The sequence below is a fragment of the Liolophura sinensis genome, chromosome 7 (assembly GCF_032854445.1).
Source record: "Liolophura sinensis isolate JHLJ2023 chromosome 7, CUHK_Ljap_v2, whole genome shotgun sequence".
Lineage (NCBI taxonomy): Eukaryota > Metazoa > Mollusca > Polyplacophora > Chitonida > Chitonidae > Liolophura > Liolophura sinensis.
Window position 1 is genome coordinate 5,075,592 of NC_088301.1, and position 144,179 is coordinate 5,219,770.

The window sequence follows — 144,179 nt, forward strand, 5'->3', positions numbered from 1 at the left end:
CATACATTTTACCATGCATGTCCAAACATTAACACTTATATACATGAACAAGTAGACAGTGTTGGTAAAAACCAAGTTTCAGTTGCACCCACATATTCCTTCCTGTGACATACAACATGAGACTGTGCAGGTATCATAACACTTCAATTCATACACATGCTTAAAATACAACAAATAAGTTCAAGTACACAAAAAATGGTTCTTTCAACGTCTGTGAATTTTGTCAAAAAACTTATCACAGATGACACAAATGAGTAAAAGAAAATCTTGGAAAAAGAAACTGAAGATGAATGAATAAGTTGAAAACAAACAAACTGCATCAAGGTGAAAAAATGTATAAGGGGCACGATTTACAGGTAATTTGGATATCTGCCAAACAAGACCATAGAAAGCATAAAGTCCTGTTAATGGATGCTTCTCACCCATTGCCAAAAGTGCCAAATTCAGAAGAAACACAGATGATGGTCAGATGTTTGATGGTAATGTATATGTGTAGCACAAGAATATCATTAGAGTATTTCTCGAATCAGATTTCTTCATATTAAATCAAGGTAGGACAACTCTGCGGCTAGGGTCCAACAATGAGGAAATTCCTGATGTTGACTAACATGATGGACCCGTGAAAGCCTATTATCCATTCAACCTAGGAAAAACTGGATGGAATTATCCCACGGATGTATGTACATGATGGGCTGGATTGACCATACATTGTTAAAGTTTTGAAAGAAAAGGACAGAATGATTAAGTGAGAGGAGCGATGAGAAGAGAGAAATGTTGTACATGTGAATGTACAACAACAACATGACAGTTCTGAATCATGACAGCTCTGTGAACAAAAACCATGGCATATTCTGTGAACAAGAGACAAGTGAATCATGCAGAAATCTAACAATGCACAAGGAGACATTACAGAATACAAGAGTATTACTTGAGAGACTCGTGCTTTAAGTTTTAAAAACAATACAGGACAAGACAAACATTATCTTACGGAACAAAGCACTTTATCGTTTGATTTTCAGATTACGGAACTGAGAAATTCAAGCAAACAAACTTAAATCATGCAACAATTAAATTTACTTATAAAAAATTGACAGGTTTAAGTTTTGAAAGGGTAACTTTGCTAGTATAGTTACACTTTGAGATAAAACATGCAATGAATTATACGTTTTTTCTACTTTAGAGAAAGGCATTCACAAAGATGGAGGACAGAAAACAGATCATGTCTGCCCAACCCAACCAGGAAGATATGGGAGAAAGTGGACGCATAAAGTCATTATCAGTATGGCAGGATTACAACAGTAAAACAGGCATTCTGTAGATGGGTATTATAGTTGGGTTATAGGGTAAATAGGTAATTATAGTCTATTTCTATTAGAGAGTTGCCTATACTCAGCTCTTGGCAAATTCAGTCATTCTTGCTACCAAAACAGCCTTCAGTCTGTGACATGTAACAACACAGGCTCTACACATGGATATTTTTGCAGCGAAAATCAAATTTGAACACTTTTTCTAATTCATAATGGTAAACTGTATAAGCTCAGTTTTGATGCCAAGAAATTATTGCCTCGGGTGACTTAGAAAAAGTGTTCTAACTTCGTTATCCTTGCAATGACATGGACGTTCAACATATCAATGTGTAGAGCTGTGTCGTTATGTGTCACTTTTGGTAGCGAGTATGAATGAGTTTACACACAGCTCTACAAGAAATAGACTACGGCAGGAATGGAGATTGTCACTCAGTTCTCTAAACAAGCAGCCAATACATACATATACACATCAGAAAAAAGTTGATTGTTTTGATGTGGAGAATAGGTATAAGAAAAAAACAATGGAAACCTTCTAAAATTTCTACATAGTTGTATCCAAACTGCAGTTTCGAACTTTCATTCTCATCAGGAATACAGGAATCTACCCAAGTGTATAAAACTCCTGTTATTGGCTCTGAAAAATGTCACAGACAGGCATGACCTACACGTATGTACAGGACTACCTGATGCATGGATGCACTCTTTCAAAACTTGTTCACAGCAAACATGAAGTTTAATCTTTTCATTCACTGCTTAAAGTAACTGATTTATTCTGGTTAGATTTGTGTGCATTTGTACAACTGCGGCTTATACATGTATAACTTCTGATGATGACTCCTTTTTAGTACTTGCAAGAGTCACAGGTAACAACACAACTTATTTTCTGCTTAAAGGAAAAGAAAACATAACAACACCAAAATCAGATGAAAGAGCGTCAAAACTTACTTGCAAAATGTGATTTTTTTATTTTTTTCATTTTTTTTTCTAGAGAAAAGCATATTTGAAAATAATTTTGTATGGTAGGTATTTGAGACCAACTTTAGGTATTTATAAGTTGTTGCATAATAACATTCTAAATCAGGATGTGATGCTTGTCTATAAAATTGATCTGAATGTAAATTTGTTGTTTATATCCAAACGTATGTATTTAATCTAAATTATAATACTATTTATGAACATACTAAAAATATAAATATCATCCAAACTGTGGTTTAATATATTTGTTAGCTGAAAAGCGCAAAAATATTTATTCAACCTATGTTACATCCTCATTTATGACATTATTAAACAAACACTGTAAATACCATAGGGTGGTCCCAAATACGCACCATACAAACATTATTTTCAAGTGTATTTTTCTTTTTAAGGAAAATTGGGAAAAAATATTGAAGACCACAGTTAGGAATAACTTTTCGCACTATTTCATCTGAACTTTCTCACTTTTATCTTTTCTCCACCTTTAAAGTGTCTGCATTGCTAGAGTTGCATATAGCAAGTGTTTCTGTTGAAATGGTCAGCATGATGTACTTTTTGCTCTACTATGCTAGTTATAAATATGTTAGAATTAAACGTCTGTAATTGCAGTTATAATAAAAATCATATGCTTCAGTATTGCTAAAACAAGGCAGTTGAGCTATCGGAACTGCAAAAGATAAAATACACAATTGATCACCAAAATATCTGAATGAGAATAGTTATGTATAGAACAGAGATGTCCACCCCCACCTCTGACCAACGTATAAGGGTTACTGAATCTACACATGAGGGCATGGTGCTACTATTTCGGACAATCAAGGTGTGAAGCTGGGCAATATCACCACCACCACCTTCAGAGGCCAGGTTGTTAGGGTAGGGCAGAGCATACAGCTAGGTGTATATCTGCATGAGAATAGTTATGTATAGAACAGAGATGTCCACCCCCACCTCTGACCAACGTATAAGGGTTACTGAATCTACACATGAGGGCATGGTGCTACTATTTCGGACAATCAAGGTGTGAAGCTGGGCAATATCACCACCACCACCACCTTCAGGGGCCAGGTTGTTAGGGTAGGGCAGAGCATACAGCTAGGTGTATATGGGGTAAGGCCAGTGTGTACCATGTATCCTGATGTGCCGTGCTTGTCCCCAGGCCTGGCCTGGACAGGGGGAGGTATAGGCTTTTTACCAGCCTTGAACAATCCTTTCTTCTTCTCCTGAGACCATGGAAATGGGTGACAAATGCATGACTTTATGACTGAGGCAATGGAAGCTTTCACCGACAATGGCATCATTACAATGAAATTCTCACAACAGCAAGTCATCTAACATGATACTTTTATCAGTTACAAGTACTTACACTACATTTATGTTATTAAAACACAGCAAACATTCTCAGACAATTCTGCTTCCTATCAGGAGTGTTTTTTAATCACATACAAACTGTCTGCCATGAGATTGCCAGAAATTATGGTGTAGCAATTTTTTAATGTTTGCAACAGCAAAACTGTGCAACCCAATGCAGTGAAATACCCACTGTTGTGAATGTCTACTGATGTAATCACTAAAACGAAGACTACACAATGTATAATGGTACAAATGTTACCCCACAGACAGTGCAATGGTACAATTGTTGCTTCACTCCTATTGTACACGGTGTAATGGTACAATTGTTGCCGCACTGACAGTGTACACAGTGTAATGGTAAAATTGTTGCCCCACTGCCAGTGTACACAGTGTAATGGTACAATTGTTGCCGCACTGACAGTGTACACAGTGTAATGGTAAAATTGTTGCCCCACTGCCAGTGTACACAGTGTAATGGTACAACCGTTGCCCCACCGACAATGTATACTTTGTAATGGTACAATCGTTGCCCCAATGACAGCGTACATAGTGTAATGGTACAATCGTTGCCCAATTGACATTGCACATTGTGAAATCGTTGCTCCACTGACAGTGTAATGATACAATCGTTGCCCCACTGCCTGTATCTAATGGTAGACCATCGCATAGGTTGACTCTGGTTACCTTATCATATGGGGGCACTCCTGCTGCAGCCATCAGTTCAATCATCTTTGCCTGTGGAGAAAAAAAAAAAAAAAAAAAAAATAAGTAAGTGTCAAATGCAAACATTTTCAAGATTACAATTCCAATTACTGATCCACTTGTCTTTAGGTCTCATGAGCAAAGAGTTCAAATCCAGCTCTCCTCCACCCATAAAAGACAACTGTTACATGCATTTTAGTGTAATATTCTTGCACAGCTAATTAACAAATATTAGGTTAGAGCAGAATTTCAATTTTTTTAAAAGTCACCCTCATGTTAGCTGAATAGCTACCTTATAATGTATCCAAAGACAGCCAATGAACTTGAAGTTTACAAGCCCAGTTCGTACATGTAAAACGAGACACCAAAGATGACTTAAAAACACCATTATTGTATGAAGTCGTCATGTTAGCTACAACTTTCTTCAGTCACTTCACTGACTTGACCAACTGAAAGTGCACAAAATCAATGTTCAAGCAGGTACTGACCTGATCAGCTGGATTAGCACTGTCTTTAATTGCATTCAACTCCTTTGCAAGTTGATCCTACAGAACAAAGACAAATACATTGTGATGATGTATTAAAGAGCATTAAACTATTTATAATAGGTAATAATTCTGGAAAACTGCCAGGCATGTGTCCCTAGCACCCTGTCTGAGAAAATGTGCTGTCTGGCAATATTCTAAGTAAGTTTAGGACACTTGTAACAAGTTACATGTACTTTTGGGATTATGATAGTTCAACTACATTTTTGTACACATACATGTTTCTTAATCACAGGTTACCTGCATGATATTACATATTAATGCATTGGTAAAGCCAGTCTATACAATAAAATATTGTATATTATTACAATAACAAAGAATGCCTTCACAGCTGAAAATCTGTGACACGTCTGTTTCTGTATTCATATCACACCAGGAATACATGTATATACGTGTATCTGCTTGGACCTCGCCGAGATACTCACTGACTTGGTATAATGTTAAAAGAAAAAACTCATCCACAGATGCAAAAATATGTAACTCACCTTTTCTTTAGCACTTGAAGCCTGTTGATAGTTATCCAACACATCCAAAAACCGTTGCTGAAAAATACAGAGGTTACATCTACTGTGAAGTGCTCATACTTTATTCAAAATAATGTGCCACATGCAAAAATAACTCTGTGCCTGTAGCAGAGGTGGTTTGGCACATTTTACAATTCAGAGTTATCGCACAGACAACCAAGAAAATCTTGTCATGATTAAATTTGCAAAATAGAGCTGTGTAACCTATAAAGCCATAGCTTTCAATGAAGTGAATCAGAAGTACATACCATATCTGGGGACATCTGGTGGAATGGAGGTACCATGTGAGCTGCCATCAACTCTCTCATCTTTTCCTGAACAAAAAAAGGAGATACTTTCTTTACAGGGAGACAACAATATTCATGAAAGTAGATCAGCTCTTCTTGAGAAATAAATTTTTGTGAAACTGACACCTTGTAAATCTAAAAATGACAAAGGATGGCAGTAAGGCCCATAATACATATGGAAGGGGTATGTTTAATTTCCCCCCCTTGTTTCCTCTGTAATGTTTTAGGAGTAACCAGTACTACTTTGACAATTTCTCTTGTAATGTTTCAGGAATTATGCGTAGCGTGATTAAGATAATTTTTTGTAACTTTTCAGGAGTTACCACTGATACTTTCTCTAATAACGTTTCAGGAGTTTATGACAGTGATAACGTCTCTTGCAAATACTCAAGAGTTAGGACTGTGATAACTTCTCTTGCGAATATACATGAGTTAGGACTGTGATAACCTTTCTTGCAAATATTCAAGAGTTAGGACTATGATAATTTCTCTTGGCAACATTCAGGAGGTAGGACTGGTAATTTTTGTGGCAATGTTTACAGAATTAAGACTATCTATGATAATGGCCGCTCTGACCACTTACCTGGTCAGCTGGTTTAGCCTTCTCTCTTGTCGCATCCATGGACTTGGCTAATCTTTGCTGTAGAGAAATGCACAAAGTAAATCACCACACATTAAATGTAAATCATCAGATCTAAGCCTAGCACTGGTCCTTCCCTGGTCAACATTCATCCCTTGAATACAAACTCTCTGCAAAGGCAATTCTACCACCACTCCCCTACAGAAAGCATAACTGCATAAAATAGAACCTTCACTTTGCCACATGTATCTCAAAACTAGAACAAGCAACTGTACCACATGGAAAATTTTTCCCTGTGTATATTTTTTCACACTTGCAAAGCATTTATTACTTCTACAATAATTGCTGACTCTTACAGATGTAACAATCAGAGAAAAGTATATAAAGGAACCGGACAAATATTCCGTCAAAGTGTGATAAATCAGAAATACTAACCCTTTCTTCTGATGTTGGGGCTGTTCTATATGCTGCCAAATCAGCCAAGAATTTCTCCTGTGGGCAAAATGACAAATAAAATGTCATAACATAACATACTGTATAGGTACAGTGTAGCCTCGCTATAAGACGCCACGATGCAGCGCGCAATCGGATATAACGTGACTCAAATCTTGTCCCCCAAAAATGTGTGGTGAGAACAGCTAAAACTGCAAACGAATACAGATTTTTCACCAAGAAATATACTTAAATAACACAACACCATTTGCTTCATTTCCTACTGTTGGTGTGAGACCCATGTGTTATTTGATATTTTAGGGGTAAACCTTTGAATATTACGTGAGTAACAGCAAGAAGAAATGGACTTTTCTATGAATAGTGGAAGTGGTTGTAACTGGTTACAAGACTGTAGCTTGATCCCAAGGTGATTTCATTACAGCCCGAGGTGGCCTATATCAAGCTCAGAAACCTGTCCCCAAAGCAGGGTGCTATAGCTGGACTACACTGTATCTCAAACACACATGTACAGCAAATATTTGCAGTTGTTCTGAACTCTCAAAATACAACTGTTTGCAAACTGTGTGCAAATGATCAATTAATTTATTTAACTGGTTCTTAATGCTGTGCTCAAAACTTTCTTCTCCACTTTTATGATGACAGTAAAGTTTAGACAGGAGGAAACCAGAGAGCTCAGACTAATAAGATGAGTGAGATCTGCATACATGTGTGCTACAGCACTGGTCACACACCTTGCCTGACTGACAGACAAGCATCTCAACTGCTTCAGACAAGCATCACAACTCCCCCCAGTTATCACGTGCTAGCATTTCAACCCCTAACGCTACCCAAGATGACCACCTATGCATTTCACTAACTTCAAATTCCCCAGGTCAAATATTCTATTAAAGAATTCTACAATCCACAGCACCAATAAGAATAACAATATTTTTTTAACATTAAAATTCCAGCAATAATGGACAGAGCCTTACCATATCTGATGAGAGTTTGTCGTAGGGTGGAACACCATTGGCAATCATCAAGTCTAACATATTGGCCTGTAAACAGTCACGTCATAATCATACAAACAACTGTTCACTTTTCCTGGGTTACTGATTTCTATACTGCTAGAAATACACTTCTAAAAAATTAAAAAAAATATACTATAACTGGGAAAAATTATATGTAATTACACGGCTTTCATTACACGTACATCTAAAATCCTATGGCTGTGATTATTGTCTTCTCCAAACTTTCAAGTCGTTGGAACTAAATGCACATGTATATGGGAGAGACATGCAACAGCTTCTCCAACAGGCAACTTCTGTCTGTTTTTGTTTAACTCATACTAATGTGCACATTTATGACTAATGTAGGGCTCCTCATAGCCGTTCAGCAAGCAAATGAGTGAAAAGTTTATGTGCAGCAAACCTCTATAAGGACATTGATCCAAAATTTTTGTTAAGTCTTAACATGAGCGTTTCGTTTTTCAATTTATTTTAAAAACATTTTGACAAAATGACCATCTCTTTCATTTGTTTTCATTTTTTTCTATCAGATAGAAATTCAGGACAGCTGGTAGTGTCTACAGCAGTACTAGCAGCAGCCTTCTGTCTGTACCTCTACACACATGTGAACACACATACCTGATCCTGAGGACTGGCATTCTTCTTAATATTGTTCATAGCTTTTGCATGTTTGTCCTGTAAAACATGGATACATATAGGCTCAACTTTACATGTAGCATGACTGATCGATGTTTTGTGCCGTATTCAAGATGTTTTCAGTAATACCACAGTGGTGGGTGTCATGCGTGCAGAAAAGCAGATCTGCTGGTACTCGCCATACACAAATGTACATTTACAGAGTTTTCCTCTCTGTTTCCCATGTTTAGACAATTTGACATCAAAAACTGACTTAATGATAAGGATCCCCACAACGTACAGAACTCACCACTCAACATAAACTATGATGCCTATTTTACATTTACGTGCAACAATGGCACGTTGGTGTGCCCATCGTTAACAAATATAACCTTCGTGATATTTCCCGCTTTTCCCCACAAACAAAGCTTTATACCTTTTCTTTATTATTCGTTGACCTCTTGAAGTCATCAAGTTCCTTCAGGAAGTTTTCCTGAAATTCAAAAAATAAATTTCATCAGCATTCATCTCACCTTACATGGAGTTAAAATGAGTACCAATAATCCACGTATTCAACCTGTGCATTCCCTAACCCACGAACTCATTTAGTGCAGTCCTATAGCATCCTGATTTGTGCTGGAAAACACGTGTCCTTCCCTTTCACAGTGATTTCGCCTTCCCTTGCACAGTGATCTCTCCTGTTGCAATTTCTATATTGTGATGTTTTTTCTCCACCAAATATCCTAGGATAAAACTGTTTCCATATCACATCTGTGCAACTTGTACTCATCTGAAATGCTATCTGCAGCAGGTTTGCAGAAATCCTAAAACCACTAATATTTTAGTATGTATTTACCCTTGACCAGTTTGAAGAAGGAGGGTTCTCTTCTGACTAATATTAACACACAGATTTATCTCTGCAAGTTAGGAACAGTAAAAATTCAGTCAGATAGCAAACAATTAGGTATAATTTGTGTTATAGTCTGCTCTCAAAATATGCAGAAAGACGTAACACGTAATTTTGTAACAAATGACCGTTTTCACCTCCTTCCACTTTGCTACGTTAAGATATAACCCCCAGGCTGGTGCATGAAACTTACGTTTAACTCTACATGTAAGACAAGCCAATTCAAATACCATACCCTGTGCCTGTTCACACTGTTGCATGTAATAGGTGGAAATACGAACCAGGAAATTACAGTGTCTCGTATCCCTGTGCTCTAACCATACTAAGATTTGAACATGTGCTTGCTTAGTGACAATGTTACATACCTCTAGCCCCTGCAGAGGCAAAGAAAGCTTTAAATACTGGTCTCTACAAAGTCTTCAGAATTCAGGTTAAAACAGATTCCTCAGATATTTCCATAAATACATCATCACTGATATCACCAAACTCACAGATTGTATCAATTTTTGTCAACGCTTTAGAGGTAATGAGAAAATGTTGCACAGAGGCCATAGCTTAAATTATAGGACCCCAATCTCTCTTTGCATAACTTCTTTGCATAACTTTTCATAATTCCCATGACCGATCACATACGGTGATTCTGTGTCAACAACAAAAAGACAGGCTTACAAATATATGATCAAGAGTAAAGTATTAGACAAATCAGTAAACACTGGGCAGAGTATGTGAACATGTGAACACTGCCCTTGGGCATGTCGACCATGCACTTCCACTACTCACCATGTCTGGCGTAATGTTATGGAAGGGTTGGACTTGATTTACTACCATACAATCTAACATCCTGGACTGTAAAAAGAAATGGAAAATGAATAAGCTGAGCTTTTTAACAAAAACTGTAACAAAAACCATCAAACGTAAATGAATATGATGCAGAATGAGTCCAAAAATTAGACAGGACTCTAAGAAGAAAATTTACTGACAGTCAGTAATAATTTGGAAAGGGAGAGAACTCAGTACCTGATCTGTAGGTTTGGCAGTGGCGACAGCATCTCCCATTGAGCCCGCAAGACGTATCTGTGAAGAAGAAAGCAGCAGTTTATGGTCACAGGGCTTCATAAACAACTCCTAAACACACACACGCGCTTCAATCAGTCATCAACATTTCAACAAAAAAAGCTCACAATTACAACATTCTATTTTTAACATCACACATCTTTAACATAACTTTAATGCCAAACAATGTATTCTGTTCTTGAAACGCTTTTGAAGCCTTAAAGTCTTTTTTTGGGAAGTTTTGATTCACCAAGAAAATGACTTCTCTTCTGTAATGTATAGACAACCCCTTCCCTGGCACATGGAGAGAGAGAGAGCCAGGATGTGGGCCTTACCATCAATATACCAGTTTGTCTCTTTGTCCACTAAAGCTTATGGTTATATCATAGCCTCTGTGGGGAGATAAGTGTGTGCTTACCCTGTCTTCTGATGTGGGAGGTGCTCTCTTGAACCTGTCAAGATCTTCCAAGAATGCTTGCTGGAAAAAATATCATTTACATGGATGATAATCTGAGGATGTCATCTAAATTACCAGTTGTCAGCATGGCTGAAATGCAGTGTAATTTAGTCATCATAAAATTAAAATTAAAATTCAGCAAAAAGTAACGTTTGAATATTTCTTTTATCAGACTACAAAAAAGTGGGCCATGCACTGACACTGAAGTCTAAACATATACAAAGACGTTAAAACAAAAGAAAAAACACAAATCATGCTGGAAACAATAGTGATAACTGCTGGCTGGCATTCGGAAACCGTTTAATCTTTCCTTAAAGATTAAATAGTATAAAACATATATTATACATATATATATAAAATAAAACATTCATAATCATTGCATACAAATTCGCAATACTATATCCACTAGAGTATGTTTATGAAGGTAGACAATGCATTCTGAGAGACCTACCATTTCTGGTGATAGCTTGTCATAGGGAGGCACACCATTGGCTATCATCAGTTCAATCATCTTGGCCTACAACACAAAAACAAGCAGTATAACTAACAATGTTGATTTCACAGATTACAGAGTTTAGTGTCACCTTTTGAGCTGGTGAAATATTCAGGTCTAGTTTTTAAACCCTCAGAAAGGCTCCCCTGTAGTGTTTATCTACAGTTTCTTTATATGCACACTGAAATTAGGAAGGGACACAGAAATTTCCCTTCTTGACAGCAAGATGTCATCAGTGAAGTCTCATAAACACTTCACATGTTTTATAAGCCTACTTAAGGAACCAGAATAGACTTTTGTAGTGTGAACTTACCTCAGATTTGGAAGTACATTAAAATGATGTTATCTCCAAGGCAGCTAACAGTTAAGACACGACAGAAACTAAACAATCTTTGTCCCTCATTTCCAACAAACAGAAAACAAGTACACAGTTATGCACAGTAGACAATGATTTCTCGCTGTTGCATCTGACAGCATTGTTTACCATACACTGACCTTATCAGCTTGAGATGGGCTGCCCTCTTTGATGTGATTCATTGCCTTAGCGTGCTTATCCTGTGGCAGAAACAGACATCAAACCACCACAAATACAACAACAACAACGCAAGTCTTCAATCTTTTTGTCCATGTATAAAAATCTGACAAGTATGGCTGCACCAATTGCAGCACAGGGGCTCGATTAGTTTGTGAAATAATACAGTTAAGCTACATAATTTACAGTAAATCATAAAATTAAAATAAAAAGTCATTTTCCACCAACACGGTGCCAATTATTGGTATGTGAAAACCAAGTCTATGAAATTATAACTGATTTACTGTAGACGCAATTCAAATGAACAAAGAGCATAAACACAAATTCATCAATGACTAACTCAGAAACTGACTGAAGTCTTGTAATATACATGTATCTGCTACATGTACAGGTATATAGCACTCACAATAAACATGAAATATGTAAGGATGATATAGCCAGGCATGGTTAATGAGTGCTTATCACAATGCTGTTGACTTCAGTGATGATAACATGTTATTTCTTGCCATTGTAAAACAAATATTTCAATTATTCTGCACCTGCAGCTTAATTAAAAAACTTTTTGCATTTGTGTTTATCTTTTATTGATTTGAAACAAAAAAAGACTTCATCTTATAACTACAAAATGTCTTCCTGTGTTTTAAACAATCTCTTCCAATATATAAGGACTTCAATAATATTCGTATGAAAAAAACACCAACCTTTTCTTTAGCATTCTGTGATTTCCTAAACCCATCTAATTCATTAAGGAATTTTTCCTGCAAAAAGTAGGATGGTTACTGTTATACATATGACAAAATATCAGATGTCAATACATTTATAATACTTACAATTATGATAATAAAAAAAAAGGGATTAAAGGACAAGAAATTATAGAACCACAAAATTATAGGTCAGAGAATCAATCGTGAGACATCTGTATTAAGACAAGTTTACACTCCAGGTGAGGCATGCCACACACACATCAAAGCAAACCCAGCAGAAGTAAGAAATGCCTCACCATATCTGAGGAGAGCTTGTCATAGGGCGGTACTCTGTTAGCAATCATCTCATCCAGCATTCGGGCCTGAAATTCACAAGACACACAGTATTCACTGGGTGAATTTAAATCACTTCATTCCTATACTTTTCCCTAAATGAAATGACTCCATTGCTCTCATAATACAAAACCAACTTGTCTCCAGCGAGTGTCAGCTGGAATGTCTTCAGGCTATCTGATTTTGTAGTTATTGTAGATAAATAAATGTATATAAATAAATAAAAAATAGGCAAAAGTAACATCAGCATTTTGGTGCGAGCAAGCCTATACAAATGTATTTTTCTACGTGTATAAAATTTACTGTTAGATTTACACATTTCGACCTATTCACGATCATGCAATGTAGACAGTAAAGACGTAATGTCTAGACGAAAGAGAACTTGGCACCCACCTTATCTTCTGGCCTAGCACTATCTTTAATGTCGTTCATGCCAGCTGCATGGTACACCTGAACAAGAAGAAAAATAAAATAAACTACATGTCGTCAAGCCATTATTCCTGTCAGCATCTGCACACCAAGGACCATGCAACCATACTTGTACAACAAGTGCAACCATACTTGTATACCAAGTGCAACCCTACACTGCCTGTTTGCAGTTAATACCTGAGCCTTCACACTTTTTTTTTTCATGGTGCTACAACTGCACAAAATCTGTGCGATGTCTTAGCCTAAATTGAAAACTTAACAATGAAAAGGCCTATTTGAAGAGACTGAGGATTTGTCCTGTAATCACATAACACTGCTGTTAATAATCTCATTTTAGTATTAAGCACTACCTGATTAGGACATTCAACTGTTCTCACCTTTTCCTCTTGGGCCACAGCCCTCTTAAAGGCATCCAAGGCATTCAGGAACCTCTCCTGGAGGGGAAACACAAAATCACATGATCTTGGTCATCCTAGTCTTTCGCACAAATTTTTTCTTGGGCTTGTTAAAAAAATAAGTGTAAATGAAATTTTGGCACAGATGTTGAATTACCGAAGTTACACTTGCTGAGCTAGGCATTTTACATTAAAGATTTTCAGGAAACTTGCACCAAAAACTACTAAAAAATGTATGAATTAATTAAACCAAGTGGGAATTCTGCAGAATTACAATACAGTCTTGAACAGTGTAGAAGGATAGCCTGGCTGGTGATCTTACCATATCTGGTGTTAGATGATCATATGGAGGGGACACCATTAGCTTTCATCAGTTCAACCATCTTGTCCTGAGAACAGAGAAGTCCATGTGTCTGGCTACAGATTTATAACAAGCTCTTCACAGCCACATGCTGTTCACATGCACACACTTTTCATGACCACACACTGTTCACAAGCACACACTTTTCACGGCCACAAACTGTTCACAAGCACACACTTTTCACGGCCACACACTGTACACAGGCACACACTTTTCACGACCACACACTGTTCACAAGCACACACTTTTCACGGCCACACACTGTACACACTTTTCACAGCTACCCACTGTTCACAGGCACACGCTGCTCACAGGCACACACTTTTCACGGCCACAAACTGTTCACAAGCACACACTTTTCACCGCCACACACTGTACACAGGCACACACTTTTCACGGCCACAAACTGTTCACAAGCACACACTTTTCATGGCCACACACTGTAAACAGGCACAAACTTTTCACAGCCATCCACTGTTCACAAGGCACACGCTGCTCACAGGCACACACTTTTCATGGCCACACACCCTTCACAACACCTTGGACAAACTCATGATACACTGGGTATCACAGTCACTCTTGAAGATAATATTACATCAGAAATTTTGTATTAGGTGTTTAAGCCTGTACAACTAAGCACTCAGGCCTACAAGAGATCTATCCATGCTGGCTTCCTCTCAAACCGCAACCTGCAGATGGTCGTGGGTTTCTCAGGTGTCATATTAGTGAAATATTGTTGAGTACGACATAAAACACCAATCAGATAAATACTTAAATAAATAAATACAAGTCATGTCTTCCGTTACATAACTTCTCTCTCCTTGCTGAGAATAATAAAGTTCACAGGACACAACACAAACAAGCAAGGTACCAGTCTGATGTAGTCTCATACCTGGTCATCTGGCGTAGCACCATCTTTGAGTTTATGCATTTCTCCTGTATGTTGGTTCTGCAAAAAAAAAAAAAAAAAAAGATTAAAGGTAAATCAAAACAATACCTCTTATCAATAATTACACAGGTACACGTCCACATATAAAATGCAGTTTACACATATATATTTACTACATACACTTTGGGTTTAAATTTTCGTTTATATCAATCCTTGCAATTTTAATATGAAGAAATCTTAACACTACACACTGACAATTATCAAAATATCACATACATATCAAAGTAACACACATGAGTGCATTAAGTCTAAATGGTAAACTTTTGCTTACATACCTTGGCTTTTGGATTGGTTGCATTCTTAAAACCATCCAACTCCTTGAGGAATTTTTCCTGTGAATCGAATCATCAGATCAAACATTTTTATTTAGTTTCACTACACAGCCTCGATAGGTTAGTTTTCCACAGTTTATGTGATAAAATGGCCACAGGACAAGGCCTTGCATAATAATCAGTGTCTGAATATAGCCCACCAATTGTAGACGAAATTAGATTAAGCTATGAATCACATTTGTCCATCTGGATAAGATTACAGAGTTATTCCGTGACAGAGTACACTGGAATTATGCTTAATATAAAACAAAAAAATAGCTATAATACTGATGTAGGTATCATTTTTTTGTTACAACATGTAGACTTTTCAGTCTACAAACCATATTTTGTTTAAGCTCTAAAGTCTGTTTACAACTTTAAAGCAACATAAAATTATTATGTATCTTATGTGGGAAGTTGAGAAGTTAAAAAAAATTTAAAAAATGAATAAACATCAAACTGAAATCCACTTTTTATTTTGTCCAACGTTATATATGATATTCCTGTTTTCAAAACTTTCTGATCATGTACATATGTCAACACGAAAAAAATCATTCACCCCCCCCCCCCCACCAACATTAAATGATTTTCAGTTTTACATGTATTTTCATTTCTAAAGCCTCAATCGCCATTAAAAAAAACAACAACAGTGATTCTGTCTGTAAATCTGGAATGATTTAAAGCGTGTATCATGATTCATGAAATACTGTCTGTTGTACGTCAGCATCACACTTCCTGTTTTGCTGAGAAACAAGCAAAGGCTTGGTGTTTACATGGAACCAGGGGCCGATTCCACAATGCCAATTCTGACTTCAGTCAAAACATAAAACCTTGTCATAATATTCAGTTTTCACTAATGGAAGATGAACTTTTGACACATTTGTCTTAAGATAACAATGATGAGGTGGTCAAATGTTTAATTCAAAGGGGTCAAAAAATCATATTGAAAATTAAGACTTAAATGAGAAGTAGCTTTGTAGAATCTGTCTCAGGATACAGCATGCCTCAGATTAGATTATTTTTTATCACAACTGATTGACTGATCAATCTTTCACATTCAGTTGTACCCAAGCATATTTCACAACTGTCACTTTTACGGCTGGAGAAAAGCAGAGCGCCCAGAACAGACCACCAAAACTATGTTGACGTGTAGCTCAGTTTGAATCCACATTGTGGTAGGCAAAGTCATATTTTGATACTCATCTTGATAAGAAAGCTATAATACTCAGGTACTTGCCATTTGAGGGGACAGATTATCATATGGAGGGACTCCTGCTGCGATCATGTGGTCCAACATTTGAGCCTGATGAAAAATGAACATTAAACTTAATCAAAATTAATTACGATTACACATTATCCTGGCTTAATTCATGTAGATTAGATCTAGACAACAAACTACATCAGCTTATCAGCCTTATATATTATTATTTGCTTATTTAAATTAAAAAAAAAATGTTTTGGAACATGTTCGTAACTGAAAGCAATATGGAACCAAATAACTAAACTGACATAACTTACTTTGTCTTCAGGTGTAGCTTTATTTTTGATGTCGTGTAAGGCTGCAACATGTCTCGCCTAGAGAAAAAAAAAGACAGAAAATTGGTATTATATATACATGCGCGCAATATATGACCTTTGACCATCATAAGTCAAAATGACAAACACATGATAATATATGCCATACGTAATACCCCTTCACACAGGCAATCTTAAGCAGGTTTAACTTGCGAAAGTGGCTTTGAGCCAGTTTGACGTCGCACATGTGAACGCAAACTGGGGGCACTGAATCCGGTTTATTGGCCCCAACTGGCGATGTGACCTTAAATTAGTTTCAGGGCTTGAGCAGGTTTATCTGTGCTGTGTGAGCGGTGACTGGATTAAATGCTACGGGCACGTGGAAGTCAGGATAACATCGTAATTACTAAACTGGCTCGAATGTGACTTTGTGAAAGGGGATATCCCTGACCTGGCTCAAAATTGCCTTTTCTATATGGTTGTGTGAATGCCCGCATTTTGACAACTGGCTTTGATTTAAACCAGTTCAGATTGATCCGTTTTAGATTTTGGCTCTGTGAACGGGGTATAAAAATTGATCCAAAATGAAGTGATAAGGTTAAATGTACAACAAATTCATACTGGAAACGTACTGATATTTGTTTAACAGGTGTTCCGCTGTACTGAGTACTGAAAGCTATTCCACTTGTCAGTTGTCGGACAAAATAGGGCAAGGTAACTGAGCAGAACCAAGATGCAGTGTATTATTTAGGAATTGACAAAGCAAGGCCTAGTCAATGTTCACATGAGACTTACCTTATCCTCAGCTGTAGGTGCCTTTTTAAAATCTTCTAATTCATCTAAGAATCTTTCCTGTCAACACAAATCATATCTGCGTGAAGCGTTGAATAGATATAAAAAGAGAAAAACATAGAAGGTTTTTAGTTTTAAGTAACAGTGAGTTTTGATATCAACGTATTATTTGTCCAAAGTGTCTTCATTGCTAACTTGCTAGCAGACAAATTTACACCTTAAACATTGGAAGTAAGTCTGAAAATACAACGTACTGTAAATCTTCAAGCTTTTCAACCACTACATCACTTTTTTCAGTTGAACTTATGCATACATTTATAACGAAAATGGCGCTAAAAATGACTTGTCACTCAAAATGCAAACTTCAGAAAATTGGGTAAATTATTTCTCTACACTCCATAGTTCTCTCAGAATGTTTCAAAATATTGGTTGCAAAGGTGGTTGAAAACTTTAAAGGGTAAACTACTCCCTGACAATTAACAGTCCTTACATGTATATGAAGGAGAACCGAAATCACAAGATAGTTTAACTGAACAGCCACTGAGGGGACATTGCTTCCATTACAGGAGTGTGATTTTATGTTACAATATTTCTTACCATATCAGGAGAAAGTTTGTCATAAGGAGGAACACGATTAGCCTTCATCAACTCTGTCATCTTCTCCTGTTGGCAGAAATAAAAATCCATTACTAATATATCAAAATGATACTGAATTCACTTAACTATTCAGTACAGAAATTCTATAATTAACAGAACATGACAAGACTTTCCGCAAAAATACTGCTGTTAATTTTACAAACCATAAAACGCAAAGAGAGTTAAATGACTCTGAGCCATGTCAAGAAACTCAATTTTTGATTAAAATATTCTATGGGCCATACTTCTGCATTCAAGAGATAATACTTTGGAAGCCTATGAGAGTATAGTGTACATAAGTGGGTCATATCCACATATCCAGATTTCCCCTATGGCTTGTAAGATATGACCTACTTGTGCCCACACCTCAGAGGAAAATCTCCATCTGATGTTTCATGGCACCGCCCCCCCACTCCTGACGTAGGCATTAACTTTACCTCATTCTACCTGAGAACAGTTATGAAGACATGGACTCACCTGGTCATCTGGCTTGGCATGGTCACGAATCTTATGCATGTTCTTTGTATGGCCATCCTGGGGGAGAAAGAACAAAAACAGAACAAATTATAAATTGTGAAAACGAAGTGATAAATCAGGATGAAATCAAACAATCAAACAGTTCTATCAAACAAGGGTTATAGTGGTTTCCAGATAGAGAATTCCAGGTACACAAGATGTACAAATTTTGTGCTTCTCTCCATTCCCTAGAACTATATACCTAAAATTGCTGCTTTTACATCAGTTTAGAAAACTGAGAATGTATTCAAAAAAGACATGATAAATCTTAGCCAAGTGATGTTCTGAATTTTTCCAGACACTGAAATGAGGAGCTGCCACACTAAAGTGTACCCTGGACCAAAACAGAATGTTTTTTTTCTTATTTTACTGCTTAATTTAGTAAAATAGTCTCACCTTAGCTTTTGCATTTGGTGCCTTCTTGTAGGCATCTAATTCATGGACAAATTTCTCCTGAAAAGACAAAGATAAAAATATAGCAAATTCACCTGAAGCAAATCATATAATGTCCACTGCAGCTCTTGATGAAAACTAGCAAAATAACGACATACGGTACTACATTACCAGAGCAATATTGTTATAAGCTAAACTCTGCAGCCCCTACCTGAGGCTTAAGTCCACTTTATATGCTCATCACAGCTGATGCTCTCTGCACACCAGCTGAGAGGAAAACCAATCCTCCAGATGAAGGTTTAATCATTTATTTATTACTTTTGAGGTCTTACACTACAAAGAACACTTTGGTTCTTCCTATTTACATATGCACATTAATTCTATCAGCTTTCTGGGGGGATGAAGGAAGGTGAGGGTGGGGGTGTGGGGTAGTTTGGGGTGGAGGGGTTTAGTGTTGAGCAAAACATATAATACCATCATCCTTTACCATATACCTGACTAACTGCTTTGATTGCTGTTTTACGCCGTAATCAAGAATGTTTCACTTATTTGGCAGTGGCCAGCATGGAATGAAAAGAGGCACTTTAATTTAAGTTGGCGGTAAATGAGCCGAAGCTGGATTTGAACCTGTGACCTCATGGTCAAGAATCTGTCAACTGTGCAACGCTTAAATCAAAGGAACAAGTAAGGGCCCTTGAAACTCTCACGTCACAAGTGAGTTAATAAATAAACAGAATAACCTGTATACATCATGTTCAACGTCAACAATTCTGCACATACATTGTGCACGTTTATGTTCACATGTAACATGAGTCAATTGGATAACATTTTTATCCACAGTACATACAGAAAACTCTTTTTCCAAACAATAACCGATAGACACATTTAAAGCCACCAGTTTGACTGTAGCCATAAAGAATACTAACATTTAACATATCCCGAAAGCACGAGTACAGCAACACACATTACCAAGTCCCTTCCTTGGTTTATAAATTCACCAGATCAAGTCAAATGGTAGGTGGGCTAAGCAAAACAAGGACACAATCAGCTACACTAACATGTCACAACACAGAGATAAATTGATGGAAAACAGTCTTACCATGTCTGGTGACAATTTATCGTAGGGTGGAACACCATTGGCAATCATCAAATCTAACATCTTTGCCTGTGATAATGTGCAAGTTGATAAAAACATGAGCCAACCGTGCAGTGCACTGAACAAAAAATCAGATCAAAATTCCACAATATCCCTGAAACATTCAAGCTTATGATACCTAGCTGAATTGAGAGAAAAACATGAAGCAATTCTCTGGGAAAATTAAGTAAAGAAACAAAATAAAAACTGAATAAAATGAAACAGAAATATGAATAAATTCCACAACCAGCAACAGAGAGATACCTGTATCAAATGTATCCCATTAAAATGGGAACACCAAATGTGACAAAATGCACCAGTGAGAATAGAAGTGTCTACTGACTATTGTAGGGTCGAGGTTTTCTGACACATTTAGGAAATCTACTATAAAAACAAGATAGCCGATTAATAGACTGAAGTCTTACAAATATGTCTCCATTGTTGTCATCTTGCATGGTGTTTGACAAAATGCATATTCATAAGTCTTGGATTCAAAGCTCCATTTCAAACTCATAATGATAAATACTGAAGACAAACCACTGGCATGGTAATTACAGGCATATTTAATTTGATAATGCGATGAACGCTTCAATATCCTTGTAAATTTGATAAATACAAAAAGTGTGTCAGAAACCATCTTCCCCACAAACATTTAAATACCTGTGTGCGATCTGACTAATATATACTTATTTACGTGTGAGGTCAGCAAAAGCTCCTCTAAGTGTTCAAATCTTTGTACCTAGAATACTAAACTATCTAAGCGCCTATTTACATGCAATGTCAAAACTTTCTACATAAAAGATGTACAAATCACAGAGGCAAAAAAGAGCCTTAAACTTATTACTGTGTTTGATAAACCCAGCCCTTCCAATTCAAAATATGACAGATGCTCTAACTTATTTTATATTTATGACCAATCCAATTATTTTAGAAGTCTGTACAAAAATTTAAGCATACATCTGATGTAACTATTATAATCAGAAAACAAAATTCTCAAGCATATCCCAGAAACATTCTGTAACCCTTAAAAATATTAAAGAAAAAAAACAGAAACAGAAAAGGAGAAAAATCTTTTGCTGAATACATGAAATGAAAGCAACCATTTAAGTTTGCAACGGTAGTTACACTCCATACCCGATCCTCAGCTGCTGCCCTGTTCTTGATGTTACCCATACCAGCTGCATGGTAATTCTGGGGGGAAGCAAACAGCACAGAAATTACATTGGTACATACTGCTTCATCAACTCACTCAGATGAACTGCACAAATATTTATCTCGTGTATGAATTGGACCAGCCAGAAAAAATTATAACTAGATAATATTTAATTTGACTGGTGCTGAACATCAAACTAAGGAAGTTTTTTTCATTAAAGTGATGGTGGTCAGGTTTATGGGCGAAGAAAAAAGTATAAAAGAAAATCTCTTTGCAAATTAAAAGCTTTATAGGCTTCAATACCTACTTGGGATAGGTTTTTAAAGAGAATAACAATTTTGCTTCAGCCCGCTGGACAAGAATTTTCAATTATAGTGGAAATCAACATTTACAAAGGTAAATGTTCCTATGTATAAGGTACCCTTCAGGGGCATACCTTTCCTTCCTGGGTGGGGGCTCTCTTGTAGCCTTCCAATTCATCCAGGAACTGCTCCTGTAAAACACAGCACACAATGTCAGCTTGACTAGCCTATGGATACCATACATGTGCATGTACATGTATTTTGCTTCACCATTTTAGAAGTTCAAGCCCCTGAGGCCCAGAAAAGACGTACAAATATTACACATACATCCTTTAATTTCAATACATGCTACTAAAAGTATGGGGTCTAAAAACAGGCAAAAAGTTCAAAATCTTCATGATAAAGAAAATAAAAAAATAAAAAAAATTTATCAAATCACACTTTAGGTCATGTAGTGGACTTACATGAACAGTAACAAATCCCTTTAAATTGTTTAACATGAATTATAACCCTTAAATCTATCTTGAGTGAGATCCTAAGCAGCGGTGTACTAAAGCACCTTGCTCTTGGTTTAATTGGTTTATATATTTATCTGAATGGTGTTGAACACCGTACCCATGAATCTTTGCTGTTAGCCTTACCATATCTGGTGACATGTGATCGTAGGGAGGTACTCCATTAGCCTTCATCAGCTCAATCATCTTGTCCTGAAACAAGAAGATAATATACCCATAAAACACAAATAAATCCAGACAGCCGGGAAACTTGATCAGCACAAAGCATGATTTATTTACTTATTTGTTTGGTGTTTTAATCCATCAGTAGCTTATATGTACATGTATAAGATATCTTTCTTTTGTTTTATCATTTTGTTTTTTAAACAGGTGTTTTTTGACATTTTGGAACTTATCATAACATCAAATAAAAATAAAAGCTCTGATCTAAACTAAAGGTCAATATCCGATTTGTACAAATTAATGGCTCTCAAAATCTTGAATAAATAAGACTCAAGGCAGTCAATCTCTTGTTACACTCTAACTTTCAACATGTCCAATTCTTGTCTGTCCCTGTCCAACTTTAAATTTATTTAATTGTTTGTGTACTCTATCCCATTCACAGCTCTCAATACATCCAATTGGTGCTTGTCTTAACCTGATTTTCCCTACATTTCAACTTTCTCTTCAATTCCACATCTGAAGTTTTTATGCATCAAATACTTGTTGATCTGTCCTATGTGAACTTTCTATACATCCAATTTTGTCTGCCCTAATCCAACTTTTGGTACATCCAGTGAATGTCTCCCCCAAACCAACTTTCGGTACATCCAATGAATGTCTCCCCTAACCCGACTTTTGGTACATCCAATGAATGTCTCCCTTAAACCAACTTTTGGTACATCCAATGAATGTCTCCCCTAACCCGACTTTCGGTACATCCAATGAATGCCTCCCCTAAACTAACTTTCGGTACATCCAATGAATGTCTCCCCTAAACCAACTTTCGGTACATCCAATGAATGTCTCCCCTAACCCAACTTTTGGTACATCCAATGAATGTCTCCCCTAAACCAACTTTCGGTACATCCAATGAATGTCTCCCCTAACCCAACTTTTGGTACACTCAATTTATGCCCTGGTCCATACCTGATCTTCATGGTCTGCCCCATCTTTAATCTTGTGCATGGCTTTAGTGTGCTGATCCTGTGAATAAAATGAAACCAGACTGTAATTAGTAGACAAAAAAATGGCAACTGTAAATCAATACAAGAGTGCACATATCTTCATAATGGAATAACAATACTATCTACACCTTGCTTGTTATTTCTTGTCACCTGGATCGTGATTGGCTGAAATCTGTATAGTCCTACTTCATTTTTCTCAAATTAGCCAATGAATTCACACGCCATTTGCATGCAGATTTGCTAAAAACTGATTCCATCTAGTTTTCACTTAAGAGTCATTTAAACTGTCAGGTGCAAAACATGCAAACCAACTAAACTGTAAAATTTACAGCACAAATAAACATGTTTGACAGATCTAGAATACTATTCAGCAAATCGATTTCATCAAGAATGAAAATTACATGTATAGTTACTATATTTACTCACCTTAGCCTTGGCATTGGGAGCTTTTCTGAAGCCTTCCAACTCTTTCAAAAATTTTTCCTTAAGTAAGAAAGTTTAGGAAATATAAACAACATGTGGAAAAAAATCAGCAGCCAACCAACATTTTGTAAAATCGACAAAACTTCCAAATCTATTTTAATTCTCTGCTGGAATCCAATGTAAACTGCCTTCAACAATGCGAATCTTGTCTGTTATCAACACTGACACTCAGTTTGTAGTACAAACTCTACACTCTCATGCAGGAGGGATATCCATTGGAGTTCAAGCTTGTTTCAAATGCCCCCTGCACTGTGGCTTACTGATAATTAAAGGGAGACAACTTGCTTAAGTCAAATTTGCAAAGTTCAGCAGGATGACTCAAGGAATTAAAATACTACTTTTTCTGCCATGAACATGAAAGTTTATTTTTAGTTTATAAAGTTCAAGGCATGTAATCATAAATATACAGTATCTACTGATAATGTCTGATGTTGCAAAAGCTAAATTGAGAAAATCAGTTAATGATGAAGGAGACCTACCATATCCTTTGAGAGGTTGTTGTAGGGTGGAACACCATTAGCTATCATCAGATCCAGCATCTCCGCCTGTACAAAAACAAGACACCGGCTTTGTTTACAACAGGTACTCAAATTAACAAGTAAAAGACAAAACCTGCAGTTGATCAATTTAACACCATATTCTTTTCTTAAACTTCCAGATGTCACGAAACAATTTTCTTGCAAACTGTTCTAAAAATCTGTGAAGTTTGGTAATTGGGCATCCCAAAAGTTGATATTTTTTATCATAAATTCTGTAGTCTGCTGTTAAATGTTGGAAAATTAGAGTGTAAGCTGTACCTTGTCTTCTTGTGGAGCATGATCCTTGATCTTGTGCATGGCACCTGTGTGTGAGTCCTGGGAACAGAAAACATAGCAACGATTATAACTATGTCCGTAAAGTTAGTTTTGCGCATAAAATAAGTATGATGTTCACAATTCTAAACAAACTTTTTGTCTTTCGTCCCAATTTACCTTATTGAATGTCGGAACAATGTTTGTGCGCAAGTAGATTAAATTAAAAAGTTCATATGAATTGTTTATATTCTACCTTTTCATGTTGAGATGGGGCTCTCTTGAAACCTTCCAGTTCTTCCAAGAATCTCTCCTGAAATGAAGCAAATGACATTTGTCTTTGCAATCATTTTCAAATAAATTCAACATTTCAACCTCGAGTCATCTTGTGAAAGCAGTCTCTTGAGTAAGAAACGCAGTTTACAATCTATGTTAACAATTATACCATACTGATAAAAAGACGAATTTTTTCACAATTTCCCCAAGCTTAAATCATACATTTTCTCTGCTGATTTATCATTTCGGCAAATTAATCAATAGTAATACATTACTGGGCAACTCAGATTGAAGTTATTTTTATTGATAACAAGGATACCCATGACTGGAATCATTTGATTTACTGATATTTAAAATACTGTTTATTTGAGTGGTGTTTTACGCCGCACACTGGAATATTTCACTTATACGACAACAGCCAGCATTATGGTGGAAGGAACCTGTGCTCGAAACCCACGACCATGACGCCTGAGGTTGTGGAATCATTTGACAGCTGACGCCTGGACGTAGTTTCAGCAATAACTATTGATCTTTTTGTCACACTGCTTTAAAAACTATTACGGGGCTTGTACTGTTGTCTTGGCAACCATTTCACTAATAGTAACCCTCAGCAAGGCCACCCTTCCTCCATAATCCAAGCTGCTGCAATGACAATCCCCACCCCATTCTCACCATTTCTGGCGAGCGTTCTCCTGGACGGCGCCTGTGATCTTCAGGCAGTCTGCGGCCATCTGGTTTCTGTGTGGGATCAATTCCCACGAGGGGTGTGGCTACCTTCCTCTGGTCCTGTCTGTGCTCACCCGGGAAGCGTTCATCTCCCTTGTATCGAGCTGTTCAAAAAAAAAAAGAAAGAAAAAAAAAAAGTGATATTTATTGAAGGCACATGACGCACAATTCAAGTATATTTTGTTTTTACAGCAGTCAGGACAAAAAATTGTAGGAAATGAGTGCCTTGGACAATTATCAGCACATGCCCAAGCTTCTGAAACATTCTAAACTCCATGTACACGTAACTATGGATATAAACCAAAGCTACATGTTGTTCTACAGGCATTTCTCAGACAATGTTTCACTTTAATGATGCCCAACACTTTAAATGTTGGCTTAAACCAGAACATGCCAATTCACAGAATTTATATCCCATTCTAAATATGCAAAACTTTGGCACAGAGAAGGTTTTTTTTTTTGTCTTCTTTATTGTAGAGAGCGGTGATTTGGCCTCATTCAAGGACAAAATACTGACTGTCTTCCATGCTTCGTGATCGGTCTGGCATCGAGTATCTCTTGCTTCTCTCAAAGTTTGGTGGAGCTCGGTCTATCAAAGCCGCCGTTTGCCTTGTCTGGTACTGTGTGCGCCCAGTGTAGCGGAATCGGGAGCCGAATCGCGGGAACATTGTTGCATTCTTTGTGGGCTCTGGTTCCTTCAATCTGCAGGACACAAAAGGATGCTACTATTAAACACGTATCAGTCAGTAGTACCATATTCCTCTACACACCCACATGACTAACTGTTGCTTAAGAGTTAATCTATCCACCCACAACAGCTATAAAAAGGTTGCAATTGTTGAGTGGTTGAAACAAAATACAAAATTACAGAATGAAAGAACTGTATAAAAGGCATAAAACAAGGCATTTCAAGACTGGTCACATTAAAAGCATGAAGTTTAAACAATGACTTAGGTATGTGAATGATTATATGTAATTACATAGTTAAATATGCATGGCTGATTCTTTAGAAAATATGATCTAAGAAATTAGGCTTATAGGACCTTTGATAACTGAACATGCCCTTTAATGTTGTAGTGTTCCAAAACAACACATGTTCTTACATGTATCTAGCTTTCCATTTTGTTTTGTCTTTTACATGGCGGGCTGACACTAAACATTCCACCTTTCCATTTTGTATGATCTTCATGTTCTCATGAGTTTCCTACTTTTCAAAGCTTTCTGATCCTTTCTGAGAATTGCTGGGGTAGTCCGCATTTTCCTTTAACTGGACAAACTTTTCATTTTCAACTTTCAGTCTTAAAGTATTGTTCAAAAATACTTTTGTTCTGCCCGTGAAACAACAATTCAGATTAGTGTGGTCTAAGTGTAACTCAATAGCAATGAAAGTTTATGATGGTTGGCTGCTCTGTGCAGTGACACAAGATACATGTACTTGGTTAGGGCAGTAATACACATACACTGCTGTTAATTTTAAGTATATTGCCAATAATTCAGCGAAGCTCAGAAGATTCGCAGCAGTCACTCAGTGCCAATGTTGTTACCTTTAATGAGACAGGTTCACTCTCACAAAGCTTTGATTCTCACCTGAAAAAGGTGTGATGTTCCACACACGTCTTCCACAGTCGTTTTGCCAATTTGTGGTTACCTAATTTAAAACCTACAGTACTCTCAAACTGTTCAAACTGAAAAAGGGAAAGAGAGATTATTCATTATTTGTTAGGTTTTCACATTTTTCTGCTTAGCAACAGAATCATAACTTATATGACCCTAGACTTGATCCATTTTTGACTAAACTGATTTTTAGTTCCATATCAAGGCTGAAGCTAATTCTGTCCTTTTTCTTTTAAATCAAAAAACCCAAAAGAAAGTCATTCAGTAATTTACCTCTCCGGGCCTGACTTTGATGTAAAAGTTGTTCCGTTTGTAGGAAATCTTGAGTATCTTGGGCCAGGGGAAGCGGTTGATACGTAGCCTATCTCTGTAGACCAGCAGACCACTGGCACACACACCCAACATGATGTCCACTCCTTCAGAGTCCTACAACAGCAACAACAAAGGAAATCATACATGCATCCCCAAGAATACTGTAACAAAATAACATGTGATAGTTGAGGAAAAATTTGAACCATTAACTAAGATGTAAGAAAACAACAGAGGTGTAGAGACTGTTACAGACCTTGGCTTGGTGGAGGTCCACACCATACATCGCCAATTTCTTAGCATTTTCTAGGTAATGGAGCTCTGCTTCTTCTGGAGTTTGTCCCCTGAAACAAAGACCATTGACTGAGTGATTGTCCTTAGACGAACTGTATGTACAGCCAATATACAGACGAAATTAGCCAGCCTGAGTGTATAACTAGACCAATAAAACCAGCTTGAGTTACAAGAGACAAGATAAACTGTACATTAAAGAGGCTAAGTTGAAGATTTGTTGGAGGAAATACATATTTGCTAATGACATCAAATTTTCCATGTTTACTGCAGTGATTTGAATCATGATATAATTATGAAATATAAACCCAAGAGGATTAGAAGTCTGCCTGAAAAATATCTATGATCATCCATTCTCAGCTTCAGAGCAACAGTTCTAAAGGGAATTAACTCTTCTTACTTGTGTGTCCTGTGAAGCTCTGCAATTTTCTCCAGTAACTCCTGTGTCTGGTTGGGAGCAAAGAAGAAGCCCTGGATGTACTCAATGCCATGTCCATGTTCCTTGGGGTCGTAGTCACCTAGTTCTGACTGGATAGTGTAGCTGCCCAACAGAGCATGTGTGACGAAAGAGCACGGAAGTCTGCCGAAGAAAACAAAATGGAAAGCTAGATACATGTAAGAACATGTGTTGTTTTGGAACACTACAACATTAAAGGGCATGTTCAGTTATCAAAGGTCCTATAAGCCTAATTTCTTAGATCATATTTTCTAAAGAATCAGCCATGCATATTTAACTATGTAATTACATATAATCATTCACATACCTAAGTCAGTCAGCGTGTAAACTTCCTGCTTTTAAAAAAGTGAATTTCTAAATAATACTAAAACAAGAACAAAGTACACTGAAGCCCTTTAAACCCTTATATTGTGTTGGGGTATATACGTATTTGGGGTCTCACATGCTACGTATATTCATCTCATAGTTCACTATGACTATATTCTTTGAACTCACAGTTCCCTCTACAAGGATTATATGAAACCATAATCATTCATTCTCTCTACAACATCCTCTACTGCTACATAAAAAGCTGTATTAAAGCACAGTACATGTATATTATGAATATTGTTAGGAAAACAGCTGGCTCATCCACTGCAGTTTTAATGTTCACATTTCCTGTGCACTGAAGTTTTACTGTGTTTTAAATGTCCTATATTCTGTGCTCACTTTTCAACATGGTATGATCACTGGAATAAGTTAGCTGTGTCTTTTTCAGGACTTATTGGGGCATAAATGGAAAAAAATGCTGTACAAATGGTATGAACCCACGCCTTACAAGCTTAAATTCAGGAAAATTACATTACATTCAGCTGAATGATGTAAAATTTATGGTAGGTGAAATCATGCTTTATGATTGAAATTTATTATTTACACATTTCTCCTGATCAGATCAGGATTTGGCATTACATGACTGTTACATCACAACTGTATCCAGTTGTACATGAACACTCACAAGGCAGAACTACAAATACACTGTATCCTTAACAATGGTTACTTCTACCCACGCCACCAGAACTGGGTTTGAGGGCAGATCCCGCCAGGGTGTCTGGATATCTGAGGGAAAGCCATAACATGTATCTCACCCACACCTTCCTATGACAGCCAGGCCTATAGACAAGCCAGACTTTACACAGACGGGGAATCTGTCTGCCACAAGAGACAGGTTATGCACACACCCTAACAACAGGCTTTATAATGGTTACATCACAATGGCTGTTGTGAATGCGACAGCTAGAACTTGGAGATGTATTTACATGTACTTTCATATTTCCAAACAGAAAAAAAGCACCTAACTTTTGATGTTTAATAAAGGTCTGTACAAAAGAACACACAGATATCTTATGATGTAACACATCTCTACAGTACGGTGCTTCAAAGTTCTGCACACAACACTTGACATTAAGATTATTCATTATACATTATTCATTTTTGATATAAACTAATGTTCTTATTTTGCACATTTCATGAGCTACCACTCCTTTCTACTGTAAATGACAACTACAGAATTCCACATACAAGAAGCCTTTCACAGGTAAAACATAAGCGAGCTCAGTATGGCAATACCGCATACAATGCACACATGTATCGCTGGTGGTCTACAATCAGCATAGAAACATCCACAAAGATCTGGGGCAGGAAGGTGTGAAAAGCCCAAACACTAGGAAGGGAGTTCCTGAGGCCAGCAGGTGGTGGGGAATCCTGGACGGGGTGGTATGTTAAAGGTATGTCTATCCTACTGGTCTGAACAACAGCTGGAGGCAATCTGGACACTCTGCTACACCACACTCTTGTACGTTCATATCTCAATAATTTGTACTAGCTATCACCAGTATCTTGACCTCTTCACTGAAAACTGTGCTGTTTACACAGTAAATTGACACAAGTATGAATACAAGGTACATTTACAGCATGCTTTTTCTCTGTTCTAATTTCCATTTGATTAATGTAGTTGACCAATCACAGAACTGCATATCAGATGTACAAACCCGAAGCTACTGATTACTGTAACTTTCATGTACTTACCCCACGTTGTCAAAATATACATTACTTAGGAGATACATGTACGGGTGTGAGAAAAATGCAGGTATACTACTGAGAAAAGTTCTACAAATCTGAAAAATGAAAATGCATGTCCATACAAATCTTACATGTACATGTTACTGCACAAATTACATCTGATATGCCTAATGATGTGCATGAAACAGTTCAGGACTGTTTTTCAGGTAAAACAATAAGACTAAGATCTTAACATGGCGTGTGCAAACAGCTGACTAATTTCTCAACCTTTCTACTTCTTTTCCATTAGACAGTATACATGTATATGCCTGTACAGTGAAGCGCTAGTAAAGCTTAAGACCATGTGCATTTACTTACTTTCCATTCAGGACATCCACCCGGATCTGGAGGCAAAGCAGGTACCTACAACACACAAACCAGACATAATCAGGTATCACATTATAACTAACTGTGTGCTCACCCTGCTGATTGCTAGGAGCTTTCTGCTTCTTAAGCAATGAAACTTTTATGAAGAAATGTGACAAGAGAGGTTGTGATTTGATAATTATTTCAAAACTAAAATCTTCACTATATATGCATGTTTACATCACCTAAAGTTTAGATTTTTTCAACTTTGCTTGATTCTGACAGAGTCATCCACCTAATTGGCCAGAAAACTTTTCGTGTGTATGAAGATTCATATCAAAAATATGATTTCAGGCCTTCATGTGCTCATGAAACTGGATTGTTACAGGCCAAACTTCAGGTGAATAAGAGTACATTTAAACATCAGGGATCAAAATTTTCAGCTGATCAGCTGATTTTAAGGCAAACCAATGTATCTAATCTTTCACCAAAATTGCCCAAAATGATCCATTTGGTAAACTTGGGTATATCAGTTATTCCCCTAAGAATACTTTACATGATATTTGTTCATTTCCTCCTCAATTTCAACATCCCATTATTATTCATCTGTATGGTTTATTCTGAACGTGTATCGGCACTCATCAAACTACACAACCACTCTTGCAAGCATAATACACTGGTATCAAACATGATCCTGTCTAGAACTCTGAGGTCAACTTTTAAGAAGAAGACCTGCATTAGAGGTAACCAATGACTATTGATAACATAAGAGTTGCTGCTGGAAAATGCGAGCATACTTAGATGAACTTTTGATGTTTACTAGGAAGATGTATTTACAGAGCGTTGCCACAGCAATAAGGTAACAGTGTACTGGTGGTATGCTCAGGTTTGATGCCAGCACTGGGTGTGTTGGACGAGATCCACGCTGTCACAAAGTATCAAGTTCAGCAGGTAGCTTGCAAAGATTCATCCCACTAATACTTGTATACATGAATAAAGATCAGTACATATGCTAAATGTACTGTAATTCAATTAATGTTTGCCACAAAAATGCACTTTCAGAAGAACATTAAGGCCTTTAATCATACTTTTGATGCCAACATTGAAACTGGGCAATGTACTTTTGTCTCCAAAATCATATTAAAAACGTTCATAAATTGCACTGAAAGTTGCTCTTTCACATGCAAAAAGGTCAAGGAATAGCCACTAAAATGTGATCTCCAACACATCCACATAGTTGTTAATCTCACTATGAAAGTTTCTACCCACATTACACTACACTACGCCAACCCTGAGTGATCGAGTAAGACTGTGTGTAAATGGTGAACAGCCCCTCTGCCCCCCGGAGTAGGCAACTGCGTGATGTTCTAATGGGAAATGATGATTTCAAGACACACTGATATTAACTGTGTAATTTGTGCATGTATTATCATGCATGATTTAGTGTGTACTGAGGGTACAGTTCTAACAACATGCCTTTTTGTCACCTACTGACGGTAACTGGATGGGTTGAATGTGTACTGAGGGTACAGTTCTAACAACATGCTTTTTGTCACCTACTGACGGTAACAGGATGGGTTAAATGTGTACTGAGGGTACAGTTCTAACAACATGCCTTTTTGTCACTTACTAAGGGTAATTGGATGGGTTGAATGTGTACTGAGGGTACAGTTCTAACAACATGCTGTTTGTCACCTACTGACGGTAACAGGATGGGTTGAATGTGTACTGAGGGTACAGTTCTAACAACATGCTGTTTGTCACCTACTAAGGGTAACTGGATGGGTTGAATGTGTACTGAGGGTACAGCTCTAACTACATGCTGTTTGTCACCTACTAAGGGTAACTAGGTGGGTTGAATGTGTACTGAGGGTACAGTTCTAACTACATGCTGTTTGTCACCTACTGACGGTAACTGGATGGGTTAAATGTGTACTGAGGGTAAAGTTCTAACAACATGCTTTTTGTCACCTACTGACGGTAACAGGATGGGTTAAATGTGTACTGAGGGTACAGTTCTAACAACATGCCTTTTTGTCACTTACTAAGGGTAATTGGATGGGTTGAATGTGTAATGAGGGTACAGCTCTAACTACATGCTGTTTGTCACCTACTAAGGGTAACTGGATGGGTTGAATGTGTACTGAGGGCACAGCTCTAACTACATGCTGTTTGTCACCTACTAAGGGTAACTAGGTGGGTTGAATGTGTACTGAGGGTACAGTTCTAACAACATGCTTTTTGTCACCTACTGACGGTAACTGGATGGGTTGAATGTGTACTGAGGGTACAGCTCTAACAACAGGCTTTTTGTCACCTACTGACGGTAACTTTATGGACTGAATGTGTACTGAGGGTAAAGTTCTAACAACATGCTTTTTGTCACCTACTGACGGTAACTGGATGGGTTGAATGTGTACTGAGGGTACAGTTCTAATAACATGCTTTTTGTCACCTACTGACGGTAACGTGATGGGTTAAATGTGTACTGATGTTAACTCATATAGACATGTGTGAATGACCATTACTTGATTACCCTAAATCACCATAAAATTCGTCCATGACTAACTTGCCAATTTTTCATGATTCTGAGAGTTTTATTAAATTTATAAAGATGTTTTAAGGGTTGCCTGCAACATGGGATAATATTCAACTGAAAAATTGTAAATTTCAGCACCAAATACAATATTTTGTTTCATTTATTATTTTGTTATATTTTTTATGTAAGTGTATAAAAATACACTTGTGGACGAAATTTTAGGTCCTTTAGGGTAATGGCAATGGCTTGACTTGAATATGGACATCCACTGATGAAAATCGCATGGACATGTAGTGATTATACGCTGTACTGTAGCAATGATCAGCATGATACAGATTCCTGTTTCACTTGTTTATGCCACTGGGAGTTCTTACCTAGTGATGTCTTCATGCAGCTGGGACGGGTCTGGTGGATAAAACTTCACCTCAAAGTTGAACACCCAGGGTCCACCTACAACATATCAATATCAGGGAGTTAGAATCATAACAACTTTGACAATAATATAAACTTGTCAACACACACCTGTGTAATTACAAAGTATATACATTGTCAGTACATGCTGTACACTTGTATCTCTAAAGCTTTGCAGACTTTAATCAAGATATTTTTTTTTTTTTTTAACTGGCGTTTTTAACCTGCTCCAAACATTATCCTGCTTTACTACTAACATGTTGTATACACACTGACATTCAGGTTTTTGATTGGAGGCACACTGTACCCTATCAGTAATATGGTAAATGTAAAATTATTCAACTAATGCCACACACATAATAGCTCAATTCAACATCAAGTTCCACTAGTGGAAGTTGGGAGTCCAATCTACAAATATAAACATCAACTAGATCAGCCGTTTTCTTCCACCTTAATGATGGCCGTTGTCGTATAAGTGAAATACTTTTGAGTATGGTAAAAAACATTAATAAAATCAATCAATCAATCAATTAATTAGATCAGAAATAGATAAACCATGGTATATGAACAGTCCACCTGCAAAATGTACATGTATGTAGGAATGCATTTGTCAAATATGACCTGAATGTAATGTGTTGACATGAATCTCATCAGATTAAGTATGAATTGATATCATTAAGCCAGACAAAATACATCAATAACAAATAATAACTCAGTATTATATCATTTCTGTCCAAGATGAAACATGTTACAAGCAAGAAACATGAAAAATTCCCACAGACTGAATCATCTGCCTGATCTTTAAGGCAATGTAACAGTATTGTGGCTTACATGAGAACTGTGTAAGCAAGAAAGCCCATACACAGTATTTTATTGTAAATACATTTTAGGTAAAACAAATGACTCATTATTTCCAGAATGTTGAAGGTTACACGTTCATTGCACAACATGAATAAAGGTTAATAGAAGTAATTTGCAGATTATGAGATACATGCCCAGTGATATGTATGAACATATATGTCAAACCCACAGCTCAGCAGTTAAGGGAGGGGGGGTGGGGGGTGGAGGGTATGCAAAGAACACCCCCTAGAGACAAACTCCTGTGAACCTGTGTCAATACAATATCATTAATGTAGTAGTCTTTACGTTACTGCATGATGTTTATTCATAGCTGCAGGCCACATCTCTACCAAGGGACAGTGTAGAGACTGTACATTTCCTAACGGTCAATCTAACAACATGAAAAATAAACATAGAGCTAGACGACTGAGTCATCTCGCTGTCTCCAGTGCAATATTTTCTCCCTAAGGCTTCAGCCAGTATGACGCAAGACAAACTACATGTATTAACAATTTTCTATCTAGCTGGTTCAGTGGACTTCTATATGTGTATTAGTGCTATTGGACATATGTAATGAATTAATGAAGGAATGCTTGAGGTTTAACATTGTACTTTACAATTTTTCAGTCTTATGACGACAAGGAGTCATTTGGTGCCTGCTGTGTCATTTTGTGGCAGGTCCATGCTGCTGAAGTGCTGCAACCACTGAAGTATCATGCCAAAGACACCAGACATGACAGCCCACCCAGTCACATTATACTGACACCAGGTCAACAAGTTTTCTTTCCTTGTTCTAACCGCTCAGTGGTGAGCGCAAAGCAACATGTACGATTTCTAAAGTATTTGGCCTAATAGAGAATTTTATAACAGATCTACAAGTGCACAGCTGTGGTTACATCAGTAACATATCATCTCTTGTTAAGCAACCACAACTATGAAGCTAACATCATCAGTCTCATGTATATGTATAATGGCAACAGCTTATGCAGGTGGCCTGGTTCATAAGTATGCATGATTGATGGTTACTGCTTCATTATCTCATCACTTTAGGTCACTTTACATAGGCCTATTTATAACACAAAGATTTGCCTGGATGTATTTCAGCATGTTTGGGTGATAATACACTTACACATATAATAGGCATATTTTGCGTAATTAACATTCTGCAAGTCGTTATTAGATGGTAATTAACACAAGGTAGTAGAACACGTTTGTATACGCCGGGTTACTCCTGGCCTATCATCACAAACATTGCTACATGCACATTCGACATAAATATGCTTCAGCATATCTTGCCAATTACCTGTATGATATACCACTAGAACAATGACAACAATGATATTTATACATGGCATAAACCCTGTTGGGTTTACAGAGCAAATTATCTCCCCTGGCATCTGGCATGCATGGAGGATGGGTGATTCACTTGACTTTGATGGATTTCCGACAGGTATATTTTGGTATAAAATTTTTGAATGTGACACCAATCGTAAGTGTGGAAATACAGTGGTAATCCATAAACACAAAACCCAACTGAATACTGCTTTTGACATTTTAAACCAATAGGGAATATAGCTCAAAGTTATCAAGTTCAAACCTACTGGTGGACTCTTGGGTCCATATTCAACAGGCTGAAGCACAGTGATATCACAGATTCTTTTAGCTTGTAAAAAGACTTATTTTACATTTCCATAAGAGATGTAGTATTACATGTGCATGATGAACATAAAAATTTGGCAATCAGAGGAAGTCATTAGATTCTATTATGTCCACTGTAGAATCACATTTTATTCCATGTAAAAATACAATATAGACATGAAGCCAGTGTTTGGACAGCATGAAATTGCCTTTTAGATGATGCATGTTTTATTTAAATGTGGTCTGTTCTAATAATGACATGTTACACGCTACACAGTCCAGGAGCAAACAAGCACGTCATGTAGGTACAATGGTGTTCTTGTGTACACGTAGCTAAAGTTTCAGGCCATGACAGCCACAAGTGCACTTTAATGCCTCTCTTCATTTTCCAAAAGAAGCAAACAATGCGTTTTGTTCATTACATATATACACGTGTACCCAAATAAGTGCAGATTAGAAACCAGATATGGTATTTCCAACCTGAATAAAATTCCTGTTTTATTATGACTCACTACTTTCATAATTTCACTGTTTAAAAGCACTTTTTTTGGAGAAATTAAAAGCTAATTGTAAAATATTCATGCTATATGTCAAAGTCTGCACAACACTGCAACCATAACAGGACGTATACCAGTTACAGTCTCAAAATAATTATAACCAGAACAATTACAGCTCTAGAATTACAATGTCAGCAACCTATTAACCTTCTGCAACATGTTACATTACAAATATGTCATGTTGTAACAAATAATAAGAAACTTATAGTTCCTACTAACTTCTGTGTATACTGCATATATTTCTGGCTAGTATCATAGGAGAGCAGCACAAAAACAGATATCTGGATATGATGTCACAATAAATAATTCTCATGTATGCATGTACCTATATGCAGAAAATAGGAGACAATATAGTAGCACATGAATCTGTGATTTGCTCCTCTTGAATGAACATGACTTAAAATAGGTAAAGATACCAAACGTACATTTTTTATTACTGTTCAACAGAAAAGGTGTGCTCAATTCATTGTTCTACAATGTATATTTATAAGTACACGCAGACACAGGTGGTTCCCACTTCACAGAGAAATAACACTCTAAAAAAAACGACTACATTAGTTTAATAAACTATCTGCCTCAAACACAAATGCGTCACATGAAACTAACTACATGTACATGTACATAGGCAGCTGTACATGTATAACAGATTCGAAACTGAAGATCTTGTATACTGTACATGTGTTACAGCCATTATCACAGCATGATCATGATATGAATGTTTCCACTCCACGCTCTACACACAGGTTATAAATGTACCAAAATCACTGTACTGTATCATATACATATATACATGTACATCGCACTGTATGACAAACAAAGAAAAGCAAAAAACCAAAACAGATGTTCCCTATACTGCTGACATCAATTGAGGCCAACACCGTATAACATGCACCCATACATGATACTGAGCTCTGCAATGTTCCAAAATAGGCTTTTCAGAGGATCAAAATTTATGCTACATGTAGCTGTCAGACTATTCTGCTGACTAACATAATAGATCATTCAGTTCTTGTCCACCATAGTTCATGGAATATTTTCCACTGCCGTATAATTTGCTGCGTTATCTTTCACCTCAGCATCTATAGTCTGAGATAGTGAAACTGTACTGACAGGTGCTGTCTCACTATAATCATACAGTACATGTATATACGCCGACAGACAGGTGATACAATCATGTCACACACTGGTAGAAATATCACTTTATGATCCATACGCAGATAAAATAATTCCAACAGAAGGCAAAATAAAAATTATGTATGTATGTTTTGGGTTTAACGTCGTACAATTTTTCAGTCATGTGATGATGAGAGTCATTTATGTGTACATTACACATGTGTGTGTGTACATTAGGTCTTCTTGTGGCAGAACGAATCCATGCCACTAAAGCGCTACCATCACACCACAGCATCGTGCCAAAGCAAACGACTTGACACTCCACCCAGTAACATTATAAATGGCACCGAGCCTCACGGTCCTGCTTCCTTGCTCGGGACGGTGCTGAGTGCCAAGCCAGGGATCAACAAGTACCACTTTTGAAGTCTTTGCTGTGACCCGATCCAGGTTTGATCTCAGGTCTACCGACTTCAAGGCGGACACTCTTTTGTCACTTAAGTGATACAAAGACACAAAAAAAAAAATAAGAATTTCCGTAAGTGCTGGTCAAACTGTCACATGATAATCATGCTTCTTACTGTGACTGATCCCTATAGCACATGTAAAATGTTCACACATGTACCATGTTAGTACAATTACTATCAACTCTGCCGTATCAGCAATTTTTAGGACAACATAACTGGTTCAAAGTTGATCTCACAAGGTCATCACCCCTGACGCCTAGTCATTGTCACACAGGTTGGAGATACCTGGTCTAAACTGTTGGTACACCTAGTTATACTGATCTATTGATAGCTCTATGCAGTCATGCTCTAGTGATCAGCTTGTTAATTATCTACACATTAAGTCTGTAACAGTTGGCTGCTTTGACAAGTCTGTACATTGTTATCTGACTGAACATATACTGCCTGACATACACTGGCTATACATGTGCACCACATGTACACATGTATGTACCGTGTGAAGAACATGATTTAGAGGCTTGATCAGACTGGTGTTCAACATCCTTTGCTGGACATGGTAGATGTAAGCTTTGGTTTGATGGATTTCGGGCCTGACTAAGTGCAAACCAGGGGATATATCTGACAGGGCAAAACAGCATTAAAGACTAGCGTGCATTCAACACCATTAGCACGTAGAATTACTAATGCCTGGGCTTTACACCAGATGGCTATGTACATGTACATGTAGAGGTTTCAGGCACACGCACATGTACGACACAGCTTCTGTCCACACTTATATCTGACCACTAAGGTAGTAACAAATAAATTAATAAATCTAAACTTGTGTGTTCACGTGTGAAAATATTCTCATTCAATTACTGCACATGTTGATTGTCACTAACAATTCATGTACATTTCATAATTCATATTTGGGTCTACAATCAATGTACAAAAAAAAAATTGTAGTCAACCAAACTGTTTTTACATTTCCTCAACCAGAGGGACTTTTTGCACAGTTCCACATAGCTAGACACAGTGATACACAGCTGTAGTAATACTCTTGAATGAGACTGGGCGGCACAGGCAACATTAGTCAGCCTGTACACTCATTATCGAGGCATGCAATTTAGGAAACATGCAACAGAGATATGATTTGTGATGCGCAGTGAAGCATCCCTGTGCTGTTCACACCTGATGGTGTAGTCTAGATGATAGCTATTATAATCTTGTTAGGCCACTCTTAACAGGCATTTAACCAGGCAATGGGGCAAGACAACGAAGAAACTGTTAAAATTTAAACAAAGAAAAGATGTACTAGTCTGAAAAATTAATTGATTCACAAAAATTGAAAGGCAAATTTACATCCCATAACTCATTCTTCCTTGTAGGCAGGATTCCTAAATTTTTGTAAAGTTTTCTGGTAATAAACAAAAATGCCAATGTTTTACTTCACTTTGCAAACTAAATTTCACTTTTTAAACCGATTGCGTCTAAATGGCTAATGTTGGTAAAAGTAACATTTTTTTCTTTTTTCATAACTAAACATATTCTACCATTTCACAAATTCATCCAAGTGTTACCATGAGTTTGTAAGACTGACAATTTATGTCCACCTTTGAAGCAAACTATGTAGGAGTATCACCTAACAAATCTGCCTCTACATTTGCCCTGAGAAGTGGTTTAACAGGTTATTATGTGTACAATCAGACATACACCAGATAGCAAAAGTCTCCTCCCTGTGACTATAACCACCCCTGACCCAGACAACAGAATCAGGCTAAAGAACAGAACAGAGAGAGACTCACAGCCTAAAACTAGTTTACAACATGATTTATGATATAAATTTTATCTTGTGGGCTTGGTACATGTACATAACCTATTTCCTCAACCTTTCTGCATAAAAGGGCAACTTTCAGTGTAATCGATGCACATTATTACTTTGACTGTGAAGACAAAACTATGTTGGTTGGAAAGACCAGTTTCTGGGCTTCACAAAAAGTATAATTTTATTAGTCAACACAGAAAAATGCCTTCAGAATATGCTTAAATAAACACCTTGCAAACATGCGAAAAGGTTGAAGAATTACAGTACAACAGGGTTAACACTTGCTCAGTCTTCTACTTGTGTATACAAACAGATCTGCAGACAGCCAGCTATAGCACACAGTGCATACTGTAGGAGGCAGTTTAATATTTATAGGTTCTCTCTCGTGCTCCTCAGCAGATAGAAGCTTCAGAATTCATGTACACCCTAACACTGGCTAAAGTGTGTGTCATTATGTGTCCATAGGAACAAAAGTTTACATGTGTACACCAATACAACTGTGTTTTTACAGTGACAAAAGTTTATGTGTGTACACTAATACATGTGTACACTAATACAACTATGTGTCCACAGGTACAAAAGTTTGTGTGTGTACGCCAATACAACTGTGTGTCCACAGTAACAAAAATTTATGTGTGTACTAGACCAATACAACTGTGTGTCCACAGCAACAAAAGTTTATGTGTGTACTAGACCAATACAACTATGTGTTCACAGTAACAAAAGTTTGTGTGTGTACTAGACCAATACAACTATGTGTTCACAGTAACAAAAGTTTATGTGTGTACTAGACCAATACAACTATGTGTTCACAGAAACAGAAGTTCATGAATCTACAACAATATAACTGTATGTGTCCACAGTAACGAAAGTTTATGTGTGTACACTAATACAACTATGTGTTCACAGTGACAAAAGTTTGTGTGTGTACACCAATACAACTGTGTGTCCACAGTAACAAAAGTTTATGTGTGTACTAGACCAATACAACTGTTTTCACAGAAACAGAAGTTCATGAATCTACAACAATATAACTTTATGTGTCCACAGTAACGAAAGTTTATGTGTGTACATGACCAATACAACTGTATGTTTGTTTATTTATTTGATTGGTGTTTTACGCCGTACTCAAGAATATTTCACTTATACGACTGCACAAAGCACATGTACCTGTACACAAATAGTGTCCTGCACTACGATTGCAAAAAGGACAGCTAAAAGTTTGTTGTCTGAGTTGACGTTTTTTCTGCAGAAACACGATTGATGGTCTTGCATTATTTGTTTTACCCTATGATTTATTTCAATGATTCTATGGACACTTTGGATACATGTATAACAACAGCTGTACTAAATACATGTATAGAGGATTGGGTGCAGATGTTGCAACTCATTGTAGAATGCATGTAGGTCAGATTTGCAGCGACAGCCTTGGATTTACACTTACATTAACGTGCAAAAAGCTGTATAGTACCAGTAGCTGAAACTACAACAGTACAGGATATTGAATATTGCCAGCTAAGACCTTCAGGAATTTCATATCTCTCTTTAATGCTCACTTTTGACTGAACACAGCTGAATGGGAGATTATTTTGATGTAGGCCTCAGCTGTAGCTCGCATGGGCAGTTTGTATGAATGTCACCAGGGCGTAGGGTCTTTACGACGTACCTGGCCATACTGAATAGTCCAGGCTGTGACGCAGCCTTCATAATCCCTACACACAGGCCTACTATTATAGACCTCAGGCTGGGACATTACAACAAGGTGAACTCTACATAATGCAGTATGACTGAAGTTCCAATAGAGTGAGTCAGACGACCTCTGTGATGACAGAAGGTCAAAGGTAAAAGGTTAGTTACACATCTAAGGTACTAATACAACTGGGGCACCTGAACTGGGAGTGGATGATAAGTGTGTGAGAGTATAAATGTCTGGTGAGGAGGGACAACAGTACAGACACTGGCACAGTGCAGTCATTCAATTGGCTCAGCACTGTCAGCAGGACAAACCAGGATGACCTAATACAGACATACTGTACTGTGTATGTGTACGAGAACCGATGATCACAGGAAAAATAGTACTTTGTCCCATGCAATATTTTACGACATTGGCTCCTCTTCTTTTTAGTCACCTTTTATCACACATCCTTTTTTTAAATTTGTCACATATTGTCACATGCAAAAGGCCAAATTGCCAATGACCATGGCTTATATAGCTAGACACAAGTGAAACTACAGCATCGTCAAGACAACATTTAAATGGAAGTTTTAAGTGTGCAATAAAATATATATATATACCTGTAGATGTGCACAGAAGGCTGTCAGGGACAGGATATGCCTACAGCTGAATTAACCATCAACAGTTATCTCCTCCATCCATTACACACATGCAAATACTACATAACCAAACTCCTCTTACATCAAAACACTCACACATGCAATCTATGAAGCAAGCAAAACCAAGATGTGCAATCATTCTTTTTTCTCACTTCACTAGGAAATTCATTTCTTTATTCACTTAATCATATTTTCAACTGGGCTATGTTATCAGAGATAAGGCAGCAAAATCATCTGTCAGCCCCAGTAGCTGTCATTAGTATACTGAAGAAGCTTTAAAGCACCGTTCTATCCAGCACAATGAGCCTATTCATGGTTTGTACATGTACTTGGCAAGACTATGTGAGAGAAAGGACAAGGCTGTGGCTTTAGCATCATTATGTACACATACATTATCATGTTAATACGTCAATGGAGAAGATGTGGCCTAGGAAACTTTGTCTCTTGTCTTACTGACAGAAGTGAGTTTGATTCACTCAAGCTAACCAAATTTTCTTCACCTCTTATACAGTGATATTAGCAGACGGACTGACTGATTGCTGTTTACTGCCATGTTCAATAATTCTGATCACCGACTGAATCAAAGACTGATTAAAATGATCATTTGCTGAATGATGACAAACCATGGATAACTGGACACAACACATGTGCAAACGTAACATGTATATACCACTGTCAGAATTGCACTGGTTGTTGTCGATGTGTTAACTGCCTCTGTATAGAGGACAGTTCAGGCAAAAGACCTGCATCCTGCAAAGGTCATCTAGCACCAGATCAAGAAACTGTCTCCGATTTTACCTTAAATTTCATCCACAAATGTGCATTTTTACAGGCAACCAAATGTCACAACATATTATATCTGGTGCTGAAACTTACAACATTCCAGTAGAATATGATCCCATGTTCGAAACAAACCTCAAAACATCTTTCTAACATCAATAGAACTCTCAGAATCAGGAAAAATGGGCCAGTTAGCCATGGACAAAATTTATGGTCTTCAAAACAGTAATACTGCACTAAAATTGTAACAAATCTTGGGAATCTTAATTTCAATACAAATGACCTAAAATTGAAAACTTTTCTTTCACGTTTGAATATACATTGAAGTTCATTAATAATACCGCAAGTTAAAATTACGTGTAATACTTTCAATGTTGTAATCACTATTGGCCTATAACCCATCAGTCAGAAAGAATATCAGGAATAACGACTGACTGTACAGGTAGCTTATCACCTAGCAAACCAACCAGGTTAAACTGACAATACCTGCGCTTGTACCAATGCTACCTGTACATCGAAAATACTTGTAAACTAACTAAACTAGGACACTCAGCTCAGATCCAAACTCTAGGGCTTGAATAAGCAACAAATTTTCTTCCCACGATGCCTCACTTCTACAAATTCAACGGAACAAAGGCTCCAGAGCCCCATCATTTCTCTACTAGGTAGTCCAGGTCACAGAGGGCTCTCAATCTCAGAGTTGCCAGTCAAAAAAACTTTGACACCAGCTAATCCCAAACCATATGCAACTTAGAGACAGCTAAAACTGTATAACTCGTGTTAAACGTGACCTGAAGGTAGGGAAATACGATCTGTAGTGAATTGATGATGAACAATTGAACAATTATTTTTATTTATCTAATTTTATTCTAAGCTCGTATTTAAAAATCTGTGGAATCAGAGTGCACTATGTTACAAGTACATGTATATGTTTCTGTTCCCAACTGAAAAATGTGGCTTGCAGATATAAAATCTGTACATCTATAGCTTATCTTGATACAGACTCAGTTTCCATCTTCTCTCATACAAGCATGGCAAAGCTGCTATCCCAGTTACAAAACAAGTGGCATCCACACTTATTGCATATACCTGATAATTTAGTCTATATTTATAGTATATTCATGCTGACACACATGCCGTATGTATATTAACATGGGTGACTGGGTGATCTCATTAAAAGATGTCATCTTTTCAAAGGACGTACATTTTCATGTCGGCAAGGCTTTAAGAACTTTCCCTTCAGACTTTAATTAATGCAAAAACCTGGTGTTGAGCTTTATGACATACGTTGTGCATCAGCTTTCTGTGACTGCATGTGTTGGTTATGAGCTAGAACCTAGGCCATTATGATTCATACCAGTGCTCAGACTGCAATCAATACAGGTGTACAGCCTGCACAGACGGGGCTATTATTAGGTAAGACCTGGCTGAGTGGATTCTCGTGTGTCTACCTGGGGGTGAGGACGTACATCAGGTAAAGCAAGCAGGCAGATCAAAGGCTGTGACGGGGTCCCAGGTACCAACTTTATTACCATACCTGCCAGACCAGTAGCCTATTAAAAGTAAGGGTGACGCGACCTACAAAACATACGCCACTCTCGATACCCTGCCAAGCACACAAAGATATTAATACATCTCCAAACTCAACAGTCTGGGTAGAGTTTAAATATGTGACAGGCGTGGGCATGTGTGGCATATCACAGTGGAGTTTGAGAACACATTTAAAATTTGATATAGCTTTATTGTTTGCTTGATACAAAATGAAAATACCACAAATCTTACCTTTAGTCTGCTTGGCAATTTTCTTCTCATTGTTAATCCAGTACTGCAACATAAAGAAAGTTTGAATCAGAACACCAATGTGATATACTATGGATCTATTTATTTTCTGCATTTATTTGACTGTTACTTAATGCTGTACTGAAGAATTTTTCACTTCTAATACGATGGCGGTCAGTTTTATCGGTGGTGGAAACGAGTCCCTTGGGTAAACCACCAATTCCTGAGCAACTTTCCCACAAAGCACACAGCTACATGAGCATCGCTAAATGCGTATTATCATCAAACTGCAACATGAAGAGTAAAAGGGGAAATTCACATGATACTCGATAATAATGAGACAAACGGGTATTGAGGTTTAACACAGTTAAATTTGTCAAGCACATGATTAATGAATGACAATCACTTGCACTTGTCCACCTAGTGTGCATGACTCAAAATGGCCATATATACAAACATTTTTCTATCTGTGTACAAGTATATCATGTAAGTTGGTTTAACTCAGTAACAGGCACCCATACACACACACACACACATATACATATACATATATATATATATAGTTTCATTAGCAGATACTGACATAAGTTACATGTGCAGGTACATTTGTGGTTGGAAAACAAGAAAGGCATTCCTGATCCACACATACAGGTAACTGTATCTTGTGTATGTACATGATGATGAAGATCTGAGAACGTCTGCTATACTATACAAAGGTTCATGTATGTGTAATTCTATGTACTAAAATATCAAATACTGAACATATAAATTGAATTTTAGACACATGACTGAACATCTTGCATGTTATAACATTGTTTTTCCTTCAACAGCCACATAAGAACATCTCCCAAAACACCCTGAAGAACTACCTGTATATACAGTACAGAGCTAGCACATCATCAGCATGCAGGTAATAAATTCCTGGCTGTGACAGGGAATAAATCCTGTCCCTCAACGGATGAGTGGGCACCTGAGCTGAGCTGACCAGTCATGGACTATGAGTAACCACCCCAAGGGCTAGAAGGCATCGTTACATGTACTCATGGCGGGTGAAATTGTAACGAGGTGTGCTTAATGGGTCTGAGGTGAGAGAAAGGACACACTGACATGTAATTTAAGGTGCCAAGATGTCAATGCCACCAATGGAAAGGACAGCTATATCCAGCTGATAAGATTACAATGCAGTGCACTGCACTAAGTCATCTGCAGGCATGCTACACTCCATAATGGCCAATACAACATGATACCCAGACGATAGCCAGTCTGTATCCATGGAATCGGCCAATCAATAGTCTTCTTGCCCACATTCTGCAAGACTGTGCTTAACCTGTGAACTCTAGGTCACTGGTAATAGTTTCCTGAAATAGTACATGTACACAATTCTCTGATGGATGGAAAACTTCCACTGTGCGGAGTGTACACATGATATAGCCTTGAATACAGCGATTAGGACCAGTCCATACAGTTAGCTGCTGTGTGCACTCTACTGCTACACCACCTCACTGGAACTGTGCATACAACCTATTCCTATACAAGAGTGTAATAGAGGTTCATCTTGTGTGTTTCCTTGTCCAAAACTGATGCATGCAGAGGTCGAAATGTAAAAAATAAGTAAAATCAGAGCGACAAGTCACACGTAACTGGAGAAATACAGCCACTTGATAAAATACCTGAGTTCGGGTTCATTCTATGTGTTCATGTAAATGCTGTATAATGGCAAATCATATGACGGTATTGACCACAAGAACCAAGACTTAGGCAGAATTTGGTAAAAAAATAAAATAAAATACAGTAATGTCAATTGCAGTTTAATGGACGTCACTAGTCTAGAATGACTCAAAATGCAGTGTTGTCATCACATATAATAAACAATCACACAGCCTTCCATGAACACCATGTACATGTAAGTTGTCATTGACAATGCAGAGTGAAGAACACTCATATAATCGAAGGAGTAAAGAACTGATCAATTTGTACATGAGGGGTTTTATCCGGATGTATTCTTATCAATGATTGGCTGGGTTCTTGTAAAGAGATGAACAAGGTAAAAGTGCACAGCTGTGTACGGTGTAGAACCACATCTACCTGAACAGTCAATATGTACCTATCCCTGGCCTTCAACTGACCACATGAATACATGTAAGCCAGCCTAAATTCACTCCACACACTTACAAGTAAGTATCTCATTGCCCAGTGGAAAGAGTGAAATCTCCATCTGAAATGTAAATGTAGGTGGTGGCTAACACATATATTTTCCAAGGCCACAAATCTGAGCAAACCGCTAAGTTGACCACAGACAGACACAGCCTAATACGACTTTGTATCACATACCTACATGTTCATGAACTTTTGGACACTCAGTCAGTGTTGCCAATAGCCCCTTTAACAATACATCATGATGTCTTCAAAATAAAAGTCAAGTTTAATCACAAGATGCCTCGGGATCACGACTTACATGTAAGTCAAAATTTCAATCATTAAACTTGGTATGGTCCTTTCCATTATTTTAGCTGAAACTGCTTTTATAATAACTTTATACCAAAAATTTGTCAAGCAATATTTTGACCTTGCTATGTGAGAAATAAGTTTTAAAGTGATTTGAAATTTTGATTTAAGCCTAAGATCATTTCGTGACCTGGGGCAGGGAGCCCATTTCAGAAAGTTATTTGTGACTTCTTTCTGTGCTAGAAGATTAAAACCATATCACAATACTTAAGTCTTAGCATATTGTGCTGGAAGTTGAAATCTTGACACTTCTTAGGATATCATGACTTGGTCAGAATTTTAATATTTGGGGCCAAAAAGTTGTATTTCTCATTTTTACTTTTGACTGGCACCCTGAATCATTCTCTAATTGAAAAAAAAGTCATACCACCTAATTTTTGTTGCGGTTTTTCTAAATCCTCCAGCTGAGATGACAAAAATGTGCACCAAATAAAATGCAATAGCTTCAGCGATATGACAAAGGAAATTCTTCAGATGTCTAAATTACATTTTTGCATATTCATGTACCAGGTAATTCTGTTTAAGTATGAAATTGGGTTTTCAAATAGGACAAGGAGTAGGCTGCGAAAAAAAACCCAACCAAAAACTAATATTTGTGATTTAAGCCAACATAATATAACAAGTGCTGGTCTTCTTGTCAGCTGGCCACTTCTCAGTCCTAGCCATCTTCTCTGATTCATATAGAAAACCATATGTACATGTTGCAGCAGTTTAGATAATTTCACCCTACATGTGACTGTTTGTCCCTCAGAGCATTATTAAGTGTGTATAGGCCATGCAGGGAACACTCCAACAGGGGTCAACACCTCCAAGGTGAGCTCAGTGCTGTACTGTCAATGTCACTCTGTCCCCAGGGTTCTAGACATAATAGAGGTGACAGGCCATGGACAAAATTACCTTCCTGTCAGGCAGATAGGTCCCTAGTCCATTAGAGTGTAGGTATGACTGGTGAACCTACTTACACAAGTACTACAGGTCTCTTTCAACCACAAGAAGACTGTACATCTTGATTCTAAGCTTGTCTGCATGTATGTGTATATGCTGCATGAATGTTGTGAGCAGAGACAATCATTTTTCCCTTTAAGATGGTGAACATTTCAATCAGGCCCTAATCCAGCCCTTTTCAGCGTCAGATTACCGGACGCTGCTGTTCCCTCTAAGTGCCCTTTGCGTAAAAAAACAAAACAAAAAAGAGCCCGAATTCATTATAAGACTTGGATTATCTACTTAGTCGCTAGGGTTCAGCTAGCCAATCGCCATATTAGGTTTGGCGAATACAATTTCTGTGTGGCAAAAGCAAATTGGCATCCATTCGCCACAATGGCGAAAGCAATGGATGCCTTTCAACTTCAGTTGTTTAGGTTTAAAGTTTGTAAATTTACTCAAATTTAAGGTTGAATCCAGAATCAAGAAGGAATATTTGACTTCAGTGTGAAAGAACTTGGTTATGAAAACGACAAAGTTTTCAAAGAGCATTTAAAATTGGAAATGTATGCCCTGAAGCAAGTGACAGAAATTGGACCCGCGATAATTCAATTCAGATTATGCGGTCCGGGAATTATTTTCAATTTACTTTCAAAAACAAAAAAAACAAAAATGCTGACCAACCCACCCCAAGTTCAACAATATAACCTGCTTTTCGAATGACACAAATGCAGTCTTTCACAGAAAAAATTTCATAAAACAATAAAAGAATAATCAACAAGGCAGATGCATAAACCAGATTTCAGGACTCTACAGGCAATTTGAGACAAATTATGTCTAGTTCGTAATGACTACTGTCTCTACTTTCTCTCACAGCATAACCATCAGGCTGCCCAATACATGGTACACAGTCAAGCCCTTAGTTCTAACAAGTTTGTTATCTTTTGCAACATACAAGGCTTGACCTCTCAAAATAGCTCTCCTTCTTCCCAACCCACTGTCCATTCATCACAGAGACCTATTATCTTCAGACAATCTCTTTGAACCAGCTGAGATTGTGTTGGACATATCACATACATCTTTCACTACACTGTATCTGACAACTAATATGTTCTCACCACCTCTACAACTCAGGTCTAATCAGGACGCCTGCAACCAGGCCTGACAAATCTATTTAACCCATAAATATGTGAACTCTTCAACGAGTATGCATCAGAAGGCCTTTTTTTTTTCATTTACCTATACACAACCCATAATATATAAATAATAGCAACTATATTCATCAGAAATTTTTTTGAAATTTTTCATGTATTTGTGCATAACTTACTGTATAAAGGATTACAAGTACATTTTTTTAAAAGACTTTTTCCATCTACTTGCAAACAACACATAAAACATGTACATGAATGATTTCAAGCATGTTCAATCTTGCCTTCGGATCATGAAGGTGTTTTAGACTTCAGTCAGACTTAACATGTGGCACATGTGTTAATCCTGAATTTATACATGAACTCAAAGCGTAGTTTTCAGTTTGGCCAGGAAAATCCAAGGCTTATTTTCAGAGGGTCATGAAAGCCCAAATTTCAGTTTGACCATGAAAAATCTAAGGTTAATTTTCAGTTTGGTCATGGAAGTCTAAGGCTAATTTTCAGTTTGGTCATGAAAGTCTAAGGCTAATTTTCAGTTGGTCATGAAAGCCCAAATTTCAGTTTGGACATGCAAGTCTAAGGCCAATTTTCAATCTGGTCATGAAAGCCCAAATTTCAGTTTGGTCATGAAAGTCTAAGGTTAACTTTCAGTTTGGTCATGAAAGTCTAAGGTTAACTTTCAGTTTGGTCATGAAAGCCCAAATTTCAGTTTGGTCATGAAAGTCTAAGGTTAACTTTCAGTTTGGTCATGAAAGTCTAAGGTTAACTTTCAGTTTGGTCATGGAAGTCTAAGGTTAACTTTCAGTTTGGTCATGAAAGCCCAAATTTCAGTTTGGTCATGAAAGTCTAAGGTTAACTTTCAGTTTGGTCATGAAAGCCCAAATTTCAGTTTGGTCATGAAAGTCTAAGGTTAATTTTCAATTTAGTCATGAAAGCCCAAATTTCAGTTTGGTCATGAAAGTCTAAGGTTAACTTTCAGTTTGGTCATGAAAGCCCAAATTTCAGTTTGGTCATGAAAGTCTAAGGTTAACTTTCAGTTTGGTCATGAAAGTCAAAGAGAACTTTTAGTATCAAATAAAAATTCTTAAAGTCACAATTTTAACAAGGTAGATTGTTTCAAAGTTAAGACAAAGTTTAACTTATCGCTTTGTGATCTTGTGGCCAGATGACTTTTTTCATCAACAGTATGTAACCCCCAGATACATGAATGAATAACTGCCTGTGTTCATCACAGGACTTTTTCCATCTACATATATAAACAGTATTACAGAATGTAACCCACAAAATACCTGAACAATTGTGCGTGTTTGCCAGAAAAGCTTTTACCTTTTCCCTGTCTGCAGTGAGCTCACATAAAGACAGAGGTATGCGTACATGCATGTATATGCATACATGCACATGAGTAACATCACCACTACTATATCTACACAGACATGAGGAACATTGCCAGCCAAGCGTAAAATACAAAACAAATAGAGCAACAAATAACCCAGTAAAGAGGATAAACACCCTGTTTGATTCAACTGATAAGGATCTTCAGCATTTACAAAGTTGACAAGGTTAAAGTTCCGTAAAAACAAGAGTTGTGTACACTGAATTGCCTGATGTTGTGAAGCTGAAAGGCTTTATAAGCTTCTCTGTTATGTGCATGTACATGTAATGTTTACAGCATATGGCGGAGTTATCTATGAAAACAACCACTATACATTACACACATGCATGCATCACAGAACAGTCACTTTATTGTTCTTTAGTTAACACGAAAACAGTAGCGAACATTTACGATCACAAAATGAAGGCAAACAACTTTACAGCAAGAGCAGCCCTGATATTTGTTCGATGTGAAGGCATTGAATGCATATGAACATGTACCTCTACAATACAACACAAGGTGCAGATGCTCCCCTTGGTTTGCAAGATAAAACTGATGCAAGCATTACATGTACATTACCATAATGGTTATGTACCATAAAAAACCATATCACTACGTAACAAAGGTCTACAAAGGTCACACTCCTGTTTAATTATTACATGTCATGAGGAGGTTCATCAGCAAGAACAATTAACCCGCAATAACCAAGTTGGATTTAAAATACAACATTCATTAAGTACAATCTAGAGCTCTTTTACACCATTAACTTATCACAAAAAAACAAGAAAGTTTTCCTAGATCTGTTTTAAGTGGACATACTTAACACATAAAGTACATGTATCTGTCATCACACTCGGGCTGTAAATCTTTCAGATGCCAGCCTATCAGCAGTAATTTCTGCAATTCCAAACAAACACTCTATTCCTACCCTGTCAGTTTCGTCTTGAAACTTGTGTTGAAATGGAATCTGTGCTAAACCATCAGAAATATCCTAGCTTTCTTCTCCAGCTGACAGCCCATAACAGAACTACCATGGTGGTATACCTGCAAACTACTCCCTCAATTCTTCATGTTATCATTAAGCAGACATGTATCTTATATTTACCTGGAGCTTGTTATCGACAACCTTTCAAACCAATTTTATAAACTCTACATGTATTTACCATATCCTTAGTGAAATACTAATGAATGGATAATATTTCTGAAATAATGTCTTATTTTAACTGTTAAGATAATAATAAGAAAAAACCCCACAAACCTTGTAACCAGCAGCATCTTTGTTGGACAGTCCAAAGTAATCCTTTTCCAAAAGGTTCAGACTTTTGCACACATTGTCAAACAAAACCACTCCATCAGCATTTTTCTGTAAACAGAAAAGACAATGTTAACATGAAGTTCAATGCATACAAATGAATAATAATTCTTTTATTTCTTGTCTGATGTTTTCACGCCATTCTTCCATGTAAGAATGATCTAACTGCATGTACATGATAGTTGTGAGACACAAACCAACTATAAACTATGACCACAGAATACTGCCCACTGTGCAAATTCTATTCATTTAAATGTATCCCTTTGACTGCTGGAAGCCAAACTACATGTACACAGAACAGAAGTAAGATAATACATTATCATTCCAAGAACAAAACAAAACAAAACAAAACAGTCTTAATGATCACTCAACCTAAGAAAGAAGAACTATACTGTATAGTATATGTTTTATTCATGTATGGCAATCCTGACTCTTCAAACTTTGACATGGGCATTGGTGCAGTAATATTTATTCTTTCACTGAGGTTTACATCTGAACCAAACCAGAGCAGACACATTGCCAGCACAACCCAGCTGCCACGCTAGAGGTCGTTAACAGACAAACCATTGTTACATACAGGTCACACTACACATGGAAACAGTGTACATGTTTAGATAATAAACTTGTCAAAATTCCACTCCTACATTTTAAATAACAGAAACAGTGTGCAAAAATAAAACTTGATGGAATTAAATCTATGTGGCTTGGTCAAATTAGCCCAAGATAACTGTAATAAAGTCAATACAAAGACACCCGTCCTGTAAAGTTGCTGGATTTTTGCACATATTCATGTACTGTACAGTGTGCAGCCATGCATGGTAAAGTATGCTGTAAGATGCAATACAGATACATGATGAGCAGAGGCTCATTCATCAAAATTTGTGGCCATAAAATGACCATGACCTACTAGTAAGATTCAAATCTCTAATTGCAATTGCAATTGCAATTGCAAATGCATCTTACCAATTAGTTCTGAAATACACAGACATATACTTGTAAGTTTCAGCCAGAATAAGCTTTTCATGCCTTTGTAACTTCATTACACATGGATAAGACTAGTGTGAGATCATGGTGTTGGCAAAATTTACAACATAAGGATTCATAAAACCTAAAATGGTATATGCTTATAAATATTCCTGGCATGCAGCACGTGTACATGCATGGCAGATACTGGCAGGTGAACATGTACATGTATGTGTGTTAGTGTCTCCCAGTGTCCTTAGCCTGTTATCAAGATTTGACACTGTACACCAGTACTGGATTACCAACTACTGTGCTGGTAATGTTGACAGTAGTATCAAATGTCTCCCCCATCCAGAGTCCCTCCACACCCTCTCCTCACATGTCAATGACAGTAAGAGGGATTAGGCTGACCACAGACAGTGATACAAATCCTCCCATTACACAGTTAGTCTGCTAGTAATACATCACTGCCCTAATCCCCTCAGCCTCTGACAGTAACAAGCTGACTCAGAAGCAGTTAGTCATGGAAGTGGATCCAAGACACATGGCTTACTGTACATATTAAGGTAAGCAGCATCACATTCTGGAATTGTGGCTTTGCCATTTTTTGCAAAAAAAGAAAAAAAAAAAAAAGAGAGAGAAGCCAATAATATCAAAGAAACTTTCATCTTCACTTCATTCACTCAACTTTTTACAACACAAGCACTGAGAGTTTTATACTTTGTCCTTTCCATAGGCAGCCTAGCTCTAGATCATTTAACTGATACATTCCAAATAGAAGTACATGTATTTTATTCCACAGAAACAATATTATCACAATAAGGTCATGTCTCTGATGTTTACTGTGTGACCCAACACATTTAACCTTCACCCTAGACTGTACAATTTAAACTACCATTCATGGATATGCACTCATTGTGGCTTAGACTTTTACACAAGACGCGCATGTTGCTTGTATTCTCATGGCACATGTAAATGCTACTGCATGCATGTAACTGTTTCTTTTCAGCTGATTAACTTACATCTTTATTCAAAAAACGGAGCGGTATAAATGTGAAAACTGATACATGATTATAGATAATGTGTGTGTGTGGGTGGGGGGGGGGGGAGGGGCCTCCATGTACATCTAGGTCACAGACAAGGCCACATGGGCTCTACCATACCATACACCTGCTGCTGGAATCTTAAACCAATTTGCAGATCTGGAAATTACAAAGCTGTGTTCCAAAAATCAAAAGGATGTCAGAGATGTTCAAAGCCATGCTCCTGCATCCAGATGGTCTCCATCCCTGACCTTACCCCACTCCACAATGTCCATCCCCTTCCATTATGAAGGGATCAGTGCTGAAGGCCAGGGTTACAATGTAAAGGTCAGAGTATCAGGGTAGAGGGTAGCCCAGACATGACCCTCTAGACCTATTAAAACAGCCAGATACAGGATAAACCTGGCCCACAGCTAGACCAGTGGGCACAAACATGACAACAGACACATCCTTCCCCTTTAAAATACTGTCAGAAAATTCCAAACTTTTGTACAAAATTCACGCATCACTTTAATCTGCTATAGTACAAGTGCACCTGGCCAGCAATGTGAAATGCCTCAGATTGCTGTAAAACAACTCAACATACATGGAGACATGTAATCCAACTGTTCCACACATACCATGCAATTTGTATGCCTTTGGCAATGGAAAAACTAAAGAACTGTTAATTTAAATTCTTACATGTACTTCATAAGAGAGATTAGTTAACATATTTACTTGTACATTTTCTCTGTTCCTTGAGGCAGCATCTTATACTAAGGTTTTGGAAAACACAAAAAGTGGCAGTAAGTACAGAAAACACATTGGAGCTATCCAGAAGAAAAAAAAATCTTCTCTGCCCCACAAGCATTATAAACCAAACCTGCTCCACTCTACTGCAGCCTGACATGAACATCGAAGACAGGAAACCCTGTGCGTAGTACATGCATATATGTATATTGATAAGGAGTACAGGTTTCATACAGGTATGTGGAAATGAAATTCAAGAAGTTTTCCAGGAGTTTTTGTCATTTTCAAGGCTATAGACATACCATGGTGCAAATTATAGACTATATTTTAAGTCTGAATTATAGATACTTTAATTTGCATGCATGTTTTTTTAACAGTACGCTTGCTTTTGCAAAAACATATCTGCCCTTCACCTTTGTACTGCGTCACATTCTTTGACCCAGCCTTGGCTCAGTAAAAAAAATGAACGCCATATATCATAATGCAGGGCTTCCTCTGGGACAGTATTTTTTTTAACCCAGTCACTTTAGCCACTAATCAGATTTTGTAGTAAATACTATTTTTCTTTAGCCATACTTCTTGTAGCCATGACTCTTGTAGGTCTCCTTCTGTAAATCGTTTTTATCTGCCTTGGTGTAGCTGATAGAATCAGTTTGGTTTCTTCCAGCTATATCTGGAGTTTATCAAACGTTACATTTAGAACAATTGCCCTCAAAATAATGGACCAATGCTTGGCTGCATGCTCTTGTTTTTTGGGGAAAAATCAATCCCTTTTTCAATCTATCTGTAGGATCCTAGTAAAATGTAGTTTCCTCTACCAGGAAAATTTGTTACAAATTAATTTGTAAATTCGGTTTATATTTCATCAAATGCAACATTATGATCAGTACACTGGAGTAACACAGTCTGAGAGGAGAAAACCAGACGGCGTACACATTTATGTAACGGCACATATTCTGATATATTTAATTTTCTTCGGATCCCCAAAAAAATAGTTTATTAAATGGAAAAATTTAAATTTTTCAAGGGAGGCAACTTCATTTACAGGTGTAACTCTACCTAGATTTATTTCCCTTGATAATTTTTTTGATTTTTAAAAAAAAAATGCCATGATTCTCATTCATTATTTAACAAGAATGATTTCAAGCGTTATTTAATGTCAGTCAACTTGCAACAATGCTGAACCCCCCTTTGTAGATTTCTGTCAAGTAATTGCCATACAACTGTGTTGATGTTGTTTCACCGAGATGAGGCCGTTTGAAATGAAAATAAGTGGATTATTTTCATAAGAAAAATTGCAAAAATGTGCTAAAAAAACCCCAAAATTCTCATGGTAGATTTTGTATAACGTTTGTATTTTTTCTTAAGAACATGTAAATAAATTTGTCTCCAAAAACAGTAGCATTTTTTCAAAAAATTGTTCTAAATTTACCATAATCAACGACTGATTATGGGAGAATTATCAGTGAGCTCCCGATATACAGGCTCGGCCGTCAGCAGACAATATTTAAGTTTGGGACAAACAAAGATTTTAAAGGAGTTTTCAGGAGTATTTGTCTATTTTAAGGAATTTCAAGTACTTGAAAATGAAATTGTATTTTTCAAATCCACAGCCCTTTCTCCTAAATCAAGCCTGGAAATAATTCTAAAGTTGGTGCAGAACCTAATGGCAAATATTCCAGTTATTCACATTATTAAAAAACTTACAATGTTATTTACAACATAGCTTTGTCCACCGGCTAACAAGTGGCCCCTGTCACACTACTTAACCCAAAAATCATTTGATCTGCCTTGGCTTTATACTTGACTATAACATACATGTGTTTACATATAAAAAACACACACGCAGGTGGTCACCAATAAGTATGCAAAGCCGTAATACAGTGAGAATACAAGTGAAATCAGCTGTATAGCCTCTGACCCCCATAGGACATAATTGTCCGCTCTTGTTACTTCCCTCAATCATGATAATAAGCAATTGTCATCAGCAGTAAATATCACGCCTCCGGCGCTTAGGTAAAGGGATGATTTGGGGCAGAGGGCTCTGATATATGTGTGTACAGGGACTACTATTAAAGGCTGTATCAATCCATACTGTGCTTGCACATGGACAATATACGTACACCAGTGTTTATGTGCTTCCATATGCTGTACATGACAGTGTACACAACAGAGATTTGTGTACATATAACATGTACCATACAATCAACTAAATGTACAACAGCTAATCAACCATACATAAATCCATTCATCGCTTGTACACACATAGTGACAGTGTAGAGAAATGAAGATGAACGTGACCATAGTCTGAAATCCTGATGGGGATCATAATGCTAGCATGTACAGCGTCAGGATGAGTGTACATATGATTACAGAGACATACAGTATTGCATGTGATAACGTGGTATGAAATCAAGCCACTTCCCTCTATTACAAAGACATTAAATTTAAATTAGACTCAGATGAGACGTTAGATTGTTTAGGTTAAAGACCAAAAATACTTGGCAATATTTGTACAACTGTGACAATACTATGTACACTAATCCACATGTATCACTGATTTCCATACAACAGGATATCAGCTTTTGAATCATTCAAATCCTGTACCTATTATTCTAACAATAAGCCATCAAACTAACCAGTAAAAGGTAGTTCAGATAAATTCACAGCTCAAACAGGACAGTCTTACTGCTAGGATATGTTAACTCTGCTTGATGATCATGATGTTGAGGAAAACCGCTGAGCCGTGACCAGCTATTGTGCTTGCCCCAACACAATATAGGATGACCTGGTCAGTGATCAAAATAGCCCAGGCTTCAGTCTGCTGGGTTGACAAATCAATGGTCAGTGAAAGCACTAGGGTGTGAACGGGTCAAATGACACTACACTACATATATCTGTACACTTTCCCAGTTCATGTCGACCTTTCAGCCTGAATATAAATATGCCACTGAAGCAATTACATTAATGTATAAAAATGATCATCGTTATACAAACACATACTTTACATAAAATCATCTGAACCATGGGATGCCATCAGCAGTAATGATGCTGTTCAATATCCAATCAATGTGATGGCAAAAGCAAAGTAAACCCTACGGCAGTATACATGTATTACTATTGACTGTAAATCACATTGGATGATTCTGTACATGTGTCAATTGCATCCCCATACACGCAAGCACTGGCTATATACTTTACAGACTCACTACATGTACCTAATTTTTCAAGCTTTTTCGCATGTAGAAGAGCAACTTACAGGGCAATTTTTGAAACTTTTTCATTTAATTTTGGAGACAAAACTACATTGGTTGGGTTGGCCCATTTCAGGCTTTCACAAAAATATAATTTTATTTGTCTGCACAGAATTATACCCTCAAAGAATGCTTAAATAAACATCTTGAGAACATGCGAAAAGGTTGAAGAATTTCACAACATGTACTTCATTGCTTCATCAAAAATCAAATCATGTCTTCACAAGCATGTTGTTTTTTTAGCTGCAAATCAGCAAGTTTCTTCTGTTGGGACAATACAATGTACATGTGCATGAACAATGTTAGTGAAATCCTAGACTAGAATAGAATCCTTTTAATACTAGGATTTCATTTACATGTTCACTGTATCATCCACACAGTTGTCAAGGCCACACTTCCTCTGTTGTCTCACCAAGAGTCATACTTAGTAAATTTAAAAAAAAAAAACCTTATTCTATTGGAAAAAATTCAAAGAAAATTAACTGATTCAGAGAGTAAATTAATCCATCCTTGCAGTTTCAGAACTAGTTATAAAACTTTTGGCTTACATGTACCTTGCAATTTTGTTCTCCTTTTTGTGCCTATATAATTCTTTCAGATTTTTATAGAAGGTTCGGAAATCTTTTTGTCTTGTTGACAGAACAAGTTTAAAGCTGCTGCATTTGTTTATCAACAAATGAAAATCAAAATGATCCATAGCAAAGTGTCTACAGCCTTACTCATATACATGCATGTATGTATTGTTTACATGTAATCTTCTGCAGGACTACTTGTTGCACTGTGCACTGTACATGTTCTAGTCTGCAATGTCTTGGCAAACTTACAGGTACACTGCCTGATATTCATGACTGGAGAAGTGCCCTACATCTGGTGCCTAAGTCTATCCTCAGCTGAAGTTTGTTGGAGTTTATATTTAACCTCAGATCAGACAAGCAACATATATAGAAGGTTTCTCAATTCACACCTCATACATGTGCATGTGCAGGGACCTCTCTATTCACACTTCATACATACATGTACATACAAGCGTTTCTCAGGTCAGCCCTCATTCATGTTTGAAGACTTCTTAGGTCAAACCTCATACATGTGCAGGGACTTCTCAGGTCAGGCCTCATACATGTGCATTGACTTTTCAGGTCAAACCTCATTCATGCTCTTAGCTCAGACCTCATACATGTGCAAGCACTTCTCAGGTTAGCCTCCATACATGTGCAGGGGCTTCTCAGGTCAGACCTCATACACATGCAGGGACTTCTCAGGTCAGACCTCATAAACGTGCAGGGGCTTCTCAGGTCAGACCTCATACACATGCAAGGACTTCTCAGGTCAGACCTCATACATGTGCAGGGACTGCTCAGGTCAGACCTCATACATGTGCAGGGACTTCTTGGGTCAGACCTCATACATGTGCAGGGACCTCAGGTCAGACCTCATACATGTGCAGGGACCTCATACATGTGCAGGGACCTCAGGTCAGACCTCATACATGTGCAGGGACCTCTCAGGTCAGACCTCATACATGCGCAGGGACTTCTTAGGTCAGACTTCATATATGTGCAAGGATTTCTCAGGTTAGCCCTCATACATGTGCAGGGGCTTCTCAGGTCAGACCTCATACATGTGCAGGGACCTCATACATGTGCAGGGACCTCTCAAGTCAGACCTCATACATGTGCAGGGACTTCTTAGGTCAGACTTCATATATGTGCAAGGACTTCTCAGGTCAGCCCTCATACATGTGCAGGGGCGTCTCAGTAAACCTGCATAAAGCTGTGTATATGTTGTCCATGCTTGCTCTCTTACTGCAGTATATGTATACACAGGTAGAAGTTTAAACTGCACAGAAGAAAGATTTGCGGTTCATCTTGTCCAAGCCTACAGCAGAACATGTTTTTGCATACATGTAGCTGAAGGCTGTGAATGGTTGCTAAGGCCACAAACGACTAATTTCTACCCAGCCAATGGATTACTGAATACATGCATCTAAAAATCGTATTTCACATGGCCTAAAGCCTGCAGCAAATTGATGAAGCATGTGGTTGGTATCAGATTCCCAGTATTTAAGCACTTCCCCCTGTGAAAACAGTCAAAAGAGGAGGGGAGGACTCACAGTAGATCCTTGCAAGTCTGTCTGTGTTATGAAACTATCAAACAATCCTTTCAGACAAAAGCATTCCATCTGATGAAATTCCATATGCATGATGCATGCAGCCTGTGGTAAGTAGAGTTGAGCATCTTACATGTAAATGCATTATGGTTGGTCTGAATTGGTGGTATTTACTGACAACTACCTTGCTGCAGGTAGCTGTACTAGTGCCTGTAGTGCAGTCTACTAACTTCCTGTGTAGCACTAATATAACTTTAGAAGTACTGTTTAATTAGTCCAATTTCCACATAAACATCGCCAGGGTCTGGCAGAATATCAGTAATTACACCAATTACAACATTCAGTCGCAAAAAAGTGGTGATCAGTTTTCTTGGCTGCATACATTTACAAAGCCTGTCAAGTAGTAGAATGATGATCTAAAAGAACGTACATGTAGTACACCTGCTTCAAGAAAGAGGCCAAACTTTCTGCTACACATAGTTATGATTACACATACAGAGCGCCCATATCTCTAGTCGACTGACATTAGAGTTCATGTTTCACTACATTCTATAACAATGACACAATTCAGCTCACTGATCAATTCACGACCCATACAATGACCTGAGATCACTGAATGACAACCATCCCATTCCTTCTCTCCGTGCTCCCATACAGCTTGGCATCAACAACATGCTGGGAACAGTTACTGGCTAAAAATAACAATAATGGGAATGGTGGACATTCCCAGGTTACGTAATCCAAGTTTCTATGTCCATAACATTGATCAGATGCAGTACACCTTCAGGTGTCAGAAAGTCTGAGACAATCACTTAGTATACAGTAATGTTATGTCACCTCTTACACTAATGATACTGGGTATCCAATGAAACACTGGTCGCAACACCTAATTACATACATGTCCATGTAAACGTATGCTTTCACTTTCATTATTTGCATATATATACCAAATAACTGACACGGATAGCCTTGCAAATGAAAAGGGTACACAAACTATTCACCTACATGTACATCAAGCCCTGACATGTGGCTTTCCAAACCATCAACCCTAAATCCTGTACACCGTAAAAATGTAAATGCTACAAACCGATCAGCTACACTATTAATGACGGAATGATTCCATCGTTCACTCAATGAATCATTGACTGAATGTTGTGAATCTCACTAAAGTCAGGTCCATTATCTCACTCTATATAATGACTTCTCACTAAGCTTCTATATCTGAAGGTCTGGAAGTACACCTGCCATTTGCCTCATCATGTTAAGTTACTTATTACTACGATTTGTCCTCTCCAATGAAGGACAGACTGGGGGTCTAGGGCCTTCTTTAAATTTGAATTGACCAACATATTTCACCTAAGCAAGGTAAATTTTACAGTCGGTAATCTTTGACTGATTTGATTCAAATATTCAACCTAAAACAATAACATTGTCACCTCAATGACTGTAAACCATAGACATAGCAGGAATATTATTTCTTAACCTTCCATGTGCAGTTTGGAAGAACTTTTTGGGATGCATACATACAATTCTTATCTGCTATGAACAGTTTTCAGCTTATGGCTGACACTAATCGACATGATATGAGAAGATACTTACGTTGATGTCTGTCTCGTAGTTGGTCCCGTCCAAGAGAAGAACCCTACACAAGACCATGTTTACTTTCTTCGGGCTCTTCCTGGGAGAGGACTTCGAGTCGGACTTCTGGCTGCTAAGAGTATCCCCTTTGCTTTTGGTCGGAGACGAACTGTTCGTGTGGTAATGCTTCTCCTGTTAGGTCAGAAGAAAACAGAACAATCTTGGTCACTTTCGTTTTCTCAGAAAAGTAAGTCATTATACATAAGACTTCATCATGAAGATCATGAATGTCTGCAAAATGCACTGTCCAGAAATGATGGTGCAAGTGTACAGATATCCTGCTTTGACTGTTTCAGCTGCTTGTCTGCTACGGCTACTGGATAGGCCATTTAAACAGTTTCTACTGTATATATCTCAACATACATGTACATATATGCAACACAATTAGTTTGTTGGATACTATTTAAGTGTTTTCCCAACAAAACAATTTAGAACACCTAACTTATTACTAAAGGGTAAAGACTAACCTGAAAACAATATAGCTCTAACCTTAACTCCTGACGTACATGTAGATAAAAAGTCCTAATCACACAGGATGTGCATGGAAAAGGGGAAACAAGAAAAACAATACCAGTACAGAGCACAGAATTTTACGTGTGAAAAACTTTAGTGTGAAAATGTTCTCAGCAGTCCTAACCAGGTTTAACAATCACATCCTCCTCGCCCACATAAATTCACCTCTGACTTATTCATTCAGGAAACAGTGGGTCTAGTGCTGGCCCTACCTTGCTGTGGTTCTAGAGGCCAGGTCAATCACAACCCTCCTAGACACCTGCATACTACAGCATATTGTTAGTCAGTTCACCCCAGTTTTAAATGGCCAGGTCCTTCATTGTTCTATGCACAACATACACCATGATCTCAGTGTCCCTAAACAGGACACGGCCCAAAGGGAATCACATATATATATATATATATATATATATATATATACACACACATATATATACTTATGTTTACACATTTAGAATCTTTAGATACACATTTGACAAAAAGTTGAAATTTGGACCGATCAGTTAAACTTAAGATTTTACTGACTTTTGTTTTACTTTCACATTGCATGTTGTTTGCAATGTTTTATACACATCCATAAATATGACACATGCTTCTGTAAATTTAATCTATGACAAAATAAAAACATTAAGTACTTTTACTTCAGTTTCGAAGTCCTACAAAGTTTATAACGTGGACACATAATTTGTGCATGCATACTAAAGAATTTACTCCATACTAAAGAATACTGCCTTGTTAAAGGCCATGCACATCCACATTTAACAATATGAACATGAATATTTGTAAACTTTTTAAATTAATACATGAGCAAAAACTTTACAGCCTGAAAACTACATTTTATTTATTTCATCTGAATACGCAGTTTTTGAGTTACGTCATTATGACAACAGAGTGACGTCCTATTGCAAAATGACGTCGCCACTTTACGGCACGGTAGGGCTAACTGCCTATCTTATAACATGGCACTGATTGTGTTTAGATCAAAGCATCGGGATAACATCATTAGTTTTGCAATATTGGAAACCCAAATCCATCCAAGAACAAGATTCAGAGGATCAGTCTAATCCTTTTTAATTAGTACTCTATATTCTATATACCACCCCATGTTAAAATTACCAGACTGGCCCTACTGTGCCGTAAAGCGACGACGATATGTCACAAAGGGACGTCACTCTGTTGCCGTAACGTCATATCTCGAAACCTGCATATTCTTTTCAATGTCCTCCTGAAGAATTTTAAATGAATACAATGTAACATTTAAAAGCAACAATGTATATAATACTGACCACAAATTTATGCTTGAACACATTATTATTTATTTTGACTAGAGACTACATGTTTTATCCTGAGTCTGGATCTACGGTAACACACTTTTTAAGCTTATGGTGCACATCTTAGGAATTTGTGTGACCCTTTACCATGTGTTACTAACACATCTGCAGTTCCTAGTTTCACTTTTCTCACATGAAAATGTTTGTCCTAGGGTGGTTACTGCTAGACAGTCTGATAACAACCATACAGCAACTGTCTGACACTTGACTGAATCTATCATTCAATTCCTGTTCCAAGAAAAGAAAGTTGGCATAACTTTTTTCTGGAAGACCAAATAGCACATACATGTGTGATAACACATATTGGTTAAGCTTGGGCACTAGAACAATGATAAAACCAGCTGTCAACCATTATGCAACACAAACAAAACTATTGAACAAACACAGAATACAAAACATGTAACAACATGCTTACTATATGACTACAGACAACTACAGACTCACAGGCACACTACTGGCCATACGAATGTCAGTACAAGTAATAGCTGTTTACATTTACATGCTATCTGACATACCTTAAGGAAATGTTTGCATACATATGTATTATATAATTATGAGGGACATACTTCGTCACTGTTTAAATTAGTGTTCATCACCCTGAAAGATCTATACAACTTCATCCAAAGCTTGATGTTGTTTGACAGTAATTTTTACATGGAACTGCTTCAAACTGATAAAGGAAATAGAATTTTGATTTTCCCAGAATGTACATCATTGTAGAGGAATATTACAATCATTATCCCTTGATTCACCAATTTACTCATGCAGTAATTTCAATGCATAATAACCTGATGAGAGCTTCAGGGATTTCAGACATATAATCTGTAAGGTTATTCTTCCTGTTCATTTTTCATTTAAAAGTTTTGTGGAAAGCACAGATGAAAAAAGCTAATTTCATATTCAGGTCATCTAGCACACAGTCACACATATTAAATATATCATTTGAGTAAAATAACTAATCCTGTGTAATTAAATGCATGATTCATACTGATATATAACCCTGTAGTCTTAACTGACAAGGTAGTGCTTCTTGTTGGTAGAATAAAATAAAAACTAAACATATGAAATTAGCTACGTATTTCTAATTTTCTGACAGGATGATAAAGTTTGAATAAAACCACTAACTTTTCAGGCATATTAAACCTTATTGCTTGTACAACTTTGTTCATTTCACCCCTGCATCACAACCCATTCAGTATTTCCTTTTTTTTTTTTTTCTTGGACAAGATATTCTGACAAAAGATGACATTACTAAATACTTATGCTGGCACTGACGCAGAGCGTTTTTGCAAGGGGCCAAACGGCAAAGACACTTGAACACAGCCCTACAACTCTCACAACGGCCGCACCCAGAAGCGGTGTGAGGCACGGCAAAGAGTTGTTGTATTGTTCAAATGACAGATAGTTAACAGCAATAAAAACAAGACGTGGATCTTAAGCAGAAATGGACCCGGAATAAGGATAGATACATTATTTGGTGGACAACATTATTATATGGAGCAAAACACGACAAATACAGTGGCGTTTAATTAAGGTAAGCTTATGGAACAATTTGTAATTACACTCCTACTGAGCTAATCATTGCTATACTAAATCATATCCACAGTGTATGCCTCTGTCTGTAATTGAAATCAGGAACATTAACTTGCAAGTGATGCCATAGCATGCTCAGTAAACATATCTTCAAAGATGAAGTTATGCTTCTATGGATTCACACTGCTTAAAATAAACAGTCTATGTCATTTAATTTTGAAAGGTATGTCACTAATCTAGCACTTTTCGTGCCACCTCTCATGCCAAAATGTCAGATAACTGCAGGTCTCTATCAATGTCGCAAAAAATCAAACGTGTATTAATTAGATCTAAATTAACTTAGTGTACCACACAAATAAAAACTTCCCTTGAAAACACTAAATGTTACTTAGCCTGCAAATATGAGTTGGTTCATGGGTACAAACTGAACAAACACTCATGTAAGGACATACGGGTAAGATAAGACGTGCCAAATTATACAGACTACTGAAGTGATCACCTTCCGATAACTGCTAGTTTAATCAAGAGTAAATCCAAATCTTACACGGATCGCTTAAACTCGAGCGTTGTAGATCGAGTCACAGCAGGGTCAGAGCATGAAACGTTTTTTCCGAGGAAGATCACACATTCCAAGTAGCAAATAAGACAGAGTTAATCTCTCCTGGTGCACAAACCAAAGCTAATAAGGCCGTAATAGTAACACTCAGTTGGCATGTTATCAGACAGGCATTGGAAACATGGCCGCCTAAACAGCGATTCAAACCCAAACTGGGTCACGACGCTCAGCGTAGCTGGGCTTTTATTTAGTAGTCCAGCCCTACCTGGGAGGGAAATTCCGAACTATGTAGCGATCGATTCAGTGAATATCGGTAACATTACGTTCCTAAAATCACCCCAGCATACCTACTGATTTCCTAGATGAGCATGGTACAGGCCGTAAAAACACCTTGCAGACAAGCCGGCGCGAGACTTCGTCAACCCAATGGTGAAGCAGCTCCAGTCACGTGATATCACAGGGCCTCGATTTACACACAAACTGATGACATCATGTGTTTTGTTTGTTTCTATTTCTGTCCTACCACGTGGGAAAGAGCCCCCCTCCAACCTTAACGTCAATCACTCACATGTGCGTGTGCATACGACCGAATTACGCCAGGTATGCAATGAAGGGAAAATGTAACATGCTCATGACAGGCAAAAACAGAGTTGAAACAAGCTAAAAATATAACGACGATACATGGCCCCAAGTTGTTTTCTGTTGGCATACAGTAAAACAGCCACAGCAGAAACAAATCTAATAATAATTTTAAAAGACACTGACAAACTAAAGCGGAAGAAAACTGAATTTTCTCATTCGTGACCATTGGTTAAATAACTAATAGGGTTAATTGCTCCTTCCCTCTAGGTTTCTGTGGAGGGGAAGAAAAAGAACAGCGCCCCTGGCTGTGATCATAAGATCATTCAAACCTGGTGGTTGGCCTCACTTACAGTTATACAAACAGCCTTCCAATGTGGTCCGTAAAATGAGCTCATTTTCATATATCTGTACTGTTATACTCGTCATGGCAAAATATGTCGCACCGTACACAAATGTTGCTGCGCGAGTGTGATATTCCAGTTAGGTATAATCTCTCCATTTTCCAAATTCATTGATGTAATAAAAATACCTTGTAAGTATGGTCTATGATACAAACACAAAAACAAGAAGAAGAAAAGGGAGAAAAAATATACATTTTTTGTCATCTAGCTAACGGTAGGAATTACAGAAACAGTAGCTACCTTTATACATCTACGTCTGTTTGCAAAATTATCTGGTTTTAGAAAACAAAAGATTAAAACTATTCTTACTTTTGCGTCATGTATTCATCATGTTTACTGAATTTGTTATCAAATACAGAATATATAGAAGATCATTTACACTTCTTTCCTGGCATCAATATCAAAGGATATACCAAACTTCCATGCAGAGCGTACGTCAACGGCCTACATGTATCTGCTGAACTGCAGCAGTTATCCCCCTTAGTCAGATATTTTCTAGACTATAACTTTCACCAAAGCTCCCCGACATATTCATCGCAGAACAGTTGTTTCAAGATTTAGCGCAGGTAACGATGCAGTTATACAGGATGATTTTATATAGACTGGATTCCGTCTTATTTTAGTAAGTAAAGCCCATTTTGTAAGCCTTTAAATTTTATCTTCTGCCTTGGAGGTACATTTACAATATGTTGTTCCACCATCATGCCTCCACTCGTAGGAACGTAATCCTACTCTATTTTCTTCAACTCTGTTTTTTTTACCAAGTGTGTTGAAAGTGTTCTTTTTTGGTTGGGAAAACCGATAATTCAAAAAAATCATACACCTGACTCAGTGCATCATGTTAGTTTCATTGGTCGATTGATTGATTGGTTGCTATACGTTTTGACGCCATGGGCAAGAATTTTGTCACATACATGACGGTGCCGATAAACGACATGACGATAAACCATGACAATTAATGCCACCACACACTATACAGTATGCCTCTTTAGCTTCCCAGCTGAACGTAGTCTATTTCCTTCAGTGCATTTTTGTTCATTGGGAGTAATATAGCGTATCTATATATCTTGCTGCCAAATATAACAAAATAAAAAGACCAAGAAAAAACATAAAAAGGCTCAGTTGAAAAACATTTTCTGATAGAATCGATATATAGATATCATACAACGGCATATATCTTCTTGTAAGACATGTCTGGCTGTGATTTGTGCGTGTGACATGGGTTTTCTAGTGAGACATGTCTGGATGTGATGTTTCTGTGTGGCATGGCTCTTCTTGTGACACAAGTCTGGATGTGCTGTTTGAGTGACATGGGTCTTCTTGTAAAACATGCCTGGATGTGATGCGTGTGTGTGTGAAATGGGTCTTATGGTGAGGCATGTCTGGATGTAATGTGTGTGTGTGTGTGTGTGTGTGTGTGTGTGTGTGTGTGACACGGCTCCTTCTTGTGACACATGGCTGGATGTGATGTGTCTGTGACATGGGTCTTCTGGTGAGACATGCCTGGATGTGATGTGTGTGTGTGTGACATGGATACTTTAGTGAGACAAGCCTGAGTGTGATTTGTGTGTGTGTGTGACATGGGTCTTCTGGTGAGAAAAGCCTGGATGTTACGTGTGAGTGTGACATGGGTCTTCTGGTGAAACATGTCTGGATGTGATTTCAGTGTGTGTGTGTGACATGGGTCTTCTGGTGAGACATATCTGGATGTGATGTGTATGTGTGTGTGACATGAGTTTTCTGGTGAGACAGGTTCGGATGTGATGTGTGTGCATATGTCTGACATGGCTCTTCTGGCGAGGCAAGCCTGGATATCATGAGTGTGTGTGTGACATATGTCGTCTAGTTAGACATGTCTGGATGTGACGTGTGTGTGACATGGATCTTCTGGTGAGACATGCCTGGATGTGATCTCAGTGTGTGTCTGACATGGGTTTTCTAGTGAGACATGCCTGGATGTTATATGTGTGTGCGTGACATGGGTCTTCTGGTGAGACATGCCTAGATGTGATGTGTGGATGTGCGTGTGATATGGGTCTTCTGGCGAGACATGCCTGGATGTGATCTCTCTGTGTGTGTGACATGGGTGTTCTTGTGAGACATGTCTGGATATGATGTGTGTGTGTGTGACATGGGTCTTCTAGTGAGACATGTCTGGATGTCATGTGTGTGTGATATGGGTCTTCTGGTGAGACATGCCTGGATGTGATATGTGTGTGTGTGTGACGTGGATCTTCTGTTGAGACAAGTCTGGATATGATTTGTGTGTGTGACATGGATCTTCCGGTGAGACATGCCTGGATACGATGTGTGTGTGTGACATGGATCTTCTGGTGAGACGTGTGTGTGTATGCGTGCGTGTGCGTGTGTGTGTGTGTGTGCAACATGGGTCTTCTTGTGAGACGAGCCTGGATGTGATGAGTGTGTGATATGGATCTTCTGTTGGGACATGTCTGGATGTGATTTGTGTGTGTGACATGGATCTTCTGGTGAGACAAGCCTGAATGTGATGTACGTGTCTGTGTGTGTATGACACGGCTCTTCTTGTGAGACAAGTCCGAATGTGATGTTTATGTGTGAAAAGGGTCTTCTAGTGAGACATGCATGGATGTGATCTCAGTGTGTGTGTGACATGGGTCTTCTGGTGAGATATGTCTGGATGTGATGTGTATGTGTGACAGGGGTTTTCTTGTGAGACAAGCCTGGATATGATGAGTGTGTCTGACATGGATCTTCTAGTAAGACATGCCTGGATGTGGTATGTGTGTGAGTGACATGGGTCTTCTGATGAGACATACCTGGATGTGATATGTGTGTGTGATATGGGTCTGGATGTGATGTATGGATGTGCGTGTGACATGGGTCTTCTGGTGAGACATGCCTGGATGTGATGTGTGGATGTGTGGGTGACATGAGTTTTCTTGTGAGAAAAGCCTGGATGTGATTTGTGTGTGTGACATGGATCTTCTGATGAGACATGCCTCGATGTGATATGTGTGTATGATATGGGTCTTCTGGCGAGACATGCCTAAATGTCTGTGATGTGTGTGTGTGACATGGATCTTCTGGTGAGACATGCCTAAATGTCTGTGATGTGTGTGTGTGACATGGGTCTTCTTGTGAGACAAGCCTGTATGTGATGTGTGTGTGTGTGTGACATGGGTCTTCCTGTGAGACATGCCTGAATGTGATGTGTGTGTGTGACATGGATATTCTGGTGAGACAAGCCTGGATGTGATTTATGAGCCTGACATGGATCTTCTGGTGAGACATGCCTGGATGTCATATGTGTGTGTGTGTGAGACATGGATATTCTGGTGAGACAAGCCTGGATGTGATTTATGAGCCTGACATGGATCTTCTGGTGAGACATGCCTGGATGTCATATGTGTGTGTGTGTGAGACATGGATCTTCTGGTGAGACAAACCTGGATGTGTTGAGTGTGTGTGACATGGCTCTTCTGGTGAGACATGCTTGGATGTGACATGTGTGATATGGGTCTTCTGGTGAAACATGCCTATATGTGATTTGTGTGTGTGTGCGACATGAGTCTTCTTGTGACTCATGTGTGGATGTCGTGTGTGTGTGACATTTATCTTCTGGTGAAACATGCCTTGATGTGATGTGTGGGTGTGTGTGTGTGACATGGGTCTTCTTGTGAGACAAGCCTGTATGTGATGTGTGTGTGTGTGTGACATGGGTCTTCCTGTGAGACAAGCCTGGACGTGATGTGATGTGTGTGTGTGTGACATGGGTCTTCTGGTGAGACAAGCCTGGATGTCATTTGTGAGTGTAACATGAACCTTCTGGTGAGACATGCCTGAATGTGATGTGTGGGTGTGTGTGACATTGGTCTTCTGGTGAGACATGCCTGGATGTGATGTGTGGGTGTGTGTGACATTGGTCTTCTTGTGAGACATGCCTGGATGTGATGTGTCAGTGTGTGTGACATTGATCTTCTGGTGAGACATGCCTGGGTGTGATGTGTGGGTGTGTGTGACATTGGTCTTCTTGTGAGACATGCCTGGATGTGGTGTGTGAGTGTGTGTGACATTGATCTTCTGGTGAGACATGCCTGGGTGTGATGTGTGGGTGTGTGTGTGACATTTATCTTCTGGGGACACAAGCCTGGATGTGATATGTGTGTAGGTCTTCAGAGACAAATGTGAATATCTGCCAGTAACATGGATGTGCATTTGACATAGGTCAGGGTGTTACCAATGTCTAAGTGTATGTAGGGGCCTCCGTGGCTCAGTTGGTTAGCGCGCTAGCACAGCGCAGTGACAAAGGAGTCTCTCACCAATGCGGTTGCTGTGAGTTCAAGTCCAGCTCATGCTGGCTTCCTCTCCAGCCATACGTGGGAAGGTCTGACAGCAACTTGCAGATGGTCATGGGTTTCCCCCGGGCTCAGCCCGGTTTCCACCCACCATAATGCTGACTGCCGTCGTATAAGTGAAATATTCTTGGATACAGCATAAAACACGAATCAAAGAAATAATTAAATAAATCTAAGTGTATGAAGGTCTGAGTGCGACAAGTGTCTGGGTGCGACATGGGTCTGTGTGTGACATGGGACTGAAAGTGACATGGGTTTGTGCATAACAAGGGTTTGGGTGTGACATAGATTTGAATGTGATATGGACCTGGATGTGGCAAGGCTCTTGGCGTGACATTGGTCTGGGTGTGGCTGGGGGTATGGGTGTGACATGGGTCTGCGTGTGACTTGGGTGTGGGTGTGACGTGTCTAAGTGTGGCATGGGTCTAGGTGTGTCATGGGTCTGGTTGTGACATTGATCTGGGTATGACATGTATCTAGGTCTGGATATGAGTTGGGTCTGGATATGACATGGGTCTAGGTGTAACATTTGTCTGCATATGATAATCACTCGGAGAATGAGATGGGTCTAATTGTGACACAGGCCTGTGTAAATACTCCTAGCGCTGACATTTGTATGTATTTTAATGTTATGCATTTCTAATAATACAGTTGGCAAACAGCTAGCAGATAAGCACATTAAATTCTTTGAACGATACCAGAATGACGGACAGTTGATTCTCTTTATTTAAATGCAGGGCCTGTTTTAATGCGTTCGTGCTGTTAAGCACCGGCTGATATGACGGAAGGATTTGCCACTTTGATGGGGGTCTTCGGCCTTAATTACACTGGCTGTTACTGTTATAATGATGGGAATTTACCGCGTTAAATAGGGCGGTGTTTTGACAGCTAGTTCATCCCATATGCAGCTGATGGGAGAATTACACTTTACACAATATTATTTCAGATAACCTTAGTGGCTCCAGAAATCTCTGAAGCGAGAGTTTTATGACACTGTTGATCGTAATGATGGGGTATATATAATGGGACTTACAAGTACCTGGCTAAATAAACATGTTTATTACACAGTTCTCGATACTTCATATTTAATTACGTTTAAGACGACAGGCATGTGGAGGTATAAGTGTATCTTACGTCATATGCTTAAACAGAAAAGTGAAAAATAAAAATAAAAAAGGGCATTTCTCAAAGAGATCCTGTTTTGTCGTTTAACAAGGTATGCGAAGGGCTACACCTCAAATGTAGATTTTATTCATTGTCTTCCAAGAAATGTTACAACATATGATACTTTCAGTTTTGAGGGTGTAGGGAATCAGACTGAGTAGAGAAATCCATGGACCATTGGCGAGTTACTGGCACATTTGTCCACATGTGACACATGTCAAATTGGCGGAAGGCAAATGGTCTCCAGAAAACGTCACACAAGATCATAGAAAAGAACAGCTTCAATCTTTAAAGCTGATAACAACGTCCTGAAGAAAATGAAACGAAATTCCCTTTCCCATGTCACCTAGCTATTGAAAGGCAAGAATTCGGCCATTTTTCCAGTGTGGATTTTCCACTCAGCAGTATACAAGTATGTATACAATGTGATCAAGGCCGAACATTTAACAGTTAGGTTTCCTGTTGGTGAATCCGCACAAAAGTATAATTATCCAGCAACCAAATCATGTAGAGAAATTAAGATCTGTTCTTTAGAAAGGATCCTATATATCTTTATCTTGCTTGCCTTAAAGCTACAGGGATGAAGTTTCTCTGAATTGTCGTTTAAACTCTATTCAAGGCCATTGGCAATGCTTGGCGTATATCACAGCTAAAGATAAAAATGGTTGGATATTGGAGTGTCACACGTTGTGCCAGCTGTCAGTTGAGCCCAAGGTTAATATAGCGGTAAACTCCTGCATGCAGCCAATGGCACTCATGCAGGCGTCGTCTGTTTAAGGTATGACGCATCACTTACTCGAGACTCAAATTGCATTTGCATCTGATGGCTTCTATATCAAAGCCCACCGTGCTGGGTCACCGTGCACTGTTCAGTCATATTCTAGCCATCATGTTGAGAACATCGAATCGTGTATACTCCTCCTCGACGTGTCGATATTTAAATTTGTTCGTTGGTTTTTGCAGAAATGCGAAAATTGTCACCTTCGCCTTGGCTCTTGCATTAAAGGATACCTCATAACCAGTATTATTAGGTTATAAGGGGAAGGTTGTATTACTTGATATAATCACACACCTTCCTCTATGCTTACGTGTTTAATTCTCTTTGCCTGTGCTATAGTATAATTAATAGACTTGCTGTATTTTATAATGCCAAATGGATGAGGGGATATCTCGCACAGTTAAAAATGTTGGTATATTTCAACTTTCTAGACCTGTATTGGAGACCAACCAAGCTAAGACAACTATAAACACCGTGTTCTGAATGAAAAACGAGTTTTTCTAATTGGCTCAGTATGGACTTATTTTTTTCCCAAGCTTTCCATCTGGCCTGTTCATCTGGTACGGTAGCGGTACCATCCAGTCTGATGAAAGATGTAATTCGATCCCCAGAGAAACATCGGACACCACTGCACCGCTGACTGACCGCCACATGACCAATGTGTCTCCCGTCATAGTACTATTAGAAATGATCAAGGTATATGCGTAGATCGAGGATGTCTTGTGCTAGTGGTGTGCTGTCAAATGGTTCCATAGCAATTGGAAAAATGTCGTGTCTAAGATGGTTTCTTACTCATCTGAGATAAGGCGTTAGTCAACAGTGAGGCATTCATTACATAAATAACCAAACAGATTATTACTCGCACTGCACGTAATAACATTACTTTATATGTGTAGACATAATATTACGTATGTATTCATAGAGAATATGTCCCGTATATTAAGTCATCTTCTAAAGGTCAAAATGGAACTGACGCTCACTGGCACCGGATACCCGACGTCTAGCGATGCTCACAGAGATCGATATCTCTGGTACTATAGCCAATCAATGTGCACCCCCCCCCCCCTCCACTAAATCACACCCATGTTCAGGAACCGTCATCCACAATAACTAAGTCTGACACCTGATTGACCGTCTACAGGTGATGTCTGTCTTCACTAAGTATGCTATTCTGCGGTATATTCTCAGACGGTTGCAGTCTGGGGATGATTATTAGTCTTGGCTCCAAGTGACAGCCGTTCATGGTTGAATACTGATGCTGGCTTGATATCTATTGATGAGATCAGTGAGGGGAATATAGAACATGAACTAATTTCTTTGGAGGCCAGACGTCTTTAAGATTGCTTAATCTGCCGCTAACTGGCGCTGAACGTCAAGCCTAGATTAAGCTCGGACATCCCAGATGCCTTTTGCCACCATCATTTACCGGAATTGCTGCTTGACCATTTCCGATGTCTGGTTTGACAAACTGAGGCAGGCAAACAAGCCTCAACTTTATTGTGTCAAAGAGACGCAATAAAATGACTTCTGTTTTAAATAAGATGCTTTAAGAACCAATATATTAACAGCCAATATTGCAAACATCAAATACGGTCCATGCTTAATACATGTGAGAGGACTGTCTCACCGGCCTAAATAAAGAATCATCCTAAAACCACACATAGTACATGCTGCCCAAACACTACGTTTATTACGAATTTCGAGTGTGATAAATCTGTTTGTCACTAACATTAATAAAACTTGTTGGCATGCACTAGATTTCAAGGGACTAATCATATCATTCCTGAATAATGTATAGAAGCAGCTTAATGGCACAATACTCGTTTTAAACGCCTACTGAACAGGTTAGTGTGTGCTGGGTTAAGGCACATCCCCTGCTTAGCCCGGGAACACTGGGATGGGATAAAGAGGAAGGGTTTACAAGACGGCTGATTTAGCCGGGTAGTTACGTACCGGACTTCCACTGGAGTCGCTAAACGTCTCATCAGCATCATTCTCCAACGGTTTCTGGTTCTCCTGATCTTCCGCCATTGTGCCGCTGGGTATATCTGCTCGTGTACTCCTAATATCCCCGGCTTCTCGGCAGTCAAAGGCTGTGGACAGAGGCGAGAAAGGTCAGCATGAAGACACGATAATTCAAGGCTTGTCAGAGACCGACAGAATTAAGATTACAACAGTCCGTAGTCCAGGATGGCCTGTACCGACTCTGAATACATTAAACGATAGTGTTCATGCCGGTATCGGAAGGCCGGTCCCATAGGAATTTAGCAGTCGGTGTCTGGCAATGTCTCTAAAATGGTTTGCTGCAAACGCATTAGGACGAGGCCACTGCGCCAAGATAACATCACACGTCAGGATATGCTATTGGAATCAGAGTTCTATTGAATCATCACCACGTCGCAGCTGCAGCCCGCACGTGTGTTTGGCCAGTTCGCATCTAATAGGCTATTGTTTGCATGCCAGAAGCAGTTGCAAGGTCGCTGCAGCTTCTGCAATACCTTAGTTAAAACGGCATGTACGCATTTGCTGGATGCTTCAAAACATGCTATACACTTCATCGTCAGTCGTGCACTAAGTGAGGTTTTACAGGGATATAGCTTTGACACGAGGCGAGTAATTAGCTAGATTCTGGCAAGAACTGAGCTGTCCAATTCCCTTGATGTTATAAATGCGTACATTCACATCACATAGATAGTCGAATGGTTCTCCGAGGTATTCCCCTCACGTCGACACAAAATGAGCTGAACGCGGTAGGGGTCATTGGTGTAAACAGCGAACAAAAATTACCACTCTTATCTGGAGTTAAATAAATAGATCTCATTCGCCATGCAGAAGCATATGTAACAGATGCAGGATGATATCTGAAAAACGACGCCATTTTTTTCTTTGTTCAGATCTAATTCTGTGTGTAGCTGGATAAGAGCTGCACAGGCGCTGAGAGTCGATTAGATTTATTTTAAAATGTGTGGATTGAAAGTTGCTAAAACTCCGTAAATGTTGCACAAAATATTATTTAATCACATAACATTTTAATTTTTATGGTTTATTTAAATTTATTTAAACCACTAGTCACATGACACTAATAAAAATATTTTCCTTATTTATTTGCTTGGTGTTTTATGCCGTAGTCAAGAATATTTCACATACGACGGCGCCAGCATTATAATGGGAGGAAACTGGGTAAAGCCGCAGGAAACCCACAACTGTCGGCAGTTTGCTCTCACAGCCACCGCGTTGGTGAGACGCTCGTGGGTCATTGTGCTGCGCTGGCGCGCTAACCACCTCAGCCATGGAGCCCCCGACTAATAGCAGTAAGACTAGCGCTTACCAGTTATCCCACTTATTTCACGGCGGTCAAGATGATGAGTGGGGAAAACCAGATTGTCCCTAGTATTTTTTCATTTCATTGTTGTTTTTTTTAATTTAACGTCATACTTAAGAATTCTTCACTTATACCATGGCGTTCAGTTTTATGTGTTAAGGAAATTGAAATGTTCGGGTAAAACCAATGACCTGAGTAGTGAGGAACGTTTCCACGTTTGAACGTTGCACATCGTTTTGTTGGAAGCAAAGTGCTCTTCAAGGAATGTTACATTGTACACGAAAAAGGCACTGAAAATGGGCATCACCGACTGAGGGTTTTCATCAAGGACCCACGAACAGGGAAATTTACAAATTCACTGTCAAAGGAAGGATTTAAATCCGTACCTCTCGTGTCCAAGCGATAGAAAGGCCTTTAACTTCCTGTTCTCCAAGTGCTCGTAGTAAACCACAGCACTGCGCCACATATCTGGCAAAACTTGCGAGACAGGCATTCGGACCTGTGATCATATATCAGCGGTGAGAAGAGCGTCTGTGCCATGGCACGAGGGCGTCATGAAACTGACATTAGCAATACAATATTTGCTGGCAGATGAATATCAGTGCTTTGGCTCCATGCACTGTTTTAAACAAACACGTTTGTAGGAATAAAAGTAACTTGATATGGACATATATACGAAACGGTACATAATTCTCTTGAGGTCAGCATGGAATACATATATTTACATGAAATAAATATTTCAGTGTGAATCCACTAGGCCGACAGAGGTAAATTAAGATCATACTGTCGTAGACTGTGTTACACTGCATGGCGCAAAGCGTATTCCAAGAGACACACTTGACCATTTCCACGGCATACATAATTGAGGCCTACATTTTAGGCATCTGTGACTCTCACACCTACGTGTTAACCACAATAATGTTTAATAACACCAAGCTTTAAAAGATATCTGGCAGCGGTATATTACTCAGAAGTGTATTCACTCGTGTGCCTATTTTGAGTAATGTCAAAGGACCTTTAGTTGCCTAAAGGGTCTGTCTTGCTTCAGGCGATATTTAGTGAGAAGTACAAATCCAGAGATCGCACTGTAGCAGACTAAAAGCCCCATAAACCTGACAACCATTTATAAGTGTATAATATATAAGTGTATTCTGTAACTTTTAAAATTTCACCAGGCCGTATTAGATCCTTAATCAGAATTATGGAGAGTTCGTTCCATTTTAGGAAATCGCAAACCATGCAGTGATCCCACCGACTAATAAGAATGGTATGAAATCATGACTGATATATGTAGAATTGCAATCAAAGCGTAAATCAAAACAAATTTTGATTATGGACAACTTACATACCAGTGTGGTACAAGATTTGGATTCTGATTTCATTTATTTCAGTCATCCATGCGTGTCTTTTTTTGGCATCATATACCGTACCCCTTTTTCATATCAAGCGTAAGGTCCTACAGGTGTATATCTGTTGCAGTCGTTACTAACTTGCTGAAGTGCAACACAAGCCGAAAATCTAAGATCGTGCGGTAATTTAAGAAAATCGTCTGTCTCGTTAAGGCAACGGCAACGTCCTAATGAAATGCAGATAGAGAAACATGCGATATCCAAAATTACATGTCCAAATGCTAAGTGTAGAAGTACAATGCAAATATTAAACTCTTTGTAAGTTTTGTAAGTAATGAGTGCAATGATGTATTAATTGATCAACAGTGCTTTTGTCCATACTTTATTAAATTGTATCAACCGATCAGGCTGACCTTCCTCTAAAACATATATCCTGTTTAATTACAGACATTATTAATGTTAAAAACGTATCAATACCCGTCTAACATGCCAAAATACTTGACCAATGACCAATGTCGCCTTTGTAAATCAATGTCGCCAATGTAAATCTTTGTTATCCAGTCATAACGCTCACGTACAATACCCAAACTGTGCCTATATACAGGGTTTCACATCATATAATATATATATATATTATACCTTTGGCCTTACTTAAAAATGGATCCAAATTACGGAGCAGAAAATGACAGCTGGTGTTTTTAAGTGAGAGAAAGAATGAGAAGTATGCCATGGCGAACCGTTTGACCTGGCTCAGGCGGTTTGTATTCATCGTATGTAATTACCCAGATGTGAATGAGTCTCAGCCAGGCTCTTGTGTCCTGCTGAACTATGGCATGTGAATGCCTCTGTATACACAAAAGTCGAGCATCTGTTTACTATGAATGTGCTTTCACCCTCTACACCCTTGCAAGTACCAAACATCATGCGTTATTTTCCTAATTTACACCCCCTCACTAGTACATTTATTAAAATTAAACCTACAGCATGAAATGGTACTCATCAATGCAGAATATCTAATATTATTCAAAACCTTTCAATTTATCTTATATAAACAAAGCAGGATTTGAATAGGACTTACTGTATTCCGTTGTGATATTTTTGTCTGCGCACATATTTTAAGTTGATACATTTTCAATTCATAAACTTGATAACATCTCTTATCGGACTTGAATAACGGGTTGCAACCTTTTCTGGTCACATTACTGAGATGAGGTGACGAACTTGACACGCGATATACTAGTATGCCGGGAGTAAGCTTATATTTATAGATGATATCTTTGTGAAAACAGAAGACGTCGTTATCAATGTTTCCTTTTAACCCCCAAAGTTGTGGGAAATCCTTGGTGTGGCTCGTCAGTGTCACATTACCTGCAGGTGGTCAGAACGATGAAACGTACTACACAATAAAAAATCGCCACTACAAAAAAGTTGTGCAAAAAAGCCGGCTCACGAACATGTCGTCAATGCATAAGTATGTATATGTATCTACACATTTGCAAATGAACCTTTTTTAACACCCAGTGAGCCTTAGTGTATAAAACATAAGTTTATCGTGACAAACAAACACACAAAGTAGGCATATTACAGTACTGAAAATGCACCGCATTTTGCCTTCTAATTTTTTTACAGTGTATACCATGTCTTATTTTCTGCGTGATGTATCGCAGACGCTGGGTTACCTGTTATCGGGTTTGTTAACACTGCTACCCCCTACCTTAACTATTGATAAAAAAAGACGATAACTAGGGCAGTATGAAATAAAAAAATACAGTTTTGTTGTCAAAAGTTTTCTTTTCACAAAATCCAGACCCGACGTAAAAAAATTTAAAAGGTGGTATGCGGCGAGGTGACACGCTTTGGTCACCGCTTTTACTAACATACTCCCACCCTCGGAAGAGCGATGACTCAACTCTAACACGATCCTCACGCTATACCGTAGATATTCATGTGTTAACCCATGACGAATGAATGAATGAGTAAATCTATGTTTTGATTCTGTAGACAAGAAAAACGATTCCATTTGGATACGGTTTATCCGCAGAATGTTTATTCTGGAATTTTTTGGGACCTAAAATGACCGAAATCGCAATGCTTCGTGAAAGTAGTTGTGAATTGAAACAGTCAAGTTTATAATTCTTTGCGACATATTCTGTTTTAATTTAGACGATGCTATACTCAGACTTACTTCTCCAAATATGTAAAGCCACCAGGTAATCAGTATAATTCATGCATGGCATGGCATTTTGCGAATCAGCGTGTAAGCTATATATGAGTTTCTCCAGGACTAAAATGTAACATTTTACAGGAAGATCCCAATTTCTTCGTTCTTAAAAATGAGAAATATCGTAGTTACACCTCAAAGACATAGACAAAACGACGTCCCGGAGATCGATCTAACACCTTTTCTCAATTCTTCAGGTAACTGAAAGCTCATGCTCTAATGTGCCAAAAGTCACGTACAAGATTTAGCCGCAAAGTGACCCGCTGTGGACGTTTACTCATATACTAATACCACCTCCGACCCGGCCCTATTTATACGTATATGTTCTGCCCAACTGAATTCACATAGTCATGAAGGTCCTAGGGATAGGTCTAACAATAGCCATGCCGACTTCCACCTGCACTACTATGTGGTTTGTGGTAATGATGTCATTTAACACATTCCACAACTGCCAGGAATTAGCGGTTTGAGACCAGAGCTTTTATATAGCGCTGAAATACAGAGGTCTATCATGTCGTTATTACCAACACCCGGGTCATATCTAGGGCATATGCTTTGCATTGGCAAAGATGATAAAACAGGGCTTTGCTACACAGTGTTCCCATAATAGCTAAATCTCATTATAATGACAATAATAGCGCTTGTTGTCAGAGAAGTTTGTGCATGGTGCCGAGGACTTTTTACCCTACAGTTCAAACATAGTCTAAAAATTCGCTATTGCTGAAATCATGTATATGAACAGCAACTGCTAAAGCGAGTGTGAATTGATTTGTTCTTTTTGTTTTCAGGCAAAATGATAGTGGAAGATGCCACGGCTTTTTTTATGAAAATACTTCAGCGCCTTGCAACTTAATATTCCAAGATTTTTATCTATATGTTCATAACAGTGGTTAGGCAATAGCTTGAATAATTCCACCATTTCAATCAAATGCCACCCACCTGACAGAAGTTATAGAGTTGTAACACCAGTATCTCAACTGTTCTACACACATCGTTATGACCAGAAGCTGATTTGTACTGAAGTAGATACTGCAGGCACTCGTGAAAACGACTAAGAAGCCGCAAAACTCCAGTCACTCCTCGTTTAACAGTATTAGTATCCAAGCAAAGGTTCACGTGTAGGGATGCATAAAAACCGACACAGTACCAGTGGTTGACGCGTTATATTGAAAATTTAACATGTCCAACTGCAACTTCGACATAGCAGATGTATTTGTCAGTGAATGAGATTTTTTACCTGACCTCATTTTTGATCGACAAAACTGTAAGCGATCCACAAGCGTTATGTTTTAATCAAATATCCCATCTGCGCGCGTCCTTGTTTCGACAAGGTGCGGGGTTATATTGCAAACCAATAACACATCATGCAATAGTTTTCGTCTTTGACATACATACATGTAAATGTCAGCATATTCTCACACATTATTTTTCTATTACAATTCCATTAATGCGACTATGAGTTGGGAAGCTGACGACAAAAGTGGCAGGAGATCGCAGATAGGGAACAGTAATCGCGGAAAATTTGAAAGCCTGTTGGACGAAGGTTAAACAGAGATTGTGTGTATATCCTGTGGTTAACTGGTTTGTCCTCACATAAGCTGTGCCGTCGGTCACCAAATCACGGCCACCAGACACGATTTGTCTCTTCTGTACACAAAGACGCATACAGACCTATGTCAAATACAATATACTCACGATACTCTAAAACAAATAAATTAAATTTCACAGAAAAGCTTATTTGAGTGATGCTAGAATGTATTCTGTTCTTGCAACAAATTTTTCTGTTAAAAATAGTATACCTATTCTATTAATTCAACACAAAGATTGTGCTAGACTAATTATATTATGTTGAATACGACACGTTGTTATGCTATAATAACAGAATACATTCTAGCAGTACTCAGAAAACAGAATTTCTGTTCAAATTAACAAATTATTTTTCGAGTGTACTAGCTGTTAAACTCAAGGTGGTGCTAATGTTTATCATACCTGTTGCTTAAAACAAAGACAAATACTGCATTCCACAGGTAGATGAATGCCAGAAATTATAAAACACAGGCATATTTGTAAAATCTGAACGAAAATGGCACAGCGTACGCATAATGACTCCTTCATTAAGTGAAGAGTTTACCTATCTTGATAATTGTCACAACTATATGGTAGAATCACCTTGATGAGTGTCACAACTGTATGGTAGAATCACCTTGATGAGTGTCACAACTGCATTGTGTGTGACACCTGTATGGTAGGATCACCTTGAAGAGTGCCACAACTATGTGGTAGAATCACGTTGATGAATGTCACAACTGTATTGTGTGTCACATATGTATGGTACGATCGCCTTGAAGACCGTCACACCTGTATGGTAGAATCACCTTGATAACTGTCACAACTATATGGTATAATCCCCTCGAAGTGTGTCACAGCTTATGGTAGAATAACCTTGATGAGTGTCACAGCTGTTTGGTAAACTCACCATTATAAGTGTCACAACTGCACTATAGAATCCCCTTGATGAGTGTCACAACTGCATGGTAAAATCACTTTGACGAGTGTCACACATGTACGGTAGAATGATCTTGATGAGTGTCACAAGTTTACAGCAGAATAACCTTGATGTTGCGATCGTGTGATAGAATCGTGTGATAGAATCACCTTGGTGAATGTCACACCTGTATGGTAGAATCACCTTGATGAGTGTCACAACTGTATGGTTGAATCCCCTTTATTAGTGTCACAACTGCATCGTAGAATCCCCTTTGTGAGTGTCACAACTGCATGGTAAAATCACTTTAATGAGTGTCACAAATTTACGGTAGAATCACCTTGATGAGTGTCACACATTTACGGTAGAATCACCTTGATGGGTGTCGCAATCGTGTGACGGAATCACCTTGGTGAATGTCACAACTGTATGGTTGAATCCCCTATATGAGTGTCACAACTGTATGGTAGAATCACCTTGATGAGTGTCACAACTGTATTGTAGACTCACCTTGATGAGTGCAACAACTTTATGGTAGGATCACTTTGATAAGTGTATTAACTGTATTGTGTGTCACAACTGTTTGGTACAATCACCTTCGTGAGTGTCACAATTGTTTGGTAGAATCCCCTTGATGAGTTTCACAATTGTATAGTAGAATCACTTTGATGAGTGTGTTAACTGTATTGTGTATCACAACTATTTGGTAGAATCCCCTTGGTGAGTGTCACAACTGTTTGGTAGAATCACCCTCATGAGAGCGACAACTGTTTGGTAGAATCAAATTCATGGCTGTGACAACTGTTTGGTAGAATCATCTTGATGGGTATAACAACTGTTTGGTAGAATCACCCTCATGAGAGCGACAACTGTTTGGTAGAATCAAATTCATGGGTGTGACAACTGTTTGGTAGAATCATCTTGATGGGTATAACAACTGTTTGGTAGAATCACCTTGGTGAGTGTCACAACTGTTTGGTAGAATCACCTTGATGGGTATAACAGCTGTTTGGTAGAATCACCTTCATAAGTGTGACAACTCTTTGGTAGAATCACCTTGATGGGTATAACAACTGTTCGGTAGAATCACCTTTTTGAGTGTCACAATTGTTTGGTAGAATCACCCTCATGAGAGTGACAACTGTTTGGTAGAATGACCTTCAAGAGTGTGACAACTGTTTGGTAGAATCACCTTGATGGGTATAACAACTGTTTGGTAGAATTACCTTGGTGAGTGTCACAACTGTTTGGTAGAATCACCCTCATAAGAGTGACAACTGTTTGGTAGAATCAAATTCATGGGTGTGACAACTGTTTGGTAGAATCATCTTGATGGGTATAACAACTGTTTGGTAGAATCACCTTGGTGAGTGTCACAACTGTTTGGTAGAATCACCTTGATGGGTATAACAGCTGTTTGGTAGAATCACCTTGATGGGTATAACAACTGTTTGGTAGAATCACCTTGGTGAGTGTCACAACTGTTTGGTAGAATCACCTTGATGGGTATAACAACTGTTTGGTAGAATTACCTTGGTGAGTGTCACAACTGTTTGGTAGAATCACCCTCATAAGAGTGACAACTGTTTGGTAGAATCAAATTCATGGGTGTGACAACTGTTTGGTAGAATCATCTTGATGGGTATAACAACTGTTTGGTAGAATCACCTTGATGGGTATAACAACTGTTTGGTAGAATCACCTTGATGGGTATAACAGCTGTTTGGTAGAATCACCTTGATGGGTATAACAACTGTTTGGTAGAATCACCTTGGTGAGTGTCACAACTCTTTGGTAGAATCACCTTGATGGGTATCACAACTGTTTGGTACAATCACCTTGGTGAGTGTCACAATTGTTTGGTAGAATCACCCTCATGAGGGTGACAACTCTTTGGTAGAATCACCTTCAAGAGTGTGACAACTGTTTGGTAGAATCACCTTGATGGGTATAACAACTGTTTGGTAGAATCGCCTTATTAAGTGACCCGAATGCATTCATGAATGTAAGAATCGTCTTCATTACTGTCATTTTACGTACTTTACGTACTGCATAGATTTATTCCCTAAACACAATTTGAAAATGTGCTATACACATGAATGCAATTGCAGTTGGTCAATTGTATTTCCTTAAATTAGAACACATTTTCATGATGCGTGAAAATGAGAATAGAAACAAATGGCGGAACTAGAAATAACATGTTTTTGGTGTAACTTTGCGTTTTAGATGTATGTTCTTGTCAGTATTCATTGCTGGGATGTGTCTAAGCCCCTGTCTTTATGCATGTAGGTCAGTGCTAACGTGTGATTAGGGGATACCTGTCCTATTTGCGCACCAGGGTGGAGTTAATGAAAGAACGAGTGGGTGGTTGTCACAGTGTAATATCTGTTACAATAAGTCTTTATTGCCACGGTAAGGCCAGACAGGCTTACACATAGCCCTGAAATGATGTTGCATCAATTTCCTCGCTGAAAACATGCTAACGGGATCAGTAGCCTGTACTATATTCATCTAAATATAATGGAAGGAATCTCTGTATGTCTGCCCTTTGAGTTCTTGTAGATAGATTAAACCGACCGACTTCATACTTGCTGGGCGACGGCCTAAGGGAAGTGACGTGTCGAGTATTTCGAAATATGACATCCCAATTCTTTCAATTTTATACATGCCTACTAAAATATAGAAGTAATGACATACTCAACTTGATGCAGATGTGGATTATTTTCAATAGGCATTGCACCGCTAATGTTGTTAAGCGTTACACAAGTCCGACTAATATGTTGTTCTGTTGATACTTCATTTGCGGTAGCACTTTAGCGGCATGGACTCGCTTTGCCACATGAAGCCACAGTATATGTACACACATACAAAAAATGCTAAGCACGAAGTATAAACCTAAGCATACATACATACATGTTACCTCCGTGCATTCAAATGCCCTCCACCCATATACCTGATCTCCGTGGTATAAATGATTCTTGTAACATTGATACGGTAAATAAGATCTTTCCCAGATGTGTAGGTTTGTGTGTTTCCGTATTACGACGTGTTTTACTGTATACTTGTATATTTCTTTTTTTGGGGGGGGGGGGGGGGGTAATGTCGTGCTGGAGGATGTTAAATTTCACGACGCCGGTTAGGTTCATAACACCTGTCGAGGGACTCGCTATATACCACACAATTCTAATCAAGAGCACTGCGCTGAAATTAGCGCTAATGATGTATATACGTGTGTCACATTAGCTTGGAAAAGCCACCAAAAAATCGTAGTCAATTCATTTGGAAATCATGCTCTGTGTATAGCAGTAAGCTTTGAGGCATTGGAGAAACATTGTCCGTGTGCCAAAACGACGTTACTATGGCAACATGCTATAAGTTGTGCCAGTTTTGTTCTGATAATGCTTTTATGTAGATTCATCGATCTATTTTGCCCAGTTTTGCTATTTCTGCGAATTCTCGGGGAATATAGTCTAGTTTAAGGAGTTCTTCTTGGAGACAACATCTTTAGCAAAGGAAAATCCCACTACAAATCCCTACAACAGAAGGCTGTACCGGCTCTGCCTCATCTTTATAACGGCAAGAAGTCATAGGTGAAATGAAGTGTCGTATACAGCCCATCATAAGTAGACGCCGGTGTCGCCTACATCCCATCACAAACAGACGACGGTGTCGCCAACAGCCCATCAAAAGCAGACGACGGTGTCGCTTACAGCCCATCAAAAACAGATGACGGTGTTGCCAACAACCCATCACAAGCAGACGACGGTGTCGCCTACAGCCCATCAAAAACAGATGATGGTCTCGCCCACAACACAGCACAAACAGACGACGATGTCGCCTACATCCCATCGCAAACAGACGACGGTGTACCTGTTCTGCAACTCTCCAGCAAGCTATTGTCACAGGTTAAATTTCGCGCTCAACACTCCTGTGTATATTGATTATATATGAGTAAATCATCTTTCTTTTTATTGAGATACCAGTGTCAATGTGAAAACATACGATATAATTTTTTTTATATAATTAGTTGCTTATGCAAGCTCTTCTTCAATGAGTCGTTTTAATTCTTTTTGCATCTTACTCATGACTACTCAGAGCTCAATTAATACAATGCCATGAGCTATCATAATAATACTTTGATTGTCGAAAATGTCAATGAGAAGATGAAGAGAAGATTATTCAATATGAATAATAATTTAATTATTGCATTTTAATTCAGCACATTGCCTTCTTGGGTTTGTTGCAAAAATTAGCTTTGGGTGTCGTGGCCGATTAGTTAGGATTAAAACAGATACGGCCTCTCCTGTGCATTCACTAACAGCAATGGTGGGGAAAGGTAACGTAAAATAAAGGGGATTTCAGCTATCACCAATGTGCTTTTTGTTTATTGAGTATAAAGACATTTGTAACAACTTCTACAACTAAGTAGACTATGGCTCCATAGTTGGTGGTCAACACAGGTGTTTTCTGACAAGAATAAAAACTAGGTCTACATTCGACACACATTGTATGGTCACTACTTGTATAGAGTGGAAAATGTTAAATAGCAGACCAGTTCTACATCTACAAGGGTCGGCAAAAAGGCGGTACAGCAAAGAAAACACTGCAAACATTATTTTGACTTCAGATTCGCAAATGCTTTGTTCAAACAGGCATCTAATTCACATGCCAACTATTTGAGGTTGATCCATCAACGAACTTGACGGAATTGCATTCTGGATACATGACAATCGTCGATGATGTATAGAGGTGTGTGACATCAGATCAGTCATTAAACTTATAACGAGTTTTGCATGACACAATGGCAGTGTTTGGTCGGTTTTGGTAAACTGTCAAGTGACATATTAAATAATGAATTAGTACTATTCGTTTTACTGGTACTAATTTGCTATACTGTTTAAGCATCTAAATAAACAGTTAGAACTAAGGTAAACTGAAAAGAGACCGGATAATACCGTTAACGACTTTCCAACTTTTATACTGTCGTTGCTGGACTGGTTGTATTCTCTATGACGTAATGTTATATATTCTGTTGGTTTCAAAGAAGACTGGTGCCTTCATTTATAAGGCACTATCAGTTGTCCAGTAGGATATCCAGTACTATTAATTGCCTAGTAACTTTAAACCAGGACACGATTGTTCAAAACTGTTTGAAGACTTAACCCAGGTTAAGCCAAGTGTTCAATTTTGTAGCTCAATAATAATTGTATAATTGTACATTAAACATGACCTAAATCTGCCGCTGTTATATTTTGACTTTGGACAACAGTAATGGCTGCTGAAATTGGCGTAAATTCTAAATATAAAATATGGCTTAATTCCAGTAACAGCTAATACACTTTCGAACAACTGGGCCCAGAACATTAATTCTTTCCAGCACAGGCATTTTGCCCAGCACATTAATTTTTTTGAACATCGTTTCTCGTCTGGTATGCTATGTTATCCAGTGAGGATCTCGTGCGATCATTTGTCCGCTGGTCTCAGCTGTCCTGGATGGAATTTATTCATTTATTTTATTGGTGTTTTACGCCGTACTCATAAATATTTCACTTACACGACGGCGGCCAGCCTTGTGGTGGGAGGAAACTTCGCGCAGCCCGGGGGAAACCCACGACCATCCGCAGGTTTCCTGGATGGTAACATGCCTATTAAATTAACAGAATGTTAATTTGGAATACGAGTATATAATTTGTCAACATTGTGCGTTAACAATCGATTACTGGTCGGATAAAATGTCCGTATCTTTTCAATCTCTCGTATACAAGAACAAATATGAACCAGGAAAGCGGACGGGCGGAAGGGGGAGATGCTGAAGTATTTCCCTCTATATTTCTGTTTACCTTACAATCTGAACAGTCACAGCTTAAGCAAAGTAAAGCTAATCTGGTCAACCAACAAAAAAGGCCAATGGCGATGTACAAAATCAAGGGCAGTGTTTCCTCTAACTTAATCTAAATAGACGTTTCTGAGCGGACAGAAAGCAGAGTTAGTCTTTCTTTTAATCACATGGGGCGTTTGTTAGCAGTACTTCAATATAAATGGAGGTTTTTGAACAGACAGAAATCAGAGCTAGATAATCCCTTAATCACATGGGGCGGTTGTTAGCAGTACTCCAATCTAAAGGGAGGTTTTTGAGCGGACAGAAATCAGAGCTAGACTTTCTTTTAAACACACGGGGCTTTTGTTAGCAGTAGTTCAATCTAAACGGAGGTTTTTGGGCGGACAGAAATCAAAGCTAGACTTTCTTTCAATCACACGGGGCGTTTGTTAGCAGTACTCAAACCTAAATGAAGGCCTTTGAGCGGACAGAAATCAGAGCTAGGCTTTTCTTGAATTACATGAGGCGCTTCTTAGCAGTACTCCAATCTAAACGGAGTATATTGAGCGGACAGAAATCAGAGCTAGACTTTCTTTTAATCACATGGGGCGTTTTTTTTAGCAGTAGTCCAATCTAACCGGAGGTTTCTGAGAGGACAGAAATCAGAGCTAGACTTTCCTTTAATCACACGGGGCGTTTGTTAGCAGCAGTCCAATCTAAATGGAGGTTTTTGAGCGGACAGAAATCAAAGCTAGACTTTCCTTTTATATCATCAGGCGTTTCTTGGCAGTACTCCAATCTAAATGGAGGATTTTGAGCGGACAGAAATCAGAGCTAGGCTTTCCTTTAATCATATTAGGCGTTTGTCAGCAGTACTCCAGCCAGCCTTCCGTATCAGTTTGTTCAGACAAGAATTCACACAAAAAGGGCACTGGCCGTACGAGAACTTGATTAGAATACTAGTATTACCACGATTAGTTCAAGTCATCAACGGTCCTCCATCATGACACTGAGAAATTTAACGATAAGTTGAATATACACATCGTCTTCTATGGAAAGCACAATACATTCAAATGTAAGATCATCATTTAACCTATTGTATTTAAGCAACGTTACACAAACTAGAAGTCACTGTAGGGAGCTAACACTGGGGGCTTTTTACTTCCGAAGAGCACCTTAGTTTATTTGCTTCACAAGCTCGATCATTCCTCTCAGTGACACTAATAGCATGTGTTCGACTGCCCGAAGGCTTATGATCCAATAAGTTTCCGACGTTTGGCTGTGGTTGAACCAATATTACCGATAAGAAAATTGGACCATTTGTCACACTGGGACAGTAATTATAGATAGCAAATAATGTACAAGCGCCAGGTCTCTTGAGAACTTGAATCGATGGATTTTGGTCAGACTGTATATATCTGGATAATATTGATGAGGTTAAACACTGGCCTGGCTTCTTTCCAAATGGTGCCGAATGCAGAAGCATCCCGCTACAGGGGACGCAAATGTAGTTAACTGTACAAATTGGCAAACTGTTTACAGGGTCATGATTGTTACAAAGTGGTTGTTTCTAAGATCTGAAGACCACTTAATGCTAGTCCGTATACATAATGTACAGGCATGACAGCCTTAAAGGTATTTCCCACAACATCACATTGATGTTTACAAGATTATAAAACCATTTACTTTGGTTTTGTTTCGGCCATGTATACGAATTGTTACTTCACGCGATGAGATTCTTAAAAGTCTCATTTGAGTATAACGATAAGATGCCATATTTAAGCCTACACGTGATCATGATCTTCCAAACAGTAATCGACAATCCGCTCTGATGTTGTTAATATAAATGGTCACATGCATGATTTAACTGATGTCAAAATGATATTTTCTAGTGCAAGAGGGCAACACCGTATCAATTTGTAGAGTTCAAATCCTGACGTAAATATTAGCTAACTCTGATTGATAAATTGAAAATATACAGGTATGACGTAAACTGATTCCTTGTTACATGATTTAAAGTCTCAAAAACCTTTCACCTTGCTACCTTTAGTCCGAAGACTCAAGGAAAAGTATATGTATTACGTACAAATATATCAGCCACGATGACCTATGGTGGGCTTTGTAACAGAAGAACAGTTTATAAAACACCATTCGCTGCATCCATGGTCGAAATGATTGACCGCAGTGAAGAATATTTCACTCATGTTTCAGTCGTGTGGCATTTTCGCCAGAAAACATGATACAATTCTGTATCAAACTCGCAGAGACGGGGTAACTTATAACATCAAGTCTACGGAAATAAAAACAAGCACAAACTCTCTTAAGACGAAGACGTCTTAAGGTAAACTTGATACATTATGTACAAACAGACATGAAGTAAATACATTGTGACGAGCTGAGGCGTCATGTCTGGTAGTCACGGCATTAGGTCTCAGTGAAACAGCGCTTTAAAAATGTTTGCACAGAGATTGGAGATTTATTTATTTATTTATTTGACTGGTGCTTCACGGTGTGCTCAAGAATATTCCAATTATACAACAGCGGCCAGCGTTATGGTGGGAGGAGGTTGCTGGCTGACCTTCCTATACGTACGACCAAAGAGGAGGCCAGCACGAACACAGTGACCGCATTAGTTAGAGGCTGCTGAGTCATTGTGGTGCGCTAGCGCGCTAACCACCAGGCCAAGGCCTGCTACACGAGGAAGCCATCGTGGTATAAGCGAATTTTTGATGAAAGCGATGATAAAGCTTAAGCAAAAGAACAAACAAATACACATTTACATTTCTGATAACAGCTACGTTAGAAATGACAACAGAGCCGGTTTTGTGTTTACCGTCGGAGTTAACCACACATGATTACATCAAGAATGCCCCTTCTTTACTCCGTGATTTTGGCTATCTCTGTTGTAAAATCGTTAATGCGTACCCGGGGAGTCATTATTACCTCGATATGGCGGCACCGGAGCCGGGATGACTGGTGCGGCAATCGCTAACACCTCGGATATAAACGCGAAAGGGACAGTTTTAACGGCTTATGCAGCTGATTGCAACTGTACAGCAAGTTTGATGCAGCTGTAGAAGATGGGCTCGTGTGTGTGTAGCATTAAAAGATGTGTTCGGCGTTAGAGAGGCCCGGCTGGATTTCTGGGACAGAGTTACTGGTGCCGAATGATTCAATCCATGTCTATTATCGACCCGTTCCCGTCTATCTGGCAAAATCAAAGGAAGTAAGGAAGGGGGGAAATGAAGAAAGGAATTGAACAATTCCGCACAACACGCACGCGACTTGTCCGTGTAATGTCCGTGTAACCCAGCTATAGCAGTGACCACTCACTTCGGTCAGGCTTACCAAGTCAGAATATGTGTTAGTATACCGAAGCACACAAAAGAAGCTTTCTATCATGTAATTATGTACATTTTAAAAACTATACTGAGAGAGTGAGTACTTGATACAAGATCAAACGCTTGCATATGTTTCCGAACATCTGATGGGTCTATGCATTTAATTTCAACATTAAATATTAATGTTAGCTGTTGTTAGCTGTAGGCTAGTATACAGGACCCATTTGTTCGAATATGCATTAGCTAACACTGATATTAAGTCATATTTTATAATTTATATATTAGCCCAACTAAGCAATCAATGCAGTTGTTCAAATCTATAAGATAAGAGTAGCAGTTTTACTTCATGTTTAATATACGGTTAAGCAATGATTTTTGGGCTAAGTACTAAACCGAAGGCTTGGCTTAAAGTTAAATCTGGTATTAAGTTTTGAAAACAGTTTCGAACAACCAGGCCTTCTATATGGGAAGAAGTGGTGTACACCTGTTTTATACACATGCAGATCATTGTCTAACGATCTCATAAATTTCATAGTGAAAGGTATGGTTTAATACATAAACCAGATTTAATGTGTGTATACAAATGAGAACGTTGTTGTACACAGGATAAAAGGTAAATGTGTTTATATAAATGAAAACACTTTGTAATATGACAAAAGTAAAGGTGTGTGTACAAAAGACAATCACTAACACTTGATAAAAGCTTAATATGTGTATATGACTGAAGAACTGCTGACGTCTAGACACACGTTTTTGTGATATTCACATTTTGGTGGCGAAAAAACGCAACATTTTGAACACGAGATAGATTGGGTCGTGTGAATCAAAGTTAATTTAAATTCGGTAAGCAATCTGCTTATGCCGTAGACTGTATATGTTCAGCAGTAATGTTAACTCTGAATGGCGTCGCTTCTTCTGCTCTTGTGCTCAAAGTGTTAATGCCACGAAAACACATGAGGCGATGCTAAGCACATGTGTGACGTATGATCCACAGTATACATATAGTATATATGTGTATACAAAATGAAAACCCTCTGTCACGTGATAACAATATATAAAATTAGAATCTTCTTCAACACAGTTAAATATGTGCGGAAGATGCAGTTTACAATCTTACACGCCTGCTCGACATGCGCCACGTAAATAAACCAGTGTTCCGCAAAACCTAGGTCATTACGACATGAGTTAAGTGAATTGTCACCTGACAGGCACCTTGTAGTCAGCACGCTCGCGCAGGTAATCACGATTACTATAATGATTAGAAATCCGCCCTATACAGGTGTACCCATATGTCGACACACATGGACACTGGCAGTCCTTGCCCTTCATGTTTATTTAATATAACTTACGTTGATGAACTACTATTCTCATTACCCCGTACACACCGAAACAGAGAATGAATTCATTTCACACGTGCTGCTTTAAAACGTATGCATAGGTATATATTGGTTTCTAATGCACCTGCAAGCACCCAGATTTAAATATAAATGTATAATGACACTCGTGTCACAATGGGCAAAGCAGTTTGATGGGGTATAACACTCACTAATGAAGCTTGGTACCATGCCTATTTATTTATTAATTTATTTCATTGTTGTTATTTGTTTTACGCCTAACTCTGGAATTTTTCAGTTAAACGATAAGAACCAATTTCATGGGCGGGAGTAGTAAACCACTGACCTAAGGATGAATTTCCCCACATGCAACGTACAGATATCATGACTTTATAGATATAGCAGGATCCTATAAAATGAGGTTTTTGATTCATGACTTCTCTAAATTTATGGATGATGGATATAATAAGATGCTGAACTAAGATCTTTGGCTTTTTTGCCACACTAAATGTCTGGATGAAGCCTTCCTAAACTCGTATGGTGCAGAGTTTAATTATGAAATCAGAGAGAAGATCGCTTGCATAAAACACCGTGAGTAAACAGGAAAATTGGCTATATGCCCAGGTGTAGGCTTACGCCTGCTATATGTCCAGGTGTAGGCTTACCTGAGATTCAAACTCAACTGATGCCGCAACACTGACGGCGATTCTGTCAGTTGGCTATGTCCACGCGCCTCCATTATTATCATTATTACTAAAGCCGTCGTTTAAAATGTACGTCTGAGTTAAAAGTGGATTTATGCTACTTACCTTTCAATCTGTCCTCAAATGCACTGATGATTCAGTTGCCCATGTGGTTTTGGCGGTAAATCTTCCCAAGCCTCGGTCAGGTCTGCAGATCACACGGATGCTTAGATGGCTTTTTTCTTATACAGTGAGATGTGCATTGTCCTCATCCATTCATCGCTGTTCGTGTACGGCGCTCTGACAATGTCAAGAGAAACCCAGCAAGCCTATCGACGTATTCAGTGCCGCGTATGACCTTTAACCCTCGGCCTGCACAATTCAACAGGGCTTGTTAAAATACTTAACGTTAATAGTCAGCCTGGCGGAAACAACTACGAGCTCGATTCGTCATCACACTACATCTTGCGTGGGTTAAGTAAGGTATTTCTAACTATACAGAGAACGGATGTGTGTGGTCGACCGTATGGGCTGGTTAAGTTTCGGTTAAACATTCTGTTGTAACGACAAGAGTTACCGAACTTAGTGGTTGGCAGAGCTGTTGCGGTTGGCATACGGAATGCAGCACAGTGAATCACTCACGACAGAAACTGTGGCCCTGATATACCACGAAAGTTTTTCTATTTTAATGTATACAGAGAAACTGACATATTCAGAACTCAATGGGAAGGGTTAACTAGCTTTTGTTCTGAAAAGCCAGCTAAAAGTTACTAATACTTATATCAATCATGTAACATAAGGCTGAACTCTTAGTGTAATGTCAACAAACCCATAAGCATGTAACCAGGGATACCTGTACAGTGATGTGAAGCTGAAACTTTACTTACGTAACAACACTAGGCAACCTATATGTGTAAATGAAAATATACATGGTTGTGCAAAACACATTATACGTTTACAGTTAAACTATAAAGAATTTAATTTTGTCCGCTGTAAATAATCGATAATACTGTGTAGTAGAGTAGTTTGTTTAATGTTATGTGACTTTCGCTCTCGTAATTAACAATTCACTGGCGTATAAATCTCACAGTAAAGCCACATAATGCACATATATATCTCTGTACATAACGCGCATGTCTTGACAACTTTCCACTCTGTAGTTAAGATGATTTTCAGTTAACATAAATTACTTTCACCATCATTTCCCGCAGATTTTCCTTACCCGTTTTAGCTTAGCCGTCTGTAGGCTCCTGCCGTCATGTTGACAAAAGATTGTGTGTATTTAAAGAGGGGAAATCGACCGGCGTTGGGTCTTTCTGCTCTAGTTAATCCAACCTTGTATACCTGGTGTATGTCAACACAGGACAGGCGCCAAGGAGTCACGAGGGCACGCGTTGTCTGGAAAGTGGCGTCATACAGCATCGTCACAGCACATAAACATAAACTAAATATCGCATTTCGGCCAAGTTCGGTTGCTACCGACTCTCCGATCATTGTGACACAGATGTACATCAGCACGTTATTCGTCCGCAGCAAATAACTGTTTCGTTTTTATAGAAAATGAGAATATATCTTCAAGTTCACTTAGGGAACAAAACTACTCATGCAAATGTTGCAAATTTCTTTGTCCGACTGAACATTTTGAAGAAGTTTGTTTTTCCAACATTCCCTGGAAAGCCCCCATTAAGTAGGATAAGACACAGCCCATAAAGCATTCACATATATTCATAGGTCTTCTGAACCAAGCATCAAATTTCTCGTTGGTCATGTGAAGAGACAGCGGAGGAGTAAGCAATTTAAACTGGGTGAGATAGACCTTAAATAAGATTTTACCATAAAAGTGAAAACTTAGGTGATAATCTTTTCTGAAAAAGTAATGAGAATATGCCCAACCTTCAAATATGATAGTTTCCTTGAACTGCAGTACATAAAATCTGCAAAAATCAACACCATGAATAGTGTTATACCGCTGAAACAGTAATTAGTCACACTGTGTCCTTCTCTCTCATGGACAATTCATAAAAACAGGTCAAAATGGCCGAGGTGCAATGAACCAGGGGCCTCTCACCAATGTGGTTGCTGTGAGTGGTTGCTCATGGTGGCTCCCTCTCCAGACACAAGACTGGATAGCCCGGTGTCCGTATCATGTGATCTGCTGAGGTGCCATGTCTGGTGTCTTTCGCATGATACTTTTGTGGCAGGAGCACTTTGACGGCATGGTTTCGCCCAACCACAATTAAGGCACATGCACCTAATGACTCCTCGACCTCGAAATCCGGAGCTCGAGTACAGCACGCATTCGAGGTTTGCTAGAAGAGCCGTGGCTTTTGACGGGCTTTGACGTTTCTTCCAAGAATTTCTGGTTCCTTGCCGCTCTTACCTTTGCCGTTTGTTAGCCTAAGTTTCATGTGAAAATGTGTTACATGCAATGACCTTGTATCATATCCGAAATCGCACTCTTACAGATTGCGTACATCGCATGAATACCATTTAACACGCGTTTGTACTGTTTAAGCCAAACATGCAAACTAATTTGTGTTAACCTACCATAAGAACTATCTTACTGAGGCCTTTAAACTTTATGACGCTCTCGTCAATGACGTCTTACGTTAGACACCACGCCAGACCAGTGACGTCTAATAAACTGCAACTGACATCACTGTATTTTTTAAATTAAAACTACATGTAGATAAATAAAGTATTTATCAGATTAAAGACCTTTAAGCACTGTCCAGAAAAATAGTTCGATTTATTTTTTGGGGAATTTTTCTAAGTGACTTAAAGGCATTTAAAACATAGGATTCTATGGTGATCTTTTGAGACCAAGAGGATAGCAGTGACGTCTCACCAATATATTTGGTTTGAAATAGTTCGGTTCAAGGTCCATTTGTTGAAGGCATTCATAGCTCTAAATGAAGATGCATTTTGAATGATGAAATATAGTGTGTTAGGTGGCAAAAAGCTGAGGTGACATCACTGGTCCAAATATGGTCAGACAAGGCCACAGTAGGATCCAAAATTGCAAATGCATTTTACGAGGTCGAATAATATTCTAAAAAAGTAAATCAGGCAATATTTAATGATTTTTCATCTGACATGTTCTTCATGCCAGTGTCTTCTTTGCCTTTAAACGTTTCTGAGTTGGTAGAGATTTAGGTGTAATTAGCTGTTACAAAGTAATTCTATTTTAAACGCCTTACAGCAATAGTTTGCAGTAGGAAAATAAAAATAACGAAGTGAACTGGTAAAATTGAATGATAAGCTCAATGTCCGACAACTCACAGTAATGAAAGTAACAAAGTGGAAATTGGAAAACATACAATCGGGCCATTAAGTATTTTAAAAAAAGGGCGGTGAAATCGCGTCTTTCACAGAAAGATATACTTAAACAGTGCAGAGTTTGACTTTCAACTGTGTAAATTTATTTAGAGTAGTCACATCAATTACATTTCTGGTATACTGTTCTTCTTCCATCTGAGGCCAATCTCAAGGTCATCATGACCTTCGGTCAATAGCACCATAAAAACGGATGCTAAACATGTTTGTGAGGGTGTTCATTACGACTGACTATCCGGCCGATCCGATCCTGGAGCTCACCAATCACACCACGTGCTCATTAGGGTGACCAACATCCAGAAAGCCGTATATCTCTGGAGTAAAGATCAGGAATGTGTCCGCTGACAGCTGTATGTATTCATAAAGAGCCATCCACGGTAAACTTCCGCAATCTTAATGGGCAAAACAGATGAAAGGCATGATGAAAGAGGACAATTTGGGCAGTATACTGTTGTCATGTCGACGGAGCCTCAAGATGGAGAGCTAAATGTGACAGCGTCACGTCTAGTAACTCAACATGAACTATTAATTAGATGGTTGGATTACTCTTTGAACGCTACCGACAGTTTGTTTGGTGGTTATATTACTTTCCGGACGTTCCAGATAGTTTATTAGGTTCTTCTCTGTACGTTACAGATAGTTTGTTTGGCGGTTATATTTCTCTGTGGACGTTACAAACATTTTGCTTGGTGGTTATATTACTTGCTAGACGTTACAGGCAGTTAGTTATCTGGATATATTACTTTCTGGACGTTACTCACAAGGTTGCTAGGTGGTAATATTACTTTCTAGACGTAACGGACAGTTCGTTAGGTGGTTATATACTTTCTGGACGTTACAGGCAGTTTGAAAAGAGGCTGTATTACTTTCTGGACGTTACAGACAGTTTGTTTGGCGGTTATATGTCTCTGTGGACGTTACAGACATTTTGCTTGGTAGTTATATTACTTGCTAGACGTTACAGGCAGTTAGTTATCTGGATATATTACTTTCTGGACGTTACTCACAAGGTTGCTAGGTGGTAATATTACTTTCTAGACGTAACGGACAGTTCGTTAGGTGGTTATATACTTTCTGGACGTTACAGGCAGTTTGAAAAGAGGTTGTATTACTTTCTGGACGTTACAGACAGTTTGTTTGGCGGTTATATGTCTCTGTGGACGTTACAGACATTTTGCTTGGTAGTTATATTACTTGCTAGACGTTACAGGCAGTTAGTTATCTGGATATATTACTTTCTGGACGTTACTCACAAGGTTGCTAGGTGGTAATATTACTTTCTAGACGTAACGGACAGTTCGTTAGGTGGTTATATACTTTCTGGACGTTACAGGCAGTTTGAAAAGAGGCTGTATTACTTTCTGGACGTTACAGACAGTTTGAAAGGTAATTATATTAGTCTCTAGATGTCATATATCCAGTTTGCTAAATTTTTCTATGAACGTTTCAGTTCATGATATATCAATGAAGTTGAATTAGGCCCAAAATAGTCGAGAAAAGATACCGTAGGCTAAGTATATATGACTTTAAATTGTGACAGATAACAGACTAGTCAAAACTACAAAATGAGCAGAACTAACATGTCCCTACCAAAAAATTCAGTCATGTTACAAAAATTCAAAAGCGGTTAATTTGCATCTTTCTGTGATGGAAGCGATTTCACCGCCTGGTGAGTATTTGTTTGTTTCTTTTAATTCTTAAAAGTGTTTTGCAAAATGTTGACCATGTAGGATGTGATTGTATGTTTTCCGATATCCATTTTCTTACTTTCATTAGTGTCTGTTGTCCGACATTGAGGTTATCTTCAATTTTACCAGCTCACTTCGTTAACTGTTTTTCATTTGGTATTGAAGTATAACTGTTTGTTTTATTTCTCGGCGTTATAGCATGATACATGTATGTGACAACTACAGAAAACCCAGTGGAATGATCCTCTGTATTAAATGCTATCATTCCGTCTACAGCGATACTCTATAAACTCTTACTGCGATTACGTAGTCTTAGCTGTACATCGAGGTAGATATCAGTGGACAAACGCTTTCGTTATGAAAACTGAAATGATGATAGATAAAAGGGAATGGATATTCTTTATAGATGACGTTCACCGACAGCATTATCTTCTTTGACAACAACAAATCAATGAACGATAAACAGGAGTAAATGAATCGATGAGCTGTGAAATTGAAAAGAAACGGGGCTTAAAAAGTGAGACTGTAAAAGGCAGAGAGCAGTGTTGATAACTTTATTTGACGGGAACTGTCATAAGCTCTTTTACAGTTGATCTTTTCTATACAATACTGTGACTGCAAATTGATTCTTGTGATGATGTTTAGTTGAAGTGTCTGTCGGAGTGCTTGTCTTATGGAGATGTTAGGTGGGAAGGTACTTCGTCTGTTACAGAGCGCGTGTCTTGTAATGCTGTTCAGTGGGGATACACCTCGTCTGTTACAGAGCGCGTCTTGTAATGCTGTTCAGTGGGAATACACCTCGTCTGCTTCATAGCGCGTGTCTTGTAATGCTGTTCAGTGGGGATACACCTCGTCTATTTCATAGCGCGTGTCTTGTAATGCTGTTCAGTAGGAATACACCTCGTCTGTTACATAGCGCGTTTCTTGTAATGCTGTTCAGTGGGAATATTCCTCGTCTGTTACATAGCGCGTTTCTTGTAATGCTGTTCAGTGGGGATACACTTCGTCTGTTACATAGGGCGTGTCTTGTAATGCTGTTCAGTGGGGATACACTTCGTCTGTTACAGAGCGCGTGGCTTGAGGCCTTTTACGCCCTTTAATTGCATGTTTCTGTCTCTGGACAAACGTTTTCTGTGACACAAGTGAACGAATGCAAAAGTAAGTCAAATATTTATAATTTGTGTTAACACTTACGTATTTCTACAATTCATATGTGCGTTCATGTGATAAAACATTATATTGGTCTCGTGATTCCCGTCGGGTATATTCAAGGTGTTTTAGTTGTCTGTACTCAGAGGTATCAAAAGGGTAAATTGTATGTTCATCCAGTTTGCGGCTAAAAGCCAACGCTATTGTCAATAAAGTGATGTCAATAACCGATATATTTCAGACATATTATATTTTCCGACATCAGTTGTTCAAAGTCGACAGTTGACCACAACGGACAGTGTACGAAGAAGTGTAAGGCATCCGTACAAAGCGAAAGCAGTTTATTATCATCCCGAGTTCGCTTAGTTGATCCAAGGATTCAACCCTCGGTCTTGCTGATGATGCTTTAGGCTTCTGCTAAGGCTCGGATCTCTGTATAGACATATGGTGCAATAAGCTAGCTGGAAAGACCTGTGCAGATATTTCTTCTCATTTTATGCATCCAATATACAAAACGATGTACCAGATGGCAATCTTAATGTCGAGATAACAGTGATTTTTTTTACTTCATATATTTGTTCAAAAAAGTTATGAATCGAAGTGTTTTCGTCATATTTTATTTCTGTTGCTTTGTGAGTCGTCATGATATTTATATGATCAAAATTCTCTAAACTTGTACAATACTTTAGAAGACGCCCTTATTCCACTTGTACAGAGAAGCAGTTATATACTATCAATATTTCGGATAAAACCTCATGGCACAGACCCGTTGTACTTAGTCTTTACAAAATGCATATAATAAAATAACGACCATTATACAATAAATGTATTATCACAATTTATCTCACAGAGACTTTGGCCTAGTCTATCCTATTCATCCCGTTGATTCACTGAACAGCTTAGTATAACAAATACGCAAACTAACTCCGAAGAAATTCATTTTGAAGATCTCAATACCTTGGCTTTAAGTCATCCTCTGGAGAATTGTGCTAAGTGAGTAACGTTTTAGCAATATATACGTGTATACAAAAGGCTTCCACAAAGCACAAATGACAAGCATTTCTAATACGATAAGTCTGGTAATAAACATTTGTGGTGTTGGTTTAGTGTCAATGGAACAAATTTGGCAGTATATACAATGATGAATGGATCGTGTATGATATGACATAGGGGCCTAACAGACAGCCTCTTCGCGGCATCAAACCGGCCCGGATAGCACAGTTGGTAGAGCGTCCGCTTCGGGACCGGTAGATCCAGGATCAATCCTTGATCGAGTCACACCTAAGACTTTAAAAGAGGAAGTTGTAACTTCCTCGCTTGGCGTTCAGCATGAAGGGGATAGTGCACCGACTGGTTGACCCGTATCAGTATAATGGCTCGGGCGGGGCGGCTTACTTGCCTTCGGTAAGTCGTCTCAGTGAAGCAGCACTAAATAAAAGAGCGGTGGAAATCCGTCCTGCATCAAGGAGGCACATTACACGTAGATGCACCCTAATGATTCCTTCGTCGTCATATGACTGAAAAATTGTTGAGTACGACGTTAAACCCCAAGCACTCACTCACTCACTCTTCGCGGCATCAGTAAACAATTAACTGTCAATGAAGTGGATGATAAACATTGAAAAGGCCTATAATAAGTTAAGATTACAGATTACAGTTTTGTTACAATAAGATAATGTACATGTGACATATATTAATGAATTTGGTTAGATAATGTACATGGTGACATATTCATGCATTTGGTTAGATACTGTACATAGTGACATATTCATGCAGTTGGTTAGATAATGTACATGGTGACATATTCATGCATTTGGTTAGATAATGTACATAGTAACATATTCATGCAGTTGGTTAGATAATGTACATAATGACATATTCATGCAGTTGGTTAGATAATGTACATAGTGACATATTCATGCAGTTGGTTAGATAATGTACATAGTGACATATTCATGCAGTTGGTTAGATAATGTACATGGTGACATATTCATGCATTTGGTTAGATACTGTACATAGTGACATATTCATGCAGTTGTTTAGATAATGTACATTATCTAAATAAATAAATAAATAAATAAATACATACATACATACATACATACATACATACATACATACATACATACATACATACATACATACATACATACATACATACATACATACATACATACATACATACATACATAAATACATACATACATACATACATACATACATACATACATACATACATACATACATACATACATACATACATACATACTTACATACATACATACATACTTACATACTTACATACATACTTACATACATACACACATATGAATGTTCATGACATAAAATATAAAAACGCTCTGTGAAAGGCACTTAAATGAAAGATTCGTATAGATGAAAACAGTTCTAAACAAGGAAAATTGAAACATTACAATCAAAAGGAATTCCTTTGCTCATTTACTATCATATACTACGGATATATATTTATTTACATGGTGCGTAAATTCTTTTTTTCTGTTTTTTCTCCAGAATGTATATAAACTGAACATTCTTCAAGAAACGTTAACCTGTCTAATTAAGCTTATAAGATGAGTTTAATTTCAATTTGAGGTGGTAGTAGCTAGACAATGAGTTGCGTGTCAGCTCGGAACTACAAGAGTTCCGGTTGCAATGCATGTTCATTGGATAAGGATGTCCAGCTTCATTACGTCGTCATGACAACAGGATGAATAAAAGTCCCCTCCCACATGTCCGGAAGCTACCCGTGAGCAAGCGTACGTTCCCACGCCCCGAACTGTTTACACACACAACGATGGAATGTAGGTGCAGTTATCATCGGGCGTGTTTCAGATTCGTTCTTGTCTAAAGCTATAGGTTATAGCAGCGTATTGATGTTCAATACTATTTATTCAGTAAATTTGTCAATTTGAAAAATATATAAATTATAACAATAAAGAACTTATACTAGTATATGATGGTGTCATGTCATATCAGCATAGATAGCTTGCACTTTTCTCAACAACGCATCAAAATATCAAGAGAGGTTGTGTTGGTAGTAACCCAGGGGAAAAGTTTTCAGTTATGTCCAAAACTGTTGTACAATGACAGTTGAGAAATTTATAGTTTAACCACAAACCTATCATGTACGTGTGCCAGCATCATCCAATCATCATCCAATCATCATCCAATCATCATCCAATCATCATCCAATCATCATCCAATCAATGCCTCATCACTCTTCAACTTGGAGGTAAATCCTATACTTTGTGTCTAAAACATTTGAACATTCATAGACATGCTACATGTATATGCAAACTCTTACATATCCAAGTACATTTTATATTTGTTTAAAGAAGGCCAAGTCGTTCTCGTGCTGTTAAAATACTCGTCTCTCAATTGCCAGGACATAGGAATTGATTGGGACTGAGGATTCTCGAGGTTTTCCTTCCTCCACTTTTCTGTGTATGCAGGCCCTTGGGTTCGTCGATGATCAATTGTCTGCTACCAGTATGACATGCCCTATGCACCGACCATATCACAGAAAAATTTGAGTGCATATGTTTGGATACCAAACCACCACCACCCACCACACTCACAAAAAGCACACATTACGCGCTATTACCATGTTAATTAACTTACTCATCTGAGCAAAAACTTACGCATGCGCATTTTTATGTATATAAGTGAGCTAACTACATGATAACAGTGTGTAATGTTACTCCCAAAAGTGTTGCACGAGGGGGGCGGGGCGAGGGCAAGTGATAACTCCCTTTTCTTATTAACATTATAAAGTAATATAAAATTTCTGTTGGATTGGTTGTATCTAGCTGGCTGTAGTGGCTAGACAATGAGTGTGTCAGCTCTGAACTGCAAGAGTTCCGCTTACAATATGTCTTCATCTGACAAGGATATCCAGATTCGCACTCTTGCATGGAAGAAGGTTTTGAGGTTTTTCTCTCTCCACTGTTTCATGCGGGACTTTGGGCTTGTTGGAGTGGTATAAGTGATGTATTCTGGAGTTCGGCACATTTCAATCAAATCATATGGTTTCTAATTTTTTTCTGGCCCAAAAATTTGTGTCAGAAATATTCCGCAAGCTACTGACGAACTTTCCCACACAGGACATACATGTGAGTGGTCTTCAACGAACTTTACCTACATGATCACACCAGCGAAAACGACCGATTATTGCCCTGAGAGGCTGAGAGTAAGGCCTCACAAACAGTGAAAGTGAAAGTTAGTGATTCTGCCAAATTCCTGTCCAACGTCGGCTTTGAATCCGCACCCAATGCTCTAGCAATGGAAAGGAAAGGGAATCTTTGGTGAACTATTTTGAGTACGGCATTGAAAGTTGTGATTACTCCGAACTTCATCTCACTTGAAATAGAAGGCCTGAGTGGAGAATTCGACTAGTCCACAGATGTACCCTGTCCAGGCTTCAGTTTTTACTTCCTCTTCCTGGGTGAAAGTTTTGAAAATGTTCAAGGGATGAAAATTGATAATAATCCTCCCTACTTTCGCAGTGTTATCTCTGTATCAACTTTATCTTATCTCTGTAACAAATGTAACAAGCTTGAAGCTAATATGATCGACAAACATCACCTTACACATGTGCAATCAAACAATGTTTACATATTTGCACAGTGCTACAACTGCAGACGGGAGGAGAAACTTTGCACTATTTTATTACTTGAAAACACTCAAAGTGTAATTAACAGAATAACGGGAAAAGACGAATATTTTTGGACTGGCTGTCAATCTTGACGGAAGACACGAAAGTGTATCTGAAAAAAAGTATTTCCCTGACTGATCTTTGTAATAGACAGGCAATAATGTCTCAAATTAAGATATCGCTAATTCTCAACTAAAATCGCCATATGTGTATGTCCTACTTTTTGTAATATACAAGCAATAATGTCTTAAATTAATATATCGCTAATTCTCAACTAAAATCGTCATATGTGTTTGTCCTTCTTTTTATAATACGCTTCCATCTGCAGCTGTATAATGTCTCAGATTAAGATATCGTTCATTCTTATCAGGAATCACCATGCTAGGACACTCGTGTAAGTTGCTACCTTTTAGGCATTTACATGAATAGTTAGAACAAAGCCCTGTAACTAAGGTAAATTGACAAGAGACCAGATTTCACATTTATAGTGCGGCCATTTGCCAAGTATCCGACTGTTCATGCTGTTGTCTTTTTGCACTCGATTTTGTCAAGACAGCGATCCTAGCATTATATATGACCAGTTGTGTCCCCACATAAGAAGTTCTCACGTCATATACTTAACAATTTCAAATCACTATCGACCGAATTTATTTGTAGGTTACGAAATCTGTCTGTATAGGTTTCTTGACTTGAAAGCTCCTTCCAGCATAGACACTCTTGAAAAGATGGCGATAGTTTGGGTGTCACAACGTCACCGTGTTGTCACAGCGGTGAGAGTCTCCACTCTGCCCGACCACCGGGTACCTACACCGACTGTGTATTGTGGACTACGTGAAGACTAACACACACACATATTCCTCCCGGAACATGTACTCAAAGCTCCTCTCACCAGTTCGTCAGGTCACCAAATGAGAACACGGTAGACGGGGAGTGTCAATAGGCCGGGTGCCGTGCTTACGCTACAATAATGCTGTTATAATACGTGACTGAAGATTTTCAGCTTGCTGAGTTTGATCAGCAGGTAAGTTATATATGGTTTCCGAAACTCTAATTACATTAAAGTTTTAATTTTTGCCACGGAAATTAAAGGTAAGGCTCAAACAAATCCCTTTCACATTTATATATGCGGTATTGGCTTTTAACAGCTTTTAATGGACTGTGGCCATTGGTTTATTCATGCTTATTCGTAAGCGTCATACACCCATACAATTATTGCGGACGATATTTTTGTTGTTCTTGACTGTGGGCGTACTCCTTACAGTGCATGCGTCGGTCTCTAACTTTCACTTTACTTCACTGCCACCAGTAGACAAGCTTTTCCTTTTGAAGCCTGTGAGACGCAATTAGGCTTGTTTTGGCATAGCCTTATCACTTGTCTCCTGCAGCGGAACTAGTTAATCAGAATTAATTAATTGAATTATTTCATGCTTTGGTTAGAATCATGTTGTACATACTCAACATAAAGAGAATGCATGTGTATAAAGTATTATTACAGACAAAGGTTGAGACGGATTCGGATGTGTTTTCTGATATTAGGCCCTGTTCCTGTCTCATCACTGTGATCCCAGTGACCTCGGCTTTGTTCAAGATTTCTGTACTAAATTTCACCAGTCGTGGCAGTGATGTAAATCGAAAGCTAGAGGGCGACGCATGGGCTCTAAGGAGAATAACTGTACATCAGGAAATTTTTCTTTCTTTGTCAATCATGGGTATTTGGGCGATTCCTCATAACATCCTGTGTTATAAGTTTAAGATACGGCATAATATATCAAATAAATAAATAAATAAATGAAAGTTTTAATTAGAGAGCGATTGTCGGTATATCCGATTTATCTGGTAAACATCCTCACCGCCATTTTATAGTAAACCAATTCATTATTACTGACCAACAGTCAGTAAGATATAACAAATGACTGAAGATTTTCAATCAAATCGAAATTCCAAATTCCGTGGTTCTATATTAGTCAGCTTCTCTTCCTTCAGATAACTCGAATTTCGGTCCATATATATAATTTAAAAATCCATGAAATTAACAAAAAGCCGACGAACCACCCAGTGGTCACCATCTGGAAACACGGGGGCTGATCCGACCCCAAATGCAAATTCTAATCAATGACTGAGTGCACCTAAGCACTTTAGGCGAGGAAAAAATGAAGAAAGGCAGTGAAGACGCCAATAGAAATAAATTCTCACACCTGATCGTACATGTCGAATCAGTCAGAAACCTATGCTTTAAAGGGCATTCCAAATCTAACTTAATCTAATATTCATATTTACTTTCTCCAATGAATCAATTCTAAGATCCCGGATTTTAGGTAAAGAGAAGACAATCAGGTCATTTATTATGGAAGAAATAAAAGATTTCAAAAACTTAACCCCACACCGTTTCTCACCATACCGCCTCTTTTGTTTTGCTTTTCATCCTACGTCGTCCCCACAAACCACGGCGATCGCCCGAAAACCCCATCCGAAGACACATGAAGATATCGAAGTGAACAAAAGGGAGTGCACCCTATATGTGAGCTACAATCTTGGGGGTTATCTCCCTTGGTCAAATGCTTCAGCCCAAGAAACAAGTCAACGAAAGAGGACACATTCTCCCGGAACCGCACCATTGAAAATATGTTTAACCCAATAAAAAATGTCCATTGCGCAATGACCCAGGGGACTCACCAAAGCGATCGTTGTGAGCTCAAGTCCAGCTGGCTTACTCTCCGATCGTACATTGGAAGGTCTTCCAGCAATCTTCGGCTCTGCCCGGATTTTCCCCAGCATAGTGCTGACCACTGTCGTATACGTCAGGTGGACATAAAAATGGGCCGTACATTGATGCTGCATTGCTCCATTATCCTTTGTTCAAACCCTTTCAAACTTTAGACATTCAAATGGCATGGTTTTGTCAATATACTGATCAATTTTCAAGGTCATAGCTTGAGTAGTCTGTGTGACACGCGTCAATCAAGTGTTATCTGGACAAATTGTCTGGTTCTGGTGTCAGAGAAACCCTTCTGCCAGATAGGCACAAGTTTTGCTTGCGAATCAGGATGGTTTTCTCTGCCGCAGACAAGGAATAGATCACCTTTTCAAGTAAACCAAGGTAGAACATCATTTTGAAATAGATCACCTTTTGAAGTAAAACAATGTAGAACATCATTTTGAAATGTTTGGAACATGCGTTTTTGATTCTGTTTTGATTTTGGTCCCATGAACAGAAATCGTAAAGGGTGAAATTGAGATTTGGTCTGTATACTTAGGACATAATGGCTCTTGAGTGTGTAAATTTTTACAAGCTGACGTAAGAGGGTTTCGGAGATATTGAGAGTCAAAGCGCGGCCCATTTTTTTATGCCCACCCGATATATACATACAAACACACTATTACGTATTTAGCTACCCTGCAGAATTGCTTTCACATCCCACACCAGATATATCATGCTGATCTTTTATGTCATCTTAATTTCTCAGACCGAGGATCTGTAATACTTGTCAAGATTAAAAATCTATTAGGCATAAAGCAGAGAATATAACGATCGCAACATGTCTCGTTACCTATTGGTGTTCAAGTGCCCAGTTGACGTGTTTTATCCAGAATGCCATGTTTTCTATCAGTATATCAGTGTTAGTATATGTCGCCTTAATTCAAACCCAGGACCCTGAGTTATGCCTTTTGGTATCATTTAAGTGTATATGTATGCTTGGGGTTTTACCCCATCCTTCACAATTTTGCGGTTATAAACTCTGTCTAAAAAGAAACGCAACCCCTGTCCTCGGATATCAAAAATTCGTTCGAATAAAGTTATTGCTTCCAAACTAAATTTTAGCCAAATGTAATGAAATTATACACGTTTTTAATGAAGATTACCATCCAAACAACTGCCTTTTCTCTCCTAAGTGTATTTTATTGCTTATGACGTCACAACGCAAGGACTGACCCTGTTGACGTCGCACACAGAGCCATTCACATGCAAATCATGTCAATGGCAGTTATAGTGTGGGGGTGTATAAAAGCCCATGTGCTTTCGTATTTTATTCATTCATTCGTCGACGAAAGGCAGTCGGTAAAATGCCGCAACTGAGTGCTGCCGGCCGAAATATCGCCATTGGTCGTCTTCAAGCCGGAGAAAGTTTTGGTATTATTGCACGACACCTAAATGTTCACAAAACAACGATATCCTGACTTTGGAGCCGTTACAACAACTTTAATTCGACCAACGATCGCCCGAGAAGTGGAAGGCCAAGAATCACGACCCCACTTCAAGATCGGTACATCCGGGTCATTCACCTGCGTAATCGGCATGCCCTACCAACCGTGACTGCCACACAAATACAGGTTTGAGGAGAGTGTTGGCTCAAACGATTAGGAACCGTCTGAAAGAAGCGGGTTTACGTGCCTGTAGACCAGTTGTTGGACCTGTACTACGCCCCTTACATCGACGCCTACGACTAAGGTGGTGCAACAACGTAAGGATATGGACTTTACAAAACTGGAGGCGCATCTGGTTTTCTGATGAATCCCGTTTTCTTTTGACACGTCACGACGGAAGACAGCGTGTGTATAGGAGACGGCATGCACGCTTTGCGCCCATCTGCGTTCGGCAGGTGGACAGATTTGGCGGAGGCAGTGCTATCGTTTGGGGAGCCATCTCGTACAACCAGAAATCAGATTTGGTGATCGTTCCAGGGAACCTGACAGCCCAACGTTACATCAGCCACGTGTTACAGCCTCACCTTCTCCCGATTATTGACCGACAGACACAGCTTTTTAAGTAGGACAACGCCAGGCCTCATACTGCACGTGCAACAATGAACTTTCTGCAGGATTCCAACGTCAATGTCTTGCCGTGGCCCTCTAAATCAGCAGACCTCAACCCTATTGAACACCTGTGGGATACTCTGGATCGACACGTGCGTCAACTTCAGCCACCGCCACATACGCTTCATCAGCTCGCCGTTGCGTTACAGGAGGAGTGGAGGGCCATTCCCCAGGAGAGAATCCGGCGTCTTATCCGTTCTTGTCCAAGGAGATGCCGTGCAGTGATTGCAGCTCGTGGTGGTTATACGAGATACTGAGGAAGACGCCCCCTGGTGAGCAACTGGTGTCTGTGAGATGACTTTTGAAAAGACAGTTTTAAACATGACCATCTTGATTATTATTCTGCCAAATTTCTGACTTCTGTCTTCAATAAGAAAAAAGTTGTGCCGTCCTAAAACTAAATATTAAAATCTCTAAAATACGGGGGTTGCGTTTCTTTTTTGACAGAGTTTATGTTGACCAGGGCTCATAATGTGTATGTACATATACTGCGTCTTCTTGTGGCAGGGCGAGTCCATCCCGCCAAAGTGCTGACGTCAGCAAGAAGTATAATATCTTTATGTGCACGATCTATCTCCAAGACGTTTGCTAGGGGTAATTTTTTAAAATTTATTTAATAAATATTTTCATGTTATTGTGGACAATTATTGAGTCAGGCGACTACAAAGCATTTGGAGTAATTCTAGGCTTGCAGTGGCAACTGTTAAATTGAAATTTAAAGCACTGCATTTTGAAATCTAACTTTGACTAAGCCACTGTGATATGGGGGGTGGGGGGAGGGATAGGGGGCAAGTAAGTTCTTAATATTTAAGCATTTACTTGAGTACTTTGGATAAAACCCTAACAATGGTAAACTGACAGGATTCACTGGATACGCCTTACCATGTGCAAACCATACCGTCACTGCTCGGAATTATCAACATTTTGACATTCGAGTTTTCAGTATTTTTTAAATTTATTAATTTATTTAATTGGTATTTTACGCTGTACTCAAGAATATGTCACTTACAAGACGGCAACATTGATATTGGTAAATCTGAATCTAAAACAAAAGCCCTGCAGTCAATAGCCATGCGGACAAAAGCCCAGCGGACAATAGCCATGCGGACAAAGGCCCAGCAAACAAAAGCCCAGCGGACAATAGCCATGCGGACAAAAGCCCAGCAAACAAAAGCACAGCGGACAATAGCCATGCGGACAAAAGACCAACGGACAAACCACCCGGCATACATATATACCTAATAGTCTAAACATAATGTTAAATATTTGTTGACGAGAGGTCTTATAACGTGACTTCGTTTGCCATCTAAAAAATTTGTCATCGAAACGCATACTAGTCAGGCACTCGGTTCAACAGTTTTCCTCTCATAAACGCTGTATACATGCCTTTTCAAATGAGTACGATCTGCCAGCAACCTGCGGATGGTCGTGGGTTTCCCCTGGGCTCTGCCCGGTTTCCACACCGGCTGTTAGCAAGCATCTAACTTACTCAAATTGGAAGATTTCTCATATAATCAGTATTACAAGAATTTAGCAGAAATTTTTTTAACGACTTATAAAAGTTCAAGAAAATGTCGGGTAAAATCCGTGTAGGTAGATGGTAAATTTGCTGTAATATGACGGTGGTAAGGCTGCTTTCATCTCTGTAGGCTGATATTTAGCAGTGAGCTGATATTTAACAGTAAAAGAAGCAATAATTGTAACGAAATCAGTGATATTTACGTTAAATCAGAACCATTATATATTAATTACATATAATTAATAGGCCTATATAATTTTCGTAAATTATAAATGTACATGCATATATTATTTCCCAAAATACGGAAAAATGAATATTGGCTACGTGTGTTTAAACATTCAGCATTTTGAAAGAGCAAAATAGGCACAGTTAATTTCTTTTGTTTTCTCAAGTTAATACCACCCCTGCTACAGGTATTTGGAATCAACCATTTTCTTTAGAGGTGTTAGGTTATATCACGTAAAACAATTTTCCCGGGATAGGAAAAATATATATATACACAAGCTGCATAACAGCAATTGTTTACCATATTTGTAGACTTTACTTTTCAGATTAGATTGGGAAGGATGTCGAGCATTCTGAATAACCTTGAGAGATAATGGTTCCTTTCGATCTCGCGCCCAGCAAAATGAGGACTTCCTAAAAAAAACTGTTAGCTTTCACGGAATTTGAACGAGTCAGTAGGAGTTCTGCTGATTGCAAACACGTATTAAAATGTAAATCCTCACTTGAGGGAGAAGGTTCCAAGTTTTCTCAAATAAGCTATCAACGTATGTCCTTCACATATACTCTTAAAACTGATCGATGGGCTTTTGTCCATCAGGTTTTTTGTCCCACGGGGCTTTTAAGCTAATAGAAATGTACGAACCTGTAAGGTGACTGACATTTCTTCCGGTAAACGTAAACATTATGACATTTTCGTAATTATATAAAAAAAGATACCTCCATTCTGTATTATTCGTTTTTCTCAAGTAAAGTGCAACGTGTCTTTATTAAGATGTTTAAACTGAATCAATTACTGGCCAGTTCATATGCAGTACAGAAGTGTATCCACCCTTGACAGCACAGCGTTCTTTCCTTTTCGGCTACGAGGCATGTACCTGATATATAATAATGATAGAAAGTCTGTACTTGTCTCACAAGGAGACAAATAATGTACAAACTTATAAACTACAACAACGTTGCGGGCGCTAAAACTTTCGAGGTGGGCTCTACAGCTACGAGGAGGACGCTAAAACCAATAGACTGGCGGCACAACTGCTACAAAGGCGAACGCTACAAGCAATAGGCGGTCTGAACTGCTATATTATATGTAGGCGGGCGTTTTAACCTGCAGGCGGGCCTCACAGCTGGTATACAGGATGACGCTACAACCAGCAGGATGGCGTCACAACTGGTACAGAGAATGACGCCACCACCATCAGGCGGGCATCACAACTGTTATACAAGATAACGCTACCACCAGCAGGCGGGCGAAACAACTGTTATTATTGGTTACATGGTTACTCAGTGATACGATACAGAATATATTATGTCAGTAGCCTTCATATTGTGCGAGGCGTCAGCATACCCCGTATCCTATCACTGAGTAGCCATGTAACGAATTTATCCTCCAAAGGACCCATCCATTCAATGCAGACACCGATGTATAGATTCATCGCTTCAGCGATGTGACCATTGTATTTACAACCTAATGTAGGGAGATAACCTACTCAGCGGACACATTAACGTCTGCAGGATTCGAGAATATATTTGTACCCCACGTGACCAATGTCCAATGAAAAGCGGCGTATTTTGTGTGATGCGGGATAAATAGGATGGCGCTACAACCAATACGCGGGTGAAACAACTGGTATATAGGATGATGCTACAACCAATAGGCGGGTGAAACAACTGGTATATAGGATGATGCTACAGCCAATAGGCTGGCGAAACAACTGGTATATATCTCCCTTCAGTGGCATTTATAAGTTGTGTTGGATAACATAACTAATAAATGGATCACAACTTCTTCAATGAGCGACGTTTCGGTCTAGGTACTAATACCGTTATCAAGCATAATGATGATGATATCATATGGAAAAAAAACATCTTACCTTCATCGCCAGGTACCTGACAGATTACATTGTGAATTTCACCTGTATCCATCAATCAAATCTTTTATATACTTTTTGCAGCCTTTTATTTAGTTTTATTCGTTGCACACATTTTTATTTATTTGATTCGTGCTTTACGCCGTAGTCAGAAATGTTTCGCTTATACGACGACAGCCAGCATTATGGTGGGATACAGCATTTAAAGTACCGAGGACAGTAAATAGACAGATGCCGCAAAACAATTATATGAATAAATTATTAATGTACAAAATGAACGATTTGCTTAGTATTTTAGTACTATTTTAGTCATAGTACTAAGGTTTAAACATAGATCATTTATTGATCAGATACGAAATGTGCCACAATCAATCAGTCGATCAGATGAATTTATTATGATATTTTTATTTAATGAGAGCGGTTTTGCATATTGCGGCAACACTAACACTGATCCACTGATCCAGTTGCTAGAGAGCTTTTACGTGCATACACTAATTGTGTTCCCGACCACCTTTTAACATTGCGTAAACTTTATGGCAGTGTTAGTATAAGTACTGCCCTAGGTATAATTTGGCATTTGAAAAGACATTCATATGTGGTTGACAAGGTCTTCCTTAATATAAATATCCTGTTAACTCGAGAATGCAGCAAGGCTACATAACATTCGAAAATTCCAATATAGGCGACCAGTTTTAGCTTAGTCCGCATTTGATACCTCTCATAGTGTGCTATTTTCAATTTCTAGTTTTGTGTGGGACAGACACGCAGTTATCCATTTTGGTTAGGTTCAGTTGCGACTTGAGTGGCTTTCGATCAAAGATTTTACTAAAAACATGCCGGATCTGCAAATCATGATCACTTAGCCTCACAGATCATGATCACTTAGCCTCACAGATCATGATCACTTAGCCTCACAAATCATGATCAGTTAGTCTCACAGATCATGATCACTTAGCCTCACATATCATGATCAGTTAGTCTCACAGATCATGATCACTTAGCCTCACAGATCATGATCACGTAGCCTCACTGTTCATTAACATCTGTGTGAAATGTATAACTAATTTCAGGAGAGCGCGCGAGCCTGTCTGACTTTACTGCCATGTAATGAAGAATTCCAGTCTTTGAGCGATGGTTCTTTGATACCATGAATTTCTAGCAGGTGGGCGCTGTTGTCTCACGGGGGTGTTTTATGGAAATTATACACTACTAATCACTCCTTTTTTTAATTAAATTGAAATGATACCGTTATTCCCTGCTTTCTGATATGTACTTCTCACAAAAGTAAAACAATTGGAGAAGGAACTTAAGATGTTGGGGTCTTCCACGCATCAAAACGTGCTATTCCGCTTCCATTTATACAGAACAGATATGATCCTTCTCCGCCTTATAGCCTCTGGAAATTTGAATATTACTTTTCAGCCTGCAGGACATAGAATCAACGTATTTAAGCGTTTCCTAATGTCATATATTTCAAAATTTGTGTTCAACTATATCGCTATAAAAAAGTTCACGATAATCCTTATAAAAAGTAAATATACACAATCCAAGAGTATTTAACATTGATCTAGTTATGTGCTTAGAACCAATGAATGAGTATCGCTTTACGCCACGTCGGCCATATTTCAGCCATAGTGTTGCGATAGGTGTTGAAAAATAACATGGACAAGCGTGTAAATTGCTTTCTCTTTTCATGTATAAAATATCACGTAGAACAGTCCCTTGTGCATATAACACTAACTTTTCCAGACAATTCCGAAATGTTCTTCCAGGGGCAAAAAAGGCTTGTATTATGTCTGGGCCGACAGGTGGAAAATTTCGCGAAGTTCATTATTTTCTACCCATTGCCATTATTTTACAAGAAAGTAAGATAGAATTTCTAAGGATTTGATAATTTTGTAGTCTTCATTATGTATGCTGTGTATATCACATGTGATTTGAGGGTCATATTAATGGGTTGGTTGCTGCCCTGTGTAAAATAGGCACAAAGAAGGAGTGAAATCTGGATATCTTAATCATAATTTCACTTGTCATCGAGTCATGTATCATTACTCATGCTCAGGCGTTAACCCTTACTTATGTCAATAATGACACATACTTAGCAATATTTATTTGATGCAAAAGAAAAAAAAACAATCAAAACAATTTGTTACAAGCTTTCCTTTGTGCTTTCTATTGCTCCAGCTGTTTGAAGGCGAGTACAAAAAAGCTACGCCCTGTTTAAACCCACTTGTCAATAAAGACAGCTTACCTCGTTTCTCAGATTTGTCAGACGCGATTGAGTTGAAATTTTCTTCTTCGTGGAACAACACTGGTATAGCCTAATGCATCTTACATATGAGAAGTGTACATCCAACGATTATGGAATTAAAAATATTCCTCAGCTTTAAACATTTGTGTCTAAAAATAGTTAGGCCGCATCAGTCGATGTTCCTTTTATTGTGGTACAAAAAGGCATTTTTATACATGCATGGATAGTATGTAAAGGTTATTGTCTCGAACGATGATGGAGTTGTGCATTTGAGCCCTTTTATGCTTTTTTCTTCAAAATGTCTATTTCACCGTCAAGGCAACTAGTTTGACCACCACCTGGCTCTCGTGTGGGAAATATTATCCGGTAATAATACAAGAATAGGGCTAGATAAATTCGCCTGAAGCGTAGTGAAGGTAAGCGTTCGAACCCCTGTGTACCTCCTGTGTATCTCTTGTGTACCTCGTGTCTCCTCCTTGATGAAAGATGCATGACCAGCGTTGTTTATAAATATTACCACCTTGACAATATTAATACAGAAAGGTCGCTATAATTACAGTTATTGTATGGCTCTGACATTCAATGGCGTCGATGACCAACTGGCAAAACAGACTCTGGCGAACTGGGTTCAGTATACCCCTTTTCTACTTCAGCTTGCGAGGGTCAGGAAGGTTGTTAGGTACATTGTATCTTATGAAGTGTGGTGGTTTTCTCTGGGCTCTTGGAGTCTTCCTCAATTCATCAACATTACCACCGTCATATAGATGAAACATTCGTGTGTATGTATACATGGTGTTTAACTTTTTACATAACAATTTTTCAGTCATATCAAGACGAGGGTTCATAAGGCGTGTATACATACACTGTGTCTTCTTGTGGCAGGATGAGTCCACGCCGCTAAAGTTCGGCCGCCACTCAAGCATCATGTTGAAGACAATAGACATGACACCCCACCCAGTCCCATTACACTAGCACCAACTGTTTTCTTTCCTTGCTCTAACCTCTGGGTGTTGAGCGCCAAGAAAGACACCAACAAACACCGTTTTTAAAGTCTTTGGTATGACCCGTCCCGACATCACGCCGGAGGCTTTAACCATTAGACCAGGCAAGCGGTGGTGAAACCTTCGTCAGCACGGCTTGAAACACCAATCAACAAGAAAGCTAGAAGCCACTCCCTCGCGCAAAACTCCACCACAGATAAATGTACAAATACCCTTCTACTGACAATGGGACATATATGATTAAAGACGTAGGGTATAGAGAGTAAAACCAGAGCTGAGATGACAGTGTGATAGCTGGCAAATGATCACACGTAACCAGTTAAATAAGGCTTCTTGTCAATTTATCTCAGATTATCCCAGATTTTGTGAACAAAAGTGTATTTGAGTCGTGTCTCGCTATGGTGAGATAAAAGAATAAAATAATAAAAATGAATGAGAAAAAGAAAAACAAATACTTAAGAAATTCCTGAACCCGGATCTGGTCCGAACCATCACCAAACTGTGATGGCTTGGTACTTTCTCCATGGTTACACTCTGCAAAAAATTTCATCAAATCTTCTTCACGTCATCTGGAAATGATGAAGAATCGCTTTAAATGAATTAATCAGTAATGGATCAGTACGAAAATGAAATGTATTTTGTGTACAAATTTCATCCAATTCTTTGCATTACTTTCAACCTTAGTTACTGACAGACATTTGATAATGGTGGAGAATCGTTTAAAAATTTGTTGGTTCCGGATTATCAAAAGTTAGTGGATTGGTGGAAATTTTATTCAAATCCGACCAAAACGTCTTCCGTAAAATTGCTAACAGACAATCATACGAACCTCCTTTGGTGGCGATAATAGAAAAGCATGTGACACTGTCAGAATCAGACATCTCCATGCCTTGGGCGTTTGTGTATGTGTCATGTCAGCTGCAAGGGATAATGATTATCGACTGTTGCTAATCCCGTTAAACACATCAACGCCTTAAATAATATTTCATTTCAACCGGAAGTGTATACTGAACCAGGCAGTTTTCCGCTGTTCAAATGGAATAATGTAACGAGGGCGGGAATCTGACAAAGTGAATTGATGTACAATAAGCAGTTGAGCTGTAAATATTGATGACACGTCACGAGGCGGTTGTATTTGAAGGTGACATTAAACATTCAGCAAGCTGTTATTACTTGGACAAGCCCCTTGAAGGCTCTCCTGAGTATGGTGTCCAAGTCGCTAGGAGACTGTTTAGGTGCTAGGTGGAAAGTTTCTAATCCCTTCTAGCGTAGAATATCCACGGCATATACTGCACGGAGTGGAGACATTGTGTAACGGGAAATCAAGGTACGTGTATAGTTCATCCTATTCTCCACTTGGGAGCGTATGTATATATCAGTGCCAAATTGTTTTAATCATTCTGTACGAACTATATGTCATAGATGTGAGAAAGCAATGATGCTTGACACAGTTTATGACAAGTTTAGCTTGGAGCTTAATTTTGTATATTATTGTCTAGGTTCTTTATTGCATGAAGTCAAGTTCTATTCTTCCACATACTTGTAATTCATTTGCTTAGAAAATGTATAAACCAATTGTTTACAAACCCATCTATTCTTACACTATCTAATCCACTGACTTAAAAAATTACTTTTTAATTCAGTAACTAATCCGCTGGTCTATGCACAAAACCTCAGTGAATTTATTCGGTGTGAGACGAGAAGAAGTGGGTTTAACCGCAGTTTATCCAGTGTTGCCAAATCCAGCGTGGTGCTTTCAGCCCTTTTAAAAAATCTTAATGCACCCTAAAAACAAATCTGTTAAATTAAACATAGTATTGTGTTTATCTCATTGCAACATAATTCTGTGTTATGGACCACAAAACACTGCGTAACACCAGCCAAAGTGTTATCGCCTAACAATAAAACAAGTCTGTCATATGTAACATGATAGTTTATAATACATATACTAACGCATTATATAATGCCATCAAACATGGATTTAAACGGCCTGAACTGTATCAGATACAGCATTTTGGGATATATGAAATAGCATCATTTGCAACACATACAGAATTCGGCGTGTAAAAGGTGTGACTCTGGTGTAATCCTGTCTTTCTGGACATATAGTTGGTGTGACTGGAGTCTAGTTAAGACTTTGAGAATGCATAATTTGTGTGACTGGAATCTAATTAAAACTTTCGGAATGTACAATTCGTGTGATTGGAGTCTAATTAAGATTCTCGGGGTGTATAATTGGTGTGATTAATTAAGACTTTCGGGAGATATAATTGGTGTCATTGGAGTCTACTTACAACATTGGGGATGGATAACTAGTATAAATGAACTCTAATTATGAATTTATGGTCGTATAATCGGTGTGACAGGAGTCTAATCTCAGGCGAGTTAAACACTTCACACTGTCATTTGCGTTAAACATTAAATGACAAATTTTTATTCTATCCGCATACTATTTTCCTGGAATTAAATGCAGAAATTTTCAATGTTTGTACACGTCAAGTGTTCACTTCTTCGGCGGGTGCCTGTTTTATGGGTGACATAAACCAAAGGTCCACGGAGTTAAAAGCTATTATAGGAAATATCTGACACTATTCTATCGAATTATATTAATAGTAGTCCGAATAGAGAAGACAACTTCACATACAGCCGAGTTTTTACGTAAAACATGAGTGCCCAGTTGCATCCGGTGTTTGCTAATCCCTGTTCTGAAATTGAGGCACCTTTGGTTGGACAGCTGGGTATACGAGGCAGTTCAAGATTAATCACTGTCACAACCTCATAGTCACGATAACCTTAAGTGATTTCAAACATTTCGCAATCATAGAATATATAGAATCGTTGCTGACTGGCTGGTGTGAGAGATAATCAAGTCCAGGCTATCACTAATCTATGAATTTTGTGTACCGCATGACTCATTTATTTAAGCCTGATCACGACTGCATGAATTAAGCTAGAAAGTTACATCTCTACTGCAAATCAACGGCGATTCTATAACTTGTGTAAGTTAAAGAAAGGACGATAGCGTTAGGAAATACGTGGTTCGCCCTAGGCGGTTTTTTCGGAGGGGTTCCCCTATAGCCGGTATCCTTTGGACAGGTTTCTCTGGGCGGATTTTCCTGAACAGTTTCCTGTGGGCGGTTTCCCCTAAGCGGTTTCATCTGGGCGGTTCTCCTAGTCGTTTCCTCTGGGTGGTTTCGTCTAGGTGGATTCCTCATCATAATAACCCTGACCAACGTCGTGTAAGAGATATCTTTTGAAATTCGTAACAATTGTTGATCAAGTAAATAAATAAATAAATTTAAAAATTTTTTCCACTTTATTTAGCAAGCAGCTCTATTTGTAATCTGTTATCTCGTAAAATACAAGTAGCCGGAGTAGATAACAGTTTGTCTGAAGCTATGATATAGTTGTGTTTAACATTAAACCATAAAATTGTATTCTATCCGCTTACCTTCATTCTGCACTTATTCTGCATCTTGTGTTGCTCACACCTGACAGTAATCACGTGTCGGTACAGGTAAATAAGAATGATTAAATGTTAAGTGTCCGTTAGACGATATACATGGGGCTGTTCAAAGTCGTTAACACACATTCCTTAGACAAGATGCTACAGGTGGAATGAAACTGATGGAATTACTGACTGATTCATGTTTAACAGAGTAGTGAGGAATATTTCGGAGTAGTGTCCCCACGAACAACCTGCGAGGAAGCCGTTTGAATGAGAAAGAAACGTTTGAATGAGAAAGAAACGTTTGCATGAATGATTATCGATTTATAGACATGCTCAATTTTTACAGCCATATCATACGTGTGTTTCACATCTATCCGCGGTAATATGTCCACGTGTCTTTGTTTTGAAATCCATGTGAATCAGCATGACTGAATGACCTAACTATACAGAAAACGAAAGGCAAGTTGAGCTAAAAATACATACAAAACGGCATACTACAGTCGATGATATCTAAACAGCGATGATAACAAGACAGATAACCAACGAAGTACAGCCGTATAAATTTTGCCCCGTGACAGTTTTTTTTAAGTCTGGCCCTTTTCATATCTAATCTAGACATTCATATAACAAATCTGGACCTATTAAACAACGTGCTCATCCTTCATTTTTTTGTTACCATGCCTCCGGACAGAAGAGTGAAGGAGCACTGATTGGGTAATACTGCCTCACAGACATTTTAGGTTGTTGATGCACAATAAACTTCTGCACAGTTAGTTTGCACCTAATTAAAATATATCAGAAGTTTGTCTGTTTTGCATAGAACTATTGAAAACGTTTTTACCTAGTACCCCCCCTGGAGGTTACCAAGGTAACACAATGCTATGACGTCACTTACAGCAACCACAGCTCAAGAAAATGGTGGTCATGCTAGGTTGATTTTTTGGGTATGTTTTAGAGAAAAGTGCTAGCTGCATTTAGTGGTATGGAATCTGAATCGATTACCCATACTGTTTACAGCGCATGCGTCGCTCCCCACGTTCGCTTTACATCGCTGCCATCACTAGACAAGGCTGACCTTTGGAGCCTCGTGGGTTCGTTTAGATTTAGTCTCATCACAGGTGTCCTTGTGTGGACCTGTAATAAATATTCATCAAAAACTGTGTCAGGTGATCATTAAAATCATGTTGAACATACCTTAGATAAAGAGAATGCATGCAATGCGCGTCAAGTATTTATAGAAACAAAAGTTGATATGGAGATTTTGTATTTTCTGACATCACTTCCTGTCTCATCATTAAGACCACAATGATCTTGGCGTTATTACGTATTTCTGTACAAAATTTGAGAGTGGTGTTTATGATATAACGTGAGCGTAGAGAGCGGAACATGCGCTGTAAGGATTATATCGATTACCTACTATCTGGTCGTGATAAATCATTTAGGTATGGTTTTACGTTTTCTGGCAAAGCGAGCATTTCCGAGACATCCCTGACTCCCATTGGTTACTACACCATCTTTTTTTCTATTTATTAAGAAAACGCCCTTTCAGTGGCATCAGCGAGCACTTGCTTCTGGAGTTTCAAGGTGCCATGTCCTGGTCAGCAAACTTTACAGAAACAACGGCAATGTTTGCAGACAACGGCAGCAATTTCAAAGCAAACGAAACAGAAGTATCAGTAAATGCGAGTGTGGTTAGCAGCCCAGGGGTTGGGATAGCCTCGCCCATCATCATGACACTCACCGGTGTGCTGGGAAACTTTATAGCTCTAATTGTTCTGTACACAAGTAAGATGGAGGTCCGGAAGACACCTTACTTCTTCTTGCTCATGGGTCAAGCCTGGTCCGATCTCATCAGTTACTTGCTAACAGGGCCGATGCCTATCATAGTCTACGCGAACAACCTCAAGTGGCTTGGAGGAAAGCCCGTGTGTAATATGAGCGCGTTCGTTTTGATGGGTTTCGCAATGGTCATCCCTCTCTTTGTGGGGTGTCTCTCTTTGGAAAGACTTCTAGCTTTGAGATTCCCTTATTTTTACGGCAGAGTTGTGACTGTAACAAAGACAAAATGCCTATTCAGTGCTTGTTGGATATTTGTGTTACTGTTTTGTTCTTTGCCATTCCTTGGACTCGGTAGTTTTGAATTTCAGTTTCCCGGAACGTGGTGTTTCTTCAACTTTCACAAGGAAACCATCAGTGACACAGTTTACGCTTACATGTACTCCATATTTAACATCCTGGTCATCACTGCTATTGTATTTTGCAATATCGCAGTGGTATTGGCCTTAGTCAAGATGAAGAAGGGAAAGATAGCTTCAGTGTCGCCGTCTGTCGGTGACCGTCAGTCCGGCAAAGCCCAAAAAAGTATATTCCAAGTGCAGATGGAGACCCAGATGGTTTGGTTCCTTTGCGCTGTCACCCTGGTGTTCGTGTGCTGTTGGATGCCTCTAAACGTATGTACACCCTGCTATATATTCAAAAGAGAATACTGAACGTCCTTTAAACTTCAGACTCCACTTGTGTTAGCAGAATTGATAAATAATACTGAGGTTAAATTCGCAAAAGTTTGCTTTCAATTAAAAATTAAAAATTTGCATTTAAAACGACTGCAATTTTTAGCATAGATTGTCATTGTTTTGGAGCACAACGATTAATTTTTCTTAAAGTAGCTGTATTTGTACATGATGCTGTTAATTGCCCTCGAAGTGACAAAATCAAACTGACAAATGTTTGAACATAAAAGCATCTTTCAAATACATTTATCACTTCTACCAACAGCCCAGTCAGGCTCTTGCAAATATAAGAACTTATAAATCATTTCGTAATGAGAACGTTTCAGTCTCACGGCCTAGTAATAATCTTTAAATCTCAGAAAAACTTTTGTCTTTGTAGATATCAGATAGATGTATGTTTTCCTGTCATATGCGTCATTGAGTTGTCATTGAGTTCATTTAGCCACAGTTTGATTTATCCAATTGATAACTGAGCGAACGTGATACGCTTTAGCATATTGTTGTCGTTTTACTTGCATTTGCTTGATATCCTTTAAAGTCTGACTTAATGATATGGTTTATTGTTGATTAAGACATCAGACATGGAGCTTTATTGATATTAAGAAGACCTTCGATTCAGATCAAAGATGTACAGTTACTCCCGTTGCTATGTAACAAAATCAGCGGCAACAAGGTAAATGTTTCAGAAGCCTATATGTACATCATTAATATGAACATGTAATACATCTGAGACCTTTCAAATCTTTTAATGTAGACAGCAATATGTGAATAAATTGTACCAGAAATCTTGATATGCTCTGCAGCGTGTCATGTAGTCATCAAAGAGGTTAGTGACCGTGATGGTAACAGGCCATGCTGTCTCCAATGTACCGTATTCATACCACACATAAACTGCTGTCGAAAATGTGCAGAATGTGAAATTTGTATTGTTTTTCCCTTCATACACAGCAACAGACATGGTAACCTGCCCCGTGGGTTTATGTCTGCGGCTAAACTTGGCCACCAGCTGATACGATCGTCTCCAGAGTAAACTGAAGTTATACAAATAGAGCAATCATGTGTCTCAGACGACAAATTATGTCATATCTATATTATGGAAGTCGGTCTCTCCGTCCACTAATTTCTTTAACAAGAGAGAAACGCCCCATTTGACCATTGAATTAGCGCAACTCTCGTTTTGAAACACTTGGATAGGCTATGCGATAAAGCAATAGTTTTAGTTAGAATGCAGCAAAGACAGGGAGCGGTGTATGTAATGTAAAATGCTGTGGTCCTCTGGCTTTTGGTTCACAACGTGAGGAAAGGGGATGGGGGGGGAGGCGAGCGGGTCTGGCTGGCCTGGGGTAGTGCGACACAAAGACAACTTTTGCTTTCAGGATATTGTTTTTCACCTGCTCCTACAATAAGTGAGTGAGTGCATGCTTGGGGTTTAACGTCGTACTTTACAATTTTTCAGTCAAATCCTTAGAGTGCATGTAATGTGCCTCCTTGTTGCAGGACGAATTTTCACCACTCTTTTATCTAGTGCTGCTTTACTGAGATGCACTATCGAAGGCAAGTAAGCCGCCTTAGAAGAGCCATTATACTAATATAGGTCAGCCAGTCAATGCACTATCCACTTCATGCTGAACGCCAAGCGAGGAAGTTACAACTTCCTCTTTTAAGGTCTTAGGTGTGACTCGATCCAGGATTCATACCACACATACGACCATCCGCAGATCTACCGCTCCCGAAGTGGACGTTCTACCAACTGTGCTATCAATGCAGCTTCCCTACAATAAGTAAGTGAAAAACTTCAAAATCGCCTTTTTTTGGTTCGTCACAAAAGCAAAAATGAATAGAACAGGCAATTTTACATTTAAATAAATAAATAAATAAATAAATGAATAAATAAATGAATAAACAAATAAAATGAATAAATAAATAAATAAAATACATTTGAAATATCGAATTGGCTTGCTACCAGTGTACAGAAGATGTACACAACACAGGTAGAAAAACAAGCAATTCTAATTTTAAATTGTCGCGGTTCTCGGCTTTTCTTCTCTCAGATTGATAGAGGCGACAACATGGCACCACGGTATTATATTTATAATATGATTAGTGCCCATTATACAAATGACAGCGGAACTACAGAGTTGTCGTGCAGCTCGATGGCGCAAGGGAGTGATAGTCGCATTGGGCTTCCATAAAATATGTATATTTGACCGCGACTCTGCATTTTTAATGCTTAATATCAACAACTACAAAATGTTATTCGGCTGAAAGCAGTAACATTCTATAAACATTAGTATGACGTTAATGACAATGTCTAATATATACCCTTTGGGAATGAGGGGCCTCCGTGGCTCAGTTGGTTAGCGCGCTAGCACAGCATAATGACCCAGGAGCCTCTCACCAATGCGGTCGCTGTGAGTTCAAGTCAAGCTCATGCTGGCTTCCTCTCCGGCCGTACGTGGGAAGAGTCTCTCACCAATGTGGTCGCTCTAAGTTCGAGTCCAGGCTTCCTCTCCGGCCGTAAGTGGGAAGGTCCGTTAGCAACCTGCGGATGGTCGTGGGTTTCCCCCGGGCTGTGCCCGGTTTCCACCCACCATAATGCTGGCCGCCGTCGTATAAGTGAAATATTCTTGAGTACGGCGTAAAATACCAATCAAATAAATAAATAAATAAAATCCTTTGGGAATGAGAACCAGAATTCATAAGGTAAACCGGTATTCATTGTTGTAGGGGTAACAACATTTTTCATAGGGGTAACAGGGGATGGGGGGGGCGTGGCTTAATGGTCCTGATACATCCTACTGGTGTTCTTCCTGAACTGATTGTGAATCCAAAACCGTGTTTGGGTTTATGAGGACGTGAAGCATCGGGTCGTATTAACCTCCGTGTTATTTAGACAATGTTTTTGGCTGGGTGACACAGCAAATGCCAGGATTTCCGCGGTCTAGTCAGAATAGCCTATACTGACTAGTGGGTTGAGAAATATTTGGATATTATTTGGATATATTCATTATCATGGCTGTCCAACCGTTAGTCAGAAATTCCGCCATTTGACAACTGGTGAAGAGGAGCCGATTTCACAAAACCATTTCTGACTTAAGACTGGAAAGACGATTTTAAAGCTTTATTTTTTTTTGGAAATTTTGAAATTTTGTCCACCTTATAAACGTTATTGTAACACAAATGTGTCTAAATTTCAACTTCGAGTACCAAAAACTGAGCATTGTGAAAAGGTTTCAAATTTCATAAGCGGACTTACGATTATTTTTGCAACACAGTTTTGAATTCTCTGAAAGGCTATGATAGTTTGGCACTATCTGAAATGCAGTCAGCTAAGAATTATGAGTCCAGGAGTTCCACTCTTCGTGACGGTTGAACAGTTCATGTGACCGTATTAAACGAAATGGCGGCTGTCTAACACTACACATATGCATTGATTTTCCATACTATTTATGTGGTAACTTCAATCTCAAAAATATATATGCCCTAACTTTCGTGTGGCACCATGCCATGCCATGCCATGACATCCAACTTTCTCTTTAAAATTTTTAAAGATGTTTTTCTTTAACAGGTCAAAAATTTAACCTCGCATGATCAACATTGTTTTTAGAGCTTTAGTTGCTAGAAGTGAAGTCACTGCATCATGTTACCTTGGTAACCTCCATTGGAATGGGTGGTACCAATGGGCAAGCAGTTTTCAGTTCTATCGAAAACAGGCAAAATTCTGATATATTTTAACTATGTGTAAAATAGCAGTGCAGATATTTACAATTTATCAGGAACCTAGAATATCTACATGGCAGCATTCTCCAATCAATGTTACTTCACTCTTCAGTTCGGAAGCAAACGTTGGTCCTAACTGCCAATTTGAGCATGTGTAACCTTACATCACTGGCAACAGAATAGTCTGGAGGCTTTTTTCTCGAGAAACGATACATTATATAATTATCATTAAATTATGTCTGCGGCGATTGGAAGGGGAGATTTTACCATGTGGATATAAATAGCTAAACGTAAGAGGAGGTTCTTATCCCGTCTGCAATATGTTCTTTGCCACTGGGACAACACCTGGGTCTCTGACTACAATTTGAGCAGGCATGACTATAGTTGTGATTTTAATGGTCAGTGTACTCGGACTATCCGCGGTGTGACTTCTGTCAGTGTTGATGTTTGTTTCTGCAGGTTCAGATTCTGATAAACCTGACGACTGGAGTTGTCAACCCTCGGGCCGACCTGCTGGCTGTTCGATTGGCCAGCATCAACCAGATCCTTGATCCTTGGTTTTACATACTTCTGCGGAGATCAGTGCTCGTAAAGCTTGTCAGCCCATTCAAGACAGTGTTCTGTGGACGTCAACAAAGCACACTGCGACAAAAGAGACGAGATACGCAGGCCTCCAACGTCACATCCGGTCATGTGCAGGCCACAGATCAGCAAATCTCTGCCCCTAATCAGTGACATGTTTTGGCAATGCTGATTCCACAGATTACATGCGATAAGTAACTTGAACAGTCCACTTACCGATGACAGGGGGACTGATACATACAGACAAGGCTAGGTTCAAGAGAAGTTTCAGATGTGTAAGTGTAAAGGTGTAAAATCTTGCCATTAATGAAAAGCTGTGTAATAGTATTCTTATATAATAAAAAATAAGCAACCTCGGTACTGATTTCCTCCGTGTACTGTCCACTCACAAATGTTACATTATAGCTACGGTGAGAGACAGAGATTTGTTTGTTTCCTTGTAGTTTGTCATGGCTCTGGGTGAAATCACAGCGTTCTCCTTGTAGAAGGCCTGGCTCAACGCACACATGCTGGAAACCACGATGTTACCTCCCTGAAACGCCATGCTGGAAAGTCAACTGATTTTAAGTCTGTTTACGACACAGTACTGTTGTATTAATTTATTTGTACATATAGTATGAAAATAAATTACAATACATTCATCGTGCTGAATTAGATCGCCACGTTGGATATATGAACAGTTGCAATCAAAGCGCAATTGGGATACATTTTATTGTTAACAACTTATCTACTAGCATGGTACACGATGTTATTACTGATTTCACTCATTTGCCTAGAACATACATTGAACCTTTTCAACATCATTGAAAACTGTTGACTGCTTCCCTTTGCATGATTCCATTCTACTTTCATACTTTATACACTTTCTTTGTCCTTTGGTAATTTGTGTTTTACGTCGTTTTGGGAATTGGCCTCGTAATTGATTGACGGCTGACATACGCATGTCTTCGTCGACGCATAGATTGCATAACTGTATGTTCCAGTGTCATTTTATAGTTCTATGTCTCGTATGTTTGTGAGCTAACATTAGCTACTTCCAACTACTTTAATTCTTTGTAAACTGTCTTATATCTGATCCAGCTATCCAGCTAATCCACATTACTGCTTATTAATAGTTTAATATGCGAAAAACCTACTTTGCTTATATTATCATTTCCTCTATGTTCTGTTATTGGGTGCCCATATTCATTACCCACGTGATCTTATATTTGTCCAGAGTGGTGTCATTTTGTGGTATGAATAAATGCAGCTATGTTTTCGAAAAAAAAATCTTGCATAGAAGGTATTTGGTATAAAAACCAAACGTTTTTGCCATAATATGGATCAGCTGAATGTCTAAAAATTACAAAAATTCGTTTCAAATATCATTTTCTCATTAAATAAATAAAAAACAAACTATAGAAGACCTCATTTACAAATAACTTCTCAGAGCCTTTCGTATCAACCATCATATCATGTTTTCTATCATGTATGCACTGTAATGTAAGCTTTCCATATGTATGTATATAGGGAGATAAGCATATTTACATGGCAAACGCACATTTTTATGTAGTGATTTTAGATTTGAATTCATATATATTACGTTATATGATAATGAGATGTATGTAATTCTTAAAACTGTGGCGGTGAGTTTTATGAAGTGTATTGTATTGTACATCGTTATGAGTGTGAGTTTTGTATTATATACCCGATGTTTGTGAGTGTTACCAGAAATATACCATAGCGCTACAGGAAATCTCCACGCGTGTGTGTCCTTTGTTATCATGGATGGGATAGAGTGAGTGAGTGCTTGGGGTTTAACATTGTACTTAATAATTTTTCAGTCATATGACGACGAGAAATCCTTAGAGTGCATGTAATGTCTCTCCTTGTTGTAGGGCGGATTTCCACCGCTCTTTTATCTAGTGGTGCTTCACTGTGACGACTTACCAAAGGCAAGTAAGACGCCCCGCCCGAGCCATTACACTGAGACAGATCAACCAGTCGTTGCACTATCCCTTCTATTCTGAACGCCAAGCGAGGAAGTAACAACTTTGACCCCTGGATCTACCGCTCTCGAAGCGGACGCTCTACCAGATGTGCAAACGGGGTCTGTGGGATGGGATAGAACATCCCATATTGCATCCCAGTTTTAAACATTGTAACATATCTGTACATCACTGTAAAAGAAACATTGTTATGTATCTATACATCGCGGTAAAATAAACATTGTAACATATTTGTACACTGATGGTAAAGTAAACATTGTAACATATTTGTACATTCACTGTAAAAAACAGTGTAACATATAACATATCTGTGGTACACGTGACAGTTAAATGATAACATAAAAATGATTCAAGTGAACATGACAGGATTATTATGAAATCAGTATTCAGGACTTCATTATGCAAAGACGGTATATACCAAGAGGTGGTTCCAAATAGGCACCATACGCAAATTATTTACAAATGTCCTTTTGTCCGTAAAGAAAAATGGGGACAAATATTTAAGACCACTTTTACAACTTCACATTCTTTCGTCTCAATTTAACTTCATTTTTAACGTTTTCACCTTTAATCGTGGGATACATAAATGTTTCAACATGAGCTAGAACATCTGATGAAAAATCAGCGTGTAATATTTCCCCGCGCACGTGCCAGAAAAACAATTCTCGGCAACGCTCGGCAACGAATATAACCGTCAGAGTGTTTAAAGAGCTGTTTTTGAACTGACAGCCACCGCATTGATGGGAAGCTCCTGGCTCGTAACAATGAGAGCAGACCGAAATACAAATTCACCAAGGCTAGGACTGACCTGTGGTAAGATATTGGAATAGGATCGTTTATTTACTTTACGACAGATGCATATAGCATGGCTGCCATCATTTTCTGAAGACATCTCAAGGCACTAATTTTAAGAAATTGCCAGATTATCAAAAGCTGCACTCATGCAATAATCAGTGCTGAGGACTCGGCTGTGGGTGAAAACAGACAGTTAATTAACTTGGATTACCTTTTAAATACGGGTACTAGACATTTTAACAAGCGACAAATCAAATATAAGTGCGTGTATTTATATGACAACATACGGAACATTTTGGTGATACAAGTAATAAAACTGTTTTAATTTCTACGTGCACTAATCTCCGTGTCCGTTTTTGTTGTTCAGGATGTTGGCATTCCAAAACGATGTTGGCAGGATAAAATCACACAGAACCTATCTGTGAAGAATCCATCTGGATCAAGGTTCAGTTATCACTTCACAATTTGTCGTTTTGGAAATAAAATCACCTAGACGCCATCTGGATGAAAGAATTTCGGTTGATCCTCACTGCATAAATTGGTCACTATATGAAACTGCGTGAATGTTGACTATATGAAACTGTATGAAAGTGTGTCACAGTGTTTTCTTATCCGCCCAATTTTGTCTCAAGCTTATCAAGGCATACTGAAAATCTGAGAAAAAAAATTGACGAGTACACAGGAAACATGGTGAAATGTAATAATTGGAATATGTGCCGTGTGAAGCAGTCAATGTTGATGTATGCCAACATGTTGCTTTCATCCATTAATTATGCGTTTTAAGAGTTGAACAATTAGCAAGAAATATTTTCATATCTTTAAAATACTGTATAAAGCACCGGTATCTAGAATAATTTATTCTGTGTATCTCACAACAGAGGGGAGACACAGGCAAGTGAATCATCCATAGGTCTTAGACAAAGAAGCCTTTAGAAGAGGGAAATGACGATAATTTGAAACCTGAGGAAGATCGGAAAGTGCTACCGTCATTAACAATGTCAATTAACAAAATGAAAGAGTAGTTACATATGAAATTCCATGGGGCTGTTCGAGAGTGTAGGTGAATTGTCGCCATTTTGAAAAAAAAAACAAAACAGGATGATTGAACATCATGTTATTCAACACCCTTTTCTTGTCGCTCATCTTACGCTCTCTCCGGTTGTCCCTGGTGCAGGCAGACATGTTGAGAAACCACCTCTTAAGGCTCTGGTCAGGCCACGACTTAAATCAGTATCCATGTCGGGTACCATGTTAGTTCACGAAAGCATAATTAAAGATTCATACATGCGCTTTTATGGTGTCAATTGAACACAATCAGTGGTCAAAAGCTACCACTTTCCGAGCGCCATTGTAAACTGTTCAAGGTACAGCTGTTACACTGAACTTCTTTGGAAGTAAAATGAGTTATATATTTTTCTTGCAACCATCAGAGACTTTGTAGTTTGCTTTAACTACAAAGAGGATAGTGACCATTTTGGATTTCTTTTGTCAAAATAATATCGTAACATCACACTATAAATATAAAATGCGGATTCCGAGTGGTGGACTTTTCGTACATGATTTTAGGTGTTCTGGTTCTGTTCTGTCGCCGGTGGCCATCTTGGATGTGGACCTCAGGAGAAAAATGGGATTTTCTGAAAGGACAAGGTGCTTGAATTTTGATGTCAAATCAATCGTGAAACCTTACGGATCTGAGGCTTTGTCCCTAACAGTATTCTTGCAGTCATTTCTAGACGTATTCGAATCGCTGTTCCCGCACTGAAACCACACGAGAACGTGGCTTCCGCGCTGAGTGCTTTAATATCGTCATTTTGTTGCTATCTCAGTATTTCGCTTTGAACGTTCATCTCATCATCTGCGGTATTTCACTGACATTTATTTCACATTCTGTTAGACACCTGACACGCTGCAATGTAAAACACGAAAGTTTTCCAGATGACTCATGCTTTGTCTCCTCCCATTAAACTCATACACACATAAAGACCCACACAAACAGAAGATTTATACAGGTGAGCTAGAATAAAATAGCATGAGTTGGTTAACGCACAAAATCACATGAAAAAAATTCACAAGACACAATTCCAGTGACTGCCACTGGCTGGCTTAATATCCGTTCGTACGTGGGAAGGTCTGCCAGCAAGTGGGTTTCTCTAGGGGTCTGCCTGGTTTCCCTCATAATCTGGCCGTCGTCGTGTTAGTGAAACAGTCTTGAGTATACGGCGTAAAACGCACAAAATCCATTCAAAATAAACTTAAACCAGTGAATTCATGTTCTCTATATTTGCGCCTATAAATGTTTCAAAGTTTTCTTCTTTCGGAAAAAAGACTGTCAATCCGTGTAGATGTGAATTCTCGATAAAGATGAGTGAGCCATCTCCTTCCCTTGGCCACAGCTATTTACTTATTTCTATTGTAAGTTTTATTTTCACACAGAACTCGCATGTAGTCTGTATTATATGATACAACTGTAGGTGTTACCATTTCCCCACTAATGTTCGACGGAAATCTCGTTGAAAATACCGAGCTGCTATATTAATCCAGTACCAATCGTAATCATTGGATATCATACTGCTTCTGTGTGAGTGTATCTTAAACACGTTCTGTGGATGCTGAAGTGCTAATAACACAGCGGCAAAACTGTCCCGATCGATCATGCCTCGTGATCATGCATGTCCAGTAGATACTTGTCTGGGAGGAAAACTGCATGTTTCTGTCCGAGTAGAGGGCTGAAAATCTCGTCATCTAATTGCTCGCCTGAACGTCATCAGCTCTTTGCCGTTCTCTCGTAAGTTGATATATTTCTTTTCTCTTACAGCGTCCACTTGAATTAATGAATCATATTCCTCCCGTAATATTTTCATAAATGACTTTGACTTTAGATTATATCGTCGTGCAAACGTAAATGTTACGAATGCATGTATATATGCTTGGGATTTTACGTCGGACTTAACAATGTTTCAGTCATATGTCGTTGAGGAGTCATTAGGTAGGTGTACATATGTTATATCTTCTTGTGGCAGGGAGGGCCCAAACAGCCAAAGTGCCCTCAAGACGAGGGTTCATAAGGCGTGTGTACATACACTGTGTCTTCTTGTGGCAGGACGAGTCCATGCTGCTAAAGTTCGGCCGCCACTAAAGTAGCATGCCGAAGACACAAGACATGACACATCTCCCAGTCACATAATGCTGACACTGGGTCAACAAGTCCTCTTCCTGGCTTTAATCTGAGGGCAAGCAAGGCAACAACAATTACCATTTTTAAAGTCTTTGGTATGACTTAACCCCCGTTTTGATCCCAGGTCTTCTGACTTCGAGGTGGACGCTCTAAGCATTCGGTCAGCATGTTACGTAAAACTAATTTAGATTAATTTTTTGTAAAAGTTGGCCAAGGAATGCTTTATGTGGAACTGTACTGTATACATAGCAGCCCACCTGATTTATGTACTGTACACATGACAGCCCATCTGATTTATGTATTGCACACATAACAGCCCACCTGATTTATGTACTGTACACGTAACACCCCATCTAGTTTATGTACTGTGCACGTAACAGTCCATCTAGCTTATGTACTGTACACGTAACAGCCCACCTGATTTATGTACTGTACAAGTGACAGCCCATCTAGTTTATGTACTGTACACGCAACAACCCACCTGGTATATGGACTGTACACGTAACAGTCCACCTGATTTATGTACTGTACAAGTGACAGCCGACCTGATTTATGTTTTGCACACGTAACAGCCCACCTGATTTATGTACTGTATACGTGACAGCCCATCTAGTTTCTATGCTGTAGACGTAACACCCCAGTTAGTTTATAGACTGTGCACGTAAGAGTCCATCTTGGTTATGTACTGTACATGTAACAGCCCACCTAGTTTATGTACTGCACATTTATCAACATACATGGTTTATATAGGTCTACCCTACACGTAACAGCCCACCTGATTTATGTACTGTACACGTGACAGTTCATCTGGTTTATGTATTGCACACGTAACAGCCCACATGGTTTATGTTCTGTACACACAACAGCCCATCTAGTTTATTTACTCTAAACGTAACAGCCCACCTGATTTATGTACTGTATACGTGACAGTTCATCTGGTTTATGTATTGCACACGTAACAGCCCACATGGTTTATGTTCTGTACACACAACAGCCCATCTGGGTTATGTACTGTACACGTAACAGCCCACCTGGTTTATGTACTGTTCACGTGACAGCCCATCTGGTTTATGTATTGCACGCGTAACAGCCCACATGGTTAGTGTACTGTACACGCAACAGCCACCCTTTTTCATTCAAATGAAAATTTCAAATGTTTCATTCACAACCTTTCTGGTATACCCAGGTTTATATGAGATTAGGGTAACCAGACAAAGCCATTTTTGTACTATTGGATATAATAGATCGCTGTGTGTCTTGGCTATAGTCTTTTTTGTTTAGGGAGTCGACAGCAAGAACACATTGCCTCGGGTGACGTCAGAATTATTAAAAAAAAAACATTGGCACGCTGGATATTGAGGGGAGTTCAATATGTTTTGACGGGACCAGCGACCTAAACTACTATCGTCACTGTCATATTTGATATTGTTTACACGTTTTGGTATCATACAGCCTCGATAAATGGATTTTATTTGATCTCTTGTAGTATATGTGCTCACGACAGGAAAGATTTAGAGATGGATGTTAGGGAATTAAAGCGATGTAGTCTATTTGTAGAGACAATAGTGTAGACTGTGTTACAGCGATCAAACCGCTTGCTGGCCATTGTAAAACCAATTACTCTCCACGCCCAGCTTGCTTTTGAATAATTATGACGTCACCCGAAACAATGAGTTCTTCGTGTCGAAACTAAGCTTATGACTAAAGGCAATTTGGTAGAGAGTATGACTAATCTCACAGAAAACTGAATATATAGGCGACTCGCTAAAAGAAATAGGCTATAGGTCTCCTTCATTGTAAGACATATCTCATGCTTTTTAGCCACACTCATTTTCCTTCTTCTCACATTATCGGGGGTGGGGTGGATAAGCCATCTGCTTGACCTTCCGTAAAGACGCACTTGAAACTTTTATGGCAGAGTAAAGTTCACGATTTTGAGACTCCCGTGTCACGTGATCGGCACTGAGATCAATAAGGGCTCTGTCAGAAAAACTCTCCGCTCTTAACTTGCCGGTGTGGAAGGATACATTTCACTGCTGCCTTGGCCTATATTTAACGCTTTTCCGGATGTCGTTTATATGTATGTGTTTATGTATGCATGTTCACGGGGAAAGTGTTATTCGGTGTGACTTTACGTGGAAGGCGCCTGTACCGGTTGAATCAGAACGCTAGAGGTAAACAAAACTCTAGTCCGCTCCACCTATCTGCAATAATACACCTTGTCGGATGCCGCCAGTTTTATGATCGATTGGCAAAGAATATCAACAAAGAACTGTGCACTTGTAGGTCGGGAGCTAACCCTCGGGCTCTGCTGTATATACCACCCTGACCGCCTTCATCCGTAACCATGTACCCTCGTTTGGTGAACATTATCGGTAAGTCAAGCTTCATTTTTCATGAGTGTGTACAGAAGAGAAATAGGATTGACGGATATTGGAATATTAGCAATCCATCAAGGCGTCCACTTACAGTTCCTCGCTACAAGATGTTTTTATGTTTAGTAGAATTTAGAATTATCTGTCAAAATGCGTTTATTTCAGTTCAGAAGTTGAGCCCTGTAACGAAACATCAAAAGGAGTGTAATGAAAATTTAAAACAAATGCTTGATCAGCATAGGAAGAAACCTTCTAAGACGATCTACCACAGGCTGCATAACTAGGTATCAATCGTCATCCTTTTTGTTATTTGACTTTCCAGTCTAGAATGACATACTCGACCACAGAGTTGTTGATGATCATTGAGTCAATGAATTCATCAGTGTTTCAATCAGTTGATCAATTTATCGCTGAATTATTGAACTGATCCAGTTGTCAGTGAAGTAGGTCCTGGTATTTTCGGGGTCAGGAAAACTCACTGGCCTTAACAGCGGTGTGTCTTTTTTTAGACCAAGGCACGCGGGTTACGTCAACTTAACAGATCGCAATGTCAGCTCTGTATCTGGATGAATTGCTATCTAATCCGTTATGTACATAGCGAAACTTCTAGAAAAGCTTGATATAAGCTGATAAACACATTGTCGATACAAATGCTGAAAGGTACGGTTCGGAGAGCACTCTCTGAACTGTGACCCCAACTTGGTTTCAATAAAACAAACCGTCAAAAGCGAATCTGTTAATATACATGTAGGTGTCAAATATAACGAATAGTTTCACCACGTTGAGTTCGCAATTTGGTACATCAGGTGAATAAAGTAAAGGCTTTTTGTCCTCTCACGGCCAGGGCTTTTATTATTTTTTTGTTCTCTTTTTATACCGCACAGGAACATTAGATTCATACTTGACCACCAAACCATCAATAGCTTGATGGAATGGCGATGTTAGGTTTTTGTCAGGCGATATTTTCGGACTGCTTGACCTCAGTGTCACGGTGTTAATAAAACAGGAAAATGAAAACTAGAAAATGAAAATGTCGATAGCTTTTGTACCCTGCTGTTTGCTGTGACGTGTTTCCTGTGGGGTGACAGTGATAAGACAATTTCTTCACTGTCCCGCTGTGTCAGTATCAGCCAGCACTATATTATTGAAATGCTCATGTGAGTTTAACGAGGTTATAACGGAACTTGTTGGACACTAAATAATGAATGTTCTCTTCAAAGAGCAAGTGCTGTTTTGAACATCGTTAATCTGCAGGAGTTTAGCATACCATGTATGTAATAAATGATGGCATAAAAATAAATACCGGATTTAGAAGGCTTCAAAATGTATATGCGGAGGTCAGATTGTATGTTTGTAAATCAGTTATTGTTCTGCTTGTAAACAGTCATTTTCTTACTTACAATGTTTATACCGCAGATCATTTTTAGATGCCAAATTTTATGTGACAACATGGTACGTCGGTGGTCAGGTTTTTGGGTGTTAAGAGTTAAATGCAATTCCTGAATTACAGACAGTTCAATATTAGCTTCTTGAAAGTCTGGCTAAAACTTCCTTCAACAAAACTGGTGAAATTAACCCTGTTCAAAACATTGAATGATATGATACAAGACTTGTTGAAGAAATCTCATGGCTAATTAACACAAGATCGTCTAGGTTATATGCATTTCAGTTTATAATTAGCAAATTGTTATTTGTGAGTCAAATCAACCCTAAATGTGTAAATTTGAAATTTTGAATTTCATTTTTAAATTTGTGTCATAAATTTTGATATCAATTAGAAAATAACCGAAAATAAATATATACGTTTAGGCGGTTTTACAAGAACTGGGTTAAAGATGTGATTATGTGGTTTGGACGAGCAATATTTAAATGTAAAAATGAAAGCTGTAATTAGAAGTTTACATCCTGTTTACACCAAAGCTAGATGCCGGCTAAAGGATATGACCTATAGAGTGACGTAAATCAATGTGGTAATTAATATACCTTTAGGTTATGGCGGCGATATACCCACTGTCTTTGTAGACATGACAACGGACTTCTTACCGACAAAGGAGGAAACTGAGACTTGCTGTATGTGGTGTGTTCATACTGGGCTGATAAAGTGGCGTGAGAAACGTTCTACTAAATGAACTCGGTCGTTCATGTATCAAAGCCACGGCGAGAAGAGGATATGGGGTTGGTATATGGGGTTGGTATATGGGGTCGGTATACGGGGATGGTATATGTGGACGGTTTATGGGGTTGGTATATGGGGATGGTATATGGGGTTGGTATATGGGGATGGTATATGGGGTTGGTATATGGGGATGGTATATGGGGTCGGTATATGGGGATGGTATATCGGGTTGATATATAGGTTTGGTATATGAGGATGGTATATAGGCATGGTATATAGGGTTGGTTTATGGGGATGGTATATCGGGTTGGTATATGGGTTTGGTATATGGGGATGGTATATGGGGATGGTATATGAGTTGGTATATGGTATGGTATATGGGGATGGTATATGGGGTTGGTAAATGGGGATGGTATATGGGGATGTAGACTTTTATAATTATTAAGTTATGACACAGGTATGTTCAGCTTAATTTTTTATCACTGGAGAGACTTTCCAAAACTCACCTTTTTGGGTTCAAGCGAAAGGGTTCGTTTTGCAATTTAATGCCAAATGTAAGTAAAAAAAGGAATACACCTGCGTTTGTACTTTATTGGTAATTTTTGAAAGATTTTTGGGAAATTGAATTACTATATCCCCCTCCCCCCCAAAAAATAAAGAACATAACCACATTAAAATCGCGAAATATTTAAGAGACGAAGGTCGTTATCATTGTTCCTATCCGGTTACGAACATGTCAGTGAATCTCCGCGCTTTGAATAAGATAACCACACAGATGGCCATACCCTCCCGATGACTATAGCTCTAAATAGATATACTGTTCCCAGTACTGAGGTTCATGTGCTCTCTTGGGTAGAATTCTCTTCAAAATCTGCCTGTGTGTCTGGAATTCAGCCAGTGGAGCGGTGGAGTGGTTTACTCCCTGGCTATTATATCAAAGAGGGCATTCAAATCGTATAGAATATGGGATCTGTGAATCCTAGTGTTCGCTACGTAGGTGTATTTGAAGTTACATGTGAGTACGTGTAAATGTGCGTGCAAGCCAACAAGCACATGTACATGTCGCCCAACAGAGTACACGTACATGGGTATGCCAATACGTACATATCAACACATACATGTACCTTTATGAACCAACACAAATTCAACAAGGTAAGTGTGAATATGTCTTTTCGTTCCTGTATATCCTATATAATTACACGTGATCGCCTAACTTTATAATTGTGTACATGAAGTCGAAACGGATCATTTGTTTATCAACCGGAAAAGCGAAAAAAAAAAACCTCTACTTTTCCCAAGAGACAAGTATCGTTTCTTTGCTATTTGTTAATAGCAATGTCGCCGTGTGACGATTAATAAAAACAACACTGGTTTTGGTAACCAAAAGCCCCATGTATCGCATGGGTTATACAGATATACGGTCGTGCCGGCTCATGGCCGATTCATGTAACTCTACAGGATGCATATGGCTGCTCCCATGTCCACATAATCCCCTGCTGTTTGATTTTGGTTTTTTCATTTGGCGTACATTTCAGAAGAATCATTAGTATTTCTTAAAAAATGAATACTTTCTTCACATTGCACAGTATCACATGAGTACAGTTTCATCTACATACAATGCAGGTTTGCTTCCCTTGTCTTTTGGGAAGTTTAAGAGAAAGCTGGTCGCAAAGCCTGATTTCGGTGTGACGTATCGACATAGCAGAGAGCTTCATTCCAAATGGTTGTAATTTATTTATTTATTTATTTTATTTGATTGGTGTTTTACGCCGTACTCAAGAATATTTCACTTTTACGATGGCGACCAGCATTATGGTGGGTGGAAAGCGGGCACAGCCCGGGGGAAACCCATGACCATCCGCAGGTTCCTGACAGACCTTCCCACGTACGACTGGAGAGGAAGCCACAAATGGTTGTAATGACATAAGTTGATGTTGCCTCCTCACTAGATTTGGTGGCGAAGGAACACTGACTGGGTAGCACTGCCACACACGCATTTTAGGATATTGCCTCCTCACTAGATTTGGTGGCGAAGGAACACTGATTGGGTAGCACTGCCACACACACATTTTAGGATGTTGCCTCCTCATTGAGGAGCGAAGGATAAACTATAAATGTCTGCACTTTTAGTTTGCACCGCGTTAAAATATATCAGAATTTTATCTGTTTTCGATAGAACTGAAAACGTTTCTGCCAGTGTTACATCCCACTCCCCTGGAGGTTATCAAGGTAACAAAATGCTATGACTTGATTTCCATCAACCACAGTTAAAAAAGTGCTGATCATGCTAGGTTGAATTTTTGATATGTTGTTGGGAAATGTAAAGGTTGTATGTGGTGGTATGGCATTGTAGTTAGAGCATATATATATTTTTGAGGTTGAAGTTGACAAAGGACCTAGTACGGTAGGTCGATAAACGGCCCCAGAGAGGTACGATAAGAAAGTGCAAATTTCAAAATCCCAGCACAATTCTGTAAATTTCAAAATCAAGAGTATAAAACTTAGCCAAATCACCGAGGAATATTGTATGGCCATAAAAGAGATGGTTGCTTAGTAATAGCCGGCGAAAATGCACTTTCGATTAAAAACGCCAATTTTTGGCTCAAACGAGGCATTGTGCCTTTAATTTACAGTATGAAGATCAATGTTAACCAGAAAAATATTTTTACTGAAACTTTTGTGTCTGTATATCTACGTGCTGTCAAAGTTTAGTGTTGGTTAACGTTTGTCATTAATTTTATCATATTTTGACAAGTTTAAAATCCGTATTTCTGCCATAGTTTGTCAAGCATCCTTCATAGTAGAGTGAACTAACAAAGTCATGATGGAGAACAGGTTTTACCTCGAGCAAGTGTTTCAGTCTTTGTGGTTCTTTTTATTTGCTATGGCAACATAATTTTTATGTAAGTAAAGATATAGGCTATCTTCCATTAAATAAGTGTTATCATGGTTTAAGGTAAAAGACTGAGTTGACATTTGTTATATATGTATTTAATAGACTGGTGCATAACTGCGTGCTCATGAACTTTTCAGTAAGTTACACTTGTGCTGGAGTGATTTTCCCCCACTCTGCAGTGTCTAATGAAAAGAACAAAAGAGATGTTTCAGTGTGACTGGAGCAGGCTACCTTTTTACGATTTTATGACCAGTAAATTGCTTCAGTGTATGTTTGAGCTTTATAAGTCGCATGTTTGTTATAAAACTCGAAAAGAGTAAAACAGAACTGAAAAAGTAGCCTTACGAGTGTGTCAGAAACTGTCACTGACAGCTATGGACAGTTTCGCTTGTTTAGGTGCACAGTGTCCTGAACTGAGGTCGATTCACCGCCTGGTCATACCAGGCCCTTTACTACATACATAGTAAAGAAAATCAATGCGCTCATGTTGGTGGTAGATTTCTTTTGGCTTTTAGGCCACGAATATATAAGAAAATTGTTATTGTAGCATGTGGTGGAAAGACATCAACGAAAAAGAAAGTACATTGTCCATTAGATTACATGAAAAAAAAAACTGATAATTTTTCGTCTCGTCTGCTTTCGGATCTGACCAATCAATGGCTAGATTTTGCGATCCAGATTTGAAATAACTGGGCGTATGACACACCTCTTTACGGGAACTCCTCGTAATGGAGAAACAAGATGCCCATGCATCTTGGCAGAATCGCCACCTCTATAGGCAATACGGTCAGTCCTATTTTAGGATTCATATCATCTGATCGATAGTGAGGTCATATTCAATAACAATCAGACTGAGTGGTCGTTTGTCTTCTGTTTGTAGACTATTCAAACATCAAGGACGTCCTTCTCTATATTCCTGTGCAATCATATCACTAGAGTGGCGCTCAGACCACTACGGCCTTATAGAATTAGCTTTCATGCAGAGCCTGTAAAGAGTTTCTCTGATGTTTATATAACCAGTTTATCTCATGTTAGGTCATTCTACCAGACAGCATGGATACTTAGGTAGGCTTTGTTCAAATTAACCCGAACTCTGCATATATATTTGAAAAAATATAATACCTTGGAATGCTCATTCTATCCATTCTTAATAAACTATGTACCGAAGCATGTGTACCGTTATCCAGCCACGTGCTATATGTTTACTGCACATTCTTAGCGGATGTCATAATGTTATATCACGAGGAAAGTCATGCAGGTGGTTGGTGTAATGGGTAGTGTAGAGTAAGTTATTGACTTAATCAGATGTCGATATATATAAAAAGTTCATAATCGTCTAAATTCTGTGGGGTGTTATCATATGTTCATTCAAAATCCTATAAACCTGTATCATTCCATTCGATACATCCATCTATCATAAGCGCAAAAAATGCACCACAGCTTTGTATAAATTTTTATATATTCAGCTAAAATTCGAAGTATTTTTTCGTTTGCTCTGCTGTATACTAGGTTACATATTCTTTTTTATTTGAACAGTTCCGTAAGCAATGTAATAAATTACATAAGCATGTGTCATAATTAATAAATATAACTGGTATATCCGGTTATGATATGTCTTAGGGCCCAAAATCCGGCTTCCCGTCATTGTACATGACGCGTAAAACCTAATTGCCTATAGCGTTCTGCTTTTCAGTGAATGGTAGGAATAGAATTATGACAATCTGGCTATTATGACGCCAGGGAACAGTTGGATGGGTGTATTGTATTGGCTACAGGCGTGTTTAATAGCTACAGGTTTGTGTCCATACTACATAGTACTTGTGAGTTTTTTCTCGGACGCTGTGATTTCCGGGAAAGCTGGGAAATCTTGTCTGTTCATGGTGGCTTTATACAAAAATATTGTTTCAAGTCTTGAAATAGATTAGTGCTCATTATATCGTCCAGTGAACCAAAAGGCGGCTAGACGCACCGTCCCACGTGACGCAGACTTGGGTTTTGTGCTCAACCGAGTTGTGATACGGGTTTCTTGTTATTTAAGGAAAACGGATGTCCTGTATGATGTGTTGTACATATTAATACTCTTTAATAACGCAGGGGGTATTCTATTGTTTTAAAGATCAGGCACTTATCGACTTTGTTCCATCTGAGCGACGTCTGCCATCGATGTATTATGTCTGATGGTATCGAGCCCGTAATCTGCGTATCACTGGTTGTGATCGTCTCACAACAAATTGTGGGAAGCCAGTGTTCAGCATTCCAACAGCACGTAAACTTGCGCCATAACATGAAAACAGTAAGTTTTTATGCAAAATGTCACCAATTATATTCACGTGCACGTCACGCAAAAAGCCGCGTGACGTTGTGTTTTGACACAACGCAACACAGCATAACTATATCCCGTTATTACCTGTTTATTCACAATTATACAAGAGTATTTTGGAGAAATATTCACACGATCGTGAATGTCTCCTTCATCTTTTGAATTGCATATATTACGACAACCAGCAACACCATAGGAAACAATGTTTTTTACTCTCTGTAACACTTTTCACTTCTTTGAGACATATTCATATTGATAATAAAACCACAGTTTGATCGGCGAGGAAAGAATACTCTCACATCGGCGAGTGGGATCCGGTGTTAACATGGCGAAGATGTAATTGTCACCCAGCTCCAACAAACGCCGCACACAATCAATCGCCACTCGGGGTACATGCTCCAGCCGTTACTAACAACAACAACATCAGTCTTTATGACACTTGTTACAAGTTTCAGTTATCGTAAAAGCCATTCTCACCCCATATAACTCTGCTTATACTGTTTTCGGAATTACACTTTGGGAAAAGCGCAGGTGTAGACACATCCTGAGGGAGTTATAAATTTACATTGACTACGATAACTTTGTAAATAGAGGCCACATCAACTTGCCAGTATAGATGAGTGTTTACTTACGGTGTACTGTGCGGGTTACACACACGTCGTTCACCGGCACAGCTACACTCCAAAGCTGGCCGGGCGAGATCATTCACTAGTTTATCAATACGCAAAACGTTAGATACGCAAGACAGTGTATTTGGTTTCCACCCTAAATAACGAATTCAGTGTAATGTCAGATTTCCCTATTGTTTAAAAGAACTGACATTCCTATATCATTTGTAATCTTTATTTATGAAAGACACATTCTCTGGTGACTCGACATGGTGCCAAGTGTCTGGTGCGAAGTAGTAAAGCTTCTTGTCTTATGATCTTGATACGGTGTTACAGTCAGGTGTTAGTGTTAACACGGTGTGAAGTAATGAGGCATCATGGCTTGTGACCTCGACACAGCGCTACAGTCAGGTGTTAGTGTCAGCATGATGTGAGGTAGTGAGTCATCATAACTTGTGATCTCGACGTGGCGCTTATCAGACTGTACATGCCGCCTCCTTTCACTTCATGTTGACCTCTGAGTAGATCATTCTGGAAACTCCAACAAAATATACAAGACGATTATTTTTCAGCTTTATTCAAACCATTTTCAAGAATGAAATGAATGGATTTTGTATCTTTTGTTGGAGTTACCTGTACTTTATGAAGCTTATCTATAGAAATGAAATTATTACAAGTAGGCCTATATTTACAGTACCAGTACTAAAATATAGCGATAGGCTCTGAAGGGATACGTAAACAAGTTTAAATCGCACTTCAGACACATCGTTTTCCGCTCTAACGCTGCAGTGCTTATCGAGAATGCTTAAAACATAGCTTTTGGCCACTTTGTTAAATGCAGAACGGAGTTCTGTGGTATTTGGAAACTAACAGGATTTTTCAAAATGGCAGCTTATTCTGCACGCGATTTATCTCTCGTCAGCAGGCGACCGATCAAATCCCATCTGGTTACGAATGAGGTTAGGAAGAGAGGTGAAGGTATGAGCTGAGATTAGGAATACAAACACAGCGACAGTGCCAGGCGGGTTACACCAGCGTGTTCACCAGGTAAACCACAAGTGGCTGGGTTACAGAACATTGTGACGCAACCATATGCACGTAAATCTACCATAACGTGCTGAAGACTGTGTTGTTATAGCGGTGTCCAGTACAGATTGATCGTCTGGAATGTGCTACGTCACTTCTTCCGGTACAGCGTCCGGTAGGTAGAATTACACACACTGGACAAGGGTTGGGCTGTTTTCCTTGCTCTTTAACACAGGGCAGTTTTGTGATTGTCACGTTACGTTGTTCGTATTCACCGGAAGTTACTTCCGGGATACAAATCATTTCGGTCCATATGCGCCTTATGAAATATTAACCAGGGTTATTAACTCGC

General features: G+C 38.6%; 3 protein-coding genes across 6 annotated transcripts in view; 2 read left to right on the forward strand and 1 right to left on the reverse strand.

The window, feature by feature from the left end:
• Positions 1-13,216: 13,216 nt before the first annotated feature.
• On the reverse strand, positions 13,217-94,011 carry LOC135469669 (band 4.1-like protein 3). Of its 4 annotated transcripts, XM_064748219.1 has the most exons (33): positions 93,871-94,011; positions 75,145-75,284; positions 61,958-62,128; positions 52,209-52,313; positions 45,005-45,047; positions 33,656-33,731; positions 30,755-30,799; positions 28,283-28,462; positions 27,848-27,935; positions 27,556-27,708; positions 27,256-27,353; positions 26,186-26,370; positions 25,615-25,772; positions 24,923-24,979; positions 24,673-24,729; positions 24,355-24,420; positions 23,819-23,875; positions 23,355-23,411; positions 22,353-22,418; positions 21,846-21,902; positions 21,391-21,447; positions 20,221-20,286; positions 19,125-19,181; positions 18,690-18,746; positions 18,174-18,239; positions 17,580-17,636; positions 16,788-16,844; positions 16,507-16,572; positions 15,234-15,290; positions 14,902-14,958; positions 13,971-14,037; positions 13,631-13,687; positions 13,217-13,274 (listed from the first exon to the last, which is right to left on the reverse strand). In XM_064748219.1, exons 2-31 carry the CDS (start codon positions 75,220-75,222, stop codon positions 13,990-13,992), a joined length of 2,442 nt encoding a protein of 813 aa, XP_064604289.1. In that variant the 5' UTR covers positions 75,223-75,284; positions 93,871-94,011; the 3' UTR covers positions 13,217-13,274; positions 13,631-13,687; positions 13,971-13,989. The 4 variants fall into 4 exon arrangements, with proteins under 4 accessions (XP_064604289.1, XP_064604290.1, XP_064604291.1 ...); XM_064748220.1 differs by lacking the exon at positions 20,221-20,286; XM_064748221.1 differs by lacking the exons at positions 75,145-75,284; positions 93,871-94,011 and adding an exon at positions 66,277-66,380.
• A 27,294-nt stretch (positions 94,012-121,305) lies between these two features.
• Positions 121,306-126,681, forward strand: LOC135469871 (prostaglandin E2 receptor EP4 subtype-like). Its single transcript, XM_064748500.1, has 2 exons — positions 121,306-122,166; positions 126,406-126,681. The coding sequence occupies exons 1-2, from the start codon at positions 121,306-121,308 to the stop codon at positions 126,679-126,681; spliced, it is 1,137 nt and encodes a 378-aa protein (XP_064604570.1).
• A 7,940-nt stretch (positions 126,682-134,621) lies between these two features.
• Positions 134,622-144,179, forward strand: part of LOC135469873 (prostaglandin E2 receptor EP4 subtype-like) — a 20,030-nt gene continuing 10,472 nt past the window's right edge. Inside the window, 1 exon segment of the mRNA XM_064748502.1 lies at positions 134,622-134,861. The gene's annotated coding sequence lies outside the window, so the exon portion shown is untranslated.

Excerpts from the sequence above, each read along its gene's own strand:
- LOC135469669 (XM_064748219.1), bottom strand. The coding sequence starts at position 75,222 with ATGGCGGAAGATCAGGAGAACCAGAAACCGTTGGAGAATGATGCTGAT. Across the intron at positions 24,980-25,614 it reads GAGAACGCTCGCCAGAAATG|GAGAGATTCTTGGAAGAACT; the intron begins GTGAGAATGGGG and ends GCTTCATTTCAG. Across the intron at positions 21,448-21,845 it reads CCCCCACCCAGGAAGGAAAG|AATTACCATGCAGCTGGTAT; the intron begins GTATGCCCCTGA and ends GCTTCCCCCCAG.
- LOC135469871 (XM_064748500.1), top strand. The coding sequence starts at position 121,306 with ATGTCCTGGTCAGCAAACTTTACAGAAACAACGGCAATGTTTGCAGAC. Across the intron at positions 122,167-126,405 it reads GCTGTTGGATGCCTCTAAAC|GTTCAGATTCTGATAAACCT; the intron begins GTATGTACACCC and ends TTGTTTCTGCAG.